Source organism: Sorghum bicolor, chromosome 5 (genome assembly GCF_000003195.3).
Source record: "Sorghum bicolor cultivar BTx623 chromosome 5, Sorghum_bicolor_NCBIv3, whole genome shotgun sequence".
NCBI classification, from domain to species: domain Eukaryota; kingdom Viridiplantae; phylum Streptophyta; class Magnoliopsida; order Poales; family Poaceae; genus Sorghum; species Sorghum bicolor.
Genome location: NC_012874.2, coordinates 8,020,824 through 8,165,002, shown reverse-complemented (window position 1 = coordinate 8,165,002; position 144,179 = coordinate 8,020,824). Strand labels below are relative to the sequence as shown.

At 43.6% G+C, this 144,179-nt stretch overlaps 5 protein-coding genes, 1 long non-coding RNA gene and 2 pseudogenes across 7 annotated transcripts; 4 read left to right on the top strand and 4 right to left on the bottom strand.

The window, feature by feature from the left end:
- Positions 40,843-45,313, bottom strand: LOC8074311 (annotated as a pseudogene).
- On the bottom strand, positions 47,661-53,022 carry LOC8074310 (annotated as a pseudogene).
- LOC8079775 (wall-associated receptor kinase 2) lies at positions 73,636-78,765 on the top strand. 2 transcript variants are annotated; one of them, XM_021460910.1, is made up of 3 exons: positions 73,636-74,730; positions 78,330-78,482; positions 78,580-78,765. In XM_021460910.1, the coding sequence occupies exons 1-3, from the start codon at positions 73,749-73,751 to the stop codon at positions 78,627-78,629; spliced, it is 1,185 nt and encodes a 394-aa protein (XP_021316585.1). In that variant the 5' UTR covers positions 73,636-73,748; the 3' UTR covers positions 78,630-78,765. The 2 variants fall into 2 exon arrangements, with proteins under 2 accessions (XP_021316585.1, XP_021316584.1); XM_021460909.1 differs by having other exon boundaries at positions 78,577-78,765.
- On the top strand, positions 78,742-81,301 carry LOC110435402 (wall-associated receptor kinase 2-like). The gene is made up of 3 exons (XM_021460911.1): positions 78,742-79,505; positions 79,628-79,837; positions 79,912-81,301. The coding sequence occupies exons 1-2, from the start codon at positions 78,890-78,892 to the stop codon at positions 79,795-79,797; spliced, it is 786 nt and encodes a 261-aa protein (XP_021316586.1). The 5' UTR covers positions 78,742-78,889; the 3' UTR covers positions 79,798-79,837; positions 79,912-81,301.
- On the bottom strand, positions 83,321-83,755 carry LOC110435440. The gene is made up of 3 exons (XR_002453119.1): positions 83,692-83,755; positions 83,514-83,616; positions 83,321-83,437 (listed from the first exon to the last, which is right to left on the bottom strand). It is a non-coding gene; the product is annotated as an uncharacterized LOC110435440 (long non-coding RNA).
- LOC8074308 (wall-associated receptor kinase 2) lies at positions 96,082-104,988 on the top strand. Its single transcript, XM_021461127.1, has 5 exons — positions 96,082-97,190; positions 102,144-102,293; positions 102,356-103,315; positions 103,436-103,531; positions 103,642-104,988. The coding sequence occupies exons 1-5, from the start codon at positions 96,188-96,190 to the stop codon at positions 104,862-104,864; spliced, it is 3,432 nt and encodes a 1,143-aa protein (XP_021316802.1). The 5' UTR covers positions 96,082-96,187; the 3' UTR covers positions 104,865-104,988.
- LOC110435856 lies at positions 114,089-119,105 on the bottom strand. Its single transcript, XM_021461937.1, has 5 exons — positions 119,052-119,105; positions 116,233-116,280; positions 115,837-116,051; positions 115,603-115,739; positions 114,089-114,479 (listed from the first exon to the last, which is right to left on the bottom strand). The coding sequence occupies exons 1-5, from the start codon at positions 119,103-119,105 to the stop codon at positions 114,286-114,288; spliced, it is 648 nt and encodes a 215-aa protein (XP_021317612.1). The 3' UTR covers positions 114,089-114,285.
- LOC8079771 (wall-associated receptor kinase-like 6) lies at positions 124,178-131,527 on the top strand. Its single transcript, XM_021461936.1, is given in 6 exon segments — positions 124,178-124,937; positions 127,096-127,174; positions 128,593-129,156; positions 129,159-129,795; positions 129,949-130,098; positions 130,222-131,527. Coding segments are annotated over 6 exon segments (3,246 nt in total). The 5' UTR covers positions 124,178-124,335; the 3' UTR covers positions 131,436-131,527.

Below are 144,179 nucleotides of genomic sequence, written 5' to 3'. Positions count from 1 at the left end.
ACATCTACTCAAGCAGTTTTTAGTTCACTAACCAAACTAGACTCCATGTCTAATCAGATTAAGGAAGGCTATTTAACCTAAGCACCATGCTTAATTTAAATGCCAATGGAAGTATGTCGAGTACTTCCAAACCAACACTTGCTAGTAAATAGATAAAGGTAGCATGACAGCATTTATAGAGATCTACTCAAGTGGAGATGAAGTAGTGTGATTAGTACTTAACAAATTGAGCATGTCTCAAAGGTAGGGACAACCAACATAGCAACATGGCAAAGGATGTTTTTATGTAAAGTACTCCCCCAAGCTTGAATTTTGGTAAATTCAAGATTGGATGAATTTAATTCAATGTTGCATGATCATTGGTTGGACATACCTTATGCTTGTCATTCATCCGATCTTCTTGCTCCAATCCTGGAAAGGTTAGTGGCAAGAATACCCGAAGGAATATTTCTACAATTATCTTTATATGCTCAATACACAAGGCAATGTTGCAAATAATTAGAAGTTCATGTTACGATCTGATAAGTGCTTGTTCTAGGACACTAAGCTTGTCCTTGGGAAACCATCAAATTATGCTAGTGAAGTGGTTTCCCCTCCAACATCAACCTAAGCGTGCCTATATCAAGATCGACTCAACGATATCTGCAATATTTATTATAGACATATGCATCGATAACCACCCCTTTAAAGGTTTTATAAATAGAAAGGAAGAGGGGGTTGGAGATCTCAAATGTGGTAATGTTGGAGAGACCAATTGATTGGGGAGATGTTTTATATGAGCAAGGACTTGGTGAGGTATTTATGAAATAACTTCCATGCTCAATGTTGTTTATCATGATTCTTCATGAATGCTTAAAATTCCTCTAGGATTGTCCCTCAAGTTTGTTTTATCTATCCATTCAATGGTGATAGCACATGGATTTTTAATGCCCTCTAGCCATTGATGTTGCTCTTCTCGATCCTCCTTCTTATGCATGGGATGTCCAGAGAGATTCATAGGATTATCGGGAGGTTCAAGAGCATAGTAGAAACTATTAAGCTCAAGGATGGGATGGATAGCCGAATCATGGGACTGAAATGTTTGGAAATTGGTTATTGAAACTTCCTTTCCTCGTCTGGGAGATGATTCCTTCTCTATATCTAGGAATTTTTTATGAAGACTAGTGCAAGAAGGATGTCCACGAATGAAGACATACCTTCCTTTACTAATAGATAAAGAAAGAAGGACTCTACCAAAGGTTATATGATTAAGACCAATGTGAAAATATCTAGGAAAAACATGGTCTTGTAGGGCTAGGTCTGAACCAGAATTTATAGAAAGATTAACAGATTCCCTAGGTGTAGCTAAAAGTGCAATATCTTCTTGATTAAAAGATAGGACCTCAGCTATAGAAAAGGGTTGGTTTTGACCTATTGCAATCAACTCCGGACACAGATCATAATTAGGGGCAGGACTTGTTGACTGCCATGGTCTATGGCTAGTCTCCGAAGGTGCAAAGAATTCAATAATAGGTATGGAATTTAAGTTATCCATAAAGATAAAAGTAAATAGATAAGAGAATAAAAGTATAATACAAGATAATAGCAAGACTTAAAGTTATCTCAGCAAACCGTCTTTCTCCCCGGCAATGGCGCCACAAATGCTTGTTGATATTTGGTAACGCAATAAGGAAATGATCCGCAAGCGCACGGATATCGGTGAGCATTTCACCCGGGAGGTTATCCAGAGTTATCGTATTTATATTTTTACCACTGGGAGAAAGGGTGCATCTGACTAACCAAATCTATTGCTATTATCCCTTTAGGCTACAAAGAATGTTTCTCGATGTGAGCGATGTATAGAGAAGACTACAATCGTAGTCTCGTTCTAACCTTGGTAAGGATGATCTACTGTTCTATTGGGGAGGCTCATGGAATCTAGACAACACAAAGGATGTTCGACCCGCACCTATAAACCTACCCGTCCTGCTAACAAGATATGGGATACAAAGGTAACTCGGAAATGTCACGTTCCTCGCTACTACCACGGTTCAGCTAGTCAGGGGATATCTATGAGTACCCTAGCCTAAACACCACATTTACGCTAACAATGATTACTCTAATACTCAACCGGAAAAGGATTAAAGTAAACTCATAAACCAAAGAACAATAAAACAAGAACTTACTAGAATTAGAAGTCAAATTACTGAAGAATCTTAGGAGCAAGCCTCGGGTTAGAAGACTTGATCCCGCAGGTACAACTCGAAGTAGACACCGACAGGCCGGCCTTCCTCCGATCTACACCTCCACTCTATCTCTCTCAATCTAGTAGAAACTAGAAGATCTATTTCTACTTTACATTAGATGCTAAGCCTAAAAAGAAATATTATTTAGAGAAGAGGTTTTCCTTCGAGGGCACCCCTCAATCTCTATGATAACTTCTTGTCTCCTCCAGGGGCCAGGGGGTCTCCTTATATAGTCCTCCTCCTCTATACGTTTTTGGGTCGGTAGGCGATGTGGTACTACATTATCCTTGATCCTTTAGGTCGGTGGAACATCGTGTGCGAAGAGAGTGCCGAACGGAGTCCAAAGGGGGGCGGGCGCCCAGGTCCTCAGGGCGGGCGCCCTGGGCCTGGCCCCTTTCGGCCTCTGCTTTCTTCCCGTGGCTTCTGGAGTCTTCTAGATGGTAGAAAATTGCGTGGTGCACTGATATCTCTATGTAATCCCGACATGTGGGCCTTTCTTCCTTATTTCCTGATAACCCCCTGCAGAAATAGACAAACACCAAAACTCGTGGAATTCTGTCAGATAAAACCCTAAGTCTAGATGTTGATTTCATTTGGATCCTTTTCTTTATTTATTTGATAATTAAATTTGATACTTAAGGACCGTCAACTGTGATCAACATGTTAGTTTAGATCATGTAGAGTGCAGTTAATACCTAAAGATTGGAGTTACTTCCGTTGTTTGGCTTCTAAGACTCACATATGGTGTATATCTGATTTTGTCCTTAAAATCCGGTATTACATCAATTGAACTTAAATAAAGATAAATTAATGCCCAAATTCATAATAATCAATGTTCCCTGTGTACATGCTAGGGGACAGATAGAATTCAAGTTGAAGGCCTACAGATCCTTCTGAATGCAGTTGTGGGCATGAATGAAAGGAATGGAATATCTTCCACTAGAGAATTGAGTTATATACATTTCAGACATAGATATTCCATGAACATTAGGAAACAGTAACCTATTCGCTTTATAAATATAAAAGTTTACAGCAGATTAAGAAATCCAATCAAAACCAATAATCAATTTACACATTTATTTTTATCATGCATGTTTACTCGTTTACCATAGTCTCTGAGCTCTACCTACCCATCCTCTGATCCAACAACCTGAGGTGGTACCCTAGTAGGCTCGTTAGCTAACCTAGGGAAACATCACGACGTCATGCCCTGATGCGATCCTTCCCGGGCAAGAGCTTCGTATGGTTCCCCTGCTACTTTGCCATAAACTAACCAACTTTCTCCATGAAAGCATGTTATATTTTGCTAGTTTGATCATAAATGTAGTTGTTCTTCAACACATAAACATGATTGTTGTCATTTTTGGCAAATTCTACGAAATCTAGCCTCGCCAATTCCTAAAACCGGCCAGACTGGCTTGCGAAGAATTATAGCCGAATCAATCTTCTAACGATGCATCCATTCTAGGAGTTTATTAGGTGTGGGGCTAGATTTGGGGGATCAATAAAAAGAATCTAATATAATTGAATTAGTCATTTGAAAAAATTATAGATGTTGGCAAGAATCGATCACAAACACACAATTTTAGTAGTGGCTAGCCTAACGAATGAGCTCACGTCGAAATCAGATGCAGGAACAGGATGAACACATGGCAACCGCCACCAGGACGACAGGGTGACAGCGCCCCTTTTCGCTGTCGTTCTCCACAAGTACAAAGACGGATACAAAGTATTTGAGGCTCTAATCGAGACCTCTTACATCGGGCAGCTTATACCAGCTGCTAACGCACACACGTTACACAAAGCAAAACTGCTAAAACACGATACAAGATGCTCCAAAACACACTATGTAGAAACCGCTGAGTCGTGGGCGTGGTCACCGCATGCTGCTGTTCTCGCTCGCCAAGGCTCCATTCAAACTTGAATTTCTCCCGCCTCTTCCACGTCATCAACACCCTGAGTGTGTGTTCCACGTCAACACTGATAGGTTTACACTAACATTCTCCCCCTTAAACTTGTCAAACAATAGTACCAAGATCTCTGACACCCTGCATCAGCTTTCTGCTGATCAGTGCTAACCCTTTTAACATTGATTTGCCCCCTCTCCACACATTCTCTAATGAAGTGATATTTGATATCAATATGTTTGCTCCTTCCATGGAACACAGGATTCTTCATTAGAGACCTTGTAGAGTTGTTATCAACAAAGAGTTACACTGTCTGTGGCTTTTCTTCAGTAATCTCATTGATCAAATTCCTCAGCCATAGAGCCTGCCTAGCTGCTGCTGTTGCAGTCATGAATTCTGACTCACATGATGAGAGAGCAACAGCTTTCTGCTTCTATGAGCACCAGCTAATCAAATTCTTCCCCAAGTAGAAAGCCATGCCACCAGTGCTCCTCCTCTCAACTTGATCAGCTCCATGATCACTGTCAGTGTATCCCACTAACAGTCCTGTTCCTCCACCTTGGACATACACCAGTCCAAACTCAAGTGTACCCTTGAGATACCTGAAAATCTGCTTGACAACTGCTATATGCATTACTGTAGGATTTTCCATGAATCTGCTAGCTAGTCCAACTGAGTATGACAAATCTGGCCTTGTGTGTAATAAATAACTGAGTATGACCTATCATCCTTCTGTATGCTGTTGCATCAGCTGGCTTGCCACCCTTGTCTGCACTCAGCTTGATTCTTGGCTCCATTGGATACTTTGATGGATTATATTCAACTATCCCAAACTGCTCAAGAACCTTTTTAGCATAGCTACTTTGCTTCACAGTAATGAAATCCTCCTGACACACCTCAATCCCAAGGTAGTAAGAAAGAAACCCAAGATCAGTCATCTCAAACTCTGCCATCATCTGTTTCTTGAACAACTCAACATTCTCAGGATTCCCTCCAGTAACATTCAAGTCATCCACATAAACCCCCAATATGACAGCATCTTTCCCATGACCTCTTGTATAGACAGCTTGTTCACTCAAGCACCTTTTGAAATTCAGTTTCTTCAAACTTCTATCAAGCTTGCAGTTCCATGCCCTGGGAGCTTGCTTGAGGCCATACAGAGCCTTACTCAACCTGAGTACACACAGCTCCTTGCCCTTTACCACATAACCTTAGCTTCTGGTTGTGTGACATAAACTTCCTCTTCCAACTCACCATGCAGAAATGCAGACTTAACATCTAGATGATGAACTTTCCAGCCATGATTAGCAGCATGTCCCAATAGTAATCTCATTGTATCTAGCCTGGCCACAGGCGCAAAAACTTCTTCATAATCAATACCAAACTTCTGCACATAAGCTTTTGCCACTAATCTAGCCTTTTACTTTACTATTTCACCATCTGAATTTCTTTTCAACTTGAAAACCCATTTCAGTCCAATGGGTTTCTTCCCACTAGGCAGCTTGACCAGCTCCCAAGTCTTATTCTTCTCAATGGATTGCATTTCTTTATCCATTGCATCCACCCAATCTTGATTGACAACAACATCCTTGTAACATATAGGCTCTTCTACCTCAACCAACAGAGCCTAAACATTTTCATCCATCAGTTCCACTTCATATGAGTCATCATACACATCACTGAGACTTCTATATCTAATAGGTCCACTGTTATCATCAATATTGTCATCAACATCCATGACTTCATGACTGGGTTCTGAAGCTTGTGGTGAAATCTGTGGTGTAACAGGCTCACTGTCTGTTGTCGGATTTTGGTCAGTAACTGACTGACTGTCATTTGTCTCTGTACCAATTTCCTCCACAACGTCTGACTGCATGCCTCCACCACTTGCTCCCCCTGTCTCTTGACTATCTTGAGCATTTTGAACATTACCATTAGCAACATCAGACATTATGAAAACACCAGAGAAGAATTGCCCATCTGCTTTCTCCCTGTTTTCTGAAAACTCAGCATCACTGACAGCATCCCAAGCCCACTTGACAGACTCCTCAAAAACAATATCTCTGCTAACAACAATCTTCTTGTTTTGAGGATTGTACATTCTGTGAGCTTTGCTGCCCTCCTCTATGCCAAAATAAACCATTGGCACACTTCTGTCATCAAGTTTCTTCAGATGAGTTCCCACAACTTTCCACATGACCTCTGCACCCAAACACTCTCAGATGTCCCAAATGAGGTTTTCTTCCATTCCAACCCTCATAAGCTGTCCTGAGACCCATGGACTTAGTTGGCAACCTGTTCAGAAGATAAACAGAATGCCTCACTGCCTCTGCCCAAAAGATCCCAGGTATCTCCATGCTTTTCAACAAAGATCTTGCCATCTCCATAACTGGTCTATTTTTCCTCACTACCACTCCATTCTGCTGTGGAGTGTAGGGAGCTGTGAACTGATACTTGATCCCTGCATTCTCACACACCTTCTGGAAGGAACTTGCTAGAAATTCTCCACCCCTATCTGACCTGAGAATTATAATGTGCTGGCCTGTGCTGTTTTCTGCCTCAGACCTGAACTTGATGAAAGCATCTACTGCTTGATCTTTTGTTTTCAACATGTACACTGTCGTCCACCTTGTACAGTCATCCACTAGAAGCATGAAATACTTATTACCTGCTGGTGTGGATGGTGTAATAGGCCCACAAAGATCCACATGTACTAGTGGAAGTGGTTCATTGGCTCTCCATAACACTGACTTAGGGAAAGATTTTCTGATCTGTTTGGCTGCCAGACAGGCCTGACAAACTTGATTAGTTTGCTGAATCAAAGGTACTCCACCTACCATTTCCTTGTCAACAATTTGTTTAAGTGCTTGAAAGTTTACATGTCCAAACCGACCATGCCACAACCAAGCATCATTAGCTATGCTACTCAATAGACAAGTTGGAGCTACTGTTACCAACTCTATTTTGTACAATCTGTTGCCAGTTCTTTGGACTTTCATAATCAATCTGAATGGATTTTTCTCTGACACATCTATGTAATCATCATCCATTAGAACTCTATGACAAATTTTAGTGAGTTGACCAAGACTAATCAAGTTACTCTTAAGCTTAGGAATAAAAAAAAACATCCCTAAGTAACCACTGATCCCCAGTCCTCCCCTAGAACAAAATTGTACCCTTTCCCTCAATCTCTACTACAGAGCCATCACCAAACCGTACCTTTCCGGTAGCAGTCGAATCGATATCTCTGAACTTTTGGCGATCCCCAGTCATATGATTACTAGCTCCATTATCCAGGTACCAGACATTATTCCTGCCTCACCCTCGCCGGCGAAGCACAATTCCAGCAGCACCTTCTCCTCCTCTAGCTTCACATTTGTGTGCCGGATCTCGCACAGTGCAGGATCGAGCGATCCTTGCTCCTCCATTTTCGCGAGCAGCACTGTCGGCTCCGTAGCTACTGTCTTCGCATGGTGCGCCTCCTCATCATTCTTCTTCTCACCGGGACAGCGGTTGGCATAGTGACCATAGGCATGGCACTTGAAGCACTTAATGTGACTCTTGTCATGTTTGTCAGTGCTCTCCTTTCCTCCATCTCCACGTCCACCTCGGCCTCCCCGGCCGCCACCATGACCGCGTCCCTGACCACGTCCTCCATTCCCTTGAGACTTACCGTCTCTGGAACCTTCCCCTCCCAACTTCTTCTGGCGTGCTTCCCACTCAGCCTGAGTGAGCAGCACCTGCCCGTCGGCAGATCGACTTCCACCACCTCCGCGTCTAGTGGTTCACTCCTCAAACGCCTTGAGCTGACCCACAGCTTCGTCGAACGCTAAGGTCTGAAGATCATAGAACTATTCGATCCTGGCTATGACATGGATGAACTTGTCTGGCACGGTGTCGAATAGCTTCTTCACCATCGCCTTGTCCTCCAATGTCCCACCTAAGTTGCCATACTTCACTGACATCGCCCTCAATTTCCCGGCAAACTCATCGACAGTCTCCTCCTCCTTCATCTTCAGCACATCAAACTCCGCCTTCAGGGTTTGCAGACGCGCATCCTTGACACGTTCCGCGCCCACACGCCTCGCCTTCAGAGAGTTCCAGACCTCCTTCCCCGTCTTCTTCTTCAGCACTTGCATTAACAGCTCATCGGACAGACACTGGAAAAGATGCACCCGCACCTTTCGATCTTTCCCGGTCTATGCCTCCGTCATGGCTCCCGTCGAACTTCCCTCCGGTGGCTCCACAACCTCCCACCACCCCTGCTCCTCCATGATCGCCTGGACCCGGATACTCCAGCTGGTGTAATTGGTCGCTGTCAGCGTCGGGAACACCTACCGGTGTCCACCGCCGCCACTTCCCCGACCCCCATCAGCAACCGTCAGCGACATGATGAACACTCGGTGGATCTCGTGTGTTTGACCAGCTCCGATACCAAATGTTGGCAAGAATCGATCACAAACACACAATTTTAGTAGTTGCTAGCCTAACAAATGAGCTCAGGTCGAAATCAGATGCAAGAACAGGATGAACACATGGCAACCGCCACCAGGACAACAGGGTGACAGCGCCCCTTTTCGCTCTCCACTACACCACAACATTTAAATAGCATCAGACGTCTGTTGCTAAAGATAAAAATTACCATTGAATGGTCTGTTGCTAAATATGTCCCTCAGATCCTCCGTTGCTAAAGTTTAACACTTCGATGGATGGTCCGTTGCTATAAGTATTTTACTTTTACATTAGATCATCCGTCGTTATTTTGCACTAACTAAGAGTGATCGTCCGTTGTTAAATAGTAGTGTCCATGGGCGATATGTTTTTAGCCCACGTACTCCAGCAAAAATTTTGGCCCAAAAGTCATGTAAACCCTAGGAACTCTCCGCCTTCAGCCCGCCGCCTCCACGCACACGCAAGTGCCCCTTCGGCTGCCTACCCCGCCGCGTGCCCCCACCGACCGCTCCCCCTGCTAGCCACCTTCGCCAGCTGCCAGCACCACCATCCTCTTCCTCCTTCCAATCTCTACTCCGTGCCCTCACCATGTCGCGCAGCCACGACGAGGCCGCCGGGCTCGTGTCCACTGGGGTCGCAGGCTCCATGCTGCAGGCGTCGAGCTCGCTGCCTCGATGGTGTGGTCACCGGACTCACGACCACCTGAGTGCGAGATGCAGTGGCGCTGGTACTTCCCAGATGCAGCGGCGTGGGATTCTCCTTTGGGCATGCGGGCGCACGGACAGCTGCATCGGCAAGAACACATGGATCCAACGAGGGGCGAGTCGATCTACTGGTTCTTCCGTGGACGCTACAATGGTGGATCTCAGATCCCTCCACGGTCCAGCAGAATTTGATCTTCCCCTGCTTCCTTTCTGCTACGATGTTGAATCTCACATCCCTCTTCCGTTTCCCTATGGCAGTCCCCCCATCGAGGAGGAGAGGACAAACCTTGCTAAGGAGATCAAGGACTTTGGTTTTTTTTCTGTGCTCAATGCAGGTCATGCAAGGAGATCTTTTTTGCTAGATGCAGGTAGGTTGTGCAAGCAGATTTTCTGCTTTGATGATGACTGATTTCCACGAGCCAGCAAGCGCAGCCTATGCGGAGAAGCTCCACGAGCGCCAGCATATGGGGCCCTCCTCACCTCCACTCCAACAGCGCCAGTGCTGTGAGGTCCGAGCTACTTCCCTCCGCTTCAACTGAACTAATTAACAGTTACTGGTTTGCTTCAAAATGAATTTGGGTTTCATGTATCCTTCTCTGCTAGTTCTGGTTGACTGGGTTGCTTCAGTTAGTTGCAGCTATAACTGCCGATTCAGCTATGTTCAGGATTAGAGAATGACAGTCGATTGATCCAGATTCAGATATGACTGCTGATTGATCCTATTTTTTATTAGCCTAGGAATTACTTGTTTTGCGTAGTATGCTACTGCTGCTTCTATATGTGTGGGTAATTAACATATCTATAGAAGAAAACTTGTCTGCTTACCCTTTGTGTTTTCCCCATTTTTTCTTTTGTGAATCATGAATTGGCATATATGAGTAGGAGGGATCGACGGGTAGATAGAGATTTATGTACAGTCTTTTGTTCCTTTATTTACCATGCTGATAGCAGTGCTTCTCTCAATGTTGCAATAAGTGCACAGGCTAGGATAGGGAGCTTTGTTTCCACTGCGGCATGCAACAAGCAAATAAGCTAGGCTAGGATAGGGAGCCCTCAATGTCTCACAGTTTCAGCATGTTAGATGTTTAAAGTTTTTAGGCTAGGATAGGGAGCTTTGATTACAGAAAGTTCACAGCAGGGGCTGTGACTGACTATGAGTGAGTGATGCCTCTTGAACCCAACACAGTGCTTCATTTCAGGTTTTAGTAGGAAATAAATATGTTGATCACTTGCCTCAAGGAATTTCAGATTTCACACAGAAACGTGTATCATGTTTAGTTTTACAAATTAAGAATAGCACTAGCAATACTTAATAAGTCCTTGCACAAGAAACCATCTATTTATGCAAAGTTAAGAACAAATACTTATTATTTCAACATGAGCTATGAATTTACCTATTTGTGCTCAGGTTGTTTTTGTCCAATATGTAGGGAGCTAGCAGAGGCAACAACGGAGCTCTCAGAGTACACGCCACTACAGGATAAGGAGTCTTCCTCATGTTCAAGCCATTGGAACTAGGACGTGGCTAGCCTCTGTGGTGAGTTGCATTGCTCTAAAGTTGTAATCAAGTTTTTGTCAATTACTAGCACATAAAGGATTGATTTGTGCAGTTCAATATTCAATTCAACAATCTTATGCAGATCTGTGATATATAAACTATTTTTTGATATATAGACTATGTGATACACAATGTTGCAATAATTCCTAGTTTATTTTCCTATACATGGGCTGCATTTGCATATTTTCAGTGAGAAAAAGCTTTCTGGAAACTTGAGATAGGAGCTGGTGGCACATGTACAGTTAGTAGGCAAAAAATGACCTGACCTTGAGATAGCTGTGATAATTTTTTTTCATTTTTGATTCATCTAAACTATCTCGTTGAACCCTAGTGCAAACAAGTCAAAACAAGAGATACAATGAGATCTAATTTGCATATCTGTACCACAACATTAGCTCGGGTAGCGCAAGCGTTAATTGACTAGGTTTCTATGGAGCATCTATTTACTACATGAATTGACTTGCTCAGCACATAAGTAAGCTTCAAAGATATGGAAAACACATTATTTAAGATCCAATTAATTTAACAAAAAATGAAGCATAGTAACTTTACCTAAACATGTTACTAATTGCATGTTTGGTTTTGGTTTCAGGGTTTGCTATGGTGCTAGTTAGCAAGTTGGTGGATGATTTGCCACTCGAAGCTGATTTAGGTGCTAGTCTTTCTCTTTTGGATAACCAGTTACATGAGCTTCTTATCTTAGTTCGGGTAGCAAGTAGGTTTACTCGGAGTATGTTGGTGGGACATGTAATATGAAATTGGTAATTAGCAAGTGACTACTTATATAATTAGCAAGTGACATGTATATAAGACCCTGGCAGATCACCTTTGCCTCTTGTTGCTGCACATTGATACTCATCATGTTTTGACTAGAGTTCCATATTAAGTGACATTACATATATAATGTACTAGGTCGATATAAGAATCAATATATGGATAATTTGATCACTTTTGAATGTCATCACTTTTGTGTACGTGAGTCAAGGTATGGCTAATGTTTGATCATCGGCAATACATTTAGAGCAGCTTTTATTTTCTTTACCTATTTAATTGAGGTCGATGGACTATCCGTTGCACTACAAGAAAACCCCTTATACATGACGGTTTACTTTTGTCATAGACAAGCGAAAACGCGTCATAGTTAACTTACAATGACGATTGGTAAAAACGTCATGTATTCCGCGTCATACATTTACTAGACTGATATAGGCCGTCACAGATTGGTATTTGTGTTTGTCATAGAATCCTAGAAGCCCATTCAGCCCACACTAGGCCCGATAGTTTGTGACAAAATAGCTCGTCATATCCATCCACCAGGTATGATGTTTCTCGTCACAAATTGAGTTTGCCATTTAATCGTCACATGTACATTAAATTGTCCATCATTGACCACTTATTATATAAAAGAAAATCACATAACACCGAACAATTTGGTTATTTTTCCAGTAAGTACATTAACACAAGATGTTCTGATCAACATAAAACTTGAAACGCAAAAATAGGTCCCTGTCGACCTTCACATATATTACAATAGCATTCTACAAAGCAAGTGCATAGTCTTGAATCTTTTTGCTATATAGTGGCACTCCTTAAAAAAAATCCATTGCATCATGGTCCTGGTCTTTGTATTTGTCTCCTGAAAATGACATATGTGCAATATTACTCATATGTAGGCAAAGTAATAAACCATAGACAAGTAACAAGGTGTCAAGTCATGTACAATATGGACAGATAAATAAAGCAAATTAGAGTTCACCTCAGGCAGATAATCAAGTCTCAAATAATTACTGCTAACTTACCTTGTCGAAGTGTTGCTGCTGTTTTCTAAAAAACAAAAACCAGGGATTGAAAACAATTCGGTGCTCCTGCTTTCTGACCAATTACTACATATCAAGTTCTGCTATCAAGTGCTGCTAACTGAAAACAATTACTCCTATCAACCTGCTGCTATCTGAAAATAACTACTACATATCTTGTTCTGCTATGAAGTGCTGCTAACTGAAAACAATTACTGCTATCTAAAAACAATTACTACCTATCAACAAATTTGTTGACTGAATACACATTATATGCTTATCTTAGTTCCCACAACAGCTGTGCAGATATTCTTTCAATTCACGAAGTGAATTGGCAGTTCACTGCACTTGGTTTAGTCTTCCAAACCTACAATAGGTGCAAAAACAGGTAGGCAAGTAAAAAGCTGGAAGGATTTGCATATATAAGTCAAGCAACTTAATTCAGTCATTTTATCAAACCTATAACGGGTAGCAAGCACATGTGCTGACCAAGGCTCTGAATCATATCTGAAAGAACTTACCTATATACTTGAAATTAAAAACATACCACCTAAAATAGCTGAGGTCCCCATCATTCACAATCCCAAACTGCAACCAACCTACACTGAAACATTGGAGAGCATGACCTCATTTCGTAATACAAAATACAGTATCACTCGGCTTCTAAGTTCTGAGTTGTGAACTGCCAAATGCAGAAACCCACATTAGAACTACCAAAATCAGAGCAAATCGGAGGATCCATATCACCATCGCATCTAAGGAAAAAAATCTAATATGGGCAATCGATCGAACCCTAGCTAGATCTCCTGCTAGCCCGAGGAGCACCCAATCCGACCAGATCTATGTGAGAGGGACGAAACGTGACCAGATCTATGTGAGGGGGACGAAATGTAGCCTAGCCAGCGAACACCGAAGGGGATAGCGGGGCCTTACTGGTAGGTGCGGACGATGGGAGTGAGGACTGGCAGAGATCCAGTTCTCGGTGATGTCCTTCCAGGAGCCGTAGGACCACCATCACCGCTAACAGGGGGAGAGAGGGTGAGAGGCGGCGGCGCACCTAGCCATCACAGGGAGTGTGAGGGGCAGCACGTCTGCCTATTTGGGGAGAGAGAGAGGGTGAGAGGGGCGGCTGATGGGTAGGGAGTGAGGGAGGCATGCAGGATAGGGTTTGGCCCATGGTGGGCTTATATTGGACTTTGGGCTGCATCGTGATGATTTCTAAAAACGTCATCTCTAATCCGTCATGTAAAGCCATATTTCTTGTAGTGTTGCTAAAAGTTCTTATTGCGATGGACTGTCCGTTACTAAAAGCTCTAACAGGCTTTCTGTTGCTAAGGTTAGACCGTCGAACTGTCCGTCGCTAAATATGATGTTCGTCGCTGTATACATACAACGACGACTTCAATAGCAACAGCAGCGGTCCGTCGTTATAGCCTTTAGCAACAGAGTGTCCATTGGTGTACACCCCTTTTAACAACGGATTGTCCATCGCTATTTAAAGGTTGTGGTGTAGTGCTCGTTCTCCATGAGTACAAAGACGGATACAAAGTGTTAATTTGAGGCTCTAACCGAGACCTCTTACATCGGGCAGCTTATACCAGCTGCTAACACACACGTTACACAAAGCAAAACTGCTAAAACACGATACAAGATGCTCCAAAACACACTCTGCAGAAACCGCTGAGTCGTGGGCCTGGTCACCGCAGGCTGCTGTTCCCGCTCGCCAAGGCTCCATTCAAACTTGAATTTCTTCTGCCTCTTCCACGTCATCAACACCCTCAGTGTGTTCCACGTCAACATTGACAGGTTTACACTAACAATAGACACTATATTTATAGCACCAACCCAAATAGATATACCTTAAAAATATATTAAATACAAAGTTTAACTGTACTGATTTTTTTTGCGAGACCCGGTTACAGATGTAAACACTTATATGCACGAGCACACACACTCACCTATATGAACGCACACATACACCAATATTTTTTTATAAATTAAGTCAAACATATAATAATTTCACTTTAAACTAAACAACCTTTAAGGTGTCTAAGTTGGAGAGACCTGGCAGGTTGGCACTAGGCCTGTGCCTTGCATGTCAATCGATCTCTAATCATCACGCCCTTCACATGCATGCATATGGCCTTTATGCCCTAACTTACATTATTCACTGTTTTCTTTTCTCGGAAGGAATCACAGCACGCGCTATGCCCACCAAATAATAAAACTGTCATCAGGTCTGTAGGTAAAGCTTGTTGATTTGTTTAAGCTGCCTAGTGCGATTCTCGCGACCAGCAGCAAACTAGTATATGTTAAGGACTGCTTTGGGAAAGCAGACCGGCCAGAAGGCAGCCGCGTGCGTTCACCCGCGAGGTAGGTGATCTGTCGTCGGAACGAGTTCGCCCATGACGGAACACATACAATTAAAATGTAGACTAATATTTACAAAACTAAAAACACAGCTGAAGAGTAATTTGACAGACAAATCTTTTAAACCTAATTGGTCCAAGATTATTAGATATTAACTGTCAAATAAGACGAAACTGCTATACTACCTATTAAATTTTAACATTCTCAACCAAACACCCCCTTTACTGAGTAGGCAGTCCATGTCCATTCCATATACCACGCATATATAAATACCCTCCCGTTGCTCGCATCTCATTCTGATCACTAGTAGTAGCACAATCCACAATGGCCGTAGTTCATCAGATGTTCATCAGACGTAGCTAGTAAGCCGTAGACACACACATTCTCTCTTTCAGCTACGTGTATGCTCGCAGATGCGGATGCACGCACAAAATTTTTGAATATCAGTAAATAGAATTGAAATTCCACCATGATTATGATTCAAATCTATGCATCTATAAGACAGCCGCACCCCGGTAAATTTGCTCTAGCTTCGCCAGTCTCTCTCTTGTTGCACATACTCCTCCGTAAAGATTTCCAAACGTGCCGGCACGACACTACACGGCCCAAGCCCGGCTGGGCACGACACGCCTCGGCACGGTCCAGCAGGCACAGTATAAGAAGCGTGACGTGCCGTGTTGTGCCTCCGTGCCGCAATGCTGGCCCAGGCACGGCCCTAAAGAGTGTAAGCCGTGCCTAACGTGCCGTGCCGGCACGCTAGCCAAACGTGCCCGTGCCGGCCCTGACACTGATTTCACAAAAAACACAGAATTCAAGGAAAATCAAGGGAAAATCAGCAAGCAAAGAATCAAGCAAGTTGTGAAACTAAAAGTAATTGAAAAAGGAGTTGTGCAATGGCTGCCTCATTAAAAACCTGTTTAGGTAAAACTCACCCTTGTGAGAAACCCTAAACAGGAAAAGAGTACAGCCAGCTCCAAATATTGTTCATAGGTTCATTACATCCATCATACAACATTTCCATGTCTTAACAACTATTACAAAACCATTACATAAATGGGAAACTTAATCAACATCAAGATAAAGTGCTTTAAAGGCCTCTTCCAGCTCTTTATCTTCCACCATGTGCTGCAGTCTTGATTCAGCATTCTCCCAGTCTTTGATGCATGTAAGTGCCTCCACAGTCTCAGGATTCAGCCCTCGGCGACACTCCTCAATGATCCTGCCAGTAGTGCTAAAGGTAGATTCTGAAGAGATGGTTGACACAGGCACAGTAAAGACATCTTTTGCAAGAATAGAAAGCACAGGATAAGTAAGCTTATGCTCATGCCACCATTGCATGAGGTCAAAGTCGTCATCTAACTGGCTCACCGTGTCCGAGTCCAGGTAAGTAGCAAGCTCACTAGAGTTAGGAGCAGAAGCTGCCTGTAGTAAAGAAGTGGTAGATACACCCTTTGATTCATCAAGATTAGGAGGAAGGGAAGCACAGCCAGCCCCAATGTCAAGCTCATCATCATCATCATAAATGTCAGTCCAAGCTGTTCTTTTCTGACCAGAAAGAGATGCAGGAACAACCCTTTTGAGCCTAACAGAGCCATGCATTACATCATACCTGTTATACATTTTGAAAAGAAGAGCTCTTGTGTCCAGCAACTTATTGGTGTAATCAACATTAAAAAGAGAATTCAACTTTCTAAGCACTTTGGTAAAGCCCTTCATCTTAGCTCTTGGATCTAGTATGAATGCAATAGAATAAAGATCAGGTATGTTCTTCCAGTATTTATTATATTTGTCAATCATAGACTGCACAATAGCTCTTAGGTGTTCATCATGTTGGTATTTATGTAGGTGAATAGCAATCTTTACAATATGATGAATCATAAGTGGAGAAGTAGGATAGTACACACCAGATAAATCAACAGTGGAGTTATAAAATAGTTCAAGAAGTTGTAACATCTTCTCAGCCCAGTGATCATCAGTCAATAGGAAAGGACCACCAAGTGCTCTAGGATAATTAGCCTCAATAAAAGTACTAAAAGTACTCCTATGAGGTAACAATGTTTTCAGCATAAGGTAGGTGGAGTTCCACCTCACATCCATGTCTAGTGAGAACTTCCTAGGTCTAACAGATGAAGCAATACAATAACTCTTGTATGCAACAATTCTTTGATTAGATGAGTTCAAAAAAGAGATTGCAGTTCTAAAGTTGTCAATGAGAGGAGTAACAACAACCAATGTTTTCTTAACAACCAGGTTAATAATATGACAAGCACATCTTTGATGCAAAAACATATCAGCACCTAAATACACATTCAGTATAGGTTTCAGTTTATCCATTGCATTTTTATTGGCAGATGCATTATCCAAAGTCACAGAGAAAACCTTGTTGAGTATACCATACTCAGCAAGGACAGTTTTAACATGCTCAGCAATATTATCAGCATTATGTGAGACATCAATCAACCTTAAACCAAGCACTCTTTTCTGTAATTGCCAATCAACATTAATGAAATGAGCCACAACAGACAGATAATCTTCTTTGGCCTTTCCAGACCAAATGTCAGAGGTAACAGCAACAGATGACACTGCATTATCTTGCAAACAAGCAATCAACTTTTCACGTTGGGCATTAAAGTACTTAAACAGATCTCTACCAGTTGTTTGCTTAGACACAGGATTAAAATCAGGATTATGAGCCTTTTTAATGAATTCTTTAAATGCTTCTGTTTCACCAATCATTAAGGGCAAATCTAGCCTAGCAAGCATACGAACAAGCTCAACACGAGCAAGATCAGGATTGTAACTCCAGCTTCTAACAGTTCCATCAGGATTAAAACCAATATGAGTTTGAGACATACGACACTTCTCACGACGCTGAACACATACCTTAATATATCGAGTAAGATGCCCAGTTCCATTAGCAGAATAAGCAGAGTATCGCCTCTTGCAGTGTTTGCAAATAGCAGCATACCTGATGGGGTTCTTTTTACCTGGCACCTTCTTGAAAAGCTTCTCAAAATCATCCCAAACAGCAGAGGTAGAAGGCCGATTGGAGCCTGCTACCTCGCTCTCGCCACCGTCGCCCTCGAGATCAGCTGCAGCTGCAGCCGCATCCACCGGGATGCCATCATCATCACAGGGATGGGGATCAGCAGTAGACCGCCCAAAGGCCGCAACAACGTCATCTTGGACATTGTGGTCCTCATCATCCCCGGTCATGCCTCACATCCGTAGCTCATCGTTCTGCGAGTGATCAAACTTGCATTCATCGTCGCCGAGGGCCATCCTTGCTGTCTCTGGTACCTCGACGGCTGCATCAATGAACAAGGGAACAGAACAAGTAGGTAGGATTTTTAGGGATTAGGGTTAGGGTTAGGGATTACCTCTGCAGTTGGAGCACCAGAAACGACGGGAAGGACCGTGAGCACAAAAAAGACGGTTTAGGGTTTAGGGTGCGCTAGCCGGCGATGAGAACGACAGACAAAAGACAGGGAGCAGTCGGGGAGGAATCGACTTTCAGGGAATAGATGTAGATTGAGGGCGGGAACCACCAAATCTGATAGAGAAGAGGGAGATTGAGGGCAGAGAGGAGGGGAGAGCGTCGAGGGAGAGAGCGAGAGGGCGACGAGCGAGCTGCGAGCGGGCTGCGCTGCTGCGGGCAAGGAGCGACCGGCAAGATGCGAATGGGTGCGAGGAGCGGCGTGAGGGAGAAGACTGAAAGGAGCTAGGGTTTGGGGAGGGAGCGGCCACAGCGCCCGGCTTATATATGGCCAGCCCCGTCGCCCTAAATCCAACGGCTGTCCTCTCGCTCCTCCCCATCCAACCACTAAACCGTGCCGCCCATTAGAGCGGGCCGTGCCCGGGTCAGCACTACGGGCCGACTTCGCGGCCCAGGCACGGGTACGGCATCGGGCCGGGTCAGGCACGGGCACGGCTGGGCCGGGCTAGGGCCGGGTTAGGGCCGGTCTTTTTCGCACCGGACTTGTGCCAGCCCGTTTTACGCGGCCCGTTTGGAAATCTTTACTCCTCCAGTCCTCCTTAATTAATTATGGCACCGGCATCTACACCTGTGCTACTATTAGCACCTGTGGTGGTGGCGCTGATGGCAATGGCGTTGCAGCTCTCGACAGCAGCAGCTGCCGTGCCGCCACCGGCACCGACACCGATGGGGCTGCCCGGCTGAGACACCACCTGCGGCAACGTGAGTGTGCCCTACCCATTCGGCTATGAGCACTTGCTCAAAATGAACAATAATCTCGGTCCAATCAGCGTCCGGGACAAAAACATCTTTAGTCCCGGTTGGTGAGACCAACCAAGACTAAAAGTCCCCTGCCCAACTGCTATGGTGTCAGAGATCGGCAGAAGGGGCCTTTAGTCCCGGTTGTTAACACAAACCGGGATTAAAATGTGTTATCCCGATCCGTTTCACAGGCCGGGACAAAATGTTGGACTGTAGTTCCGGTTGGTAATTGTAACCGGGATTAAATGTTCTTCCCCATATTTGAACTCTTCTTCTTCCCCTGGCTGAGCCCGATCTTCACTGTTTTGCTGCGTTCTTCATTTGTTCTTGCTTGTTCTTGCTCTCATGTCCGGCTATTGATTTATTTCATCATTTCTATTCCGTCATCGGCTTGTTAAGAGGTCACTAGCTTCATCTTCTCAACATTAGCAGCGGGGTATGTCATTTCCTAGTGTTATATTTGTTGTTTTTTATTTTATGCATTCTACGCGATTTTAGACTCCAATCACTTGATCGTTTGAATATTTGAATGATAGCAACTACAGTTAGTTTCCTAAAAATTAACTTTTCATTACTATTATGTCTACCATATTTAATGGTTTAGTTAGAGAAATAGAGAATTTTAGGTTATTTGTAACATGTTGTGACCATATCTAAAAATCAAAAACTTATAATACTTTAATTTGCAATTTGTGACCGAGTTTATTAGTTAATTATAACTAGTATGCATACCACATTTCATGATTAGTTAGAAAAATAGAGAACTTTTGTGCTTTTTTAATTTTGCTTATTTAGAAAAATTAGAAATAGAGAATTTTAGGTTATTTGTTACTTTAATTTTTGTATAATAAATTAGAAACTTATAATACTTTACGTTGCAATTTGTGACAATGTTAATTAGTTAATTATAACTAGTATGCATGCCACATTTCATGATTAGTTAGAAAAATAGAGAACTTTTATGTCTTTTTAATTTTGCTTGTTTAGAAAAATTAGAAATAGAGAATTTTAGGTTATTTGTAACTTTAATTTCTGTATAACAAATTAGAAACTTATAATAATTTACGTTTCAATTTGTGACAAGGTTAATTAGTTAATTATAACTAGTATGCATGCCACATTTCATGATTAGTTAGAAAAATAGAGAACTTTATGTCTTTTTAATTTTTCTTGTTTAGAAAAATTAGAAATAGAGAATTTTAGGTTATTTGTTACTTTAATTTCTGTATAAAAAATTAGAAACTTATAATACTTTACGTTGCAATGCAGACAATGACACGTCATTGGATGTACAATGCCGATCGCCGCTCCAAAGAATTCATTGATGGTGTGCATTATTTCTTAAGAGTGGCTGATGAAAACAAGCGGGATGGATTCATATGTTGCCCATGTACCTTGTGTCAGAATTTGAAGGAATATACTAGCTCTAGAAATATTCACTCACATTTGTTGAAGTCAGGTTTTATGCCAAACTAAATTTGTTGAACCAAGCATAGAGAAACCGGAATAATGATGGAAAAAGATGAACAAGAACAGTTGGAGCCTGACGACATTATTGCTCAATACGGTGACTTCGATGATACAGCAATGGGAGAAGCTATAGATGAGACAGGTGCAGAAGGCACACCTGCTAAAGATGATGCTCTTGGTGATGTTATTCGTGATGCACAGAAATTAAGATTGCGAAAGTAAAAAAGAAAAGGCAAAGTTTGACCACATGTTAGAAGATCACAAGAAATTACTATACACATCTGCCCAGGATGGGTAAAAAAAATGGCTACAACACTGAAGTTGTTAAAATGGAAGGCACAGAATGGTGTATCCGATAAGGCATTTGGACAATTACTGAAGATCCAAAAAGATGCTTCCGAAGCCTAATGAATTGTCCACTACTACGTACGAGCAAAACAGGTTGTCTGTCCTTTGGGATTAGAAATCAAGAAGATGCATACATGTCCTAACGACTGCATTCTATACCGTAGCAAGGACTACGAGAATTTAGATGAATACCCCGTATGTAAAGCATCACGGTATAAGATCAGGCGAGATGACCCTGGCGATCGATGTTGAGGGCGAAGAACGTCCTAGAAAGAAAATCCCTGCAAAGGTTATGTGGTATGCTCCTATAATGTCTTTTTAGAAATAAGGACCATGCAAAATTGTTACGGTGCCACAAAGAAGACCGTAAGGTAGACAACATGTTGAGACATCTTGCTGATGGGTCCCAGTGGAGAGCAATAGACAGGGAAACTTAAGGTTCACTTTAAGTACAGACGGTATGAATCCTTTTGGTGAGCAAAGCAGTAGTCATAGCACTTGGCCTATTACACTATGTATCTACAACCTTCCTCCATGGTTATGCATGAAGCGAAAGTTCATTATGATGCCGGTGCTCCTCCAAGGCCCGAAGCAACCAGGCAATGACATTGATGTCTATCTAAAGGCCATTAATTGAAGAAATCCTACTTTTATGGAGCGAAATAGGTGTTCATGTGTGGGATGAGTACAAACAGGAACACTTCGACCTGCAAACACTGTTGTTTGTGACAATCGATGATTGGTCTGCTCTAAGTAATCTTTCATGGTAGACAAACAAGGGATATAATGCATGCACACACTGTTTTGATGACCTTGATAGTATATATTTGAAAAAATACAGAAAGGTCGTGTACCTTGGGTATCGTCGATTTCTTTCTATGAATCACCCAGTTAGAAAGAAAGGCAAACATTTAAGGCAGACCACCGATGCAAGCCTCGTAACAGAACTAGAGAATATGTATTTGAGATGGTTAAGGATGTGAAAGTAGTTCTTTGTAAGGGACAAGGCAGCCAACCAGTTCCAAAAGATGTAGCAGGTCATGCACCCATGTGGAAGAAGTCAATATTTTGGGAGCTACCCTATTGGCAAGTCCTAGAGGTCCGGAATGCGATCGACGTCATGTACCTAACAAAGAATCTTTGTGTGAACCTTCTAGGATTCATGGGTGTGTATGAAAAGCCTAAGGATTCACTTGAAGCACGACAAGACTTGTAACGCATGGAAGAACGAGACAACCTGCATCTAAAGAAGATAGATGATGGACGCCAATATTTAAGACCTGCTAGCTACACTCTTAGCAATGAAGAGAAAGAAATCATACTTGAATGCTTAAGCCGCATCAAGGTCCCATCTAGATTTTCCTCTAATATAAAAGGTATAATTATTGTGCCCAAGAAGAAATTTCTGAGTTTAAAGTCGCATGACTGCCATGTGCTTATGACGCAATTGCTTCCAGTTGCATTAAAAGGAATTCTACATCTATATGTACGTCTGGCCACCGTAAAGCTATCTGCATTCCTCAATGCATTTTTTTCAGAAGGCAATCAATCCACTGGAACTAGCTACTCTGCAGAATGATTTGGTTCAATGTCTTGTCAGCTTTCAGTTAGTGTTCCCTCCATCCTTCTTTGATATCATGACACACCTCCAAGTTCATCTGGTCAAGGAGATCAATATTCTTGGTCCTATGTTCCTACATAATATGTTTCCCTTTGAGAGGTTTATGGGAGTCCTGAAGAAACACGTTCACCAGCGTACTCGGCTAGAAGGAAGCATCGCAGAGGGCTACGGGACAGAGGAGGTCATTGAGTTCTGTGTTGAATTCGTTCCTGAACATGACCCAATTGGTATTCCTGAATCGCGACACGAGGGAGGATTGAGTGGAAAGGGAACACTAGGAAAGAAAAACATACATCGGTACGGGGGACGATTATTTCAATAAAGCACATTACACAGTTCTTCAAAACTCATCCGTAGTGGAGCCGTATGTCACAAAACACAAGGACTTCCTACGATCCCAATTCCTAGAGAAGAATGAAGCTTGGCTTATGCGTCAACACATGGACACTTTCAGTGATTGGTTACGAAAAGAATGTTAGGGTAATGACCAGATTGATGAGCAACTGTATTTGTTGGCTAGGCAACCATCATGGCACATCCTCACGTACAAAGGGTACAAGATAAATAGAAATACATTTTACACCCTAGGCTAAGATAAAAAAAGCCGAACCAAAGCAGTGGGGTTCGCGTAGACGCCACATACCCGAATGGAAATAGACAAACATATTATGGCCGCATAGAGGAGATTTGAGAACTAGACTACGCACCTAATTTTAAAGTCCCTTTGTTCCGGTGCCAATGGGTGAAGATTACCGAAGACGAGGTAACAGTTGACAAAGACTATGGAATGACAACAGTGGACCTCAACAATGTTGGTTACAAAGATGAACCATTCGTCCTTGCTGCTGATGTGAATCTGGTGTTCTATATAAAAAAACATGTCTACAAAACAGAAGAGAGGGAAAAATGATAACAAATCAACGAATGAGCCAAAACGCCATATAGTTCTCTTAGGGAAAAGAAACATTGTGGGAATTGAGGACAAGTCAGATATTTCAGAAGATAAAAGGGATGACCAAATCACGCCTTAAGATCCGAGCATCCTGATAAATGCTGAGGACACTTCATGGTTACGTTAAGATCATGACCAAGGAACATACGTCAAAAAGAAGATCACTACTGTGCCTGCCTAATAAATAGATTGGATTAGAGTATGTGTAACTTAAGATGTTTATATTAGTTTTTCTTATTTTATATCATTTCAAATAATGAAATGACTTGTGGGAGACAAATTTTCTATCAAAAACACCTACCTTAAGATATTAAAATTAAGTAATACATTTTTGCATTAACAAAATACTAATTATTGTTTATATTTATGTTTCCTATTATAAGAGATGGAAAGATTTTAAGTTCCTAAATTTATTATGTAAGCAATTAGACAAAAATAAATGGAATTGTTATTTTTTAACAAATTAATACAAATTTTTTTATTTACTATGCAATTAACAAAAATAATCTAATTATTGTAAGCATAAATAAATAAGAAATAGAAAAAAATCTTTAAAAAAATCTGATTTAATGGTGAATATTACGTGTATCACGATTTTGGAGATAAATGAACAAAATTTACGTTCAAATAATGCACAAACAAATTTTCTGTCAAAAACACCTACTTTAAGATAATTAAATTAAGTAATACATTTTTGCATTAACAAAATACTAATTTTTTTTATATTTAAGTTTGCTATTATAAGAGATGGAAAGATTTTATGTTTCCAAATTTATTATGTAAGCAATTAGATGAAAAGAAATGGAACTACTATTTTTTAACAATTTAATACCAATTATTTTATTTACTATGCAATTAACAAAATTAGTCTAATTATTGTAAGCATAAATAAATAAGAAATAAAAAAGAAATCTTTAAAAAAATTGGGAAAGGAGCAGAGGCAAAGGAGCAGGTAACGCGCAATCTTGCCCAGACCTTCCGTGTATAGACACATCAGCGTGCTCAAGCCGTTGCCCACCTTTGACGTGGACCACCACCTGAAAGAAGGCCCGAACCACCCGCTCTGGCTTGGAAGGGAGAGGGCGGGCTTGCCATGATCTGGCCGGGTCCGTCTGCCTGTACCATTCCCATCTGAGCCGGAGAGCCACCCCGAGGCGGCGAAGGTCAATGATTCCTAATAAGCCTCCCAGCTCCTTGGGGCACATGACTGAGCGCCATGATAATCGGCACTTTCCACCGGCAACCGATTGCACCCCGGGCCAAAGGAAAGCCCTACGGCTTTTGTCGATGCAGTCAATGGCCCGAGCTGAAAGACAAACGGCATGCAATGGAGGTATACACCGGAATTGCCGAGAGCAGGGTTGTGCGCCGACCTAAGTTGAGAAGGTTACCCTTCCAGGTTGGGACGCATCTGGCGACGGCGTCGACAATGGGCTGTTCCTCTAAACGACGTACCCTGCTGATTGATAACGGTACACCAAGGTATGGGCAGGGGAAGGGCTCAACCACACAGCCAAAGACATCAGTAGTCACTTGAACTTACATATCAGAGCAATTTATCGCTGAGGGCCTTGTATTTGTTCATGTTGGTCTTCAATCCCGAAACCTGCTCGAAGGTCTCCATGATCGATGCAAGTGCTAGCAAGTCCTGCCCCGTTGGCTTGATGAAGATTACCATGTCGTCTGCATAGAAGGAGGCTGATGGGTGCACATTATCTTAAATTGCCATTTTTTATAATGAATTACCACCTCTTGTTTTGTTCTCCCAAACCTCTGTCACTTGTTCATATAAACCTTCCCGTAGTTACCAGTACAGCTCAAGTTAGAAAGCCTTTCTCGCTATTTCACAATAGATCTATTAAACTAGGAGAACACCCGCTAGCAGCATGAGTAGACCCACGATTTGTTTAGGGATGGAGAATTGATCAGAGAACGACTAAAAGGTGGAGTTAGAGATCCTGTGTATGTTATGTCCCGATTTGACAAACGCGATCCTGCTAATCCGAAAAATAATCTGACCTGGTTGGCCAGGCAGGGCTGCACGTACGCATGGAATTAAATCTTATACTTCTATAAAGTTAAACCCCACTACCTATTTTTCACAACATAGAAGCTATCTAACTAAGCAACTCACTATCACACATAATTAAAAATCTACTAGCCCATGCAACCATGTCACCTAGTCACTATATATGTTTCTCTCAACATAGAAGCTATCCAACTAAGTAATGCACTATCACACACAACTAAAATCCACTAGCCACACAATTGTAATGTCCACGTCAGCAAAACACATAAGTATTTTGTTTGTCCAAGTCACCATACCACGCAATCCACTGCATCTTACAGCAACGCGCAGGGTATTCTCCTAGTTTAGTTAACACACTTTAACTGACAGGACCGCTACATGGGCAGATCGAACTTTGAAGCCAAGCTGTGTCATTTATTGACCTTACTTTAGCCTAACCTTTACCTGCTCAGTCGTGCAGAGTAGTACCATTCCTAGCACCACATCTATTATCCAACCTTCATCCAAATTGAATCGTAAGGGGTCAAACATAATTTCATATAACAAACCACAAATTGATAACATCACATTAGTGAATACTGGTACTTATTAAGTGTTACAACACTTGCTTTACACATTATTAGTTCATCACATCTCACACAAACAACTATCAACTCTACAGCGCAAGTCGTAAAACAATATAATTTCTTTCATACATTATTCATAGCTCATGGCATGACCATGAAGCATAGCACACAAAAGGACCCCTAATACTCCCAATCCGTCGAGGGATCGGAAGCGTAGAAAAACCAGCATGCAGGGCATCCTCACATGTAAAACAATATTATTTGTGTGCAGTTATTCCAGTCTTGGCCGTCAGGGGTGAAGCACACTAGTTGGGGGAGCACATGCACCCCAAAAAATGCAAAATCAATGAGTTTGGTTAAAATTCCACCACATATATGCATCCCCATGAGCATATCTATGCACCCACAAGGCAAGTGCATCCCTAATTTGTCATATCTTCACCACTGTTGGCAATGTCCCAACAGAGCGCGTGACCACAAAGAGCAGAAGTGGAGCCTCCTGCAACCCGACCACCCAATGTTCCTTGGTGACCCACCCCTGCTCCACAATGAACACATGGTCACCCCAAATCTTATTGGGCACGTGTGCGCTGATAAGATTAGCGGTGCACATGGCGCCGATATTGGGGAAGAAGGGGCAGGGGTAGCGGGCGGACGGTGCGTGGAATGATTAGCGGCGAGGTCATCGGGGGCGGGGTGGTGGACGAGGAGGCGGCGGCAATGGTGCTTAGGGTGTCACTTTTGTGAACATCTATGGCCAACGACCTTAGAAGAAGGGTCCCGAGGGCGGCGGCCAGGCCAACACGGTTATGGCGGGTTGAGGGGCGGTGACCGGTGAGTGAGGCAGCGCCGCTGCCGGCCGCCGCTGCCGGCGAGTGGGCAGAGGGAGATAATCGGTTAGATGGTGCCCATGATGGGGGCAAGGAGTCGCGGGCAAGCTCCTCCATTGGGTTTAGGTTAGGATGGGTTCGTCCGGTGGAGTCAGTGGTGGGCGGGGAGGTCGTCAGTGGCCTGGATTGTGGTCGAGGTGGGTGAGGGCAGGGATGGCCGGAAAAAAAGAATCGTGGGAGCAAGAGAAGAAGAGAAACAGTGGAAACGAGGTTCGTGCCGCTAAATCTCTGAGTGGTGCGGTCACCGTCGCAGTTTTCTGCTCTGCTCTGCGTGGTTCCCACCATAGAGCCACTCGGGGCCTGCTGTACTCCACTGGGCATGTTGCTTTTTGTGAGATACTCCCTCCGTCCCCTTTTAACTGTCGTTGAAGCCACAGTATCATGTCCCTAATTATTAGTCGTTGGCTAGGACCACTCAGGCCATAGGTCAGTCTCGCAGCCGACTCGCAGCCTTATCCTCTCGGATTCTCACCCACACGGAGGATTGGAGCATTAAAAAAAGAAAAAAAATCCCACCTTATCCCCAACCGGCGGCCTCATCCCCAACATCGCCTGGGATCCCCCTCGGACACGACGCCACCGCGCGGGAGACCCTCCGCGGCCGCGAAGGAGCCCCCTCCGCTGCCGCGCAGGAGCCTCCTCCGACGCGCCGTCCTCCTTTCTCTGCCACGCCGTCCTCCGCCGCGACCCGGAGCGAGGGAGCCGCCCCACCCTACGCCGCGACCTCGGTGTGCATGAGCCGCCCCCCGTCCTCGGCCGCGCCGCCCTACGCCGCGACCCCAGCGCGTGGGAGCCGCCCCCCGCCCTTCGTCGTGCCGCCCTCCTCCGTCTGCCGCGACGCCGCCACGCGAGAGCCGCCCTCTTCCCTATCTCCATCCATGAAGGGACCTTCTCCATCCACAAAGGAAAAGGCCTCGCGCGTGAAGGCACGTTCGCGACGCCGCCCTTTCCACACCCATATCAGCCACGTGCACCAGGTTAGGCGCTCCCATGTTGGGGCGAAGCTGGCCAGCTACAGCAGCAGCGATGGGAGCCCCGAGCACCCAGTGGTGGTTTCCAGTGGCAATGCGGGCAGTGGCAGTGATGGGAGTCGCGTTTGTGTCCCTGTGTTTGGGGCCAGCGACCGAATCCCCAGATCCAGCGACAATATTGGAGAAAGCAGCCCGAGCTCGGCGTCTATCCCCAAGATGGGTGCAGGTGCTAGAAGGCCGAACGAACCAGGGAAGCTAGAGGACTGCGGCGGTGGAAGGTCGAAAGAAGCCGTGAAGCTGGGAGGTGACAGCAGTGATGGAAGCCCGGAGTGCGTCGTCAACATCGGTCGCAGCCGCATTCTCGTTGACAACCTTGGACAGCTTTACGTGCCTGACTCTGAAGATGAAGGCTCCGACATGGAGGTGGGTCTTTATGCTCCTGATTCAGAGGAGGAAGATGGAGGCAGGTGTGGTGGCCATCAACAGCTTTTTCGACGTGCCTGGCTGGATGCAGCTCATGCCCGGCTGGCTGCACCTCGTGTTACCGGCCACAAGCATGGACGTGCTGTGGACGCCCCTGTGGGGGATGCCGCCGCTCCGGGCGAAGTACACCCAGAGCTGAAGGTACAACTTGCCAGGATGGATCCCATCTTACACAACACCTTTCTCAGCTTCCTTAACATTTTGTTGCCTGCATGCTTCAAACCGTAGTGATATCTGCATATTTCTGATGATAAGGTGCTGCTTTTGGTTTGATCTTTTGGTCACGTGTGATGATGAAATGGTATGTAGGTAAGCTGATGTGTATGGTTTGGTTTGAACTGGCTGGAAGATTGTTGGCTTTTGGGTAGGAATTATGCTAGTCATTTTAGTATGTGCTGACCAACCTTGTCGAAGTACTTGTAATTATGATGGGGTTGTTTGTTGCGAACTATGCTACCATAACTACCGTAATCTTATCTTTACTGTGTGTTGAGCATCCTTCTTGAATTAATTGTATTTGTGATGAGTTGATTTCTTCTGAACATGTGTGATGCGATGACATTAAATACCTTAACTCGGGTGATGTGATACACGATAACAAGTTGTAATTAAACACATAGGAGGACTGCTATATATATACATGTTCGAGCACAAGTTCAACAATACACTTACAAAAGTAGGGCTCCCTGATATTATTTGTACAAAAGTAGGTCAGGAGCGCATATTTACAAGCTGCACAATGCAAAAGCATCATAAGCGATGTTTGAACTAGCTGACCTACTTTTGTACTAGCTGACTATCTTTTGTACTAGGACCATAACCATTAATTGTTCAACAACTCAAAAGCCCTTTGAACTAGCTAACTATCACAACTTAGAGCTTCAGGGAGCATGCCTAGTGCCTCTAGCCTTTCTTTATTCATGTGAGGGATCTTGTACCTATTGTCTCCACCATCTTTCATAACTTCGATCATGCATCCTTGTAGTGTGAGGAATACCCTATTCAAAACGATGGGGTTGTAGTTTTCATATTCTGTGATCACATTCTGGATAATTTCATCCATGTTTCTAGATGTTGTTCTATCCGTTAATGATTGAAGAGAAGCAAAAAAACCAAGGTCAAGGCAGTTCATATCAGGCGAATTAGCAGGCTGGTTAGTTAGGCGTATATCTAGGCCTCTTCGGGCTACTGCTAGCTTGAAATCTGCATCGTCTTCTCGTACATGAGAAGGAGCATTGTCTTGTTGTATCCATATTGTCTCATGCCTTGATTCTGCAGGCCAACAAGCTTCTATAGCTGGTATTAGTTTATTGATCATATAAGACATGATAGTTTGTCTGTCAACCTTCATGGTCTTTGTGATAGGTGTGCCCCTCGGTCTATTGCCACTTCTTCTTTCTACTGGTTCCTGTAATTATAAAGATTGTTCAGCCAAATATCTAAAAATGGATTGCAAGTACTATGTACAGAATGACTAGTACCTTACGCACAAAAGGCCATAAACATACAAGCCCATTAAAATAGCATCTCCCTTCGTCATCAAACCTAGGCCTTCCAACAGCAGAATAAAACATGACTTTGTGAATGGCATTCTTGTTTTGCACTGTCCTATGTGGGTCGTCTTCATCTGGATGCAAGTACATGGTCTTAATCTTTTGTGTACCATTGAACCACTTCTCATCTGAGTGAATAATATTTTTCATATCCTGAAACTTTGGATTGTTTGGCAGAGTGTTTGCATCTAGCTTAGAGAGAACCCACCGCAACCTTGCCTGTTTGTTTTCTTCCTTCAAATAAGGCCTCAATGCATTGGAGTGACGTCGTAGCAAGCCTTCTTTGAACAACCTATGTAGGGAGGTTTTATTGATTTGAAGAGTATGAGCTAATGACCTTATGGTTCCCCTTCTATTTAAGGGAATATCAACAACCGTACTGAGTTCCACTTGAATTTTTTTACGACCACAATTCTTAGGTCTCTTAGAACTGACATCTACTGGTATGCCTTGTGCCACACAATTTTTTGGTCTCTGCCATATTCGTTGTACTGTACGTACATGGACATTGTACTTTGCAGCAATTATTGTTGTGCTGTTTCGTTGCAATATGCCATTAGTGCTTATATGAAGCAAATCTTGATATATGTCTTGCCTTTGTCTCTATGTCAAACACTTGAACACATTTGTTGCTTCTTGTAGGGGTTGCTGATAGTCTTCGTCATCTGAGTCAGACAGCTCATCTTTGTCAAATTGGATGTTAACAGCGTCTACGTACACACCAAAGTCCTGTATGACATCGTCGAAGGTACCTTGTTCTTCTTGCAGGGCAATGTTGTCATGTCCTACATAAAACAATAGATGGTGTGCTGATTGTGAATAAATAGATTATGAGTTTTTTTGACATGGACATATATTATTGCAAACACGAATGGAAACTGAGGGACACAATCACCTGCATGCTGGTTATCTTGTTCCTCTTGTGGGCCACTTAAATCAAATGCATGGCTTGCATTGTCACCTGGTACATCCGCAAGCTTATCATTAGAAGAATGTACAGAAGTTCATACTAGTTTACAACAGAGAGAATAAACACTAAAATCACCTGCATGCACATTTTGCTCTTCTTCTTCCCGTGGAAGATTTAAATCAAATGGATGGCCAGAATTGTCACCTGGTGCAAGCTGATGATTAGAAAATTGATTCTGACCCACACATGTGAGTTATTGCCCCCTCTCATTCCAATTTAATTTTTAACCATAGTATTGATAATCTATAGAGAAGTAAGTGTATTCCTAAAGAAATTAGGAGCCTATCTAATGACCCATAGTATTTATAATTACATGAACTTTATAGTATTGAACTTTAGGGATCCCCAACTTGCAACAAAGGTTATTCTAATCAAAACAGGAAAAAAATTTTGCTGCTACAAAATCACAACTAGTTTAAGGAGAGAGGATAGAGAGAATTAGAACTAGTACACTCAGTTTGGATAGAAATAGATGAGCTTACCTTGATGATTTTGTTCTTGTTCATCATTCTCAGCAGGATGGACACCAAAGTGGTCAGCTCCCCCAACTTGAACTGCAGCTACTACATTTTCCCAGGGACCACGATCCTCTTCGTGTTCATGTTCATCAGGATTGTTCAGTGGCACCTCCTCTCCTCTCTCATCTGGTACCTTGTTTAAGTCTAGTATTGCCATGGGGAGATGGATGAGGGCTCACCAGCGATGAGGACATCAACACCAGCGATACATCCTCTCCGACACAACCTATAGCTGGTCCTCTTACTCGTGCTCGTGTTCGTCAACTTAATAATCAAGTGAGTTCCTTTTGATAAGCTCGTGTCCATCTTGTTTAGACAATGGAAACACGTGCACTCTTATTTTGATTAGGAACCAAGGAGAAGACCGAAAGGGAGGACTCACGCTCGCTGGATTCGGACAGCAGCAAAGCGCCAACTTGTGACCGTTACCACGGTTGCATACGGATTCGGATTCAGGCGCTTCAGGACTTGTTGGAAAGCTTATCAAGTCTACTTTCATATGAATCAAGTCCCACGTCAATACATGTTCGGCAGCAGCGGCAATGATCCAATTACCATCGATAGGTCTTGCTGTCCAGGGTGCTGCGTCACCTCATTTTGGGCTGATGGCCCATGTATCAAGTTGGGTCCATTAGGGACGCGTCCTAGGGTTGGAGGACGACCCCAACACCTCTTTAGTCGTCAATCCATCTACTTATATCCCTCTAGAGTCGCCATGGTCGTTGGGTTTTTGTTTAGATCAAGTTTAGCCTTCGCTACTTGCTTGTAGGCGCGTGTGCAGGATCAGCCGCCCGTCTCCTTGTCTTTGGAACCCCATTGTTGATTCAGATTCAGTTTGAAACCTTCAATTCATCTTGCAAATTCAGTGCTTGTTTCCTCGTTCTTGCTAGTTCTTCGATTGCTTGCAGGACGGGAGCCCTAGGGGTTGGTTGTCGCGCTCCACAAGATCGTGACGGCTATTGGACGTGGTGTATCGGTTGCTATGGCGCGGTCTTGAGGGCTGTAGTCGGGCCGTGAATGTCATCTCCATCCACCAATCGAGTTATCCCCGTCTCTCATCAAAAGATCGGGCAAAAACCCTAGCGGGTTCGCATCAGTTGGTAATCAGAGCAAGGTTCTTCGGTGAGAGACTTCTAATCCTTTGCTGTTTTTAATTAATTTCCTATAGTCTAGAAAAGCCAAAAAAAATATAGTAGATTAGTTTTTCCATAATCCTATTAAACCTTTGTGCCTTGGCTAGTACCGTTTTAGTTAGGGCTTGTTGAATTTGTGTTGCTTTGGTTTGTGTCGAGTTGCTAGTCTTAGTGTCTAGTCCTTTAGAGTTTCGAGTTCTTGTCACCATCTATACACAGCCGAGTATTACCATATCTTCTCGCTGTCGAATCTGTTGCGAAGTCCGAATTGAACTGTGGTTTTGGTCCGGATCGAGTAGAGTTCCAATCTGAGTTCCACCAACGTGATAAAAAAAAAGAAGGAAACCGAGTAGAACTCGGCAATAGGTGGAATCCGTTTTGTGGTTGGTTTTGAGTGGAAACCGAATAGAACTTGGAGTCCGCTTGTTAATATAGCCTGAACTCCGTCTATGTGAGTCCTTCTGTGATCCAAAAAGAAAGATAACTCCATACTTGTTCGGCCTTACTCGAGAGAGAGAGAGAGGGGCTGTTTTTCCGGAATACCCCTGTACTTTCGAAAAAAAGTGTGTGTAGCGAATTGCTCTTTTATATTCTTTTGTTCATATAATCAGTTTTTGAGGTTGCCCAAAAAAAGAAAAAGAAAAAAAAAGAAAAAAAAAGAAAAGAGAAGATTCAAAAAAAGGGGTTGTTTTTCATATTGATTTTAGGTTTGTTCCACCTTGTTTTCGGAGGTGTGCTATGGTTTTTCTTTGTGTCCAGGCTCGCGTCTCTAGCTCGGTCTAGCCTAGGACCAGCACAGTACCATCGTCGAACGCTTATTCAGCTCGCTTTTATAACTAACATGGTGCTAGTTCGTTCCTTGTTTCAGCCCACCTATAGCTCCACATACTCTACAGCTTGACAGGTCTTGTGCTGCAGCACCGATACACTTCGTCCATTGCTGTACACTTGTTGGCAGACGACCCCTCCTGTCAAGCAAGGTAAGAATTGGTAAGAACTTGTGTTACATGTTGAGTGTGAGCGACTTGCTGTAGCTACATCCTAGTAGTTTAGTAGTTGTAGGGCTTTTATTTCTTCACTTGCCTTTTTGTTGTCTTTGTCTTTGAACCATGCCAGGGACAGATGATGGTAACGAAACACCACATACACCTCGCACTAAGGGCATCATACAACATTTTGAAAGGAAAGTGAAGCTGCACACAGAGGGACTCGATAACGACTTGCAGGTGACAAATGAAAAGCTGAGGCAGTTGGAGGCTACGCAGATTGCCACAAACAAGAAGCTCACAAGTTTGGAGGAATCCGTTGCTAGTGTGGACAAAAGTCTTGCTGCTCTCCTAAGGCGATTTGATGATTTTCACACCGAAGATAAAGAGAAGCATAAAGAAGAAAAGGAGGGAGATCGAGAGCACGGTAGTCATGAAGATGACTACACTGGTGATACTGAACATGATGATCAAGACACTCGTGATCGACGTCGCCTTCGTCGCAACCGTAGAGGTATGGGTGACAACCGCCGACGCGAGGTACACAATAATGATGATGCTTTCAGTAAGATTAAATTTAAGATACCTCCTTTTGATGGTAAATATGACCCTGATGCTTACATCACTTGGGAGATTGTTGTTGATCAAAAGTTTGCATGTCATGAATTTCCTGAGACTACACGTGTTAGGGCTGCTACTAGTGAATTTACAGATTTTGCTTCTGTTTGGTGGATAGAATATGGAAAGAAAAATCCTAATAACTTACCTAGAACTTGGGATGCGCTGAAAAGGGCCATGAGAGCTAGATTTGTTCCATCTTACTATGCGCGTGATATGATAAATAAGTTGCAGCAATTAAGACAAGGTGCTAAAAGTGTAGAAGAATATTATCAGGAATTACAAACAGGTATGTTGCGTTGTAACCTAGAGGAAGATGAGGAACCGGCTATGGCTAGATTTTTGGGTGGGTTAAATCGGGAAATTCAGGACATCCTCGCTTACAAAGAATACAATAATGTAACCCGTTTGTTTCATCTTGCTTGTAAAGCTGAAAGGGAAGTGCAGGGACGACGTGCTAGCGCAAGGAGTAATATTTCTGCAGGGAAGGCTAATTCATGGCAGCAACGCATGGCTTCAACTCCATCTACATGTATTTCTACTCCATCATCTAGTGACAAGACTCGAGCTGCCCCCACCAATTCAGTTGCGAAGACGATGCAAAAGCCTGCTGCGAGTACTTCATCCATGGCATCGACGGGTAGAACAAGCAACATACAATGTCACCGGTGCAAGGGATATGGGCACATGATGCGTGATTGTCCAAACAAGCGAGTTATGATTGTCAGGGATGATGGTGAGTACTCATCTGCTAGTGATTTTGATGAGGATACGCTTGCACTGCTTGCGACTGACCATGCAGGTAATGAAGATCAAATAGAAGAACATATTAATGCAGGTGAAGCGGACCACTATGAGAGCTTGATCATGCAGCGAGTGCTTAGTGCACAAATGGAGATGGCGGAGCAAAATCAGCGACACATTTTATTCCAAACAAAGTGTCATCAAAGAGCGTTCTTGTCGCATGATCATTGATGGAGGTAGCTGCAACAACTTGGCAAGCAGCGATATGGTGCAGACGCTTGCCCTCAACACCAAACCACACCCGCATCCCTACTACATCCAATGGCTGAACAACTGTGGTAAGGCAAAGGTAACTAGACTTGTGAGAATTAATTTTTCCATCGGATCCTACAAAGATATTGTTGAATGTGATGTTGTGCCTATGCAAGCTTGTAACATTCTGCTAGGTAGACCTTGGCAATGTGATAGAGATTCTATGCATCATGGTAGATCAAATCAGTATTCTTTTCTATACCATGATCGCAAAATTGTGTTGCATCCTATGTCCCCTGAAACTATTATGCAAACTGATGTTTCTAGGGCTACTAAAGCAAAGAGCGAGAGCAATAAAAATGATAAATCTGTAATTGGTAACAAAGATGAGATAAAACTGAAAGGACGTTGTATGATAGCAACCAGATCAGATATTAATGAGTTCAATGCATCCACTTCTGTTGCTTATGCGATGCTTTGATGTCAATTGAGGATATGCAATGTTCTTTGCCCCCTACTGTTGCTAACATTTTTCAGGAGTATTCTGATGTGTTTCCAAGTGAGGTACCAGCGGGGCTGCCTCCACTACGCGGGATTGAGCACCAAATTGATCTTATTCCTGGAGCAATTTTGCCAAATCGTGCACCATACAGGACAAACCCGGAGGAAACAAAGGAAATTCAGCGACAAGTGCAAGAACTACCAGACAAAGGTTATGTCCGAGAATCTCTTAGTCCTTGTGTTGTTTCAGTAATTTTAGTGCCTAAGAAAGATGGAACATGGCGTATGTGTGTTGATTGTAGAGCTATTAATAATATCACCATTCGATATCGACACACTATTCCACGATTAGATGATATGCTAGATGAGCTGAGTGGTGCTGTTGTGTTTTCAAAAGTTGATTTACGTAGTGGGTACCACTAGATTCGTATGAAATTGGGAGATGAATGGAAAACTGCTTTCAAAACTAAGTTCAGTTTGTATGAGTGGTTAGTCATGCCTTTTGGGTTAACGAATGCACCTAGTACTTTCATGAGATTAATGAACGAGGTTTTGCGTGCTTTCATTGGGAAATTTGTTGTCGTATATTTTGATGACATATTGATTTACAGCAAATCATTGGATGAACATCTTGATCATTTACGTGCTGTTTTTAATGCACTACGCGAGGCACGTTTATTTGGTAACCTTGAGAAGTGCACCTTTTGCAACGATCGAGTGTCTTTTCTTGGTTATGTTGTGACTCCACAGGGAATTGAGGTTGATCAAGCCAAGGTGGAAGCTATACAGGGATGGTCTGTCCCAAATACTATCACCCAGGTGCGGAGTTTCCTAGGACTTGCTGGATTCTATCGCCGTTTTGTGAAGGATTTCAGCACCATTGCTGCACCATTGAATGAGCTTACAAAGAAGGGGGTGCCTTTTGATTGGGGCAAAGCACAAGAGAATTCATTCAACATGTTGATAGATAAGTTAACTCATGCAACTCTCCTACAACTTCCTGATTTTAATAAGACTTTTGAGCTTGAATATGATGCTAGTGGAATTGGTTTGGGAGGTGTTTTATTACAAGAGGGAAAACCTATTGCATATTTTAGTGAGAAATTGATTGGGCCTGTTCTCAATTATTCAACTTATGATAAAGAACTCTATGCTCTTGTTAGAACATTAGAGACATGGCAGCATTATTTGTGGCCCAAAGAGTTTATTATCCATTCTGATCATGAATCTTTGAAACATATTCGTAGTCAAGGAAAACTGAATCGTAGGCATGTAAAATGGGTTGAATTTATTGAATCTTTTCCTTATATTATTAAGCACAAGAAAGGGAAGAAAAATATTATTGCTGATGCTTTATCACGGAGATATACTTTGCTGAATCAACTTGATTACAAGATATTTGGGTTAGAAACAATTAAAGACCAATATTTTCATGATGCTGATTTTAGAGACGTGTTGCTGCATTGTAAAGATGGAAAAGGGTGGAATAAATTCATCGTTAGTGATGGGTTTGTGTTTAGAGCTAACAAGCTATGCATTCCAGCTAGCTCTGTTCGTTTGTTGTTGTTGCAGGAAGCGCATGGAGGTGGCTTGATGGGACATTTTGGAGCAAAGAAGACCGAGGACATACTTGCTGGTCATTTCTTTTGGCCAAGGATGAAGAGAGATGTGGAGAGGTTTGTTGCTCGTTGCACAACATGTCAAAAGGCAAAGTCACGGTTAAATCCCCAGGGTTTGTATTTACCTCTTCCTGTTCCTAATGCTCCTTGAGAGGATATATCTATGGATTTGGTGTTGGGACTACCAAGGACTAGGAGGGGACGTGATAGTGTGTTTGTGGTTGTTGATAGATTTTCTAAGATGGCACATTTCATACCATGTCATAAAACTGATGATGCTACAAATATTGCTGATTTGTTCTTTCGAGAAATTGTTCGCTTACATGGTGTGCCCAACACAATTGTTTCTGATCGTGATGCTAAATTTCTTAGTCATTTTTGGAAGACTTTGTGGTTCAAATTGGGGACTAAACTTTTATTTTCCACCACTTGTCATCCCCAAACTGATGGTCAAACTGAAGTTGTTAATAGAACTTTATCCACTATGTTAAAGGCTGTTTTAAAGAAGAATATTAAGATGTGGGAAGAATGTTTGCCTCATATTGAGTTCGCCTATAATCGTTCATTGCATTCTACTACAAAAATGTGTCCTTTTGAGATTGTCTATGGCTTCTTGCCACGTGCTCCTATTGATTTAATGCCTTTACCAAGTTCTGAAAAAATAAATTTTGATGCTCAGCAACGTGCTGAATTGATGTTAAAATTGCCTGAAGCCACTAAACAAAACATAGAGCGCATGAATGCTAAGTACAAATGCGCTGGAGATAAAGGTAGAAAGCAATTGATTCTGGAACCTGGGGATTTGGTTTGGTTGCATTTGCGTAAAGATAGATTTCCAAAACTGAGAAAATCTAAATTGATGCCTAGAGCTGATGGTCCTTTTAAAGTGCTGCAATGAATTAATGAGAATGCATATAAGCTTGATCTTCCTGCAGATTTTGGGGTTAGTCCCACATTTAACATTGCAGATTTGAAGCCTTATTTGGGTGAGGAAGATGAGCTTGAGTCGAGGACGACTCAAATGCAAGAAAGGGAGGATGATGAGGACATCAACACCAGCGATACATCCTCTCCGACACAACCTATAGCTAGTCCTCTTACTCGTGCTCGTGTTCGTCAACTTAATAATCAAGTGAGTTCCTTTTGATAAGCTCGTGTCTATCTTGTTTAGACAATGGAAACGCGTGCACTCTTGTTTTGATTAGGAACCAAGGAGAAGACCGAAAGGGAGAAGGACTCACGCTCGCTGGATTCGGACAGCAGCAAAGCGCCAACTTGTGACCGTTACCACGGTTGCATACGGATTCGGATTCAGGTGCTTCAGGACTTGTTGGAAAGCTTATCAAGACTAATTTCATATGAATCAAGTCTCACGTCAATACATGTTCGGCAGCAGCGGCAATGATCCAATTACCGTCGATAGGTCTTGCTGTCCAGGGTGCTGCGTCACCTCATTTTGGGTTGATGGCCCATGTATCAAGTTGGGTCCATTAGGGACGCGTCCTAGGGTTGGAGGACGACCCCAACACCTCTTTGGTCATCAATCCATCTACTTATATCCCTCTAGAGTCGCCATGGTCGTTGGGTTTTTGTTTAGATCAAGTTTAGCCTTCGCTACTTGCTTGTAGGCGCGCGTGCAGGATCAGCCGCCCGTCTCCTTGTCTTTGGAACCCCATTGTTGATTCAGATTCAGTTTGAAACCTTCAATTCATCTTACAAATTCAGTGCTTGTTTCCTCGTTCTTGCTAGTTCTTCGATTGCTTGCAGGACGGGAGCCCTAGGGGTTGGTTGTCGCGCTCCACAAGATCGTGACGGCTATTGGACGTGGTGTATCGGTTGCTATGGCGCGGTCTTGAGGGCTGTAGTCGGGCCGTGAACGTCATCTCCATCCACCAATCGAGTTATCCCCGTCTCTCATCAAAAGATCGGGCAAAAACCCTAGCGGGTTCGCATCAACCGGTTCAAATGAATGGAAAAGAAAGGGTGGCCAGGCTTTATCGCCACTGCTATATTAGAGAAATGGCGCCAGACTTTTAAATTTTATTTTGTTCTGTCTGTATTAAAATTAGCGGCAAGTTGTGTTTGCCACTGAGTGGATGCTGAGTTTGGTGTAAAAAATGAGTTTGGCGCCCAGCGAAGAAATCTGAGTGGGGGTGAAAAAGGTAACATTAATGGCAACACAGTACATTCCAAAACTGTAGCACATCTTGTCACTAGGGGTGCTCAGACTATTGTCTTCGTCGTCTTAATTCTTGTGCCATCTTCCCCACGACAGTTAAAAGGGGACGGAGGGAGAATATGTCTAATACTTCTATAATCCTACTTGTTAGGAACATATTCTGTATTTCTTTTTTTTTAAGATCTGGTTTTGTATTCTGTATTTGTCGTGCGCAAGCATGCCTCTAGATTTGTTTAGCAAAAGTGTACCGTGGACGCACCTGCCTAACAAACAAAATGGAGCACTCTATACGGTCCTACCTACTCGGCATCCACTAGCTCTATGTACCAACTTCATGGTGCATATACATGTGAAAGGCATGACCAGAAGAAGACATCGAAAGGCACTTTCGAGAGAAGTAAAGTTCGGTGCTGACATGCTCCAAATTTTAAACCCTTCTTGTCCAGCACTCCAGCTCCTCCATGGATGGTCGACCCTCTACTAGCACAACAATCATTTTAAGATATACTAAAACTCTCTATTAATAGAGACTGCCTAAAAGTAAGGTGGTCTTCGAGAATACCCAATGTTTTTCAGTGGCGTCCATCTCATTTATGGAGACATCTCTGAAAATTAGAGCCATTTTTAGAGAAAGACATATTAAGATACATGCCTCCGTTAACCAAGCCTAGTCCATTTCATTATTAGCCACACTTCTAGTCCATTTTCTAACTATACAGTCCATTCATATATAGCAGATCCAATTTGGATGGGTTTGCTCTAGAGGAGAAGGGAGGACTACTTGGGCCCATGCATGCCGCTGCTGAGGGTCCTGCTGCTTCTTGCTGATGGCTCACTAGTTTTTTTTAATTTCTAAAACATTTCCAGAGGCTGTCAAATCAACTAGCCTATGGAAAGGGTAGATTAAAGAAGTCTCTTTGGCACGAATGGACTGCATCCCGGTCTCTATTAATGTTTTCTTTCCGCGTTTGCACCAGGTATCAGACAATTCAAATTGTTGCGATGGAGCGGCCACTACACACCGAATCGAGCTTACGGCCACACGTGGCCATGCCCTACATGCGCTACAATAATTGAGGTTGCATGTCAATACCATAGCATACTTTTTGTATTCTTTTCTAGAGAAAAATGTCATTGTTGTATGACAAATTAAGATAATAAATCAACCAACTTTGACCTGATCTGGAAGATGGTAATCTTCATAACTGATGATACATCATAATCATGTGAACAAAATAAAGATAACAGTAGAGAGATACAGTTGTATCATCATGCATAAAAATACTAGTAGGAGAAGTTAACTTATCCCTTGTGCTAATGCACACAACACAGAGCTATGCTATCTAGGATACCTTGCTGACATCACCATCTCTTGCTCCATACTATATCTTCTACTTGATTCCTCCAATTTGTGCCCTTCTTTAGTCCATGATGAATAGTTTGCTCCAATGCCAGCATTCTCATATTCCTTAGAGACCATATCATCTTTCTTGTATATTTTGTTGGAACGCTGTTGAAGTCCTTCCAATGTAACCTCAACTTGTCGCATTGTTGGCCTTTCTTCACCTCTTAATTTTATACAGGATGCTGCAAGCATAGCAACTTCTTGCACTTCTGTGCTTCCTTCCTCTAGAACTTGTGGATCTATTATGTGGGCAAGGTTTCTAGAGGCAAGTAGATTGAGAAAATGTGGAACAAGGCCACCATATTCATTTGACAAATGTTGACAAGTTGGTTTCTTCCGGGTGAGCAACTCCACGAGAATTACACCAAAGCTATAAACGTCACTTTTCTCAGTAAGCCGACCAGTATGAAAACACTCTAGATCCAAGTATCCGAACGTTCCCTGTATTATTGTTGTCAATTCCGTTTTGTTTATTGGAATGTATCTTGAAGCTCCAAAGTCTGATATCTTTGATGTCATTGTATCATCAAGAAGTATGTTACTAGATTTGATGTCTCTATGGATTATTGGGATTGAAACTGAGGAGTGAAGATAGGCAAGAGAAGTAGCTATTTCAGTTGCGATCCTCAACCTGCTGCTCCATGATAGTGACCTTTTTGGTTCTTGAATATGAAGATGCTGATCAAGGGTCCCATTGGGAATAAACTCATACACCAACAATGGCACCTCAGTCTCTAGGCAACATCCCAAGAGTTTTACCACATTCTTATGGTTGATCTGTGAGAGAATTGCCACCTCATTTATAAACTCATATATTTCTTTCTGGAGGGTAATCATTGACTTTTTGATGGCCACAACATGTAGATCTGATAGGATTCCTTTGTAAACAGTACCATGCCCTCCACCACCAATCACACGAGATTTGTCGAAGTTGTTTGTGGCCTTTGCAAGCTCATCCAATGGTATTATCATCGTTTCTGCAATGTCTGCCTTTTGGGACAATAGCTGTTGCAACAGTTGCCCACGGTTTTGCTTAAAGTACTTCTGTTTAAGTAATTTTATCCTGTGTTGTTTAAGCTTGCTGAGTAGGAACCATATACCAAGAGCCAATAGGAGTGCTGGGCCACTAGCAGCTGACAAACCAATAATTAAACCTGAAAATGGACATGCCCATACACTATTATGATCATTTTTGCAAGCTACGTTTGTATGTATGCGCATACCATGTCAGCAGATTAATCATATAGGAGGGACATGAGAATCTCACGTGTTGCGGACTTCTTGACGACGATGCAGCCACCGGGCTGATAAACGTTGCCATGCATTCCGGGCGGGCACTGGCACTCGTAGCCTCCAGGGTAATTGAAGCAGGAGCCACCCAAGTCCACGCATGTTTTGCGTAGCGCTAGGTTGTTGCACTCGTCAATATCTGTAGCCAATGAGGATGAACATAAACAACAATGGAAGCCTCTCAAATTAAAGGACTATAAACTAATGTCTAGAGATATATGCATGAGGAGGACTATAAAATCAGTTCTGACCTTGGCATCCATGGGCGACGTAAGGGTTGCCGTCGAAGCCATTGGAGCAGTGGCACGTAAAGCCTCCATTCTCTTGCCGGCAGTCACTGTTCTCACTCTGGCAAAGGCTGCTGGTCACGCCCGCTGGGCACTTGCCTGAGCTGTCGGCAACAGACACTGACAAGCCTTTCTTAACGGCCCATTGTAGAACAATAGGAGATGAGATGAAATTGTTTTGGTCATTCATGTTGAAGATCTGGTGCCACTCATCAGTCAACCCCATCTCTGAGATGAACGCGTATGTGATGTTCAATGACGAATTATCACGACTGCTTAGCATTTCGAATTCCACTCTCTTGGGCGTGCTGCCTGCAGAGATGGGTGCATGGCAGCAGCCTTGGTAGCCGGAGCAGTACCCACGATCTCCGACAGGGCTGCCAGAGCTGCAGACAGCTCTGCTGATGATGCTGTCGGTGTTGCTGCGGCCGTTTCTGTACTCCCCATAGAGGGTGGCACCACGCAAGTGCCATTTGGAGATAACGATGAACTCATTCCTGGTCGACAGCACATAGGGATCGCCGATGTCTGGGAGGCCAACGTTAGTCATCCCCATCGGGCTGAAGGGGCCGCCATCATCGTTAGCCACCGTGTAATTTTTGAAGTCATCGCTGCTGTGATGATGGATGACGTGCACTGTGGAGTTGTGCAAGGAGATTTGGACGACCTGGAGGGCGCTGTTGCTGTCGAGAAGCAGCCGCGGGGGACTGTGGCGTGTGTCGCAGGTGAGGTTGAGCCCCGGCCAGTAGCATTGGGAGGGCCCAAAGCCGAATGGGTACGGCACGCTCACGGCGCCGCAGCTAGTGCTGCAGTTGGACGATGACACCGCATCTGCTACAAAATGAACATAATTAAGATACCGACGTGTGCGTGCAAGGCGTGCAACTCCAGGGTGTGATTAGTACTGACCTGTGTCGTCGAAGTTACAGTAGACACAACCACCTTCGACTCCGGGATCACCATAAGTTCCCTGCGGGTATTAAAGTAAGTTATAGTAGACACTAAAGTTAGTTCTAAACTTTAGTGCACCTCAAAGCTTTAGATCATAAAACTAAACTGAAAGTGTTCTCATGTTTTTAAGGGGATCCAAACAAACGGTATAGTATTTGCATAATTCAAGGTTTAGGTAATCTAAATATAGATTTAGCAGTTAGTTAGAGTATTTCCGATAATTATTGATGCGGATATTTAATAAAAAAGTACAGGGCGAATATGAGCATATTATTCTAGGTGATAATTGGATCCTACTAATTTTGATCGCCGGGATGTGTTTTTAATTTCTGTGTATATATATTAAGAATCTATGCTTTTGTTTTGGTTAGTGCAGGACACACTCGGTAACTGGCGTTCATTGATCTAGTTTGTATATTTCTCCTTTACTAAACATGCTCACAGTCATTTAATATATAAATAAGGGACTGTTGCCAATTGCTGCGTGCCAAGAAAGCCTATTCACCAAGATTAGAAGATTGGATAAGTGCTATTCCTTAATGTTTTAGATCATTGGTGGTGTACAGCTGGTTCAGAATTTGCGGCTTGCTGGCTCTGAACTTCCTCTGTTCTTTCTTCTGACCTTATCTTTTTTTATCTGTAATTGTAATTGCTTTCTGCTTTTGCTTAATAAATTTCAGTAGGGGCCAATGCCCTTCTGTTTCCTAAAAAAAAAAAAACAGGGCTCGACTTTGCAATAAACAGGCCCCTACTGAAATTAAAGCTATGAAGAATAGTAATTGCACTAAAGCTATGAACAGCATGCAGTGGTAACTAACCTTGGCACCCGCCGGCGAGGTAAGAGTTGCCGTCGTAACCATAGTCGCAGTCGCACGTGTAGCCTATGTCCCGAGCATTGCAAAAGCTGTGTTCACTCTTGCAGACCATGCGTTGTACATCTTGGCTGCAGCTTCTGTTGCCTTCCCTGTAGGGCGGCAGGCCCTGCGTGACGGCAAAATCGAGGAGAAGGGGAGCCTCCTGGAACTGGAATCCGCCTGTTCGTTCCAATTCCTTTTCCGTCCACCCCTGCTCCGCGACGAACACGGTTATTGGCAGAGCTGTCTGCTCCACGGTATGGTCGTTGCCACTGTAGAGCCACCTGGCCTGTACTCCATTAGGCTTGGGCACACCGCCAGCAGTGAGGGGCGCCAGGCAGCATCCCGACATGCAGGTGCAAGACCTGTCTGTGGCCTCCCCAAAGTAGACGTCGCCACCGCTGTTGGTCTTGGTGCACAACGAGGCACAGCCGCTGACGATCTTGGGGTTTTTCTCCCCAACAACGTCCCCTGAAATCGTCGCAATCACGTTAATCACGTTGCATCCGGCGACGACGAACTCGTTAAGGCGTCGTTCGTTTCGGCCGGAATGGCCCGTTTCGCTGCTCAATCCGTGTGGATTGCCACCAGCCCGTTTTGAAGCCAGGTCTGCCTCAAAATGCCGTTCGGTTTGGGCTGGCCAGAAAAGAAATCTGGCCTGGTTTGGCCATTCCACCCCTCTCCACGCCCGGAACAAAGCCCGACCTCCTACCCTCCGGAACGGAGTCGGGGCTGAGACGGCGCAGTCGAGCACCACGAGCAGTCGAGACCCCGCAGCCGCAGGCCGCAGTGGAGGCGACGGCGGCAACGGCGGGGCGGTGCGAGACGACGGCGACGCGACCGACTCCAACCCTACGTCCTTCCCCTTCTTCATCCTTCTCGCCGGTGATCCCTCGCTCTCCCCTTCGTCCTCGTCTTCTCTCCCTCCTCTAGGGTTCTTGGATCCTCGGGGTTGCGATTGATCGCTGGGCGACGACGCGTGCGTCGGCGACTGTTGGTGGGCGGCGGAGAGAGGGAGATCCCGCGGCGCCGAGGCCCATTCGGCGCTGCAGTTCCGGCGAGGATTCTGGAGGGGAGAGCGGGCTGTGGGAGGGGAGGGGAGGGGAGGGGAGGGGGAGTGATCAGATGCGATGATGATAGCAGGGGAGGGGAGGGGCGGCGGTCAAGCGCTCGTGCGGAATAGCCGCAGCAGTGGCAAGCAGTCTACTACCAGTGTCACATCAGGGCAGTTCGTTGTTGTCCTGCTGCAGCAGCATCGCTGAATGCTGAACGCCCACTCTTTTTCCGCCATTCTTCTCCACGCAAGTGGTCGTGGTTCGATGCAAAAGATTACTCGAATCCAAGGTAGCAGGAGCGAGTGGTGCACGTCGTTCTGTTGAATTGACCGTGGAAGCCTACCCCGGCACGGTGATTCGGTGTCCGTTGTTACACAAAAAATTATTGGTGGCATTATAATAATTATTACTTACTATAGGTAACCTGCACGTGCATTGCTAGTTTGTTACAGAACAACTAAAGAAATCTGTCAGCTGATAAACACTAGCAGTAGCACCACTAATCACCATTTCTTCACAAATACTAGTATTACTAGCTAGCTGCAGTACTAATAATTAAGAGAGGAGCGGAGGTGGCCTTGCTGTGTCAAATTCTTGAGAACGAGAGCATTAGTTGGGGCATCACCATTCAGGCATTCACCAATCACACCGCTAGTGGTAGTTTAACTCTCAAAACTGTTACCAGTCGTAGCAGTGTTTCAACTTGACAGCATCTTCCTAATCCCTGTGGTTACTGAAAAGTGAGATGCCTTTTCCCAATTTTCCTGGCCAATGAGCTTCTCAGCCTGCTTGCGTACAGCATATAACAGTGTGTGGTTGCCTCTGACTGCACTACTACGTAGCAGCATGTTTGTTTACCATTGCATTGGTGTGTTTTGTTAGGAGTATACAGTACCTACTTGCAGTTTGCATGCATCAGCACAACATGTTACAACAACTTGGCTTAAGAATGTTTTACTGTTCTATACTCCTATGTGATTGTAATATTGTCAGCTATTTCAGCGTTGGTTTCTTGTAGAGAAGCATGGCGCAGCTCCCTGCAGCGTCGCTTCAATTATCAGCTATTTTAGCGTTGGTTTCTTGTTATTTGGCTCATAATAAACTCTTATTTGACTCAGAAATTGTTTCTTGTCATTTGTAGATCTCTCCTCCACCATTTAGAGTTGTAGAATAATCTACAGCGTTGGTTTCTTTTTAAAAGTGCGATGGTCTGACAGGTCAGTCTACTTAATTGCTAAAAACTTGATGGTTTCCTTCTTGTTGATACTAGGATCACTATGGAGGAGAAATTGGGTTTCTTCTATACATGTTGTCACAAATTAAGGACAGTACTACTTTCTAGCCCTGTTCAACCCTTAGAGATGAGAATATTTTGATAGTTGAGTTGCTAGTAAGAGGATTTGGACTGTAGAGATGCATTTCTAGTCAGGGATATGTTTGTTGTTAGCCAATTATACTGTCCTTCCATAATAAGATTGAAAGCTGAGATATGCTCCTGTCATAAATAAAGACTTCACTTGTGCTAAGACTGATACTTGTTCTTATATTTAGGTAAAAATAGTCGGTCAGCAGCACAAGAAAAATGGATGAGTTTTACTAAATTACTACTCTATTTGCAAAACATCTGTCCTATAAAGACATTTAGTCAATTAAGTTAATACATTTGGTTTCTGCCGGTACATGACTTTGACAGTTCTTGAAAGATATTGCTGGGAGCTTGTTGTTTTGCTTCACATGATTAAATGGAGTATTGGAAGGCTCGATTGCGTTCTTTCTTGATTTTTGCATTTAATGGAGTTTTGATTTGGTTGATGTTGCCTTTGGGTATTTTTGTAATTTATATTTTGGATCTAGGAAGCATTTCAAGTTTAAACATGATATTAGCACTTTGAGTCTGAGTGACCGTGCACATTTTTTGGAAAAAAATGAGTGGCCATGAACATGTGTGCGCCTTTGAGCCGGTGATCACGCCGTGCAAGTAGTCATGAAAAAATTTGCTTTTACCATCCTCACAGTTTGCAAATGTAAGGCTAAAGTCAGCTGAGATTTTGACAAGGTTTTTATCAATTGTCCTTGGATGGAAGTCAATTCTAAAAAAAATTATCAATTATTGTTTCCTATGATCATAACTTTGTTGGTGCAGAAATTGTTATTAAGAGTCAGATGTTAGTTTTGAATATCAAAGTCATATTGTGCTTATCTATTGAACATGTTATGAACCTCGGCTGGCTGTTTCACTGTATCCCTATTTTCATTCCTGACCAGCTGAACCGAACACTGCATTTGAGACAACCGGTTTAATTCCTGGAGAGATAACGGAGGAAGCATCGGGTTCTATTGACTGACCAGGATCCACTCGATCCTAGCCTGGATCATATACTGGTCTGACACCAATACGGTGGTGCCGAACGAGGCCTAATTTGCGACGACAGCTGGTAGCCGTGCTCCCTGAGGAAAACATCAACAAATGCACCGCCATAGTGATCCTAGTATCAACAAGAAGGAAAACATCAAGTTTTTAGGAATTAAGTAGACTGACCTGTCAGACCATTGCACTTTTAAGCCAAACCAAAGTTGCTTCTTGATCTAGTTCACACCCACTTAGGAAGGCCTCTCTATTCTCTTTGCTTTTGATGAAAACAGCAAATGCCTTTGCTTTTTCTTCCTTTGTCACTTCCATCGTGCTCAGCATGGATATACACCTTTTGATAGAGAAGTCATTATCTTGAGCAACTTCTTTTTCTTTGGCTAGCTCTGCAGACTCATCCTATACTTGCTTAGTCCTCATGTCTAGGTATCTCCCCATCATTTCTTCAATCCTTTCACCCTTGTTCTTAGGCCTCTTTATTTGCTTCTCATGTTTTTTGCTTGATGTAGTAGTAGTAGTTCTTCGCTGCCCGCTTCTTTCAACATCTATGATCTCATTTTCCCCCCATTTCTTTCATCAGCAACCTCACTTGTTTGCATCTCAGTGACTAAATCATCGTCATCTAGTAGCTCATGGACCTCATTGTTGTCCAAGTCATCTACATCATGAATTTGTACAAGTGGTGCTTCCTCTTGTGGTGGCTCAAGGGAAGTGATATTGTACGTACCTTCAGCCAAATGACCTACACGATAACTTTTAGGTTAGTTCATCAATCTATATTTTTTTAATTCAGGCAATCTTGTCATCTAGATGTCTCAAATTAGCAAGATACTCTAGTAACTTAATTCTACATCATGACAACACAAATAAGAACATGGATGTAGAGTTGTTGTTTTAGACAAGTCAAGTGAATCACATGATAACATAGAGTAGCAAGATATAAAACAAATATAGAAAGTGAACCTACCATCGTAAAGCTCTCCCAAAGCATCAAATAATGGAAATCTTGCCTTATTGTTGCGGAATTTCTTGATTTTAGGGTATGTCTGCACATTCAAAGAGAACCATTGATCAAATATGAGGTTATCACTATGAGGATATCCATAGAATTACTTCAAGAAATCAACTTACCACTTTGAGGTTAGCCCACAGAGCTGGTGTTCCTTCAACCACATGCCTAGCTATCTTCATTCCAGGTGGCCCCACTCTGCTGCCTTGCCTCTTTTAGCATCCTATAGTCTCTCTTTAGTTGCACTTCTTTGTCTTGAATCTGACTCTTTGTGTAGTTGACATACTTGTTCCTCAGATGGAACTCCTTCACCATCTTATTCCACCCTTCTGAGTCCAACCATTGTCACCTCTGTAGCCACTATCTTTATACTCATGGAGAATGTCTACCAGGGACTTCTCAAGGGCCGGATTCCACTCTGCTCTTTGCTTTACTACTACATAAACAATGGTCAGACATCAGGTTACCAACAATCAGCAAATAGAAATAACAGTTTACAGCAAAGAAACAACAAATATCAGTTTAAAGGTTACATGTTTACTAAAACTGCTATAATAGCAGATGGTGGCATAAACTATGCAGCAGAGAAATACTTCAAGAAACTTCTTTTAGTAGCAAATAACAGTAGAGAAATAATAGAGAATTAAACACCATACCTCTTGGAGAACCTCCAGCCTTCTTTGCCTTACTGCATTTAGGAGAAGCCTTTTTCTTAATGCCACTTGGGTTTGCTAGGAACTTGTGCAACTTTGGTGATGCCCTTGCAATCATATTGAGCTTCAGGGAGCCCTTTGCAACCATCGCTGTCAAATATGACACAAGCCTATTCACTTATTACAAGCTTATTCACTTATTACAGGCCAAGCTTATTCATGACAAAAGCTTATTACAATCTATTTAAAGACTAATTTAAATACTAAAAAGAAGTCTCTGCTTAATTACAATACAAGCTTATTACAATCTTGTTAACTTATTAGAACATATTCAAAGACTAATGTAAATGTTGCTGGTACTGAACCCACATTTCTTGGGCTATGGTGTCTCTTAAAGTGTTGCCTTGTATTGAACCCACATTTAGGTCATCCAATTCATCACCACTTGGTAAAACAACATAGGTACTTGGAGGGATATTATCCGGTTGATGATCTAACCATTCCTCATCTCCATGAAGTAATCGGATCAGATTATGGATGACGGCAGCAGCTATAGGTATCTTAACTTGATTTTCCAACATATGGAATGTGGCAACTTTCAAAATGGGGAAGCGCTTCTTAAGCACCCCCAAAGCCCTTTCCACATGGTTCCTCAGCAGTGCGTGGCGGTGGTTGAAGAGCTCCATTGGGTTCTGCGGCCTCCGACGTCCAGACCCAAATTCTTTCAAATGGTATCGAACTCCTCTATATGGAGCAAGGAAAGATGGAGTATTCGCATACCCTCCATCAACTAGATAGAATTTTCCTAGAGGTACTTGGAAGCCCTTGCTCATAGCTGATCGTAGCACTCTAGAATCTGTAGTTGATCCCTCCCATCCACTAGAAATGAAAGTGATGTTGAGATCGAAATCACATGCCACCATCACATTAATGCTTAGTGTGCCCTTCCTATTTCTAATCGGAGAAGCTTTCTCAAAGGCTATGGAAACAGGAACATGAGTTCCATCAATGGCACCTAGACAATTCTTGAAAAATGCATAGAATCTAGGATTCTCTTGGATTTTTTGATGCACTTGATTAGGATTGGGAGCTTGAAGGAAACGACGAGAGAGTGCAGGAATGACCACCTTGAAGAAGTGGTTGATGTGATGATGAAAGGTGTCATTGTTGTGCCCAAAGAACACTTGGAGATCCTCATATGAGGTATTGTGACTTAACATGTATAAGAAGAAACCCAACTTCTCCTCCACTGTGATCCTAGTATCAACAACAAGCCTTTTCCTTCTAAGATAAGTTGCCAATTCTGTAAAGATGTGTGGTTCCATCCTAAATGCAACTTGACAGTTCTTGACATGTCCCTCGAGGAGTCTACGAACTTTAACCTCGCCTGTTTCTTCTGAAGTATGGCGTTTTCTCCTTTCTCCCCATCTAATAGAACTCATAAGATATAAGGCAGGGAAAATAAATGGCATCATGTCATCATCTTCCTCCTCCCTCCTCTTTCTAATGTGATCTCGCAGTGATAGACTCATTGTAGAACTGAAGCATATAATTTTATAGTCATAAAGAAGCTAAATATTATTAACATGTCATAAAGAAGCTAAATATTCTAGTGTACCTTTTGGAGTTGATACCGGATCCCACAAAGGCGGAGGTTCACCTTCCCCAACTCTAAATGGTGGTGGAGAGATCTACAAGTAATAAGAAAAGGTATATGTTAAGCAAAAAACCACGTCAAAAAACAAATGGTGCTGACATGTTGACAACTCAATATCTCAATGCAAACATGGGTGTCACAATTAAGCCTGCAGTGCCAAATTCGGCCCAAAAAGATTGCATCCACATACTACTACCTTCAAGCCTTCAACCCAAAAAAACCTAGAAAATTTGTAGTATAGTCATCTTAAAAGTTTTTTTGACCGTGGGTGAGCAGTGAGCTACCGCAAGCAACTTCAGCCAAATGCTTTCACTGAAATTATCGTTAGGTGATTGTGGGATACAAGTGCACTCACTTATGTCTGAATGTTGTATATGGCTGTGTGCACATATAATCGATGAAATATCAGCAAGTGCTTCTGGGCTTTTTCATGAGCAAATGCCTGCACCATTTGCCAAATTGACAAAGGCTCGCTTTGTGCCTAACTATTAGTTAGCAATAACTCCTGAAGTTTTAGGATCTCTAGTAGTCAAGTATATGTGTCTTTTCTAGTGCTGCTCTGCATAGAAGCATTCTCTGTATTTTACTACTACTTACTCATCAGCTGGACTATTATTTAAATACTTTGTTGCTGCAATTTGAACAATGATGACACTCACTAGCCACTGCGAGGATTTAGTGGAATTGTACACTAAAAAAATCAGAGACCAATCTATTGCAAAAGGCAAGCAAGCTGAAGAAAGGAATTATCAGAAACATCATCCTGCAAGTCAGTGCTTGCAGTTTGCAAAAGCAGGATAGGAGAGGAGCATCTTTTTTTGGCAACAGATTGTAAAAAATGCCTTTCAGATAAGACATACAATTTTTTTGGCACATCTGAACATAAACCATAAATGATTAAGCTCCTCATTGGCCTCACACCTTGTGGCCTCGTTTATGCATCTACTGCTGACAAACAGATAGTTCAGCGTAGCATCGAGTTGAAGTGCTAGTGTTCCAATCAAGGCCTTTTGAGTCATTACTCTAGTACTATACTATAAGTCATACCATCATAAAAAAATCTAGGAAATTCGGTTTGTTGAGCTGCTACTGAGGGCAACCAAACACTCGCTGCTTGTTTATCTACTACTATAGTCACTGTCTTTTAGTTACAGACACACTTTTTTTGAGAGAAAAGTTACAGACACTTCACTGGCAGGGTCAACTCTACCGGTAACTGCATAATCTGCTACTTTGGGTGGCAATGGCAACTGTCAAAGGAATAATAACACGATAATATTGTTACTGAAGGAATCATATGATTGGAGGTAGGTGCAAGGCACACTGAACCTCACTGCAAGAGCAGATAAAAACAGGAAAGGACAGGGTGGATCATGAATCTCTCAGCTCAAGCTTACAAAGACCAGCATCGCATTTGCCAACCAATCACTAGATAGCAGATAGATCTCAGCAGACCTATGTCAAATCAATTATGTAGGCAACCGTAGACCCATCCCCAGCCTGCAGTCCCCAATTGCTTCACTCGCCTGTGCCAAGACCTAGGAGCATCAAGAGTGGCAGGTCAAGAAGGAAAGGAAGAGCCAGCCAACCGAGGGATCAACACATCACGCGAGACCTAGCGACTATCTAGCGATGGATCCAGCGCAGGCAAGCAAGAACCTAGCACCAGGGAGAGGACGGGGCAAGGAAGATGAGGGCAGTGCTTACTGGCCAGAAGGCAGCGGAGAGCGCAGCGCCGTGGCCTCGTGCCACGCCATCGCGTCCTCTCACGATGCCCTGCGTCATCGCGTCCCCTTGTGGTGCCCTGCGCCGTCGCGTCCCCTCGTGGTGCCCTACGCCATCGTCTCGTACTGCAGCGTCGCAAGTCGCGTGCCGTGCCGTCACCAGGATAAGTTCCGGACGTAGGAGGGCCCGTCTCTGTTTCGGGCCAAAGAGTATAGGAAAAGGCCCGGATCGATCAGTTTCGAACCGAGCCTATTCGATCCGGACGGATCAGGCCGCGATCCGGGCCGTTCCGGGCCAAAACGAACGAGGCCTGAAGCCGCTGCCCAATTCGAGCGAGGCATTCCAGCCGTCGGAGGTGAAGTCGCCGGTTGTGTTTATGATGGAGCCGGTGCGCATGACGCGCACGAATTCACCCGCCAGAGAGATCTCGGCGACCCGGAGGCTGCCGTCGCTGAGCAGCAGCAGCCGAGGGGGGTCGTGGCTCCTGTCACAGGTGAGGTTGAGCCCCGGCCAGTAGCAGTGGGAGGGCCCATAGCCGAATGGGTATGGCACACTCACGTTGCCGCAGGTGGTGTCGCAGCCGGGCAGCCTGATGGGTGCCGGTGGCGGTGGCGGCGCGGCAGCTGCTGCTGTCGAGAGCTGCAACGACATCGCCATCAGCACCACCGCCACAGCTGCTAATAGTAGCACAAGTGGAGATGCCGGCGCCATAATTAAGGAGGACCGCAGGAGTATGTGCAACAAGAGAGAGAATGTGTGTGTGTCTACGACTTACTAGCTACGTCTGATGAACATCTGATGAACTGCCATTGTGGATTGTAGGGATGAAAACGGTAAGGATATTTTACGATCGTATTCGAGACCGAATTCGTTTAGAGGGGTTCACATCTGTCCGTATCCGAGTCCGAATATTCAACATCCGATACCGTATCCGTATCCGAATATTTAAATCGTATATTTATGATGTCGACATCTAATTGTATTTTATCCGACATGATTGATATTATCAGTATTTGAATCCGAATCCGACCAGAAATATGAAAACAAATATGATATAAGTGATATCCATCCGTATCCGATCCGTTTTCATCCTTAGTGGATTGTGCTACTACTTTACTGTAGTGATCAGAATGAGATGCGAGCAACGGGAGGGTATTTATATATGTGTGGTATATGGAATGGACATGGACTGCGTACTTAGCTAAGTTGCGCGTGTTCCAGGCCATGGCGAACTCGTTCCGACGACAGATCACCTACCACGCGCGTGAACGCACGCGGCTGCATTCTGGCCGGCCTGCTTTCCCAAAGCAGTCATTAACATATACTAGTTTGTTGCTGGTCGCGAGAATCGCACTAGGCAACTTAAACAAATCGACAAGCTTTAGCTACAGACCTGATGACAGTTTTATTTGGTGGGCATGGCGCGTGCTGTGATTCCTTCCGAGAAAGAAAACAGTGAATAATGTAAGGTAGGGCATAAGGCCATATGCATGCATGTGAAGGGCGTGATGATCAGAGGTAGACATGCAAGGCACTGGCCTAGTGTGAACCTGCCACGTCTGTCCGACCTAGTCACCTTAAAGATTGTTTAGTTAAAGTGAAATTATTGTAAGTTTTACTCAATTTATAAAAAAATATTGGTGTGTGTGCGTTCATATAGGAGTGAGTGTATGCTCGTGCATATGAGTGTTTGCGTTTGTAAGGGCACTCCTAGATATTAATTATGCTGTCACCTAAGCATTTTGCTGATGCGGTAAGTTTTAAAGAGAGAGAGTAAAAACTATAGAAACTGGGTCTAAGTTAGAACCATGTCTACAAGAGATCCAAGACATGAAGTCATATGATTGGTTAAGAATGGAGAGAGAATGAATGTGATTGGAGAAAAAATTATTGTATAGAAATTATTCATTGGAATCATAATTTCTATATATAGTGTCTATAGAAATTAATAGATATAGAAACTACATGTAGTTTCTAGCATTGAGAGTACCCTAACTGAGCCTCGCAAAAAAATTAGTACCATTAAAGTTTGTATTTAATAAATTTTCAAGGTATTTAATATATGTAACCTCGTAAATTAGCATGTAACTTATACTTATGCTCATATCTTTAGAGACAGCTACATCCATAGCCACCCCTAAAAATCAATTTCTAGAGATGATTGCATCTGCAACCATATCTAAAAATATGTGTAGCACTACAATAAAATCATAACATTATCAAACGAAGTCAGACAAAAATGAAGTTTATATTAAAGCTGTAGCTCTCCAAAGAATCTACAACAACCTTGCACGCAGTTCAAACTTTGTCAGTTAAAATCATGTAGGGCTCGCAAAATCTGTTTTTTGTTTATTTCTTCAAAATGACCTCTAATGGAGAAATGACCAATACCAAAGTTATAGATATCAAGGGATCTAAAACTTTGTAGTTAACTTTTTTATTTGAAATCATTTGCAGTCCAAAATTTGGTTTCATCAAATGTCTCACATTGTGAAATTCAAAATTTTAAAATGGCCTTGGATGGATAAAACTAAAATCAAAGTTGTAGCTTTCAAGGAGATCAACAACTTTGTGGTTCAAACTTTATTGATATTTGAATTAATTTAGGCTACCAAAGTTCTATTTGAAGCTCTCACATTTTCAAATTCAGAATATATATTTGAATGACCTCGTATGGAGAAACGATCAACATCAAATTTGTATCTCTCGATGGGATTGACAACTTTGTAATTCAAACTTTTTATTTAAATTTCATTAGAGTCCAAAATATTTAGTTCAAGATTCAGAAAAAAGAATAAACAAAAGGAATATATATCCACCGCTTTGTCACGACTGAATTTGGGGTGGAGTGTGGCTAGAGATGCTTGCTCACGCTAGGAAGAGGTTGCAGGTTTGAGCCCTGGCTGCTTACAGTGAGGTGCGTCTAATACTTTTACAATCCTACTTACACTATTACAGAATAGGTTTTTGGTCACTTGTCTAAAATGAACAATAATCTCGGCCCAATCAACGCCCGGAACAAAAACATCTTTACTCCCGGTTGGTGAGACTACTTCTGTTTCCTAGCTAACTTAGGGCAGCAAGCAACACGGTGCACTGGCCTGCACGCACACCTGATGAGCTGCTGTGCAATTAATCGAGCTACTGCTGCCGATCGACTAGTGTGCACTGCATTGGGAGGATCTGACCGTGGACGTGGACCCACTGATCGATCACTAGAGCTGCGCGTTCCCGGCCGTGGACCGACCGAGTTGGGATGAAAGATACCTTAATTTTCTCACCAGCTAAAGAAACAAAATTGTTCCGTTGGCTGGCCGGCGCAGTCCTACTGGGCACTCCTAAAGATATCTTTACATTCTTTTATTCTTGGCCGGGTGCGGTGATTCCTCCTTCTTGGATTGATAAATTATAAAAAGAAAATAGTGATGAACATATACCGTGGTCAGGTGCATGAATATATGTGAAAGGCTTGACCAGATTAACACACAGAAAGGCACTTTGGAGGAGAATTAGAATTAAAGTTCGGTGCTGATCTGCTCTAAATTTAAAACCCGTCTCTTGTGCAGCGCCTCCCTGGATGGTCGACGCACTACTAGCATAATAATAATGATTTTAAGAAGCAAAACTCTTTTTAATAGAAAGTTGTTTATTCTCTCGTGACTCGTCTTTGCGTGGCTCAGAGGCCCCCCGTCTCCACCAGCGCTATAGTCCTCCTCCTCCTCTCTCTCCTCCGGCATATCATCGGAGGCCGGAGAAAGTAGGGATCTATCGTTTTTTATAAGTTTTTTATTAGGTCGAGTCCTTAGGATTTGGGTCATTTCATGCTAAGTTTTTTGATATTGGGGATTTATCTCCTCCATCCTCCTCTCTGACGGCGGTAAGGGGGCAGGGTGTGGAATGATTTTTGTCCATATCAACTCTATTGAAGATGAGGGCGAACTACGGTATCAACATATTCACCGGTATGATGATATGGAGACTTTTATTTCTAGACGGTCACTACTGCACGATCGGGCATTAGCACCGGTCGGAAAGGGTCTGTTACCCCGGTTCTCAAGCCGGTGTTGCCCTTCCCGGACTAAAGGCCATCCCTTTAATCTCGGTTCGGGGAACCGGGGCTGAAGCCCTCCCTTTAACACTGGTTGGTTATACCAACCGGTGTTAAAAGGGTCTTTTTTTTCTTTTTTTTATTCATTTCTTCGGTTCTGTTTATTGTTTATATATAATAATAATAATAGGTCTGTCAATACATATTTTATGCTGATATAATATATATATATATATATATATATATATATATATATATATATATATATATATATATATATATATATATATATATATATATATTACACGCATATTAAGCATATATAAATATTATTATAGGCTTAGCTTTATAATTATGCTTTGTCTATAATAAAACGAATAGGCCACATCAATAATTAAATAGATGGCTATGTAAAAAGCTTTATATATAGTTTTATAAGTACAAAATTTGTAACACATATGTACATAGAGTTTTTTTCTCCGAATCTCTAAAGCCAATACAAATGATCATCGTTGTTTGGAATAAGAGTTTCGTTGCCGTTGAAGTGAAACTCGCCGTTTGGATTAATCACTTGCTCGCGGAGAAATCCTGCTATCATCTCTTGAATAGCTTTGATGCGGTCTTTTTGCATGACCTTTTCCCTCAACCATTCCGTCTTAATTTGAAATAAAATAAAAAAAGTATTAGTTATCTAAGTTATTCAATATAATTCAGGAGATAATAAAAAGAGACATGTAACGTACTCTGAGCGTCTCTATGGGTGTTTGATTGACGTGTGCCATCAAGAATTTGCACACGTAATAATAAAAAGAGACATGTAACGTTCTCTCCTTCTTGCTTAAACACAACTATACGATATATATAAAAAAGATTCAGGACCACGACAATAAGAAAGCTAAAAGTTAGCGAAAATTTGCTAGCTAGTACAACTTACTTGTGAATGAATTATATTAAGCGGCACTTTACAACCAATGAGATGTTCACGGTCAATAAATCTTTCCCAAACCCTATACACAGCCATTGTGGATCGTCAACTAATAATTACAGAGTCCATGATATTCTTCTAGCTGAGATCGACGTTACGTAACTTTGAATAATGTTTACCATTTGTTGGTAATTTTCTTGTGGTTTTCTCATTGAGTCATAGATTATCAACCGGTTCTTGGGAATTTCAATGACCATGTCCACTGAAAGCTGTTTACAGACATATATATAGTCAGGCCTATAACTATATAAAACCCGAATCGAGAAATAATTAGTAAAATAAAATGTGTATGCACTTAATAACTATATAAATCACTCGAAATTGTAGGGGAAGAGTATTTTTTGTTTTTCTTTTTGGTTCACGAAGAACCTCATAAGATTGGTGCAGACTTCTGTCTCATGAGATGTTGTCCACACTGCCTACGGAGCCTTGAAAACAATATAAGGGTCAACGAGTAGTTTAATAAAAAAGAAAGAAATACTTACAGACAAAAACAGCTGACGAGAGATTTGTCGAGAGCGTCGAGGTGACATAATTGGTGCAATTCTTCTAACTAGACGTATCTGAGGTCATCTCTACGGAAGTAGTGATGTTGTCGAATATGAACAGAAATCCAATTATCTCCCCTTTTAGACGCCCCCATGCACCACTTGTTTATTGCAAACATTTTGTGCCGAGCTCATGTAAATGCTTAGGGTTCATTAGACTTCTACCCGGTTCATATCTTGCCCTCCATTGATCAACTACCTCAGCCTTTTCAAATGTGTGACGTCCAGCAATGGCGGCAATGTCTTCAATATTAAGACCGCTCTATCCAAAGTAATGCTCAAGCGAATGCTCAGACAAGATTAAAGATTGCTTTGGCATCAAGTCCTCATTTGAGCCATATTGATTTGGCACAATCAACGGGGGCACCGGTTTTGATACTTTCCCGAGCTGTGGGACCCCCTTTTTTACTCTCTTTCTAGGCTGTGCAGACTTGACCAGAGAGCGCTCATAGTCCAAAAGTGCTGGCTTTTTCTGAGCTTCCCGCTGCTTCTTTAGGTGGTCCGCCACCTTCTTCCTTAGTTCCTCTGGCTTTACATAAAAGTACGGCTTTTCTGGGTTTCGCCGCTCTTTCACTTTGTAGTGCAATTTATCGAACCATTGTTTCAACTCAGCTTTGGATGTAATAGTTACCTCCTCTTCACTCTTTTCATAAGGTAATTTCTCTGGTGTCTTAGCTTTTTTTGCTCAGGCAGCCTTGTTTGGAGGTGGGACCGATGACTTCGGTCATTCTGGAGCGGACCGCTTCTGACTACCTCGCTTTGGAGGTGATGGGACCGACCGTATACTCTTTAGAGAGGGCGGTGCAGGTGGTGGAGGCGGTGGGGCTGATCTTTTTGGTGTTGGAGAACGCGGTGGAGGAGTTGGAGACCTAGGTGGAGGAGGTGGAGACCGCGGTGGAGGCGGTGGCGGAGTCGGTGTGGCCGCCGCAGGTGTTGGAGGAGATCCAGCATCGTCACCGCCCGCAACACTATGATGCGCTGGGGAAAGAACTGGACTTAGGTTGGAGGAGTCCCTACCGAGAAAACGAGTTCTGTGAGCAAATTTTATTTAAATGCAATACATAAATAATATAAGAAGTAAAATCACGCACAAACCTATGGTGAGGAAGAGGCGACAGTGACATTCTTGGAATAATTATGAAACGCTTGCGCCAACAAATAAATGTCTTCTCAGCTTCACCTAAGGTCTTCTCTCCGTCTCCCCCTTCTATTTCTAGAGGCACACTGCCACAACCTCTCTCAACCCTATCAACCGAGATGCTAGCATATCCAACTGGTATTGGTCAATTATGGATTCTTGGAGTTCTGGTTCGGTCGATAGGGTTGACAACACCGATAGCCACCTTTTTTGTTGCATTCCCATCTGGTACATGCAGCTCACAAGTAGTTAAAGCCTTTGTGACATCATCCACGGGGAAGTGTAGCTTCGTGTCCTCCTGAATGGTTGGTACTTCCATGGATGTGCAACTACTATTCAACTGGCCTGGGGGGCTAATGTTGACCTTAGGCTGTGATGTACCTTGCTCTTTCGTCATTTGAGTAAGTGCTTCTTGTACCTGCCTTTTAATCTCCGCCTGCATCCATTCTTCACAAGATTTCTTGCGCTCTTGTGACTGCATAACAAAAGCTTCCATCCAGCGGATCCACTCTGCCTCCTTGTCCTTCTTTCTTTGGCGGCTTTTGTAGGTTTCTCGATCAGCTTCGAATGAATGCAGCCACGGGACTGCCCCATAGCCTCTCATACACCCATCGTGCTTAGGATTTTTAAGCGCATACGTGAGTTCATCCTTCTCCCTGTTAGGCCTGAACTCACCAGACTGATCCGCCTCTCGTGCACGACCTAGTCTCTCTGCTGCTCTAGAGATTTCTTGGCCCCAAACTAGCGCCCCGGTGTCTGGGTCCACGCTTCCCCCATGACCATAGAACCAATGCTTGGAGCGCTCGCTCCAATTCTTTGCTATTGTCTCGGGTGTGACCCCCCTAGCAAGCATCTTCTGTTCCATTCGGTCCCACTTGGGAACGGCACTCTTATAACCACTTGATCCCATATGATGGTGGTATGTCTTTTTACTTGCATTCTCTTGGTTCCTAATGGCTCGTTCCTCGCCCTCTTCTGATGTTTTGTACTGCACGAAGTCATCCTAGAAGGCCCTTAGCTTTAAATATTGCTTGAGTTTGAAATTTGGGGTCTCGTTTTTCTTGACAAATTTATGGTACAAAGACTTTTTTCAATTCTGAAATAGTACCGCCATCTTCTTTATAGTCCAATCATAAATTCATGCCTTCAACTCATCAACGTTGGTATCAAAGGAGAAAACCACTGTGACGGCTTTCCAAACTAACTCCTTGTCACGATGAGAGACAAAACTGATTTTAGGGGCACCTCTCTTCTCTCTCCATTCACGAGCACTGATTGGTATTTAGTCTCTCACAAGGTAACCACAGTGACCAACATATTTAGTTGCATGTTCACCAAGTGGTCTGCCTGTAGCTGTCTCAAACTCGAAGATTACGTAGCGGCCCTCCAACGGCTTCTTTGGCCATCGTGGAGGTACGCTTCTCCCCGTAGAGGTCAATCCAGAGGGCTACACGTAGATATAGAATTAAAAATACTAAATTAATAACCAAGTAAGTCTAAACCTAATGTAAGAGATGCATTATATATGTTTACATTTACATACCTCGACGGTATTTCCTTCTTGTTGCACGACAAGTTGTTGCTCAAGCGCATTGCCCTCTTGTTGCTCACGGGCATTGCCCTCTTATTGCTCAGTCAAATTGTCTTGCATTATCTTGTTGTAATTAGGAAAGTACTAACTACCGTCGTCGATCATATTTTTAATGGCATCTTCCATATAATCAGGATCATCGTGAGGACGGTCGACCATTTCTATGTCTACAACCATACATATATATATATATAGGAAAACTCCTTTCTACTGGCTAAGACATTCAAACATGCTTTCATTCTCTTCTTTACTCAGGCCTTGTTTAGTTCCAAAAAATTTTACAAAATAGGAATAGTACCACTTTCGTTTGTATTTGACAAATATTATCCAAACATATACTAACTAGACTCAAAAGATTCGTCTCGTCAATTTCGACCAAACTGTTCAATTAGTTTTTATTTTCGTCTATATTTAATACTTCATGTATGCGTCTAAAGATTTGATGTGACGGGGAATCTGAAAAATTTTACAAAATTTTCTGGGAACTAAACAAGGCCTCAGAGTGTAGCTAGCAGGGCTTATGTAATGACGTTCGTCATCTGTCTTTTCTGGATGTAGGTTGTCTCGTTCTTTTATGCGCTGCAAGTCTTGTCGTGCTTCAAGTGAATTCTTAGACTTCCCGTAGACACCTATGAATCCAAGCTAGTTCACACAAAGATTCTTTGTCAGATGCATCACGTCGATCGCGTTGCGGACCTCTAGGACATTCCAGTAAGGTAGCTCCCAAAATATGGATTTCTTCTTCCACATGGGTACGTGTCCCTTAACGTCCTTTTGAATAGGTTCGCTGCCTCGTCGCTTTCCAAATACCAATTTTATATCCTTGACCATTTCAAGTACATCATCCCCGGTTCGATTGAGAGGCTTGGTCTGGTGGTCTGCCTTGCCTTTGAAATGCTTGCCTTTCTTTCGTACTGGGTGGTTCACAGGAAGAAACTGACGGTGGCCAAGGTGAATGACCTTTCGACATTTTTTCAAAAATACACAGTCAAGGTCTTCATAACAGTGTGTGCATGCATTATATCCCTTGTTTGACTAGCCTGAAAGATTACTCAGAGCTGGTCAATCATTGATTGTTACAAACAGCAATGCTCGTAGGTCAAAGTGCTCTTGTTTGTACTCGTCCCACACGCGATCCCCTGGTTTGCTCCATAAAAGTTGAAGTTCCTCAACTAATGGCCTCAGGTAGACATTGATGTCGTTGCCAGGTTGCTTCGGTCCTTGGATAAGCAATGGCATCATAATAAACTTCTGCTTCATGCATAGCCATGGAGGAAGGGTGTAGATACATAGAGTAACTGGCCAAGTGCTGTGACTACTGCTCTGCTCCCCGAAAGGATTCATACCATCTGTACTTAAGGTAAACCGCAAGTTTCTAGCATCATCTGCAAAATCTAGGAATTCTCTGTCTATCGCTCTCCACTAGGATCCATCGGTAGGGTGTCTCAGCATATTATCTATCTTAGAGTCTTCTTTATGCCACCGCAACAACTTTGCATTGTCCTTGTTTCTGAACAGACGTTTTAATCATGATATCATAGGAGCATACCACATAACTTTGGCAGGAATTTTCTTCCTATGACGTTCTTCACCCTCAACATCGCCAGGATCATCTCGCCTGATCTTATATTATGATGCCTTACATACCGGACATGCATCTAAATTCTCGTATTTCTCCCCACGGTAGAGGATGTAGTCATTAGGACATGCGTGTATCTTCTGGATTTCTAATCCTAAAGGGCAGACAACCTATTTTGCTTCATACGTAGTGGTGGGCAATTCATTGCCTTTCGAAAGCATATTTTTTATGATCTTCAATAATTGCCCAAATGCCTTGTCTGATGTACCATTCTTTGTCTTCCATTGCAGCAATTCCAGTGTGGTACCCAGCTTTTTTTGCCCCTCTTCAGCGTTGGGATATAGCGATTTCCTGTGGTCCTCTAGCATGCGCTCGAACTTGGCCTTCTCTTTCTCACTTTCATATTCTCTTTGTGCATCACGGATGGCATCACCAAAAGCATCATCGCCCCGATCATCTTCTGCCGCTACCTTTTCTTCATTATCTCTCCCCATTGCAACATCATCGAAGCCACCCTACTGAGCAATAATGTCGGCGTGGTCCAATTCTTCTTCTTCACCTTCATCTATTATAATCCCGCTTTCTCCATGCTTGGTCCAACAAATATAGTTTGGTACAAAACCAGACTTTAATAAGTGTGAATAAAGAGTCCTTGAGTTAGAATATTCCATCAAATTTTTGCACACAGCACATGGAGAGCACATGAAACCGTCTCTCTTGTTTGTCTCGGTCACACTTAAGAAATAGTGCACGCCATTAATGAACTCTTCGGAGCGTCGATCGGCATTAACATATATATTATAAAAACCATGCACATATAGTTTCTCATGTTATTGCATAACATGTCTAACACACATAGTTGATTAATTTAAGCAAGCTTGGCTACGACAAATACAATCACAACTAGCACTAAAAAACTAAAACTAAAATGCACTTAAGCAACATAATTAGTTCGCGTCCGATCCCAACTATAATAGATAGATCATTTGGTTGATCAACATCGTTGGACTCCTTTTGCCGGCTCACTGCCTCATCACCTTCAGCCTCAACCGTCTGTGCAAAAGATTTCTTGATGTGTTGAATGTATTTCCTCCTAGTACTAACTAGCCAAACCTAGCGGAATTGTGCCTTATTGATAGGGTAACTAGGCAATTATGGCTGCCCTTTTCTTGCTGAGACCCTGGATTTCTTCGTGTAGTGCTACAATCTCTACCTCGAGCTTATCTTTATCACTCCTAAGGCTGCGGATCAGCTTGAAACTGATCCCTAGCTACTTGTCCATGCCTTCAATTAGCTTGTCCCTGAGGTTTTTGGATTTCTCCATCCCTCTAACAATTTCAGAGAGGCCTTCCAGCTTTTCATTAAGGGTGTGCAAGGTAGGAGCTGGGTGTTTGGGGGCTTTCTCCAATGCTAGTGCTGATGTAGTCCTCTTCCTCTTGGGCTTCGGTGGCTGTGCGAGATTCGATGTAGCACACCTCGTTAGGGTTAGCCCTACCGCCTTGGGTAACTGGAGGAGCGGTGGTGTACTTAGCACAGATGAGCTTCCCATTCTTGTCAGTCTGGACCGACACGAGCCGCTCGTTCTCCCTAGGTTGAAGAAGTGGAGTACCCTTGGTGATGGCGACTTGCTTCCTATTGGCAATTCCTTGCAGCAAACGCCTTGTGGGAGAAGGATTAGATGGTTCTTGTACGTAGTATGCTTGATCGTAGCGCTGAGGTGTTATGGCTACGTGCTCCAGCACAACGGCGAGAGGCTTGGGCTGGGCGACGATGAGGGCTTTTGAGTTGTCGACTGCTTGGTCCGCCATTGCCAATGGATCTGAACTAGAGAGCTTCTTAGGGGAAAGAGGTGGCTGGTTATGAAATACTATTGAGAGGGGTCTAGGTATGTATTTATATGAATTTTCAGAAGACGTGATGAGGACAGATTCTAGGCTCCACGGGATCCGTACAGAAGAATATCCGATTATGACTGGATTATGCGTGAATATCCAAAGGAAGATTGTAGAAGAACAGGGAACAAGAATCGGGATGGGAGCGACAGGGGGCGCCGATCGGCCCCACTAGGGTGCCGGCCGGTCCCACCAGGGGCCCACTTTGGGTGCCCTTCTGCGTGGTGCCTTTAGACTCTTCCTATTTTCTATTTGACGTATTTTCGAATAAAATTTCATACTAGGATAAAAGAACTTAATATGGTGGTAATTGAATAAATTCTATCGCATCAACTACTTTTGAATCAAATGGTTCTAAATAAAGTTTAAGTCGGTGTCCATTTACCTTGAATAACGTACCTTCGCTTGATTGTAGAGTTACCGCTCTGTGTGGTGATGAATTCACGACGGTGAAGGGTCCTTCCCACTTGCTCCTCAATTTTCCAAGCCCGAATAATTTGAACATGGAATTAAAAAGTAATACCTTATCTCCTGGTGCAAATTCCTTCTTCTTGATCCTCTTGTCATGCCATCTCTTTGTTTGCTCTTTGTAGATCTTTGAATTGTGGTATGCCTTCTCTCTCTATTTTTCTAGTTGTGATAGTTGCATTTTTCTTTTCTCTCCAGTGGCTTCAAAATACATATTCCATCTTTTGATAGCCCAATGAGCTTTATGTTCTAACTCGACTGGCAAGTGACAAGTCTTGCCATATACCAATTCATATGGGGACATACCCAAAGGTGTTTTATAAGCTGTCCGGTATGCCCATAATGCATTTGGTAACTGATCCCTCCATAAAGTTTCCATCTCATTTACTGTTTTCTAGAGAATATTTTTGATTTGTTTATTTGATGTTTCTGCCTGGCCACTTGTCTGAGGATGATATGGCATAGCAACATTATGTCGTATTCCTTGATTTTGTAGGTATAAGTGAAACTTTTTATCAGTGAAGTGTGTTCCTCCATCACTTATAACCATCCTCGGTGTTCCAAACCTTGGAAATATAATCTCTTCAAACATCCTCTTTGAGTGTCTTGAGTCAGCTTTCTTGTATGGCATGGCTTCTACCCACTTGGATACATAGTTAACTGCCACCAAAATGTACTCATAATTCCATGATTTCACAAATGGTCCCATGTAATCAATTCCCCAGACATCAAAGAGCTCTATCTGAAGATTGTTAGTGAGTGGCATAGCATCTCTAGTAGTGATATTTCCGTGCCTCTGACATGGCCCACGTCTTCGGATAAAATCTTTGGTGTCTTCATACATGGTTGGCCAGAAGAAACCACTTTGCCAAATTTTTGCATGAGTACGGAAAACCCCATAATGGCCTCCATATGGTGATGAATGATATTTTTGTATGATCTGCATGCCCTCCTCCACTGGTACATATCTCCTCAGCAACCCATCTGAGCATACCCGAAAGAGATAGGGTGGATCCCATATGTGGAGACGACTTTCATAAATAAGCCTCTTTTTATTTTCTCCTAGTGGTACGTATCCTGCAACCATAAAGTTGACAATATTCGTGTACAAAGGATCTGTCTTGGTCACTTTAAACAGCATGTCATCTCTTAATGAGTCATTAATAGGTAACTCCTGAGGTTCTTTAAAATACATCCTAGACAAATGATCAGCAACAAGATTTTCTACACATTTTCTATCTTTAATTTCCAAATCAAATTCTTGAAGTAATAAGATCCATCTTATTAAATATGGTTTAGCATCCTTCTTAGTGAGCAAATATTTAAGAGCAGCATGGTCAGAATAAACAATTATTTTAGCTCCAACTAAGTAAGACCTAAATTTATCAATAGCGAAAACAATAGCTAAAAGTTCTTTTACAGTGGTTGCATAATTTAATTGTGCTTCTGTCATTGTTTTGCTAGCATAGGCAATTGCATGATGCATTTTATCTTTTGTTTGTCCTAAGACTGTGCCCACAGCATAATCACTAGCATCACACATTATTTCAAAAGGTAAAGACCAATCAGGGGGTTGAATGATAGGCGCTGATGTAAGTGCTTTCTTAAGAATATTAAATGATTGTAAGCAGTCATCATCAAATTCAAAAGGTACATCCTTAGCTAACAATCTAGTTATTGGCCTAGCAATTTGTGAGAAATTTCTTATAAATCTACAATAAAAACTACAATGACCAAGAAAGTTTCAGATTCCTTTTATATTAACAGGTGGAGATATCTATTTAAATTAATTCAATTTTAGCTTTATCTACCTCTATACCTCTTTCTAACACTAAGTGTCCTAACACTATTCCCTCTCTAACCATAAAATGACATTTCTCTCAATTGAGGACTAAGTGTTTTTCTTCACAACTTTGCAAAACCTTATCTAGATTTTCCAAACAATCATCCAAAGTTTTTCCATAAACTGAAAAATCATCCATAAAAACTTCTATGGTCTTCTCTATCATATCAGAAAATATAGACATCATGCATCTTTGGAAAGAAGCGGGTGCATTACATAATCCAAAAGACATTCTACGATAAGCATAAGTTCTATAGGGACATGTAAACGTAGTTTTTCTTTGATCATCAGGGTGGATAAGGATTTGGTGATATCCTAAATAACCATCAAGAAAACAAAAGAAAGAATGATTGGCTAAACGCTCTAGCATCTCATGAATGAAAGGTAGAGGAAAATGATCTTTCTTTGTTGCCTTGTTGAGTTTCCTATAATTTATGCACATTCGTCATTCAGTGATAGTTCTTTGAGGTATTAATTCATTTTTATCATTTCGAACAGCTGTCATTCCTCTCTTTTTAGGTACAACTTGTACAGGACTTACCCACTCACTATGCGGTACAGGATATATAATCCCTGCATGCAAAAGCTTTAAAACCTCTTTCTTTACTACATCTCTCATCACATTCTGGAGTCTACACTGAGGCTCTCTTGTAGTGTTATTTCTAGATTGGTTGGTATGCGATGAATGCAAAGAACAGGGCTGATCCCTTTTAGGTCTTGGAGTGAATGACCAAAAGCAGCATGGTATTTTTCTAAAATAGTTATTAGTTTATAAGTCTCCTCACCAGAGAGTTTATCACTTATAATCACCGGATATTTATGATCATTATTTAGAAAAGCATATTTAAGTCTAGAAGGTAATGGTTTAAGCTCAATAGGAGGGTTAAGTGGCTCTAGTAATTCATCAAGAGGTTCAGTATCACTAAAATCCTCTTCCTCTTCCTCGCTGAAGAACTGGGTATCATCTTCTAAATCAGGTTGACTAAAATTATCGAGTTCGGATGACTTAACCTCTTCTATTGGATCTAATTCAGAAAGGGGTTCTGCATTGACTTTTACTGTATTAGTTATAGGCATTGAAAAACTAAATCCTTTCCCAAATTTAATGTTTAATTTACCATTACGACCTTCTTAAAGAAGTTTTATTATAGGTACTCCGATCATTACATTAAAATCCCACACATCAAATATATAAAAATTCAGCAAAACACGGAAATGATTGATAACAATAGGAAGTGCACTGAAAACTCCTAAGCTAGGAATAATGTATCCTGAACAACTTCTTAATAATTTATTTGTAGGAACTAATGGTATGTCTTTCAAGAATTCTTTAGCAAAGGTATATCACATGATGTTGACTCCTGCAACCGGATTATATAAAGCTTAAAAGGATGTGAATCTACTTGCAACTTTATAATAACCGAGGGTGAATTAAAGTGAATTACTTCTGTGGATTTCTCGGATTCTATTAACCAATCATCACCCAAAATAAAGATTAATTCTCTTATAACTTCCCTAAGAAATTTTAAATCATCAGGATGTGAGAAATTAAGTTTAAAATCCCTAGATTGTTGGGGTTGAATAATCTTATGATAAAGTGTCGTATTACCAAAATCATCAAAGAAATCATCCTCAAATTCAAACATCCATTCAGAATTTGGAGCTATCTCCGTCTCATTAGCTAATTCAACTATAGGTTAGGATGGATCTGGTAAAGGTTTATTTTCAACTAATTGAGATTCTTCTTCTAACAACTCTTCTTTTTCTTCAGGGAGATGATTTAAAATATTAGTAAGAATAGTTTTAGCATGATCAACAGTAATATACATAAATGCTTCTCCCGAGGCTAGATTAAAATATTCTTGATTTTTACTGTTAAGGCCTAAAAAGAAATGTTGTAAAAGCATGGGTTCTTGTAAAGCAAGATTAGGTCGAGAGTTTACAAAACTTTCAAAACGATCCCAAGCCTTGCCTAGCGATTCCTTGTCCAATTATTTGAATCCTATAATTTGAAACCAAAGTTTAGTGACCTTTTCCACTGGGAAAAATTAATGCAAAACTCCATAATATACCCCAGTCTCCTTGACAATTCCCAACATGGCGATTATACCATTTCTTAGCTCGACTCGTTAATGAAAATGGAAAAAGTTTACATCTTAGAGTTTCATCAGCCATGCCCTTAATTTTTAGGCATGAACATGTTTGCTCAAAATCAGCTAAGTGGGAATAGGGGTTTTCGCTAGAATTACTAGCAAAAATGTGTTCTTGAACTATTTTGATTAGTCCCGGGCATAGCTCATAGCCAGATGATGTGATAGGTTTAGAAGATTTTTTTGGCTGGAGGTATGATCCCGATTGTGCTCTATATTGATATAAAAGTTGAGATTCAATTTTCATTATGTATTATATATATTATTCATATTATATATTTTTTATGAAATGATAACTATAGACTAAGATAGATTATGCCAAAAATCAGTAAACCGTTCCCGGCAACGGCGCCAGAAATACTTGTTGGTATAAATTAAGTGCACCCTAATAATAATTATGATCAGATTATCCGCAAGCGCACAGATATATACTGATCAGCACTTCACCAAGATTAACCCAATTTTAATATCGAACCGAAAGGAACAGTAGGTGATTTATGACTTAGCCTATAATTTCTTAATCTAAGGGAGCACAAACAATCTAGAAACTATTGAGGATGAGGAAATACTAATGTACTCTTGTTCCAATAACGGATAAACTTTGTATAGTATTGTCTTATCGGGCAAGTAACCCAAATAGGGAGAGAATCAGAGTAACCCCCTACCAGCCACCTATAAGCCCATCAATCCTACCAACAGGAAGTGGACTATAGAGAAATCAACGTAGTTATAAAGTCATCTACGCGAACTACCACTGTCCGACTGATTAGGGAACATTCACAAGCAACCATAGCCCAGACACCACGTCTACGCTACGAATCACTACTGCGACCTAGCAGCTACCCAAATCATAGTACTAAATATAATATGAGTTGCAAACCAAAGAATGAATACAAACAAGTTGCTTACTTGAATCCAAAGGGTAAATAAAAATGGTACCTCAGAACGCGGTTCCGGGCGAGGGAGCCGAATCCCGAAGAATACACCCACGAAGAAGCACCGACAGGCCGGAACTCCTCCAGAATCTCTACTCCTCTACTCTATCTCTCTCTAATCTCTATCTTGATTGCTAGCCTAGATCTAGTGGATCTCTATCTAATGCTCTGGCTCTTCATCTCTTAATCTGGCCTCCTCCAGGGGGGTCTTGCCTTTTATTTATAGCCTGGTGGGGTGAACGCGTGCCGTTAGATCAAATCAACTTAACAAGCGGTCAAGATGGCTCCTCAGAGGCGGTGGAGAAAGCTTCCAGAAGGGGGCGCAAACCCTAACCATAGGGGGTCGGGCGGCACCAGGGTGGGGCCGGCCGGCCCCACCTGGTGGTCTCTGCTGTTCCCCTTGCTCCGAGAGTCTTCTAGAGTCTTTCTGATCCCTCTGGTGTCCTCCTTCTGTCATGGATAAGTTTCGTGGTTAATTGACACTTAAATCCCTCTTTTCAGCATTTTCTGAAATAATCCCTGGAAAACACAGAATATACACAACTCGTGGAAATTGTCAGCGATAACCCTATTCTAATGGATATTCATTTCTAGTGGAGAAATAAATGCTAATAAATTTTATAAGTTAACAAGTGTCAACACAGGACCTAGAGGGTTGTGTCAGAAGGGGATACGTGCCATGTGACTGGCGTCCTAGGGGCCCTAGTCAAGCACTACTTCCCTAGCATTGTAACGCATGCCGGGAAGGACGAGCCCTCCTACACATGGGCCCACTATGAGTCCACCCACCACACCACCGCAGGCAACGTGGCAGCGCTCATCCTTAGGAATTATGGGTAAGACTTCCTCGCATTACATGCCTCAATGCAACGCGTTCATTGGATCCTACTTGAAATAACTAATGCATACATCGTGTCTTCATATGCAGACATACTTTAAGCTCGACGAGAGCTACGAGGGCAATGCAGACGCCGTGGCTAGGAAAGCTTGCAGGAAGCGCATCACGGACATGTACCACGAGACGAGAGTCCAGGCCATCAGAGATTACTATGGGAAGTAGTTTGGAGAGAGCGTCAACAAGCAACGAATTCGAGAGCAGAGGCTCTCCCTCACCAAAGAGCAGTTCATGCAGGTAACTGAACAACTTTAAATTAAGTTCCTTTCAACATTAGGTGCTATGAACTTGACTGCCTAACATGTCGATTACTTCATGACGTGTAGGTCATTTCTTGGTGGTGCGAAAAGTCCCCCGAGGCGTCGGGGCAAATCGTGGACCGTTGGCTGAGCGAGGAGTGGCGGCAGCAGCACACGGCTGCCCGGGCTCACCGTTTGGCCATGCCATGTGTGCCTCACCATCAAGGCAACTGCAACATCGGCGGCTTCGGCCGAGCTTGGGTACGTCATCATGTTTGTAACTGTTGTCATGCTTTAATTTAACTAGGCAAAGACTACTAACACACTTCTTTTCATTCTCGCAGTCGGTGGCGCATGGTGGCCAGCCATGCTCCTACTTCGCGGCATATACCATGTCACACAAGGGCAAGGCGACGTCCGACGTCTCCTTCAACCCGGAGGACCCGCTCGAGGTGTACACAAGTGAGAGCGCCTACAAGAAAGTCACCGAGTACCATGAGGTGGCAAGGGCGATGTATGGGCCGAATTATGATCCAACGACTGACAACATTGATGCGCGCCTCGTCATGTGTCTTGGAAAGAGAAAGCAGCATGGGTGCTACTGGATGGCAAACAGCGTGATCGACAGCGCCACTACTCCCACTCTCTCCCAGATCAGAGCACAGACCACGAGCGGCTCCGGACTCCTGCTGATACGCGAGCGGTCGGCCTATGGACAAGCCCGGGTCGAGGCACTACAGGTTAGTTTTGGTTTACTCGTCGTGCATTACACGGGGATTTCTTTCTCGTTCACTAACATTACCTTTGCAACAATGTATAGGCCTAGGTGGAAACTTTGAACAAGACGACCGACGAGCTAGAGGCGGTTGTGGCTTCAGAGCGAGCGACGCGGCTGGCAAGTGACCAGAGGATGTCAGACGTGCTGGCGTTTCTATAGAGTTCTCTGGGTGTTACTCTGCCACCCAACTTGATGGGCCCACCTCAGCCTCCTCCCGTCGTTCCTCCCTTCGTTGCTCTCCAAACTACTCCGGTGAGTAATATATATCACACATGCATGTTATTTAGCTCTTTAACTTCATCTCATGCAATCGCTACTCCTGTGTGTAGCCTCAGTCGGTGGGTTCAAACCACGTGGCGAAGGAGCATGGGGGACCGTCGCCGTCGTCACATGGGTGGCCCTGGTACACACCTCCACCGCCGCCTCAGTGAGTAACGTCGAAGAAGTTATCACGTATTCCTTCTCTTGATGATGAACCTCCACTTGTGTTGAACTTCATGTCATGGACATGGACTTGTTGTGTTGAACTTGTTGTGTTGAACTTCATGAACATCAAGTTGTTCTAATGGACTTTATGGCTGAATAAGTGATGCTATTATGAGATATATGTGCTATTGTGATATATATGGCGACGGTACGGTGGTGATAAAAGTGATGGAATTGTGAAATAAATGGTGCTACTTGTGTTCATGGTGATATCCATGTGATGTATATATATATGATTTGTTGTGTTTGTAGCGATAGAAAGCAAAAAACACACAAAAAATGGATTTCAGCTTTGCTTAGTGCAGCGCTAGGTAAAGAGCCTTTGCCGAGCGCCGTCAAAGCTGTCATATCCGGCGCTGCACCACGACAGCTTACCCAGCTTTGCCGAGCGCCAAACGCTTGGCCCTCAGCAAAAGCAATCCTTTGCAGAGCGCCAGGCTGGAGGCGCTAGGCAAAGAATTTTTTTAGAAAACAATTTTTTCCCTTTGCCGAGTGCCTTATTTGAGGCGCTCGGCAAAAAAAAAATTCAAAAAAATGGTTTGCTCTTTGCCGAGCGCTAGCTTAGAGGCACTCGGCAAAGAAATTTTCAAAAAAAAAATATTTTGCTCTTTGCCGAGCGCAAGACTGGAGGCGCTCGGCAAAGAATTTTTTTTAAAAAAAAATTTGTTTTGCTCTTTGCTGAGTGCTAGACTGAAGACGCTTGACAAAGAAGGCGTCACGGTAGATAACGGTTGTGGCTGCCGCTTTTCTTTGCCGAACGCCGTCCCGATACAAGACGCTCGGCAAAGGAGCCTTTGCTTAGCGTTTCTTTGCCGGGAGCCCTTTGCCGAGCGTCTCAAGCGCTCGGCAAATCCGCAGTCTGCAGTAGTGCAAATAAAACTGTCAGGTCTGTAGGTAAAGCTTGTTGATTTGTTTAATCTGCCTAGTGCGATACTCGCGACCAGCAACAAACTATATATATAGTATATGTTAATAAGGGCCGCTTTGGGAAAGCAGGCCAGAAGACAGCCGCGTGCGTTCACGCGCGTGGTAGGTGAGAGATCGATGATATGTTGTCGGAACACGTTCGCCCGTGGCCTGGAACACGCAGCATATACCACACATATATATAAATACCCTCCCTGTGCTCCCATCTCATCACTACAGCAGTAGTAGCACACAATCCACAATGGCAGCTCATCATCAGATGCGCAGCTTGCTGCCGTAGGAGAGACATACGTACATAGATAACAAGTTGCACATACTCCTCCAGTACGTAGTCGTCCTTATGGCGCTGGCCTCTGCACCTGTGCAATTACCAGCTGCGGCGGCGGTGGCGCTGATGGCGATGGCGTTGCTGCTGCTCTCGGCAACAGCAGCTGCCGCGCCGCCACCGGCACGGGCACCGATCGGGCTGCCCGGCTGCAACACCACCTGCGGCAACGTGAGCGTGCCGTACCCGTTCGGCTTCGGGCCATCCCGCTGCTACTGGCCAGGGCTCAACCTCACCTGCAACACCAGCGACAGCCACCACCCCCCGCGGCTGCTCCTCGGCGACGGCAGCCTCAGGGTGACCGAGATCTCTCTGTCGAATCAAACCGTGCGTGTCATGCGCACAGGCTCCATCATCAACACAACCGGCGCCGACTTCGCCGCACGTAGCTGGAGCGTCACGTTCGGCCGCGCTTTCACGGAGCACGGCTACCTGCTGTCGTCTGGGAACGAGCTCGTCGTCTCCGGATGCAACGTCACGGCGATGCTTTCCGCGGACATCGCCGACGATGGGGAGGAAGAAACCACCGAGATCGTCAGCGCCTGTGCCTCCTTCTGCGCCAGCAACAGCGGCGGCGCCCACGAGATGGCCGGCTCCATGACAGACAAGTACTGCACCGGCACATCGGGCTGCTGCCTGGCGCCGCTCCCTTCTAGCGGCGTGCCCAAAGGAGTAGAGGCCAGGTGGCTCTACAGTGCCACTGCCAACAACAAATCTGCTCCTGTGCCGGCGGTGACTGTGTTCGTCGCGGAGCAAGGGTGGGTCGACATGGAAAAGCGGGCGGACGGGGTCGGGGAGGTTCCCCTTCTGCTCGACTTCGGGGTCAAGCAGAATTTGCCAAAAGTGCAACCAAACAGCAACGATGGGTGCACACAATATGTACAACGCATGGTCTGCAAGAGTGAACACAGTACTTGCAATGCTGGGGACCAAGGCTACACGTGCGACTGCGAGTCTGGTTACAACGGGAACCCTTACATCGAAGGCGGATGCCAAGGTTAGTTACCATTACCCTCCCTGTGCTCCAATAATGAATGCATTTACTATTCTTCCTTATTACAAATTTGACTTTTTTTAACACCAATTTTGTCTACATACTGGTCGTATTCGAAAATTTACGCAAAATATCATTTCTTTTTGTCATGGCTTAGTTAATTTATTAATAAAAGTAATCGTTATTAGAAACCATGTTCCAGAAATAGAAGTAATCGTTATGAGAAATTCCCTTCCTACATTTTTATAAAAGAATTATAGATCGCTTAAAATTAATATTGTACCACCACGCTCAGGATGTCTTGAATATTCTCTAACAAAGAATTATATTTCTGGCATAATTGTTTTACAAGAAATGGAGTGCTTAGCATTAAACAACCAATATTAATATATAGTATATCTTAGTCAAAATGTATAAATTAATCCAAACTAACAACGTACATAGTATGTTTTCATTGAGTCTAGTATTTAAAAATGAATTGTTAGTGTTATTGTTTTTGGGCTTGTTAAGGTGAACATTGTTGTATAAAACTATTAAATATATACTAATGCATGGTTCATTCTTAGTTATGAGAATATGATTTTCAAGGATGGTTATGTTAAGCAAACTATCACTAGAAATATATTTATTTCTTAAGGATGATGGGGTTAAGAGTGCAGCTTCTGAAAATATATGATTTTTATGGATGGTTGTTGTAATGCCATAAAGTCCAAACGGCTCAGATCCACTCTGCACGTTGAGCAAACCACACGTCTACCACCATCTCACTTACGCTTTCATCCTCGCTTCGCGTAAAAGGATTAACTCATGGATGGTGGGAAGTACTCTAGAAGTCTTATATGTTGGTCTAACCCACCCTTAACATCCAAGGTGGGAGTAAACCCTCCACAATTATCTCATTATGGGCCACCATGGGCCAAATTCCAAATTACACCGGGTATGACAGTTGCTTGTGTCAACCGCTTCTGAAAACAAGCGATTTCTAAGGACGGTTGACTTAAGTACTATATATTGTGTACCACCACATTCAGGATGTCTTGAATATTCTCTATCAAAGAATCACATTTCGGGCGTAATTGTTTTACAAGAAATGGAGTGCTTAGCATTATATTCAACAACCAATATTAGTATATAGTAATATCTTAGTCAAAATGTATAATTTAATCTAAACTAACATCATACATAGTATGTTTTCCTTGAGTTTAGTAATATCTTATGTTGTTTGCTTTGAATTTCATAGCACTTCTATACAATAGTACTATATATTGTGCATATAAATTTTTGATACTACAACATCTGGGCACCTTGCTAGCTAAAACGATGAATTATTTTATTATGGTAGTTAATAGAGTCCGTAGGACCTAAAAAGTTTTATAATAAAACAAAAATAAAAAATGAATAAATACATTAAGCACTTGAGTCACAACGTATTACGTGGACAAAACACAATTCCAACAAGTAGTAGTGGTAGGATTAAATAAAATGTTTTTTGCGCATATGGTAGTAGGATTAAAAGTTGAAAGCTCAAATATAGATCTATGAGTCTGGATAAAGCAATTTTAACAACTACTAGGATTAGAAGTTTACAGGTAAAATATATTTTTTTGATGTCATGTCATTGAAAGAGATGCAACATAAGTTTACATATATCTTAAACTTAGCTTTAAGCTAAGTGCTTACCAAGCTAGAAAAAATCTTAAATATTCTAACTCGAGCTCTAGAATTGAGCCTTTATATTAATCATCACAGGTAGAAAATATAATCCAATAAATCCTCATAAAAACTATAATGATATGTATATCAATAGGTAGATTCTATAATAATAATAATAATAATAATAATAATAATAATAATAATAATAATAATAATAATAATAATAATAATAATAATAATAATAATAATAATAATAATAATAATAATAATAATAATAATAATAATAATAATAATAATATCTATTCTATTTTATAAATAATTAGTTCCATCGATAAGCAATCATGAAAAAATATCATAAGTTAACCAGGAATGAATAAATCAACCTATGCTATTATGATACACTAAAATTACCCCATTTGCACATATAAGTGCCCACCTGCCACTATGTGCGGTAATCTACTTAACGTCTTAAATTTGTTCTTAATTATGAGAATAGTATTTTCAAGGATGGTTATGTTAAGTAAACTATCACTAGAAATATATTTATTTTTAAGGATGATAGGGTTAAGAGTGCTACTTCTGAAAATATGATTTTTATGGTATGGTTGCTTGTGTCAACCGTTTCTAAAAATAAGCGATTTCTAAGGACAGTTGACTTAAGTGAACCATATTCAGAAATTAGTTTTTCAAGGCAGTTGAATGAGTCAACCATCATTGAAAATAGTTGCAACAAGTCGGATAAAATATCAAAGTTATAGAACTCGAGAAGATCTATTTTAAATTTTTTAATTTTTAAACGACCTTAGATGAAGACAAGTCAAATATCAAATTTGTTGTTCTCGACGAGATAGTTGAAGTTTTACCATTTATCATTGTTTACGACTATTACGAGTCAAAATATTAACTACAAGATCCAAACTTATTAGTACAAATATATAGCATTATATATACCACTGTATACAAGTGACTGTTTGGTGTGGTGGTTGGGGCCGTGAAAATAAAATACTGCAAGTGTCGAGTTGCCTTTAGCTGCACTAAAAATTATTTTTAGAAACCGTTAACTTAAGTCAAGAGTCCTTGAAAATAGCTTTTTAAGAGCAATTGTCTTAAGAAAACTGTCCCAAAAAAATCAATTTCTTTGGATGCATCACTATTGGACGCGACTTCCTCGGCAAAGGCCCAAAAACCTTTGATAAAAGCTGAAGAGCTCTCGAAAAATTTTAGTCGGCAAAGAGGGTCTTTGCCGAGAACCCTTTATCGACGACTTGGCAAAGTCTTTGCCAAGGGCCATGACGGCCCTCAACAAAGAAAAATAATCGTAATGGCGCCGTTCCCTTGGACGGTGTCTTTGTCGAGGGCCGTCTCCGATCCCTCAGCAAAGAAATAGTCTTTGCCGAGGGCCTCCACCCACAGCCCTCCGCAAATAATTTTTTAACTATTGGCGGTTCCTTTGCCGAGGGCCGGCCTCGGCAAAGAAAATGCTTATTTTTTAATCAATTTTTTCAAAAAAATTGGTTTTTTAAATAACTTTTGCCGAGGGTCTCATCCACAACCCTCGGCAAAGAATTTTTTTTAAAAACCTTTGCTTTGGGCCAGCCCTCGACAAAAGAAATAAAAAAAATCTTTGCCGAGGGTCTGGCCTGTGGCCCTCGGCAAAGACTATTTATAAAAAAACTTTTTTGGGTCAAAACATTGGATAAAAAAAAACTTTGCCGAGGGCCTAACGGCTGGCCCCCGGCAAAGCCTGACGGGCCTCGGCCGCCGTGACCCATTGGGCTAAATTTGCCGAGGGCCGCGGCGAGGGCCTGTCTTTGCCTAGGGCTCTTGGGGCCGGCCCTCGGCAAAGAGTGTCTTTGCCGAGTGCCGGAGATTTAGCCCTCGGCAAAGCACGCGTTTCCATATTTTTTCACAATGGGTGAATTAATTGATGGGTTCATTGTTGGCTCTAGATATCGACGAGTGCAAATTCCCCAGTACAGAGAAAGTGTGCTTTGGGGTATGCATCAACACGATCGGGTCATATGATTGCCAATGCCCGCAGGGAACTTACGGCAACCCCGAAGTCGAAGGTGGTTGTGTCTATTATGACTTCGACGACACAGGTCAGTATCAGTACAAACACAGCACCTGGAGTTTGTTGTCCATGCATGTTGCACACACATGCATGTCGGTATCTTATGTGTTCAAAATTTTCAGCAGATGCGGTGTCCTCGTCGCGTCCAACTGCATCACTAGGTGCGGCGACGTGAGCGTGCCGTACCCCTTCGGTTTTGGGCACCCCGACTGCTACTGGCCTGGGCTCAACCTCACCTGTGACAGAAGCCACAGTCCCCCTCGGCTGCTTCTCGACGGCAACGGCACCCTCCAGGTCGTCCACTTCTCCTTGCTCGACTCCACTGTGCGCGTCGTCCACCATCACGGCAGCACCCCCGACATCGATAACGCCACCGTGATTTACAATGGTCACAACCTCATCATCTTGAAGGATGGCAGCCATCACGTCGGCCTGATGGCCGACGTTCGCCTCCCAGACATCGGCGACCCCTATGTGCTGTCCACCAGGAACGAGCTCATCGTCCTCTCCGGGTGGGACGTGCGTGCTACCCTCCACGGGGATTACAAAAATGGCAGCAGCAGCAGTAACAACACCGACATTATCATCAGCCGAGCTGCCTGCAAATCCGGCGGAACACAACAAACTCAACGTGGATTCTGCTCTGGCCACGATGGCTGCTGCCATGCTCCAATCTCTGCAGGCAGCACGCCCAAGAAAATTGAATTCCAAGTGCTCAATAAGAACATCAGTCGTCGTCAGTTTGGTGGTTATGATTGGCCGTTAAACTACGCATTGGTGTTCATCTCAAATGTGGGGATAGATGAGTGGCACAAGATCTTCAACATGACTGGATCCACCAGTCACGTGTCATCTCCCATTCTTCTTCAATGGGCCGTTAAGCAAGGCTTGCCAGAGCCTGCTGCCGACAACTCAGGCAAGTGCCAATCGGACGTGGTCCGCCGCCTTTGCAAGAGCGAGCACAGCGACTGCCGGCAAGAGAATGGAGGCTATACGTGCCACTGCTCCAAGGGATACGATGGCAACCCTTACGTCGCCGATGGATGCAAAGGTCACTACACTGATTTTACCCAAGTATTTATTCGTCCTCATACATGCATATCTCTATTCACTAGTTTGTAGTCCTTTGGAAAGGCTTCCATTGTTGTTTATGTTCATCCTCATTGGCTACAGATATTGACGAGTGTAACAACCTAGCGCTACGCAATACATGCTTGGACTTGGGCGGCTCCTGCTTCAATTACCCTGGAGGCTACGAGTGCCAGTGCCCGATCGACCGGAATGCACGGCAACGTTTATCAGCCCGGCGGCTGCATCGTCGTCAAGAAGTCGGCAACACGTGAGAATCTCATGTCCCTCCTACATGATCCTTCTGTTGACATGGTATGCGCACATACATCATACGTACGTAGCTTGCAAAAATGATCATAATAGTGTATGGGCATGTCCATTTTCAGGTTTAATTATTGGTTTGTCAGCTGCTAGTGGCCCAGCACTCCTATTGGTTCTGGGTATATGGTTCCTACTCCGCAAGCTTAAACAACGCAGGATAAAATTACTTAAACAGAAGTACTTCAAGCAAAACCGTGGGCAACTGTTGCAACAGCTATTGTCCCAAAAGGCAGACATTGCGGAAAGGATGATAATACCATTGGATGAGCTAGCAAAGGCCACAAACAACTTCGACAAAGCTCGTGTCATTGGTGGTGGAGGGCATGGTACTGTTTACAAAGGAATCCTATCAGATCTACATGTGGTGGCCATCAAAAAGTCAAAGATTACCCTCCAGAAAGAAATAGATGAGTTTATAAACGAGGTGGCAATTCTCTCACAGATCAATCATAAGAATGTGGTAAAACTCTTGGGATGCTGCCTAGAGACTGAGGTGCCATTGTTGGTGTATGAGTTTATTCCCAATGGGACCCTTGATCAGCATCTTCATATTGAAGAACCAAAAAGGTCACTATCATAGAGCAACAGGTTGAGGATCGCAACTGAAATAGCTACTTCTCTTGCCTATCTTCACTCCTCAGTTTCAATCCCAATAATCCATAGAGACATCAAATCTGGTAACATACTTCTTGATGATACAATGACATCAAAGATATCTGACTTTGGAGCTTCGAGATACATTCCAATAAACAAAACAGAATTGACAACAAGAATACAGGGAACGTTTGGATACTTGGATCTAGAGTGCTTTCAAACTGGTCGGCTTACCGAGAAAAGTGATGTTTATAGCTTTGGTGTAATTCTCGTGGAGCTGCTCACCCGGAAGAAACCAACTTGTCCACATTTGTCAAATGAATATGGTGGCCTTGTTCCACATTTTCTCAATCTACTTGCCTCTAGAAACCTTGCCCACATCATAGATCCACAAGTTCTAGAGGAAGGAGGCACAGAGGTGCAAGAAGTTGCTATGCTTGCAGCATCCTGTATAAACTTAAGAGGTGAAGAAAGGCCAACAATGCGGCAGGTTGAGGTTACATTGGAAGGACTTCAACAACGTTCCAACAAAATGTACAAGAAAGATGATATGGTCACTAAGGAATTTGAGAATGCTAGCATTGGAGCAAACTATTCATCATGGACTAAAGAAGGGCACAAATTTGAGGAATCAAGTAGAAGATATAGTATGGAGCAAGAGATGGTGATGTCAGCGAGGTATCCTAGATAACATAGCTCTGTGTTGTGTTTATTATCACAATGGATAAGTTAACTTCTCCTTACTAGTATTTTTTATGCATGATGATTCAACTGTATTGTTCACATGATTATGATGTATCATCAGTTATAAATATAACTATATACCAGATCAGGTCAAAGTTGGTTGATTTCTTATCTTAATTTATCATTGAAAATGACATTTTTCTCTAGAAAAGAATACAAAAAGTATGCAATGGGTATTGACATGCAACATTAATTGTTGTAGCGGAAAGCTTTATGTAGAGGCATGCACTAAGTACACACAACCACTACACAGGCGGTTCCCAACCCCTTTCCACAGGCGGTGCTGGGTGCCTATGGAAATAAATTTTTCCATAGGCAGGTTCAGTTATGCCACCCGGCTGTAGAAATCTTTTTATAGAAAATACGAAATCGGATTTTAAAAATAAGAAAAAAAGATTTTAATCGAGGGAAGGCCCATTGGCTAATCGTTCGCTCGTCTCCGACGAAGTCGCAAGTCATGTATGTTTTCGCGTAAAATCACGCGCTACGCGGCCGGTGGGACTCCACCTATCACTTAGTTGTGTCAATATTAAAGTTTATTTCACCACATATTATCCTAAACCGAGCATATATTGATTATTTGAGGTCCTAAACAGATTCCAATAAAAAAGTTGTCAACTACAAAGTTTCACAACTTTTTAAGATCTACAACTTTTGTATTGGTAGTTTCTCTATCCGAGGTCATTTATAAAATTTGAATTGCAAATTTGAGATATTCAAACGTAGTTTTCGACGACAAGACGATTTCCAATGAAAAACTTTGTGGATTGTGCTACAGTATTGATGAGATGCGAGCACCGGGAGGGCATATATGTGTGCCGTTCATAGATGAACGTGTTCCCATGACAGATCATCGATGGATCTTTCACCTACCACGCCACGCGCGAGCTGCGTGCACGCACGCGGCTGTCTCTGCCCACCGGCCTGCTTTCTCCCAAGCGGCCCTTAAACTTAGCTTAATTAGTTTGCTGATCGCGACAAGCACACTTTAGCCTAAACAAATCGATCATTGCAGTGTCGCCCTCAGGCTACTCGGAAGCTGGCACTGGACAAGCTTTTTACCTACGGTCTGCAGACCTGACATTTTATTTGCTGGGCATGCATGCAGTGATTCTTTCCGAGAAATACCGCTCAATACTATAGTATTAGGGCATAAGGACAGACATGCATGTGAAGGGTGTGACCAAAAAGGCACTAGCCTAGCTTCCGCCCAAGCTACCTGCAACAACACCATATATAGCTGGCCCAGGCTTTGTTCGGTTCATCTCTAATCCGAGAAGATTGGGGAGAACTGGTGGGTACCGGAGCTAACCCAACAAGCCCTACAAGTTTATTCCAAGAGAATTTGTCAAATTGATGTAAGTTTGGTCAATAAACATAACATATCAATATTTCACTACTGCAGAAAGAATAACCGTGACGCCCGTTTTTCCTTTTCCGTAGCGGGCAAACGCGTCCGCCACGGCCATAAGGCCACGGTAAATCGTGGCCACTTCCGTGGCGGGCGCCGCTGACCGCTGCGGTTAATTGATTAACCGTAGCGGGCAACGTAAAGCGCCCGCTACGATTAATTCCAATTTACCGCAACGGGCTCTTTACGTCGCCCGCTACGGTTAATCGATTAACCGCAGCGGGCGTTTTATGTTGCCCGCTACGGATACTTCCATTAACCGTAGCGGTCAGTTTATGTTGCCCGCCACGGTTAAGTGTTTTTAAATAAAAAAAACACATTGCAGAACCATTGCTGCATATGAATTTAAACAATTTACAAATTCTAGAAAGTAGATTTCATTTCAAAAACAGAAGATATATATATATAGACACACATATGCCTGAAAGTTCAATACATAAGACACAACATAATATATAAATCCACTTAGTTGTTCTCATCATCCACATATACACATATGAAACCCGCGGATCCGCTACACATCACAATTCTACTGCGTGGGTGTAATCCGTCGGCCGTAGCATGGTGTCCCATCTCCTAAGCTTCTCGAACTCAGGTCGAACTGCCAATTCACCTTCATTGTCGAAGAATGGTTCGCCTTCGAGCACGCATTTCTCTAGGATGAACTTACAGATGTCCGCCTTGATTTGCTTAAAAGCTTGGCATTCATTCTTCATCGTCTCTCCACGATTCTTCACTGCTTCTTTGAGCTTCTTCCAGCTGTTGGTGTACTCCTTGCTTTCCCTTAGGTTCTCGCAGGTGTACAAGCCACATGCCTTTGATCCCAAGGGTTGTTTGGCGCACTGCACGATCGATACAAAAGCATTAGAGCACATAAATACCAAAAGCATAATTGAACTACCTTTGAAATATACTTACGGGGAAATCGCGTCGGATTTTGAGGTGGTGCTTATGCCTCTTTTTGAATTTCTCCGTTCTCCGATCCCAGCATTGCGGATCCTTGAGATATGCACTATAAGCGCTGCACGAAGTGTATTAGTGTTAGCGTCAATTTGAATATGATAACCGTAAAGGATCAAGAAGCTCGGTGGCCTACTTTTTCAAGCAGTCTTCGAAGGCCTTGTACCCCTTTTTGTTCGGTACCTGTAACGAGTCAAATATACAGCCCGGCCATCTTGAGGATATACGAGGAAGGCAACCCAGTGGCCGCCGGCTAGGTCATTTCTACACCATTAAAACAAGTATAGGTTATGTCAACGAGAAGGCATGACCCTAGCCACTTTTGCTCTACATGGATGTTTCGACTTACCCAAAGTGGTAGGCAGCCATAATACAATGCGGCCCATCCGGGTTGAGCTTCTTCATTACCTCAAAGATGTACCTTGACAATTTCTTCTTCTCCTCTTTCATGTTTTCTTCGTACTTCTTTTCCCTCTGCCGCACGGTCAACTCTGGGTCCGTTATCTGGAAACCCTTGATCACTCTCTCAGCAATATGCATTGGAGAGAGGTATAGGATAGGATGGTGCCTTTTGTTGCTAATAGTGACCGTCAACCTGTACGGACAAGTCATCGTGTCCTAAAAATCATATAGTTCTCCAATACAAATGTAGAGATTGGTCTATGAAGGTCGCAATCATCACTTACAGAGAGAATAAGGTGATTTGGACGATGTCAAGGTCTTCTTCCCGCAATAGATTGTACATGTCCTGGAAGTCCACAGGCAGCTGAATATCTGCACTGGGCAAGTGGAACAACTCCAAGGGAATCTTGACGGTGAAACCTATCATCCCGGCATTTGCCGCTTCCATATACCACAGGTGGAACTTCCTTGTATCCCACTTTTCATCGTCGATGAGCTGGGCCTTAGGTAGCATGAACTTTCCAAGCTCATAGTGGCCAGGACAGTCTTCCGCCTCGGGAAATAGATTGATCTAGAGAGTATTTGTAGGCCTGGCAAAACATACTTACAAATGTTATTACCATTTTATGTGTTAGAAAGGTTACGAGAATATTATGTTTGTTTGTCTCATACCTTTCAGACGTAGTAGTGTACGGGAGCACTGTGGCGGTCCTGCCTGCATTCTTGCTCGGTGGAGGAGGAGCTTCAAGCATAGGAGTAGATGTTGGCGGTGGTGTCTTAGTCCTTGTTGCCTCCTCCGTGCCTCCTTCTTGTTGTCTTCTTGGGCTCCGAGGCGGACTATTTGGAGGAGGGGCACCGGTTGCACCCATGTCTTTGTCACCCTCATCAACTTGTGCCTTCTCCTTATCTCCGCCATCGTCCTTGTCTTGTGCCTTCTCCTTGTCCTGGCCATGGCCATGGCCATCGCCTTGTCCTTTGCCCTTGTCCTCGCCATTGCCTTCAGCATCATCGTCACTGCCATCAGGATCATCTGGGGGACAAGATCCAGCCACTGATCGTTGTGATCCGACAGTTGATGGCTGCGATCCTGGTGTCGGTGTCGGAGTTGGTGTCGGTGGAATGATCTCAATGTCTTCCTTGTTCCATAGAACTTCATGACCAATGGCCTGCCCAAGAAATCTGACGTGCTGGATGTTTGGAAGGTCCAATTCATACTCTTCTTGCTCTGGCACATTCCAGAGTGGGGTCACAACCACATAGCCTTCTGGGATTTCCTCGGGGCTGAAATCTATGCTTTTGGGATGTAGCATTCCCTCAGCTATATACATCTTCTTGGATCTTCCGAACGGGATCAGGAGCTGGACGTGTGTGTCTTTCTGGACGTCCTCGGTCCAGTGCCTTGGTTGACCCTCGATCATCGGCAGCCCTTGCAGTTTTTGAAGTGGAGCCGTGGCCATGCCAGCCTCGCGAAACATCTGTGACCTCATCGCCACCATTTCAGGCTCATTGCTCGTGAAGGCTTCTTTTATTGAGTGTTTGATCACCTCAGCCATGCCTTCTTCGAAGCCTTTCTGATACAACGTGTCCTTGTACTTCTGCCTCGACTTGTATGCGGATGCGTCGGCCTGCCACGACTCGACCAACTTCCAGCTCATCTTGCGTCGGCCTGGACTCCACGAACACGGCCGCGATGCTCAGGGGTTCCGAGGACATCGGTTAGCAAGTCATGGCCCCTACGGACCTCGATGTTGTCCTTAAATTTGGCGGCCTCGACGAGAGCCTTCTCCAACTCCTCATATTGCGGCTCGTTGTACTTGGTCGCGCCTGGCTTTAGCTTATTTGGAACACGGGCATACATGAACTCCTTAGCTCTAACATCGACGTCTTCGTACGGATGAGGAATCCCAGCAGCCTGTCTAGCCTGTTCTTCTGCCCGCCATCGAGCCCTATGTCCGACATAGCCAATCATGCCCAAGTGGTGGGGATTCTTGTTCTGTTTCGCCAGAGCACTGAACTTGGCGCTCTTTGCCTCTGCTTCAGCAGTCGTCCTCATTCGGCTGAATTACAAAACTTACATATCTTAAAAAGAGATATTATACAATAATTATCCACTACTACTTCATTACATATAGCTGTGTGTGCTATGTATAATTGTCCACTATCTTAAATAATTGCCCATTATCTTAAATAGTTCTCTCATTTTGGTGCAGGCGCTTTCACAGACCGCACCTCACCATCGTGTCGGGCCCATGGCTTCATTCCACTCTTGTTGCAACGGTTCTCGATGGCCTTCACCTTCTTTGGTAGATCGGTAAATAGCTCGAGCTCTTCATAGTTGTTGTATTGTTCTGGGCTCTGTACCCCATCAGCTCCAACGATCCGTTGCTTTCCTGAAACAACCACATGCCTCTTTGTGTCCTCCGGATAGATATAGTAGGCCACTTGCGTGACATTGGTTGCAAGTACCCACTGATCATCTTTGTAGCCGGTACTTCTGAGGTTCACGGTGGTTAGCCCATAATTGTCCACCACAACCGCTTTTGGGTTAACCCAGTGGCATCGGAAGACGGTTACGCAAACGTCTTTGCCATAGTCAAGTTCCCATATTTCTTCGACCTGCCCATAGTATTGCGTCCTCGAGTTTGTGGCCTCGTCGACACCCTCATATTGAACACCGTTGTTCTGTGCGGCGCTCTTCTTGTCCTTTTCTTTTGTGTGGAACCGGTACCCTTTGACGTCATACCCTTACCACGTGGCGACTTGGGTGGACGGACCTAGCACAAGCTTCTTAACGGTGTCTGTATCTTCATCAGGGCAGCCTTCTAGGGGTACGTGTTGCTCTTTAAGCCACGATAGGAAAGTGCTCTTATGCTCTTTCTGGACCCATTCCTCTGTGTGTTGTCCGTCATGCGCGGCGCGGATCTCTTCTACATGTCTGTCAACATACTTCTCCATGCTCACTAACTGATGAAGGATACTGTAATGAGCTTGTTCCACATCTTTATATGGTATATCGGTGCGTACTTTGCGTCCAGTACACCCCAACCCCGCAGTTCTGCCCTCGTGCTGATGGACAGGCATCCCAATCGCTCTCATCTCTTATGTACCTCATGCACCAGTTCACGGACTCCTCAGTTGTGTATGCCTCGATCATGGAGCCTTCTGGGTAAGCACGGTTATGGACGTATCTGCTGAGGGTGGACATGAACCGCTCGTACGTCCACATCTGGTGTAGGTACACGGGGCCAAGTTGCTCGATCTGATCAACCATGTGCATCATCAGGTGTGGCATAATATCAAAGTAAGACGGGGGAAAGCACATCTCGAGCTGGCAGAGGGTCTCTACAATGAACTCCTTTAGGGCAGGCAGGTCAGCCTTATCGATGACCTTCTGGGTGATACGGTTAAAGAAGTATGACATCCGAGTGACCACCATCTTCACGTATTCTGGACCGATAGCCCTAATCACGATTGGAAGAAACACCGTCAGCATGACGTGACAGTCATGTGAGTTGTAGCCGGCTAGTGTGAGGTCTTTCATGGACACCAGACTCTTGATGTTGGAAGAGAAACCGGTCGGCACCTTGATACCCCTCAACAACTTGAGCATAGCAATCTTCTCATCATGCCTTAGGTTGTAAGACGCACCTGGTAGATCGACTTTGCCGTTATGAGTCGGACCCGGGTGAAGGTCCTTCCTGATGCCCTGGTTCACAAGATCCAACCGTGACTTGAGGCCATCCTTCGTCTTGCTCTTGATGTCCAATAGGACACCGATGGTGCTATCAAAGACGTTCTTCTCAAGGTGCATGCAGTCAATGGCATGGGGTGTTTTCAGGGTTTTCCAGTATGACAGGTACTTGAAGAAAATCGATTTCTTCTTGAAAGGGATAGGCGGTGCGGCGTCCTCCTTCGTGTCTCGCTTTCGCTTCCTTGTCTGTTTTGTCCCCTCTTCTTCTGGTACCTTCTTCTTCTTCTTGCCAAACTCTATGTGATCCATATCCTTCACCATCTCATACACCTTTGGCCCCCAACTAGTCTGCGCCGGTGCTTCACCCTGCGGCTCTTCATCATCAGCGAAGAACTGATTCATAACACTTCTTCTGTACCTGTGCTTCTTGATGAGGAACCGTCTATGCCTCATGTACACCATCTTGTGAGATCCCTGGAGATAAGTGTAGCAGGTCCTGTCGATGCACACTACGCAGCCGGTCTTCCCTTTGATCTGCCCTGATAGTGAGAAGAGACCGGGGTAATCGGTGATGGTGACAATGATGATGGCTTTTAGGGTGAACTTCTCTTTGCGGGATGCATCAATCATCTCTACCCCAACATCAAATAACTCCTGCATTTCCTCCATCAACGGCTCTAGGAAGACATCGATATCGTTACCAGGCTGCTTCGGTCCTGAGATAAGCATGGTCAGCATAATTCGCCTTTGACACAGATGGGAAGGTAGGTTGTAGACGGTGAGTACAACCGGCCAGGTGCTGTGTGAGCTGCTAAGCTCACCAAAAGGGTTCATCCCGTCAGTACTCAGCGTGAGCCGAACGTTCCTAGGATCCTTACCAAATTCCGGGTATGCCTTGTCAAAATCTTTCCACTGTTGGCCATCGGATGGGTGCCGCAGCATGCCATCATCCTTCTTGCGGTCAGCTGATGCATGCCAGGACATGAGCTTGGCATCCTCTGGGTTTCCGAGTAGTGCACGCAAGCGGTCGGTCACAGGCAGGTACCACAACGATAGTGCTGGACTTTTCCTCCGCGTGTAACCCTCTTCTTCCTCATCCTGCTGAGATGAGATGCGATTGGCTGCGGCACTGCTATTCTTGGCCCCCTTCTTCCTCTTCGGACCACCCCGTAAGGCCACATCGTCGTCTTCGTCCACACGACATCCAGCATTCCTCTTGTAGCGACTGGCGCCGCAGTGTGGACAACTCGTCATATTCTCATACTCCTTGCCTCGATATAGGATGCAGTGGTTGGGGCAGGCATCAAACTTTCTAAGTTTCATCGCAACTAGATGAATCAACTTCTTCGCACGGTAGGTATTTGTGGGGACCTTGTTACCCGTCGGGTATGTGGTAGCAAGGTAACTTAACAGCTCATTGAGGCTAGTATTAGACCAGCCATGCCGGGCCTTCATCATCAATATGTGGAGGTTGAACCGGAGCACCGTACACTCCTTTGGACAATTACCGCCGTCCTTATACAGTGGACCAAGTGCAGCCTGCTTCATCTCCCTGAAATTTTCCAACCACTTCGGGGAGCCATACACAACGTTGTCGACGAAAGCTAGTCGGCAGTCTACCTTGGGGTATACCCACGGTAGTAGTTTATCGGTAGACGGTGCGCAAACTACGAACTCGATGGTGACGCAAGACACGGACAAGCTTTTTATCCAGGTTCGGCCGCCGAGTTGGCGTAATACCTACGTCCTGCGTCTGGTTGTATTGGATTGTGTTGAGAGAATATGATCTGTATTACTTGTCCTCTAGGGACCCCTACCCCTCCTTATATATCCTGAAGGGACAGAGTTACAAGCAAAGTATCCTATTTGGTACAAAATCTTGTAGCCTTGCGGTGCACGCCGACCAGTCGTGCGCCGCACGTCTTCATCTTGTGGGCCGAGCCACCTCTGACGGTGCGGCCCATATAGGCCCACGAGGGTATAGGGGTTTATACCCCCACAGCTAGTCCCCGAGCACCATGTATTGTGATGTAACACGCCGTCTTGAGCTTCTTCGATTAGTGAGGCTTGACGTCTTCAATAAGCAGGAAAGTCGTCCAAACAGTTGCAACGGTATTTTGACCAACTCAAAAGACAGTTGATCAACATCGAAGAAGCAGGTTGTTCGAAGAATGCATGGTGCTCTAAATTAAAAAAGATTTCTTTCCTGGTGAAGTGTGCCCACTTTACTTTTCTGAAAAGTATGGACCTCAAAATAGCAAGCATATTCACCGCAAGGTGAAGTGTGCCCACTTAGTCCCCGAGCCTGGTAGTAGGTGACGTAGGCACGTGGTGCCAGGGTCAAAAGAAAATTCCCCAAAGTAGTTTTGAGACTGAGATGCATCGCTAGATGCATCGTACCGATGTAGTCCCCGAGCTTGCTGGAAGGCGAAGTATGAGCCTTGTAGCAAGGTCTAAAAAATTGAATTTACCAGTCCCCGAGCATGTCATGCTCGTCTGCAATTGAATAAACTAATCGACCAGTCTCCGAGCATATAACGCTCGGTGGTCGGTACAGTCCCCGGATTCTCAAATTGGTGGGCTGGTCGACCAGTCCCCGAGCGTATAGTGCTCGGTGGTCGGTGCAGTCCCCAAGTTCTTAAATTGGTGAGCTGGTCGACCAGTCCCCGAGCGTATAGTGCTCGGTGGTCGGCACAGTCCTCGAGCACGGCGTAGGGACCGGTGGACAAGTCCCCGAGCGTGGTTGGGAACGTAAACGTGCTCGGTGGTCGGCACAGTCTTCGAGCACAGCATAGAGAGTAGTCGACAAGTCCCCGAGCGTGGTTGGGAACGTAAACGTGCTCGGTGGTCGGAGCAGTCCCCGGGCACAGCGTAGGGAATAGTCGACGAGTCCCCGAGCGTAGCTTGTCGACTGGGCCAAACCCCTGAAAAATAAATATAAAGAATAGGTAGTACATGATGTATAAATAAACTTTAGATAAAAATCAATACTGAGATAAGTTTTAGATTTTTTGTTATAAAATTAGCACAAGTAGTTAATTCATCCTAGAGCTTGTACCAGCTCTGGTCTAGCCAACAATCAGCATGAGGTGCGGAACCTAGACACGCGTGGGATTGCCAGCCTCGCCAGAGAGCTACTGCCGACCACCCGGAACGCAGAGGGCGGATCTCGTGCACGTGTAGGGAGGAGTCGGAGACAGTACCGGCTCTAGAAAGCTCGTGTAGGAGAAAAAACTAGTGTGGCTAAACAAAAAGTTTTTTTTGAATGATAATAAAAAATATTATGCCAAAAATAAATAAGATATTAGAAGTGTACTTATCTTTGGATGAAAGTCTAGTCGGTGACGACAAAATTGTCCGGCCCTCGAGCTTTTCGACTTGTCATGACGGTGGTCGCTGTTGTCGTAGCGTCGTTCTTCGCGACGATTATTATTGCGACTGGTGGTCAGAGCAAGTAGGCTAAACAATTTGGTCGATGGCCCGAGCAGGTCGGTGTTGTCGATCTGCCTCTCTTTGTAGCAGGGAAGCGGGTGACGCATTGTCGGCGTGGTCGGAGACGTTGCTGGAGTAGTCGGAGTCGTAGCCAGCGTGGTTGAAGCCGCCGCCGACGTCGATGAAGAAGTGGTTGGTGCAGATCGGATCTACACCTCCTCCGTGGTCATGGCGGTGAAGTTGTTGAAGCTGACGGTGAACGTGAAGTCGCCCGCCATGGCCACGAAGTCGGGGATGATGGCCATCTTGTTCGTCGGGAGAGCTGTACGCACACCCCCTACCTGGCGCGCCACCGTCGACGAAAGCTAGTCGGCAGTCTACCTTGGGGTATACCCACGGTAGTAGTTTATCGGTAGACGGTGCGCAAACTACGAACTCGATGGTGACGCAAGACACGCACAAGCTTTTTATCCAGGTTCGGCCGCCGAGTTGGCGTAATACCTACGTCCTGCGTCTGGTTGTATTGGATTGTGTTGAGAGAATATGATCTGTATTACTTGTCCTCTAGGGACCCCTGCCCCTCCTTATATATCCTGAAGGGACAGAGTTACAAGCAAAGTATCCTATTTGGTACAAAATCTTGTAGCCTTGCGGTGCACGCCGACCAGTCGTGCGCCGCACGTCTTCATCTTGTGGGCCGAGCCACCTCTGACGGTGCGGCCCATATAGGCCCACGAGGGTATAGGGGTTTATACCCCCACAAACGTCGTCTTCATCGATGTGGCTGACTAAACCCTCGATCACCTCGATATCCTCCGGTTCCTGCACGGTAGCCGCCTCGCCATCTGCAACACCATCTGCCATCTCCCCGAGTATATCCTCCACTCTGTCTGAATCAACGTTGTCATTGTTGCCACAGGTTGGCCCTGCAGTCGTTGGAGATGAGATGGGCGCTCTAGGTTCTTGGTTCATGGTCGTCGACGTCGAGCTCAAACCGGATGCATCACCACTAGGGTCCACTCTTTCAGCGTGATGAGTCCAGACTGTGTAACCCTCCATGAAACCAAACCGAATCAAGTGAGACTGCACCGTACTGTCTTTCATGAAGGCTGTGAGGTTCTTGCAGTGAGAACATGGACATATGGTTGTCGTCCGCTTCGTTCTCTCACGGTGAGCTTTCGCCATGGCAATAAACTTCCTCACTTCGACAAGGTACCGCGGGTCAAGCACCCAATTCATCCCATACATCCATTCCGACCTATCCATCTCGTGCCTGCGAACCGTTACACATCGAACAAAGAAGGTTTCATATGCATCCATTAAGAATCTAGACAAAAAAAACATAGCTTTCTCTCTCCTCCATGAAACTAGATCTAGATCTAGATCTACCTATATATAGAAAGAGGAGGGAAAGAGGAGAGGGAGTTACTATGTACCTCTTATGATGTCCTACTCCACCAAATCAAAGTTCTAAACCACAATTCAATTGTTTGGTCAAATTTTAGGGCAAAACCACTCCCCCCACGATTTGGAAGAGAGCAGCCGTGAGGAAGAAGGGGTCGGCTGGCTGCTATTTATACAGCCAACGAACTACTGAAGCGGGCTTCATAAGTCGCCCGCTACGGTAAATTTCAAATAACCGAAGCGGGCGACGTAACTTGCCCGCTACGGTAAAAGCATTAACCGTAGTGGGCAAGTTGCGTCGCCCGCTTCGGTTAATACGATTAACCGTAGCGGGCTCTTTATGATGGCCGCTGCGGTTAAATATTTACCGCAGCGGGCTTTCCTGTGGCCGGGCCTATACGCGTGCGGTTGAATAACCGTGGCGGGCAAAAGCTGTGCCCGCCACGGAGGTGGAAATGGTCTCGTTGCGGTTAATCAATCCTGTAGTAGTGTTTGCTGCCCATGGCGTGTGCAGAGATTCCTTCTGAGAGAACAGCGTGCGAATAATGTATATACCACAGTATATACATATATATTAGGGCATAAGGGCATGCATGTGAAGGGTGTGGCCAGAGATAAATAATCCAAGCCAGTGGCCTAGGGTCGGACACTCACAAACTATTCACGTTAAGGGCACGAACGGTTCATCTCTAATCCGAGCGGATTGGAGAGAATTCATGGGAATTTTCACTTATAGGAGATAAAATCCCCTCCCAATCCCCTTTGATTGGAGCTAACCAAAAAAAAAAATAAAAGATCTATATGTCTAGATGAACGTGAATAGCTTATAAAAAATCTCTACAAAACACAAACGGTAAGACAAAGTAGTTAAAATGAATTGAGAATCTAATAGCCACTCACACTAGTACAATGAAGCTAGCTTTGTACAAGCAAGCGGTTCCAAACCTATTTTCTACTAGTGTTTCTCAGACCCGCCTGCGCTAGGGCTAGTGGAAATGAAACTTCCCACTGGCGGTCAACTGACAACCGCCTGCGAAACACGATTTCCACAAGCGGTTTAGTTAAGACAACCGCCTGTGGAAATCAATTTTGTGATTTTTTGACTTATTTTGAATTTTATATAATTAAAAATCACCTCTACCACGCATGGATGGTCATGTTCCGTGGACAAGGACTTAAAAATTTTGGGTGAGTTTCTGGACACGGTCTCGAAATAGACTCTCCAACATGAATATCATTTTTCGAATGGCTAAGTTTCATTATTTTATGCACATGCAGATCAAAGTTGGATTATGCGGCCAAAAATACAATTAAAATAAATTAATTAATGGAATATAGCAAAAAGGGTCACAAAATCACAAAACTTTTTAAGGTTCACTGTTATTGCATGTGGAGGCTATGAAAAAACTTTGACCAAGTTTAGAGCAAGTGACGACGTCGAATGTCCAAAACCTAAATTCAAATTTAAAAAATAAAAAAAAGGAGTCTTTGCCGACTGCCTGACAGCAATGCAGGTGGCAAAGAGGATGGCGATGGTCGCCGTCTAGCCCTCGCCACCTTTGCCACCTGCTTTTCTTTGCCACCTGCTAGGCAAAGACACTTGGCAAAGAGCGTCTTTATCGAGTGCCCGGAGAGGGCACTCGGCAAAGAAGTTATTAAAAAAACAATTTTGACGAGTGCCAGAGTAGGGGCACTAGGCAAAGAATTGATTAAAAAATAAAAATTTTGCCGAGTGCCAGGAGGGGGCACTTGGCAAAGAATATATTAGAAAATAAAAATTCTTTTTACTAAGTGCCGAAGTGAGGGCGCTTGGCAAAGAAGTTATTAAAAAAATAAAAAATTTCTTTGTTGAGTGCCGGAGTCAAGGCACTCGGCAAAACTTTACTAAAATAAAAAAAATCTTTGCTGAATGACACGTAGGAGCACTCGGCAAAGATGCTATTAAAAAAATAAAAGTTTCTTTCCTAAGTGCTAGACGGCGGACACTTGGCAAAGACAGACAGCCATCACCTACAACCACCTTTATCGAGTGCAACACTCAGCAAAGAGAAGCTTTGCCGAGTGCTCGATATTTGGCATTTGGCAAAGCCACTGGGACTAAGCAGCAAAGACCCAAAGACCCAGTTTCCAGAGAAGGAATAAGTATTAGTGTTATATATTTACATCATGTATTCCTCCTTGGTCAGGCGAACCTGTCTGCATGCTTCAACTTTGGTGAGCTTCCGGTGCTTGTCGTACTCGGCAAAGTACTGTATGACAGCCTGCTGGACGTGTGACTCGTTATGCATGCCGTGGCAGCCACTAGCTACATTTGCCCGTTCCTCATATCCCGGCTGCACTCTATACGAATCCTGCATGTACAAGTGAAGTAGCCGCTCAATTTATTTTAACTAGTTGTCTTACCGTTTGTGTTTTGTAGAGATTCTTTTATAAGCTATTCACGACATATAGATCTTTTCTTTTTTTTTTTTGGTTAGCTCCAATCGAAGGAGATTTTTTTTTTGAGGGGATTTTATCTCCTATAAGGCCCTTGTTTGGATCTAGTCGAATTCACATCAATCCACATGTGTTGAGGTGGATTTAGAGTAGAACTTGAACTAAATTCCACCCCAATCCACACCAACACACATGGATTGAAGTGAATCCGACAATATTCAAACAAGCCCTATGTGAAAACTCCCATGAATATATTCTCTCGAATCCGCTCGGATTAGGGATGAACAGCTCGTGCCCTTAACGTGAATAGTTTGTGAGTGGCCGACCCTTGCCACTGGCTTGGATTTTTATCTCTGGTGCCCTTCACACATGCATGCCCTTATGCCCTAATATATATGTATATACTGTAGTATATACATTAATTATTCGCACTTTGTTTTCTCAGAAGGAATCTCTGCACACGCCATGCGCAGCAAATATTGTTATGTTATGTTTACCAAACTTACATCAATTTGACAAATTATCTTGGAATAAAATTGTAGGGCTTGTTGGGTTAGCTCCAATCCCCACCAGTTCTCTCCAATCTTCTCGGATTAGAGAGATGAACCGATCAAGCCTGGCCCGCTATGGTGATTATTAGTCTGTCGGAGGCAGCCTGGCTGATAAGGCGATGACTAAGCTGGAGTTGTGGCAGGCAGCTTGGGCGGAAGCTAGGCTAGCTAGTGCCTGCCTTTGGTCACACCCTTCACATGCATGTCCTTATGCCTTAATACTATAGTATTGAGCGGTATTTCTCGGAAGGAATCACTGCATGCATGCGCCATGCCTAGCAAATAAAATGTGATCAAGGTCTGCAGACCGTAGGTAAAGCTTGTCCAGTGCCAGCTACCGAGTAGCCTGAGGGCGACACTGCAATCCTCGATTTGTTTAGGCTAAAAGTGTGCTTGTCGCGATCAGCAAACTAATTAAGCTAAGTTTAAGGGCCGCAGCTTGGGAAAGCAGGCCGGTGGGCAGAGACAGCCGCGTGCGCGCACGCACCACGCGCGTGGCGTGGTAGGTGAGAGATCCATGGATGATCGATCTGTTATGGGAACACGTTCGTCCATGGCCATGGCGGCCTTGGCCTGGAACGCGCGTCCATCCATGAACGGCCGGCACACATATATAATACTGTAGCACAATCCACAATGGCAGTTCACCAGATGCTGCCGTAGGTAGGAGACATACATTCCTAAGTCGTAGACACACACACATATACTCCTCCATAATGGCGCCAATATCTGTAGCTGTGCTATTACAAGCTGCGGCGGTGGCGGCGCTGATGGCGATGGCGGCGTTGCAGCTCTCAGCAGCAGCTGCTGCGGCTGCGGCTGCGGCTCCGCCACCACCAGCACCGGCGGCACCGATGATTGGGCAGCCCGGCTGCAGCACCATCTGCGGCAACGTTAGCGTGCCGTACCCCTTCGGCTTTGGGCCCTCCCACTGCTACTGGCCGGGGCTGAACCTCACCTGCGACACCGGCGACAGCCACCACCCGCCGCGGCTGCTGCTCGGCGACGGCAGCCTCCGGGTGGCCGAGATCTCTCTGAAGAATCGAACCGTGCGTGTCATGCGCGCCGGCTTGATCATAAACATAACCGGCGACGACCTATCTTTGCCGGGCTGGAATGCCTCGCTCGAGTTCGGCCGTGGATTCAGGGAGCACGGCTACCTGCTGTCGGCCCGGAACGAGCTCGCCGTCGGCGGGTGCAACGTGATGGCGACGATTTCCGCGGACATCGTCGGAGAAGAAACCACCAAGATCATCAGCGGCTGTTCCTCCTTCTGCACCTACAGCGACCGCGGCGGCTTCATATATCGCCACGACGAGGTATCAAACAAGGTCTGCACCGGCACGTCGGGCTGCTGCCTGGCGCCGCTCAGTTCCGGCAGCGTGCCCGTGCCCGATGGAGTACAGACAAGGTGGCTCTACGGTGGTAATAACGACACCACAGTTGGGGAGTCGGTGATGGTGTTCGTCGCGGAGCAGGGGTGGGTCGACAAGTTAAAGCAGGGGCCGGACACATTTCAGGAGGTTCCGCTTCTCCTCGATTTCGGGGTGAGGCAGGGCCTGCCGCCCCACAGCCAAGACAACAGTATCTGCAGCCAAGATGTACAACGCATGGTCTGCAAGAGCGAGCACAGCCAATGTTTTGCCCTGGACCCGGGCTATGTGTGCCGATGCAAGCAAGGTTACGACGGCAACCCTTACATCGCCGGCGGGTGCCAAGGTTAGTTATCATTATTGCATACTGTTAGTAGCTCCAGTTACTTCCGTCCTATACAGTCCCGTCCATTTGGAAGTAAAAAATAACTATGTTATTACTCCTGTCCTATATGAGTGTGTGTTTATACTTTATAGGAAATTAAAGTTTATGGGGTGTTTGATTGAGAGTGTTAAAGTTTAACAAGTACTGTGTATTGTAGCATTTTCGTCTTATTTGAAAAATAGTGTTCAATCATGAACTAATTAGGCTTAAAAGATTTGTCTCGCAAATTACTCTTTAGCTGTGTTTTTAGTTTCGTAAATAGTCTATGTTTAGTACTTCATGCATGTGTGTACAAACATTCGATGTGATGGACGATAAACTTTACCGACACCAACCAAACGGGGCCTTAGCCCCCTGTTAATTTTAGACAATAATCACTTATTAAATTGGAAGTATGCATGTTTATAGTATAGAAGACATATACTCCTAAACTTACCATTGGAAGTCATTTACTGAGTGGCTGCACTATATATAATCTTTCATATGCTTACCTGTCCCCATGTGCCTATCTTATACTATGACTAAAGGCAACTCCAGTGCTTGGTTCGAACCTGACAAAAGTCTAGTGAGCCAATGTATAGTTCAAGTGCTCGAGTGCTTCGCTCGAACATTGTATGAGAAAACGATAAAAAAATAAGAACTGATCGACTACTGAAGGTCCATGTCATGTTTGCCACTAGTGACTAGTCCTTTCCACTAATATTTTAAAGCGTATGCTCAGCATCGTTCGAACCACCTCTCACAAAAAAGACAAAAAGTATATAGGTCCTTCTGATATAAAAATAAATAAAACTATATGCTAAATCTATATGTTAGAATATAAGTGAATTGTCCACCTCTTGTCATCAGCTTAAGCTTCTAGGTCTGGTTGGTGCATGTAACTTAATATGGTATCAAAGCCATAGGTCTGGTTAGTGCAATTAAATAAAATAGTTTGTTGCTCTAGGCTTCACTGATATAAAAATAAAGAAAAGCATCTGCTAAATCTATTTATTAGAATATAAGTCAATTGTCAACATTTCTTCATCATCTTAAGCTTTTAGGTCTGGTCGGTTCATATCAAAGCCAGAGGTCTTGAACTAGAATCCTGGTTAATGCAATTAAATAATATAATTGTTGCCCGCTCCTATTTCACGTCTAAGGTCTGAGGGAGCCTCTCCATGTGTGCGGGAGTGTTGGAATATAAATGAATTGTTCAACTCTCCTCATCAAATTAAGCTTTTGGGTTGAATTGGTCGATGTATGCAACTTAACACTTTATACAAATACTAATATAAGTTATTATAAAGAATAATTTAATAGCCTACAGACTTCTACCGCTGCTGTGTTAAAAGTCCAAATGTATACAATTAACAAAATATATATCAACATCTATCAATGGCACTACACTATACTACTGCAAATATTTTTAGAGGAGGCCATCCAGCCGCCTCTAGTGCAACTGAGCTAACTATTCCTTGAAAATTGATTTCTAGAGGTGGCTTAGATAGGAGCCGCCACTCAAAATATCCCCAATTTTACAATGGACAGAAATAGAAGCCGCCTTAAAAATGACCCTATTGGTGAAAATTGTTTCTACAGTGATGTAATTCGCTTTAAATTAAATTAGTATTCTATTATAATAGTTTTTTTACACATATATATATATATAAGCTAAACAATCATTCCATGTCAATACTCATAGTTTGATTTTAACCACTCTATGTTTTATAAACAATTCTAACATAAAATTATTTGGTGTACCAAGTTTAACATATTGAGTGCAAATGTGCAAGCTAAAGCAAACAATATATTTTTTTTGTAACTAAGAGTCACTAATACAGATGACTCATCACCATCAGTTTCATCCCTCAGTGGTGAATGTGGATTGTGATAACTATGGTCATCACTGCCAATTCCACTGTCTAGCCCATCTTCGCTCACGTCTATTTTAAAGTGGCTATCATGTCTTGCTGGCCGTGCCGCCTATAGGCACCATGCTGAGGTTTTGTGCAAGCCAAAAGCCACACACGTCAGGGGTTATTGTGTGTCATTGGGACCACACATGGTGGGACCACCACACCTTGTACTATCGCAACCGAGAGAAAAGAAGCACATGAGAAACCATTGGTCCGTTGATGGAAGCCAGTAGGTGTCAAATGTGAGGTGAGTCCTGACACATGAGCAAGTAAACCCCACCTATCAGTCACACACATGGGAGATTGTGTCACAAAATTTCACCATTAACTTTTATACCGAAACAGTCCGTAGTACGGAGAGAGAAGAAAATCATCACCAATGGTTTTATCAAACTGATGGTTAAAATGTTTATGGAAAAATTTTTTGTATTAGTGAGTTTTTTAACAAGTAAAAATAATAATAAAAGTTACAACAAACACTAGTGTTTCAACATTACTTGAACAAAATGATTGCACTAACTATTAGGATAACAAGTTGAAAAGTAAAATATAGGTATGTGATCTTAAAGATAGGGTTCGGACAAGAGCTCATTACACTATAAAAGAGTCATATATATTCTAATTAGAGGTCTACAATGAAGTCTCCACATTAATCCTCATAGATGTGCTAGAGCAAAATAAATGGACATCAATCGGTAGGGTCTAAACACCATCAAAAATAAGATCCACTGAATCTATTCTATTTAAAAAACAATTGACCACGTCAGCAATTGTGAAGAAAATAGAATAGAGTAACCGTGTCTTTAAATTAGCCACCTATATCATTACAAACACAATTTAAAGTAACCCTAAATTTGCATCTCATTGGATTCATAGCGTTGTTTCCAAGGTTGCCATATCATGTGAAATGAAATAAAACTTGGATGAAACACCCACTTTCAATGGAGAGTTTCATTCCATGGTTTCATAGCCATTTAATTTCAAGACTCATAGAGAGTTGGTAATCGTGCCAAGAGAGTTTCATCTAGATGAAACTCATTTCTTCTCTCTCTTCTTAAATACAGTGTCATCTCATCCAAAATGCTTATGTGACAGCCTATTTAATGTGAATGAAACTCAGATGAAACTCCCACTGAGACTGGCCTAATAGATAATCTACTTAACCTCTTAAATGTGCATCTTTGTTAGGATAGAGTGATCGTGTCTTGAAATTACCCACTTATATCATTACAAACACAGTTTAATGTAACCACAAATTTGCCTCCACTATTGCTGACCTGCCATTATGATATACTTAACCTCTTAAATTTGCATCTTAGTTACAACTTCGACCACTATTTTAAAAACCTAATATCCTTTACCAACATCTGCTATCAAAAACTAAAAAATGTTTAAATAACCATAAATTATGAATATATATGTTTTTACGTTAACCATTTACGTTAGTATTAATAAAATACTAATTAAATTAGATATACATATTGTACCAAAGTGTGCATAAAATAAGTACACATGCAGGAGCCATAAAGATACATGTTTTGTTTTAGCAACCATGAAACATTTTTTATTAACAATTCGTACCATAATGGTCTAACAAATCATTTAAATATATATATATATATAATGATTACACATACTTTATACAAATATTTAGGTAAATTTATACATTAACAAAAATGTTTACATATATACTGATAACATGATCGTAAGGACCTTTTTATAATTAAAGAATACTTTTAAGGATACAATTCACAGATAAGAAAATTCAAATATGTAGAGATGGTGGACGTTAATGCACAACAAATGTTGCTATAACTAACTGGTTTTAATATTTATTCCGAGCAAATAATATTATCCTCCAAAGGTTAGCACTGTTACCATATCTTAGATCTCACTTCGAGTTTAACCACATATTTTACGCGATGTAGCATTGGTTTTAAAAAATTTTATGTCATTTTAGTACATAGGAGTGCAGTATATGACCTAAAAAATTTATTTTCATACAAAACGAGAGTTAATAAAGTCTATAATGAGCACAAGAGTTTTAGGTCAACCTTTTAGATTAAAAAATATGAAGGAACTAATAACAATAATTATCGTCTGCTCCAATAGTTTTGGAATCAAGTTCTATAACATGGATTGAAGCGTCTTGTAAGGGTATTATACTGTTACTCCACATGTTTGTTCTAACTAGTACAATCTCGGGTTGTGAGGCCTTGTTTACTTCCAAATTTTTTTTGCAAAATATAAATAGTGACACTTTCGTTTGTATTTGACAAATATTGTCCAATCATAAACTAACTAGGATCAAAAGATTCGTCTCGTCAATTTCGACTAAACTGTGCAATTAGTTTTTATTTTTGTCTATATTTAATACTCCATGCATGCGTCTAAAGATTCGATGTGACGGGGAATCTGAAAAATTTTGCAAAACTTTTTGGGAAGTAAACAAGGCCTGAGTCCAGCGGGTCACATGTGGGAGAAAAAGGGGGGGGTGAGGGCATTGTGGTAGTAAAAGGGACAGACAAAAGAATACCTTCTCTGTTAATGAACATAATATGTCTTGGAATCGGACTCCATAACATTGTTGGAGAAGTGTTTTTTTCAACTTATATGAAAAAGGTTAGGACATATACGGGGTAGGCAGCTGTGCGGGAGCACTTTGGAAAGTATGCGTGCGAACACTAGACTAGTTGGGGCTATAGCTGTGCACTTTGCACTCTGCCGGTCAGAGTTTGAACCCCCTCGGTGGCAGATTTGTTGGCCCGAGGAAATGCAGTTTATCTGGGTATTAAAAAAATCTCATCTGCTCCACGCCAAAGCATATAGGCCTAAGGTCAGCTTAGTCTCACAGGAGCTACGGTGCTGCTTTGTACAGTGGAGTAGAAGTTCACGGTATTTTCTCGACCTGCATGAAAAGGTCTTTTTACCCTACGAGTCGAGTATTTTTAGGTATATAAGTATAGATTCAGCTTTATTTCTATCATGTCTGATTTGGTGTGTTGATTGGCTCCAGATATCGACGAGTGCAAGTTGACTAGTGAAGAGAAAGTGTGCTTCGCTGTATGCACAAACACGATGGGGTCGTATGAGTGCATATGCCCGCAAGGAACTTACGGTGATCCCGGCGTCGAAGCTGGCTGCTTCTATTATAACTTCGACACAGGTCAGTATCAGTACAAACACAGAGACACAACGGTAGATATCATGCTGATTTATTTGATGCAGATGTGCGGTTGCCTACGGTGTCTCCGGTGCCGAGAGGGATGCCCAAGACCAACTGCAGCACTAGCTGCGGCGACGTGAGCGTGCCGTACCCCTTCGGCTTTGGCCACTCCGGCTGCTACTGGCCGGGGCTCAACCTCACCTGCGACACCAGCCACAGTCCCCCGCGTCTGCTTCTCGCCGCCGACGGCACCCTCCAGGTCGTCCACATCTCCTTGCGCAAATCCACAGTTCACGTCATCCATCACAGGATCCGGAGGGCCAGTGATGTGACCACCGACGTCGATCACACCGTGGCTTACGACGATATAAAGAGCGTCTCCGGCGAGCTTCTGGCTGACTTTGTCCTCCCAGACATCGGCGAGCCCTATGCGCTGTCGACGAGGAACGAGTTCATCGTCATCTCCGGGTGGGACTTGCGTGCCACCCTCCACGGGGAGCACAGGAACGGCAGCAACAACACCGACACTATCATCAGCCAAGCTGTCTGCAGCAGCTCCGGCGGCGGTGCTGGTGGGCCGCCGCCGGTCCCAACAGAGAGCCAAAGCGGGTACTGCTCCAGCGACGGTGGCTGCTGCCATGCGCCCATCATCTCTGCAGGCAGCACGCCCAAGAGAGTGGAATTCAAAGCGCTGAATAAGACCGTGTTTCGCCATCGTGGGAATTGGTCGTGGAACTACGCGTTGGCATTCGTCTCGGAGGTGGGGTTGGCTGATCAGTGGCACGTCGTCTTCAACAGGGATAGTTTCGTCTTTTACATGTCATCTCCCATTGTTCTACAATGGGCCGTTAAGAAAGGCTTGTCAGAGACACCTGCCGACAAGTCAGGGAAGTGCCCAAGGGACGTGGTCAGCCATCTCTGCAAGAGTGAGAACAGCTACTGCCGGCAAGAGAATGGAGGCTTTACGTGCCACTGCTCCAAGGGCTACTATGGAAACCCTTACGTCGCCAATGGATGCCAAGGTCGTCACTACTGATTTTACTCTCCTCTCATCCATATCTATATATTCAGTAGATATGTTTCTCAATGTTTGTTCCTTGGGGTTTCCATTGTCGTTTATTATTCGTTCTCATTGGTTTCAGATGTTGACGAGTGTAATCCGGAGCTACGCAATCCGTGCTTGAGCGGCTACGACTGCAAAAATTTGCCTGGACACTACAAGTGCCGGAGCCCACGAGGTGATAGCTACTGGATTCTCTATGTCTCATTGATGCTTTGGCAGACATTATACATATATATTCCATAGCTTGCAAAATCGTAACAGTGTTTGTGTATGTGCATTTTTCAGGGTTAATCATTGTTTTGTCAGCTGTTAGCGGCCCGGCGCTCCTTCTTTTGGTTCTAGGTACATTGTTCCTACTACGCAAGTTTAAACAGCACAGGACAAAAGTACTGAAACAAAAGTACTTCAAGCAAAACCGTGGACAACTGTTGCAACAGCTGGTGTCCCAAAAGGCAGACATTGCAGAAAGGATGATAATATCATTGGATGAGATTGTAAAGGCCACAAACAACTTTGACACAGCTCGTGAGATTGGTGGTGGAGGGCATGGTACTGTTTATAAAGGAATCCTATCAGATCTACATGTCGTGGCCATCAAAAAGTCAAAGATTGCCATACGGAAAGAAATAGATGAGTTCATAAATGAGGTAGCAATCCTCTCACAGATCAACCATAAGAATGTGGTCAAACTCTTTGGATGTTGCCTAGAGACCGAGGTGCCATTGTTGGTGTATGAGTTTATTCCCAATGGGACCCTTTATCACCACCTTCATACTCAAGGACAAGAAAGGTCGCTGTCATGGAGCAATAGGTTGAGGATCGCAACTGAAATAGCTACTTCTCTTGCCTACCTTCACTCGTCAGTTTCCATCCCAATAATCCATAGAGACATCAAATCTAGTAACATACTTCTTGATGATACAATGACCTCAAAGGTATCCGACTTTGGAGCTTCGAGGTACATTCCAATAGACAACACAGAGTTGACAACAAGGATACAGGGAACATTTGGATACTTGGATCCAGAGTGCTTTTACACTGGTCGCCTTACCGATAAAAGTGATGTTTATAGCTTCGGTGTAATTCTCGTGGAGCTACTCACTAGGAAGAAACCAACTTGTTCACATTTGTCCAATGAAGGTGGTGGTCTTGTTCCTCATTTTGTTAATCTGCTTGCCTCTGGAAATCTTGACCAGATTATGGATCCACAAGTTCTAGAAGAAGGAGGCAAAGAAGTACAAGAAGTTGCTATGCTTGCAGCATCCTGTATAAACTTAAGAGGTGAAGAAAGGCCAACGATGCGACAGGTTGAACTTACACTAGAAGGACTTCAACAAGGTTCCAACAAAAAGTACAAGAAAGATGATAGAGTAACTGAGGAATTTGAGATTGGTAGCATTAGGGACAACTATTCATCGGGGACTAGTGAAGGGCAGAGATTTGAGGAATCTAGTAGAAGATATAGTTTGGAGCAAGAGATGATGATATCAGCAAGGTATCCTAGATAACATATCTCTGTGTCGTGTTTATTAGCACAAGGGATTAGTTAACTTTGCCTACTAGTATTTTTATGCTTGATGATTCAACTAGATCGTCTGTTTGTATCAGTACCTTTGCTTTGTGTTCACATGATTCGGCTATATCATTAGTAATGATAATCATATTTCAGATTTGATTAGACTTGCTAGCTAGATTTCTTTTCTTAATTTATCATACATCATTTTGACATTTTTTATTAAAAAAGAATTTAGAAATTATGCAATGAGTGTAAAGGTTATTAATAGATTGACATGCGACAACAATTGTTATAGCAGCAAATATTTATGTTGGGGCATGTCAAGTGCATCGGTGAGCTCCATTCGGCGTGTAGTGCCCGCTTCCCCACAGTAACTGAAGTGTCTGGTACCAGGAACACATAAATAATGCAGGATAAAAAATAGAGTTATTTAGGATCAAATTAAGTTGACGTGGTACTAATATTGTAACAGTACTATATATCTGTCTCGCCCTCTCGTTCCATCCTTTCATATGAACAGTACCTTGTCATAGTTGGCCGCTGATCGATGACCAATCCGCCTAACCCCTCGACCAGTCCGTGAGTTGCCATTGGCTGTTCAGTTCAGGGCATCTTGCCTTGTTAAGTTCATGAAAAAAAAGTTTTTAGGTATCGTAGCACATTGATCACTATAGCAATTAGTGTCTAATCATAGACTAATTAGATTGTAAAGATTTGTCTCGCAAAAATACATGCAAAGTGTATAATTAGTAATCTTTTAATCTATATTTAATACTATATGTATGTGTCCAAACATTTAATGTGATAGGACGATAAGTTCATGATGTAAATATCTACGCACTTGTGCCTTCCTCGTAGGGAGCCGAGAACCGTATAACACGTGCATTGCTCCCACCACCTTCCATGGCGCACTAGCACGCCATAACCTCTAGTCATGACCACCGTTGTCGCCTGGGTCAACCTAGTCGTCTAATCCAACCGTGACCACCCAGATTTGATGAGGGAATTTCAGTCAACGCTGTCAACCGACCACATTAGAATGTCACGTAGGCGAAGTCAGCTAGAGACTGAGTCAACATAGGCATGTCAGCAAAGACACGGTCAACTAACACATTTTGCAGAAAAACCCGTGTAATTTTTCGTAATCAACCTATTGTCATGCTCTTTTAGAAAGCAATTAGTTTTCTTGGTTGTGTGCTTACCTTTCCTAATCTAGCATTGTAGGTTATAGTTGATAGCATTGGATACCAAAGTTCTTTAATGTCAGAGATAGAAACACTTAGCAAAATTATAGTGCACATCTAGATAGTATCTTGTATAGGTTTTGAAAAGTTAGAAGCCATTAGTTTTATAGTTGTTTAATTAATTCAACACCCTCTTAGACATCAGGGTTACTTCAAAACAAATGCGTGCATAGAATTTGTTGACCATTCTTGTGCATGTTGCATGAATAGAACCACACTTTTGTAAATTGAAGTTATTGCATCAGTGTTATTTGTGTTCTACAATGATGCAAGAATAGCTTCCTAATTTAGCCACAATAGCACTTGAATGACAGCTAGACAAGATTGACTATGAGTCTACCATTGAAATTTTCATTTTGAACAACACCAAAAAAATGAGGGCCTCTTAGTTTTCAGAAACTATGAACAAATAATTTTGTAAGCCAAAGAGCGAAAACCATGGTTTAGAAAAAAAGAGGCCAATTGGAAGTTTTAAAACTCCAAAAGACTACAGTTTTAAAAAGACCATGGTTTTAGAAACTATGAAGTTTATTATATCCAAACACCCAGCATCTTTTGAAAACCAAAGTTTTAAAAAAACCATAGTTTTTTTCAATACTCTAAAAATACTTTATATTCAAAATGTAAACACTATGCGAGAAGGTTGTATATGTACGATTCTTAGTATTATTATGTTGCAATGTAATACATGGTCGTCTATATATTATTTTATTGTTCCATTTTACTAGCATATGAGACCGTTTTAAATTGCAAAGGGCGTTTGGTTTAGGCCCTGATCATATAGGCCGGTGAACGGTGAAGGCGTCGATAATAACAATATGATTGTGTATACATACTTTATTAATTAGCACCAACGGATGCAAGATTAGCTGGTCAAGCACTTCGAGTGGCACCTTCATGGTCTAGGTTCGATCCCCTACGGGGAGAAGTGAGTGCAGGAGGTAAAAAAAATCTCTAGTGTGCCCCATATTAGCCAAAACATAGTCTTGTGGCAGTGGCACCGATCCACTCAGGTTAACGGGCTCCTGTGTGTGGATGGGGTACGAGGTTCAGTGGTTTTTCTCGTACTGGGTGAGGAGTTCTCTACCTTAGGCCTCGTTCGTTTGACCGGTTTTGAGGCCGGAAACTATTCCAGCTGATCCATATTAGTACAAATAAGCCTATCATTCCAGCTGGAATAATTCCAGAGAAATCATTTCATGTTAAACGAACGAGCCCTTAATGTGAATGCTCCGTGGGACATGCTATCCCATGCAGTCCGAGTTTTACTTTATTAATTGGCTTAACAAAGTGAAGCACTCGGTGATCAGCGTGTCTACTACACTCCCTGTCCCAGAACCTAACCAAAAGCATAAGGCTAATCCTTAAACATCAACTGTTCTCGGCTTGTGTAGAGCTATGGCAGCTCGAATGTCAGGTTTCAGGCCTTGCAGAAACTTGCTAACAAAGAAGACATCATCAAATGATTTGTTATGCACCAACACTTTATGCATGGCAGTCTGGAACCTATCATAATACTCTTGCACATCACTTGTTTGTTTAATGAGTAACAGATCGTGCATGGCATTGTGGTATAAATCTTTCCCAAACTTGGATTCTATAGCTATGCATAACTCAGCCCAACTTATATCATTATCAGAGTGTTATGCTTCAATTCATATGTCTGAAGCCAAAGTTCAGCACTACCCTTAAAATGGATTGTAGCAAATTGTGCCCATAAATGCATGGGAATGTGATACATGTTAAAGTACTTTTCACAATTTTCACGCCAAACATTAGGGTTAGATCCATCAAATTTAGGAAACACAGCTTTGGGTAGTCTATCTTTCTGATGATGCTGATGATAAGGCATGTGCGGAAAGTAATATTGAGAACAATCACCCATGGACATGGAATGGGGTGGGGCTCCAGAGTACTGACCATTGGCCAGGGGAGGTGGGAGGACGAGAGCCCCCGGAACCAGCCCCTGTGTAGTCGAGTCATCACCGTGGCCCTTGGCCCGCCCCTCTTCCTCGCGCGACGGGGCCGAAGGCTTAGCGATAGTTGATGTCGCTTCCAAAGCCTCGATGCGCGATGTGAGATGCTTGACGTCCTTAGAGAGCTCGGTGGAGCAATGATCAACTTCGGGACGCCAGCGATTGAAGGCTTCCATGAGGATCAACATAGACTTCATCTCTTCGGCGAGCGCGTCCAATTTCTCCTCCGCCTTCGACATTCTGGTAGTTAGGGTGGGGGGTTTAGGTCTGGGCGCCAGCGGTTGGTGTGATTGGGATGGTGGGGGCGGCGGCGGAGGTGGATGTGGCGGTGAGGGCGGCGGAGGTGGGTCTGGCGGTGATGGCGGCGGAGGTGGGTCTGGCGGTGATAGCGACTTGGATCGGTGGGAAGGTAACTTGGCTTTGATACCAGATGTGGCGATCTCGGCCGGAAAGGAGGGAGAGGTGTTGCCGGCGTACGCGCACGGCCAGGAGCACGGCAGAGCCGCCTCAAGCAGGGAGAGCTCGTGAGGAAGAAGAGAAGTGGAATTTGGTTTGTTATTGTTGCTGTCCGCCCAACCACCCACACAGCAATGTCATATAGTTCACTGGTCTTGGGCTTTAAGCCCGATACAACCAAGCGGCCCACATGCCGACTTACTGGGCCTAATAAGGAAAAGAGAAAGTAAAGTCTGAAGGAGTATGTCTGTGACAGCTTGCTAATCAGACTGCTGGTAAGACATAAAACACACGGTATCTTTTCCACAAAGATGTGGAGCTGCAACTGCGCGCAGCATGCGATGAAGACTGCACCATAAGTGTTTGAATAATACATGGAGATGTCTCATCTCTAACGGGCCTCTCGAGCTTGCCTAACGCGCTAGTTTTTTCTCTATTATATCCCGGAAAGGAATCACGGCACGTGGCATGCTTAGCCAATCTATAAACCTGTGTGGAGTTGGTACGTACAGCAGGTGTGCTGTACAGACTGCCAAGTAGTTGGACACTCGATCTGTTTAGCCAAAGCCAGCTTCTTTCACTACGGAAACACTAGATTTGCCTAGAGCTTTGAAGTTTGCCGAGAGCATTCTATCGGGCTCTCGGTAAACACGAAATTTGCCAACCGTCACTCTCGGCAAATAGGCCTTTGCCGAGAGCTTAACTCTCGGCATAGGCAGACGCTCGGTATAGGCAGACGCTCGGCATAGTGGACGCTTTGCCGAGAGCCTAGTTAGAGCTCTCGGCAAAGAGCTTGACGGGGTTAACACCGTTCCCTTTGCCGAGAGCAACGTTAAGCTCTCGGTAAACTTGTGTCTTTGCCGAGAGCCAGGGCTCAGCTCTCGGCAAACTTCCTTTTTTTTTGTTTTTATCTACCAAACTTTTTCTCTGACCTTCTTACACTTACTGTGACAACATGTCAAAGTATGGATTAGTTTGTAGACATTTTGCTATATTTCTTGCTTTTTTTTGTTTAAGTGAGTTTGTTGAAAAATATTGGTAAGAACTTGAAGTGCATGAAATCACGTGTTTCTATGCACGAAATGTCGATATTCATGGTACTTACGCTAACTCAAGGCCGTGTGCACGAAAACACCCTAGCTCTCGCATGTTTCATTCGCGAACCCTGACTTTTGAGACAGTGTAGAATATGTTTTAAATTATAGAAAATCCAAACGAGTTCAAAAAATCGCAAAACTTTATGAGGTGTCATCACATCTCATGTGTAGCTTGTGGTAAAATTTTGAGAAAGTTTCGTGCACGGCGTCACGTCGGACCCTCAGAAACCTAAACATCTCCACGGCATTTACACCCGAGAGGGAGGAGACAGAAGAGGAAGAGGAAGGGAGGAGCAGGCAGAGGAAGGAGGGAGGAGGAGGAAGAGAGAGGAGGGGACTCCACCGGCGGAGCTGTTCGTCATCGGCGGCCATCCGTGTCGTCGCCGGAGCACCGCGTTGGCCAACTCCACCGCCACCAAGGTAATGGTCAGTAGTGTTAGTACTAGTGTGTGTAGTGTTAGTAGTAGTGTTATAGTAGTTAGTAGTTATAGTAGTTATTAGTTTCATTAGTTAATAGTAGTTAGTAGTTAGTAGTTATAGTAGTTATTAGTCTTATTAGTTAATAGTAGTTAGTAGTTAGTAGTGACTTGATATACATGTGGTGCTAGTGTGTTCATGATGGTGGATGGTGTCGGCCTTCGTGCCTTTTCGGTTGATATGAATTGTGGTTACCGGCCATCGTGCCGTTGCTTTTGCAGGATTTGGGTTCCTCTCCACGCAGGGGAGGTGCTGCTGAAAATTTGACCTTAAACGTGGTGTTTCATTTTGCAGAGAGGTTTGTGCATAGGAGCGGACTCGGAGTGTCTCTGCTACACCTTCGCACTAGGTATACCCTCTCGTCCTGCATCTTCTACTTTTCCTGCATTCTTTTTTAGGGTTTAGGGTTTCTTCTCATAGATCACGTGACGTAGTTAGGCGTCTCCCGTCCGAAATAGGTACGGTTGGAGGTATGCAGATTATTGCATATCTCTCTGGCCGTATCAGTTTCGGATTGTCCACGTTCTTTGGACAGCCCGCGTATGCGTAGTAGGGTTAGTTTCCATGGTTTGCTCATATCCGAGATAGAGTTTCGGCATCACCTCGACGTTGTTCTTCGGATACACACTCTCCATGCCAGGACGTGTATCTGGAGAACAACGGGGAGGTGCTGCCGAAATTCTGTCTCGGATCGGAGGAGACTATGGAAACTAACCCTACTACGCATACGCGGGTGGGATTAGGACCTATCCTATCCTATTAGATGTTAGGTACACCTTTTATCTGCAAGTCACATTACTCCTCGCTATATATGTTAGAGGATGGATGATCGTCAGTGGATGTACACGGGCCGTAGAAGTCAGACTGATTTCACCAATGAATGGTTCACGAAGACTGAGGCTTTTTTGGATAGTGCATTTGGACCGGCTACGAAAGGAAGCAATAGAGTGTTGTGTCCCTGCATGAAATGTGCAAATAGGAGATGGCAAGACAAGATAAGAATGGGTCAACACCTTCTGAAGAATGGATTTATGCCGAACTATACTCGGTGGGTCTACCATGGTGAAGCCCATCGGACAAGAGAGGAGGTCGTGAGACCACGCATCGAGCATGTTGATGATGATGCCGGGGTCGCAGACATGTTAGATGACTATCAGCAGGCACAGTTCTTTGATGGACGTGTAGATGAGGAGACCGAGGAATGTGCAAAGGCGTTCTACAACATGTTGTCTTCAGTACAGAAACCTCTTCACGGTCAAACTGACATTTGTCAGCTCGATGCCATCGGACGCTTGATGGCGTTTAAGTCCGATGCTAACATGAGTCGAGAATTCTTCAATGTAATGCTGACTGTGGTTGGTAGCCTGCTGCCAACTGACCACGTTCTTCCAAAGAACTTGTACGAGTGCCAGAAACTCCTTGCTGGACTTAAGATGCCCTACGAGCAGATACATGTCTGTCCCAAAAATTGTGTTCTATTTAGGAAAGATTACAAGGATGCAAATTACTGTCCAAAGTGCAACTCCTCCAGATATCTAGAGGCTGACTCTGGGGATGGCTAGAAGAAACAACTTGCGATCCCCGTCAAAGTCCTACACCACCTCCCGTTCGTTCCGAGGATCCAACGGCTATACATAAGTGAGACATATGCGAAACAGATGACGTGGCATAAAGAGGGCAAATGATACAATCCTGATAAGCTGGTGCATCCGGCTGATGGTGAAGCATGGGTCCACTTTGATAAAATTCACCATGACAAAGCAGAAGAGGCTCGTAATGTGCGTGTTGCGCTGGCAACAGATGGGTTCAATCCCTATGGATTGATGGCTGCCCCATACTCATGTTGGCCTGTGTTCGTTATCCCACTCAATCTCCCCCCGGTGTCGCCTTCCGACGTGAGCACATATTCTTGTCGTTGATAATTCTTGGGCACCCAGGGAAACATATGGGTGTGTTCATAGAGCCTGTGATTGATGAATTAATTAGTGCTTGGAACGAAGGGGTATGGACATATGATCGGGCTACACAGAAGCCCTTCAAAATGCATGTTTAGTACCAGTACTCCATACATGACTTCCTAGCGTACAGTATATTCTGTGGCTGGTGTGTTCACAGTAAATTCCCATGTCCATTATGCAAGGATCGTGTGAAGTTCATCTGGCTCAACAAGGGTGGCAAGTATTCGTCTTTTGACCAACACCGTCAATTCCTCCCTATTGACCATCCATTTCAGCATGACATTAAGAACTTTAGGAAAGGTGTCATAGTGACAGATCCTCAACCGCAGATGTTCACTGGTGCTGAGGTTTATGATCAGATAGAGGCTCTCGTGCCTGAGGAAAGAGTTGATCGTTTCGAAGGGCTTATCATTGCAATAATGTCGTGTCTATATGCAGCGCCACTTCAAACTCGAGGATGGAATTGACCAGGACTATGCCGACACCGTGGTTGCCGCGTCTGCAAGGACGCGCGTCAGTGAGATGCACTACAACGTGCGCGTCCAGACCGTCGTCAACTACTATGCGACGAGGCTTGGACAGAGGAAGACCAAGGCGGAGGCAAGGGAAATAGATTTGACCCGTGAGCAGTACATGGATGAAGAGGTAGATTCTCATATTGATTCCTTAGCCTTTTATCAGTGCATTGTTTCATATTCTTATATGTAACATAATTGATGTGAAGATGAGGGCCTGGTGGTGCGCTAACTGTCCTGACGCCTGGGAGGCGATGGTGGACAAGTGGCTGGACCCCGTGTTTCGTGAGGCGCACAGGGCGGCCTAGGAAAGGCGTCGACGGATGCCTGGTGTAGCACACCATCAGGGGAACCGCAGCCTCTCTGGATACGCACAAGCATGGGTACGTGGTAATGTTTCCATTCATTCAATTATGCCTCATTTGTAACCCTGTTGCTATCTTTCTCGCAGTCGGTGGCACACGGGGGACAGCCTTGCTCTTTGTTCGCCGCGTATGGCATGTCCCACAAGGGCCCGACGTCGTCTGACGTCTCCTTCAGCGTGGACGACCCGCCCGAGGCGTACACCAACGCGGGCGTCTACGACAAGGTCACCGCCTACGCGCAGGCGGCAAGGCAGGTCCATGGCCCGGACTACGATCCATCCACCGATGACATTGATGGAGACCTTGTCATGAGGATAGGAGGCGGCAAGAAGCATGGGCGCTACTGGATTGGCAACAGCGTCATCGACAGGTCGACTACTCCCACCCTCTCCAAGATCCGAGCATCGACCACGAGCGTGAGAAGCCGCCCGCCCATACGCCCACGGCCGGAGCCTGCACAGCACCGGGTCGACGCACTCCAGGTTGTTCATCATTTTTCAATAGTTCTACTTCGCGTTGCTTTTGTTACCTTTGCATTACTCTAACATTTGATTTCCAATGTTGTAGGCTGAGCTCGAAGCATCAAGGGCCGAGCAGCAAAGAATGGCTGAGCGGTTGGAGGCTCAAGAGCGCCAGCGAGAGGCCGACCAGCTTGCCCATCAGCAACAGATGGCAGAAATGATAGCGTTCCTACAGTCGGTTGGGGCCCAAACGGGTGTAGCCCTGCCAGCTACGCTACTGGCTCCACGGCAACCCTCTCATGTATTTACTACTCCTATTAATACTCCTAGAAATTAGTCGATGGATGAATTAAAACTAATTCATTACTGCGTAAAAACCTTTCTGCGAGTTAGACGTTCCACATGTTCCACCTAACTACAGCTGACACATGCTGACACGCGCTGATACATGTATGCATGCATCTTCCATTATATTCTCTTCTATTTTTCCATAAAAATTCCTTGATGGAGCTTCCAATTTTAAAATAATTTTGACCATTGAACTCCTGACATTTTTATACACGATTCAAGATCCACTTTGAATATTTCTGAAAAAAATTATAAATTTAAAATTTGAATCATGGCACGTGATGACGTTTAGATGCATAGAATCAATAATCAAAATACATAGAAAAGTTTTTGGTGCCAACGTTGCATAGAAATTAGTGGTTTGGTGAATAAGAATATTGTCACATAAAAACAACATAGACCTACTTCAACAATGTATAGAAACTTATGCTCACAAGCATTAAGAATACAAAAATACATAGAAGTGCTCCATTGTGTATATAGAAACTTATGCACACAAGCATAAGAACACCAACTTCAACAAATAAAAATACAAAAATCCTTGGCTGCGTCGCGCTGCTCCTTTGCTATCTTCCATCCAACCGACCACCACCGCTGATTCGCACTAGCACCGCCGCTGTGAACTACACGCCACCAACCGCCACCGCTGCCCCATACCAGCACGGCGACCGTGGACTGCATCATGCAGTGGACTTGCCACCTGAATGGTTCTAAATGTGTAAAATCTTAATTCATCAAACATAGAACCCACGAAGCATAAAGATCCAAAGTCAATTGCACAAAAACTTATTCATTACACATAATGTCAAAGAAATGCATAAAAATCAAAATCAAAGCATAGAAATCCTGCTTACTTGCGTTGATAGCTTTTTCATTTCATGCAAACCACCTATTCATCCAAGGCTACAACCAAAAATTAGATAAACCCCATACAACTAAGCATAGAAGAATTGTGCGCATATAATTATTCTAACAGTGCATAGAAAAGTGCTCCACAATGCATCTGAACCAAAAATCCAAGGCTGCGTAGGTACATAGAGATAATTATTCAAACAATATATGTCGAATTGTTCTAATAATGCATAAAAGAGTGCTCCACAATGTATACAGATTTCTTCAAAATTTAGAATTTGAAATCAATTAGGGTGGAAACAAATACAACTAAGCATAATCACAGTTTCACCATGCATCTAAATCTATACATGCAAATATAAAAACTATTACTTTCCTTTGGATCAGCATGCAAAAAAATCTTAGCACCCAACCAACAATGTATAAAATATGCTCCAAACAATGTATAAAAATAGTAGTAACAAATCAGAGAAAGTTTTGAGTATACGCATAGAAAAGACTGAGGATAATCATACAACATGCATAGAAGAAATGTGAAAATAAATCACAGAAGTGGAAATGTTGAGCATAGAAACATGTGTTTTCATAACATATAGAAACATGTTTTAGCATGTATAGAAACCTTATAGTGGCATGAAAGGCATGTAGAATAGCGTAGAAACATGTTTTTAGCGTGCGCAAAAACATATTTCCAACATGAGCTAAAGCCACCTATTTAGTATATGATTGGATAATAATTGTTAAATACAAATGAAAGTGTTATATTAGTTAAAGCCAAAAAAAAAAATTTGTGAACTAAACAAGGCATAGGCTGGTCACCGTGCCGTTAATGGCTCGAAGCAGGATCCACAGTCCGGATCCACCATCACACCGTCCGGATCCACAGTCCATTAAAAACGAAGATTCTAAGTTTATAACCATGGGCAACACCGTTGTTGAAAACAAAAACAACAATCACCAGGAAAAAAAAAAGGAGCGCACCATGAGCATCACCCTTGGAAGCAACGGTGTCATCGGCGCCGGGGGAGAGCGCGAACGGCCTGGCAGACAGCAGCGAGGACCCGAGGTAGTACGAGATCCAGTCCTGAAGTTCATCAGCATCATTCTCCAGTCTCCACCTGCATAGAGGCGGGAGGATCGGTCGGGTAGAATGAACGAATCAGAGAACAAATCTGCCCCAAGTTAAAAGAGAGAGGAAAGGTACAAACAGCTTACGAATTTTCCCCCTGGGACCTGACCCCCGAATCTCCCGTATAATAAAACCAACAACGGAGATCGCAGCTGGTCGGAGCCCGACGACGAGGATGCGGCGGCTGGCAGGGGTGGCGGCCAGGGTGGATGGGTGGGATTAGGGTTTTGGAGAATATATAGGCCTGGGAAAGTGGGTCTGGTGGGTCGGTGGATGGGCTAGCAGGCCAGTGGACTGAAACCTGGTTTGGTGAAACATAGGTTTGGGCTGGGGCTTCCGAGTCCTAAGCTCTTTTATATATATATATATATATATATATATATATATATATATATATATATATATATATATATATATATAATGTGTAGAATATTATTCTACAGTGCAAGTCAAAACTGAGTAGAAAAAATACTGAGCAGTACTGGAGAGTGTTCAGTATCAACTTGTCCAACACTCAGGACCACAAAATACTGAAACACAAATACTGAACGATACTGAATTTTGCTCAGTATAAGAGTTTGGTGTAGAATAATATTCTACACCTAGCACACATATATATATACACCCTAAGTGTATATATACAAGTGCTATTATACACCCTAAGTGTAGAATAATATTCTACACCTAGGGTGTAGAATAGCGTTGTTGTATAGTTATATATATATATATACTAGGTTAATGCCCGTATGTTGTTACGGCTTCTCTATGTTTCTTCATTGTTATTTTATTTTTCTGTCTATATTCTTTCTTTTTCATTTTTTTCTGTTTTTGTTTTCGATTTTATTTTATTTTCTATCCTCTCCTTATTCTTTTCTTGTTTTAAATTTTACTTTTATTTTATTTTTCTTTTATTTTATTTTTCTTTTATTTTATTTTTTCTTTTATTTTATTTTTTCTTTTGGTTTTTTTTTGTTCTTCCTTGCTTCTATTTGTTTTTCTTTTTTCTTTTCAGATTTTCTATGTTTCTTTATTCTTATTTTATATTTTATTTTTTTTAATCTTATTTTTATTCTTATTTAAATTATTCATAAATTTTATTTGCTCTATGCACTTTTTATCATTTGTTAATTATATTTTTTATATTTTTTCTTAGTAATTTTATTTTTTATTTTTATTTTCTATATATATGTGATATTTATGTAGTATATATTTAGTGTTCTATGTTGTGTTATGTCATGTTTACGTAGTATATATGTGATTTTCTATGATGTTTTTTACGGTGTTCACTTAGTATACATGTAATCTATAATAGATGTGATGTTCTATGATGTATTTAGTGATGTTAATGTTCTATAAATATATTTACGATATTTGAAAAGTAACCCTTTGACATTATCTGAAATTTTTCTCCATTTTGTGTTTTTTTTTCTTATGCTTTTTACTCTAGTTTTTTTATTTTTATCTATGTCATGTATTTATGTATTTTTATGTATATTGTAATATCAATTTCATAAACCAAAAACCAAAATACTATTCTTCTAAATCGATAACATTTTTTACAAAGACAGAACATTGTCTGTTAAACCTAGAATATTGTTTCTACTTAATAAAAGAAAATATTTTATCTTTATAAGATAAATATTTATTAATAAAATTTTATCTAAATATATCCATGTGTGATCTTGTTTTGAAGGATTTGTTATGAGAAATTTAATGGTGCAATTGAAATTTAATTTATATCTTCGGTTTAAAAGTTATGACTTTTTTAAATTCGCTAAAATAATTTTGCATGCATGGGTGAGTGGAGCCTAGGTTGATGGGATAGCCTATCATGGCTAAAAGGGATGGAAGTTGTGGCTTTACCATGAGTGTGGTAGATGGGTTCTTTCCATAATTTTTAGTAGTAGATAGAGATATATATTCATTAATAAAATTTTATCTAAATATATCCATGTGTGATCTTGTTTTGAAGGATTTGTTACGAGAAATTTAATGGTGCAATTGAAATTTAATTTATATCTTCGGTTTAAAAGTTATGACTTTTTTAAATTCGCTAAAATAATTTTGCATGCATGGGTGAGTGGGGACTAGGTTGATGGGATAGCCTATCATGGTTAAAAGGGATGGAACTTGTGGCTTCACCATGAGTGTGGTAGATGAGTCCTTTCCATAATTTTTAGTTGTAGAGATATATATTCATTAATAAAATTTTATCTAAATATATCCATGTGTGATCTTGTTTTGAAGGATTTGTTATGAGAAATTCAATTTTGCAATCGGAATTTAATTTATATCTTCGGTTTAAAAGTTATGACTTTTTTAAATTCGTTAAAACAATTTTGCATGTATGGGTGAGTGGGGTCTAGGTTGATGAGATAGCCTATCATAGCTAAAAGGGACAATTTTTAGTTGTAGAGATAAATATTCATTAATAAAATTTTATCTAAATATATCCATGTGTCATCTTGTTTTGAAGGATTTGTTATGAGAAATTCAATTTTGCAATCGGAATTTAATTTATATCTTCAGTTTAAAAGTTATGACTTTTTTAAATTCGCTAAAACAATTTTGCATGTATGGGTGAGTGGGGCCTAGGTTGATGAGATAGCCTATCATAGCTAAAAGGGGTGGAGTTGTGGCTTCACCATGGTTGTGGTAGATGAGTCCTTTCCATAATTTTTAGTTGTACTAGGACCATGCTCGTGCGTTGCAACGGGAACAAACTAATGCTATAATAATTTTAAATTTAAACTTGTATTAACCTGTGAGCGCTATTTTTTGTGTAATTGCGGCACTTCACCTGATTTCATTGGTTAGTGGGTTCCCTGACACTAAGCATACACTTCAATTCCAGACTCTTGCAACACTCCGCCAGGTACAAAAGTCATAAACATGATGGAAAAAAAAGTACAAAGATCATCCATTGTCATCGAGGAACAACATATTGCTACAAAACCTAGTGCAGTAAAATTTGAATAAGAAAAAGTGGAACAATAATGCCAGAGATGGAGCAAAAATGAACAGCTTGTTCAGAACCCCATGTCAAATTTTCAGTGGATACGGTTTCAGGATAAACCAAAAAAAAAGGCAAAGAGGCATGTCAAAATTTCTGAAGTCCATGTAAATCACGTTTTGCCTTCAGTTTTTATATCATATAAGCAAATATTATAGGGTACAATAATGCTAGAGATGGAGCAAAAATGAATAGGTTGTTCAGAACCCCTCCCATGTAACGACATCAATTTTATAGTGACAGTAACTCTAAAAAAAATCTACAATGATAGTATGATAAACTCCCTACATCAAATCCTTCCCGATCAACCAACTGCCACAGCTGGTATCCATCATCACGCATTGTGGTTTTGGAGTTCAGACTGCTGCTCTGCAGTCGGTCTATGAACTTTGACCTTGATTGCAATCTTTGCCCAGTTCTTTGTCTTGCTCTGTCATACAAGATCCCTCTAGAGATATGTTTGTTGTCATCACCCACAACCAAAATCACCTAGAAATCAATAAAATAGTTTAGAGTTGTGCAAATATGTTCACAGAATTTGATGAGTCGTATAGGTTAGGAGCAGACACCCCTTTTCTGGGGTGAAGCTAGCCGAAAGAATCAATGGACTCTTTAAAATTACAGCAAAATGGCCTAGCGTAAATTCCATTGGAGTCAGCTGACCCCAACAAGGTGGCCTAGCTCTAGCCCTGCTTTTTCCTCCTCGGGGGATGTGTTTTCCAAGAGACATTATATCCAGCATCCCAGTATTGGCAAAGGGTATTACAAATGGAGTGCTGCCAGCATCTGGTAAAACAAGAGGCAATAAAACTGACTAAAACTCAGAATTGATACACAAGTCTATAACGCATATGTATAAGCAGAGTGTAGGTTTTGCTATACAAACAGAAACAAACGGATGGCGATCTATTGTCTAGTATTTCTTTAGAAAAATGACAGTATAAGAGGAAAATAATTTCCTAACCTTGCAACACCTCTGGCAGGAGCAATGATTTTCCCTTCTTTCGTTCAACAGCTTCCTTCACAAAATATATACGAACCCATCCACCACTATTAAGCTTTGAAAGTGCCATATCCATTCCCTAAACAAAGAAAAAAATAGCTACAAGTGAAGAGTGAATCTGGTGATGCATCCAACTCAAGTCCAAATGTAATCAATCATACCCATTATTTTAGATCAGAAAAAGATGAAATATTCAAAGCATGAAGGCATTAACATTGTACAAATGGGACAAGGGCAAAAGGAAGTATGTAAACCCATGCAGCTAGGAATTTATTTAGAATAACTCACAGTTGCACATGTGCTAATCTCTTTGTTTAAAAAATAGCACAACTCCACTTGTTGCAATAATTCTCTAAGCCTGGTGTTGAATTTTCATTATGTATTGCCACTATTGTTCCCCAGAAGTATAGCATGGGATCTCTACGCTTTATAATTTTCAAGATGACACTACTCACTAAATTAAACACTGATGCTTATGAATCTCATGGAAAATTTGGTTCACTACAAATCTGATTGAACTGTAAGTCTTGTGCAATGGAGAACATACAGTACCTGAGTTCTTGGACCAAAGCTGCTTGCTGAAGCATCTTCCACTTTCCAGTGGTGCCTAAACAATTTGGAAACAGACAAGTATATGTTGAACCTAAAATGATTGGAATAATTGAAAATCTTTGAACATCTGTGCCAAACCATAGGGCCACATAAACTTAATATTGTAGGTTTCGAAAACTTTATATTTTAGTTATAGCTGCACAATTAAGCAATATATGACATTGAAGATGCCAAATCAAAGATAGGGGCAGGAAGGGGAGGTCATGTACCTTAAGCAAGGAGAGCAACAACACCTGTAAGTAAGCAACTAAAGAGATTTGAAGAATGGGTTAGAGAACACACTTGCCAGCAAGAAAACACATATTGCAAGCACGGACCAAACCTAACACATGTCCATCACTCCATCTCCAGAGGGAGAGATGGGAGCTGCTCTGCTCTTGCCAGCGGCTGCTGCAGCGGATCGGACTTCACGATGTACACCCCATCCACGGCATCTACACCCCCATCCATGGTCAAGCGAGACAGGGAGGTGAGGGGGCCAGGGGCGTTTGCCAGGCGGCACGACACGACGGAGCAGGGGGCGACCGGGCAAGACTGAAGACGCGGAGGGGAGGGAAGCAGGCAGTGAGCGCGAGGCGTCACTACGGGAAACCGAAGCTTTGCCGAGGGTCCAGCTTTGCCGAGAGTCAGACCCTCGGCAAAGCATCCTTTGCCGAGAGCCAGGACGGACTCTAGGCAAAGACCCTTTGCCGACGGCTAAGCTCTCGGCAAAGCCGAGCACTCGGCAAAGGCCAGCTTTGCCGAAAGTACGACTCTCGGCAAAGGAAGGCTCTCGGCAAAGGTGCCGCGCCGTGAACGGCTCCCGTAGTCGTCGCCTTTGCCGAGAGCCACCCTGTTAGGCTCTCGGAAAAGAGGAGGGTGGCAAATCTCACATGCTTAAAGCTGGACCCAGACTAGCAACCTTTGCCGAGCGCATGCCACTCTGGCTCTCGGCAAAGAGCTCCTTTGCCGAGAGCCATAACTGACCCTCGGCAAAGAGCTTCTTTGCCGAGAGCCAAAATTGGCCCTCGGCAAAGAGGGAATTTTTTTTTTGAATTTTGGACCCAAACTTTTTCTGTAGCCCTTGCATATTGTATACAAGCATATGTTCAAAGTTTAGAGATTTTTATGATATTTTGCTATATTTCATCAATTAATTTATTTTCCTTGCATTTTTCTTGAAAAAGTCAATTTGAACTAGAGGTGTATTAAATAATAAAATATAGCCATTCAAAAAATGATATTCATGTTCGAGAGTGTATTTTGAGGCTGTATCCATAAAGTCACCCAAAAGTTTGAATGTCTTGTATACGAAACATGACCATCCATGTGTTGTAGATGTGATTTTTAATTATAAAAAATCCAAATGAACTCCAAAAATCACAAAACTTGGCGACATGCCGTATTATTGTATGTCGACGCTGTGGTAAAAAAATCATAAGGTTTCAAGTAAGTTGCAACTCCGGATGTCTAAAACCCAAACTTCTCCATATTTGATCACAATTGATCACATGTGGAGAAGTATGGGTTTTAGACATCCGGTGTCCCAACTTGCTCGGAACCTTATGAATTTTTTACCACACCCTCAACATGCGATAACACAACTCGTTGCCAAGTTTCGTGATTTCTGGACTTCATTTTGAATTTATATAATTAAAAATCACTTTCCCTCACATTCCTCGACATGTTACATTAGCGAGAGGGTTGAGATTTTATGTATGGTTGTGGATACGGCCTCAACATACACCAAATATCCAGACTATCATTTTTCGAATCACCGAGTTCCAATATTGCATGTACCTGCAGTTCAAATTTGAATTATGTGAAAAATATAAAGAAACAAGATTAATTATTTAAATATAGTAAAAAAAAGTCAAATTGATACCAAATTTTGAAATGTATTTAGAAATTGTGTCACAAATACACACAAAAAAACTCAGCTCTAAAATAAAAAAAATAAAAAAAGTCAACAGCTCTTTGCCGAGAGCCTGTACATCTGGCTCTCGGCAAAGGATCTTTGCCGAGAGCCTTACTGGCTGGCTCTCGGCAAAGGGTATTTGTAGAAAATAACTAGTCTTTTTCTTTGCCGAGAGTTTTTCTCTGCGGCTCTCGGCAAAGGATATTCTCAGAAAAAATAAAATCCCCTTATCTCCACTAGTGGCCCAACCAGACGCCAACCCTAACACCCGTGGCCCAACCAGACGCCCCACACCGCTGCTCCCGCCGCCGACGCCCGCACGCCGCCGAAGCCCCCGCGCCGCCACCGCAGTACTGCTGCTCCCCGTGCGCCGCCGCCGCCGCCGCCGCCGTCCAGATCCCCCGGCCCCGCCCCTGTCCCGCCCCTCCCCGGCCCCGTGCGCCACCGCCACCGCCGCCCCTCCCCGACCCCGTGCGCCGCCGCCGCTCCTTCCCTGGGCCCTCGCACAGCCAAAGGGCGTCGGCGAGAGGACAAGACCATGGATGCTCCGCTCTCTGGGTCAGGTTCTCGCCGAGGTAACCTCCTCCTCGCAGACATCATGAGTAAAAACTGAAATGAGATTTAGTACAGTAGCAGAGTGGTGCTCTCACCTCAAAACTAAAAAGAGCTATTTTGGAAGTTTCAGAATACTTCAAACACTTGTTAAAACTTCAGCAGACATCATTTCAATTTAAGGGCAGAGCTGATGCTCTTAGCTAGGTGTTTGTATGTCCAATTAATGGTGCAACCATTATGTTTCGTCATTTTGCATATCTTTGTAAGTACTTCTTGTTTAATTGTACTAATTGGTTTAAGCTTTGTCATTGTAGACACAGGACAAGTCTTTTTTTTAAAAAAAAATAAAATGTCTTTGCCGAGAGCCTTCCTGGACGGCTCTCGGCAAAGCCCTCCTTTGCCGAGAGCCAGCTTGACGGGTTCTCGGCAAAGACTTTTTTTTTATTTTTTAAAAAAGTCTTTGCCGAGAGCCAGCTAGCACGGCTCTCGGGAAAGCTCTCCTTTGCCGAGAGCCAGCCTGGCAGGCTCTCGGCAAAGACTTTTTTTTTAAAAAAATAAAAAGTCTTTGCCGAGAGCCTGCCAGCACGGCTCTCGGCAAAGACGACGTCAACATTGACGTTCCTCGACGGCGCCGTGGGCTTTGCCGAGGGCGTTTCTGGCTCTCGGCAAAGTCTTTGCCGAGAGCCTGCCATGTGGCTCTCGGCAAAGAATTCTTTGCCGAGAGCTTCTTTGTCGAGAGCTCTTTGCCGAGAGCCACGTGGCAGGCTCTCGGCAAAGACTTTGCCGAGGGTTTTTAGGCCTTTACCGAGGGCTCTCGGCTCTCGGCAAAGAAGCCGGATCCAGTAGTGCGTGGCCAGGTGGTGGCGACGAGGGCAGCGCGACTGCACGGGGTGAGGTGGGGCGACGTGCACCTGGGCGGCTGGCCCGCAAATAGGAGTCACGGAGCTGAACTGCGTAGCAGCTTCACCATGGCTGGGTAGACGGGTCCTCTTTGTATTTTTTAGTTGTATATATATATATATATATATACACACACACATCAGCGTCGCCGTTCGTGAACATGCTTGGTCGATGCGCCTGATGCCAATCGAGTAGATCAGGACACTCGATTTTTGTTTGGACACCAACTGAATTAGTTAATCGCAGATGGCGATGCAGGACAGAGGCAGCCTCGTGCTTGCACGCGAGTGGTTGGTGACACATCTGTCGTCGAACGATGGGAACACGTTCGCCCGTTTCCAGGAACCCGCAGGCCGCAGGTATCGATCGAGTCGAGCCCATGTGTATATAGCTAGCTAGGTCTGCCGGTCCTGTGCTCGCAATGCAAAGATCTCTATCGTAGCACAATGGCAGCATAGCAGCAGTAGTTACACATTGCATCAATCGCTAGGCAGCACAAGCAGCGTACAAGTTGATCGACCATATTTCCATAATATAATGTGGCGCCGACGACGACCTCTGCAGCTGTGCTAGTACCAGCTGCGGCGGTGGTGCTGCTGGCGATAATGGCGTTGCAACTCTCTGCGTCAGCAGCCACGGTGCCGCCGCCACGGCCAACGCCACCGCCACCGCCGGCGCCGATTGGGCAGCCCGGCTGCAACACCACCTGTGGCCACGTGAGCGTGCCGTACCCGTTCGGCTATGGGCCCTCCCGCTGCTACTGGCCGGGGCTCAACCTCACCTGCGACACCAGCCACGGCCACCCGCCGCGGCTGCTGCTCGGCGACGGCACCCTCCGGGTCGCCGAGATTTCTCTGTCCAGTGAAACCGTGCGCGTCGTGCCTACCGGCTTGATAATAGACACCACCGGCGACCTAACCTCACCGGGCTGGAACGCCTCTGTCGAATTCGGCCGCGGCTTCCGGGAGCATGGCTACCTGCTGTCGGCCCGAAACGAGCTCATCGTCACCGGATGCAACGTGGTGGCGACGCTTTCTGCGGACATCGTCGGGGAAGAAACCACCAAGATCGTCAGCGGCTGTGCCTCCTTCTGCACCAAGAGCGACCACGAGGACGTCGGCTACATATATGACCACCACGAGGCTTCATATACGGCGTACGTACTGCACTGGCTCATCGGGCTGCTGCAGGGCGTTCCTCGCTTCTAGCGGCGTGCCCAATAGAGCACAGGCCAGGTGGCTCTACAGTGGCAACCACACCTTGGAACAGACAGATATGCCGGTATCGGTGGTTGTCATGGAGCAGGGTTGGATTGACAACCCAAGGAAGACAGCGGAGGAAACCGACGAATTCGACGAAGACGCGCCTCCCCTTCTCCTTGATTTCGCGGTCGCGCAAGGCCTTCCGCCACACAGCAAGGGCAACAGTAACTGCAGCCAAGATGTACACCGCATGGTCTGCAAGAGCGAGCACAGCGATTGTGTTGCCCCCGTCGCGGGCTACACGTGCCACTGCAAGGATGGTTTCGAAGGCAACCCTTACCTTGCCGGCGCCGGCGGGTGCCAAGGTGAGTTACCGCTGCATAGTACTGTCCATTTGGAAGTTCAGTATAAATATATTAAGTATATGTGCGTTCCTGTTTAAAGGAAACTAGTGAAAGTCTAGCCATCTTTATTTTAGTTTATTAGCCAATCATTTGCATATTAAATTGTGGGTATATATGTTTAGTACATATAGAAGAAATATACAAAGGTCTTATTTAGTTCCTGAAAACTTTTGTGTTTGGCTACTGTCGTATTTTCGGTTGTATTTGGTATTTTTTGTCCAATTATGGACTAACTAGGCTCAATTAAAAGATCCGTATCGCAAATTATAGGCAAAACTGGGCAATTAGTTATTTTTATAATTTATATTTAATGCGTTATGCATGTGTCACAAAATTTGATATGACGGAAAATTTTGAAAAGTTTTTGGATTTAGGATGAACCCAAACTAGATCAATGCAACCAATTTACCGAGTGTGTGCTCCAACTGCAATAATCTTCCACATGCTTATCAACTTTCTATCCCCATGTGCCCATCTTACTACAATCCTTTTAATCCTCTCAAGAAGAGAAAAATAACAATAAACCCTAGAAATTATCAGATAGAGAAAAAAAAGAAACATCCGGCCATCAAAATCAGTCGACTCTAATCATCACCAACAATAATAGTGATTCATTCATTCCGTTTTATAAAATATCCACATCTGCATTTGTAAAAAAAAAATCCACATCTGCAATTATCGAAAATACTCTAAATTTAACTGAGTGCTAAATCTATATCTAAATTGCCAAACATGTCATTATAGAAATACTCTAAAGTAACCACTAAATCTATAACTAAATTAATACCACCAGATCTGTCATTATAAAAATACTCTAAAGTAACCATTACATTTATCTCTAAAATTGCCTATAACTCTGTTATGAAAAAATAACTTAAACATACACCTTAGCCAGCATCCAAACTAGCAAACATGCCCCTGCATTGCATGGAACTCAATGCATCTTAGATTATACTATGTATCACATGAGTTGTTCTAACCCATATGAGAATGTGCAATGAATATAAATCATATAAGGGATATAGAAGGTAGTTTTGGAAAGTAAAAAAAACAGGGATGGAAGAAACCCTTCCCTCTTATGGACTTCGTACCATCTCTAGACTCGAGTTATTATTCTAACTTATATAAACACGAGAGTAGTTTGGGAAGTTAAAAAAGCATGATGGAAGAAGCACCTAGCTATATGTGCCATAATCCTCTGCATTACAGCTTTGCAAGTTTTTAATATGTATTTAGTTCAAACACCATAGATTAAGAATATCAGCTCCTGTTACAACCTATTTATGAAATCCAAGCTAAATCTATATTTTGGCTTTCAAATTTATATCTTATTAGTTGTTGTAACATTTTTCACATGTTAAGTTCAAACTCAAGTGCTTACTATTATGTTTTATTCAATTTTTTTATATTTTTAGTAAAAAGAAGATTCTAGGTTTTAGACTACATTCTTAGTTAATACACAGTAGCATAAACAATCATCATACTGTACAGGTGGGCGTTTTAGATTTTACGAGGTGGGCAAAGCATCAGCCTCTGCCAAAAGGCCCGCATTAATGTGGCTTTATGGAGGTGGACGCAATGCCCGTCTATGAAAATCAACAATTTCGCAGGTGGACACGATGCCTACTGGCAGAAATGAATCAGAAAATACAAAAAAAAGTTAAAAATCCATGGACCAACCCAGAGAGCAAATCCATAGTCCACCGAGCCCATCCACACTTGGTTCCTGCAGACGTGGCCTTCCTCGCCGTGCCTGCAGCTGCTGGAGCTATGGCACTGACCTCACATCGCTGCCCATGTGCCCGCTGCCACTTGATCTGGGGGCGGAGGTGGTGCAGGTTGGCATATCTAGATCCAAAGGTGGTGGACGATGGTGGTCATGGGATCTAGAGTGGAGGTGCCAGATCTGGAGATCGAAGTGATGGAGGAAGTCGGATCTGGAGGTGGACGTTGGTGGGAGTGTCACCGCTTGAGGGAAGGACATCGCTGCCTGTGTGCGCCACTGCCCGTGCACCATAGCCATGGATGCCCGTGGGTGCTACCATGGGTGGCAGTGCATGACGCCGTGCCCGTGGCCACCATGTGCGTCATAAGTCCGTGCGTGCCGCCACTTGGTGGGAGTGGGAGCTGGCCGCCCTGAATGTTTGCTGAAGGATAGGAAGAGAGAGAGGGAGAGGTAGAGAGATGGAGCTGTGACGGGTTTGGGTGTGATAGGCTGAGGGAGAGAGAGAGCAAAAGGAAGAGAGATGGAGCATGCGGCTGAGGGGGGGGGGAAGAGGAAGAGAGCTAAGGTTTCTCAAACATATATCTACTACAAACCAATTACCCTGTAAATAAAATGTTCACCTCCATAAATACATTTTGTGAGATGGTTAATTGCGACTATCTCTGTAAATGAAAACGTCTGCCTCCAAAAATCCTTAGACACTTTATGAGATAGTTGGATTTTGTGACAGCCTACATTAATGTTTAGGCAGTGTGTCACAATATAAGGAATGTAATCGCAAGTGTTTGTGATGCAAACCAATGAGGGAAAGTGACACTAAGATTTTTTTTCTCGATGTTCCATTGCTTGGCGATAATCTTACATCCCTATTGAGACATTTTGTGAGATGGTTAATTGTGACTATCTCTATAATGAAAATGTCTGCCTCCGTAAATACTTAGACATTTTATGAGATGATCGGATTTTGTGACCGTCTTCGTTAATATTTTGCAGTGTGTCGCAATATAAGCAATGTAATTGCAAGTGTTGGTGATGCAAACCAACGAGGGCAAGTGACACTAAGATTTTTTTCTTGATGTTCCGTAGCTTGGCGTCAACCTTCATCCCTGTTGAGACATTTTGCGAGATGGTTAATTGTGGCCGTCTCTACAAATAAAAATGTCTGCCTCCAAAAATCCTTAGACATTTTATGAGACAATTGGATTTTGTGACCGTCTTCATTAATATTTGGGCAGTGTGTCGCAATATAAGGAATGTAATTGCAAGTGATGGTGATACAAACCAATGAGGGCAAGTGACACTAAGCCTTTTTTCTCGATGTTCCGTTGCTTGCCGACAATCTACATCCCTATTGAGATCCTTAGAGGACCACTTCACTTAGCCTTGCGAGCACCCAAGCTTGCCCACTGTGACAATGGGCAACACAAAGCCCGTTGATCACTAATTAAGGACCTCTCCAAACTTTGATTGTTCCAACTATTATGAGCACGGGATGTGAACCCAGCATGGTAATATTAGATATAGATTTAGACCTGTTTCTTCTTTTGTGTGAATTGGTTCGTTAATTGGCTCCAGATATCGACGAGTGCAAGTTTCCAAGTGAAAAGAGGGTGTGCTTCGGTTTATGCATCAATACGATCGGGTCATACGATTGCCAGTGCCCACAAGGAACTTATGGCCAACCTAATGTCGAAGGTGGCTGTGTCGATTATAATTTCAGCGAAGGTCAGTATATATTCAGTACAAAAACACCCCGGAGTCGCACTGGTTGCACTTGCACACACAGACACAGCGGTATCTTACATTGGTTTATTTGCAGCACATGCGATGTCCCCTACCGTTGCTCGGGTGCCGACAGGGCTGCCCAAATGCAACACTACCTGCGGCGATGTGAGTGTGCCGTACCCGTTCGGCTTTGGGCCCTCCGGCTGCTACTGGCCGGGGCTCAACCTCACCTGCGACACCAGCCACTACCCCCCACGGTTGCTTCTCGACGGCAACGGCACACTCCAGGTCGTCGACATCTCCTTGCGCGACTCCACAGTGCGCGTCATCGCCCATTATATAGCAGCACCGACTGGACCACGGAAGTCGATCACTCGGTGGGTTACGATATCAGCGTACCCTACGAACGCAACTTCACCAAACGCCGTCTGGTGGCTGATGTTCGGCTCCCAGACATCGGCCAGCACTACGTGCTGTCAACCAGGAACGAGTTCATCGTCATCTCCGGGTGGGACGTGCGCGCTACCCTCTACGGGGAGTACTACAGAAACGGCAGCAGCAGCAACACCAGCGACAGTATCATCAGCCGAGCTGTCTGCAGCTCCGGTAACAATGGCTCCTGCCACGCGCCCATCTCTTCTGGCAGCGCGCCCAAGAGGGTGGAATTCAAAGAGCTCAGCATCAACGTCAGCCAACATCATGGTAATTGGTCGCCTTACCTCGCATTGGCGTTCATCTCAGAGGTGGGGTTGTTTCATCAGTGGCAGCACAGGATCTTAAACACGAATAATCTCATTCGTTACATGGCATCTCCCATTGTCATACAATGGGCCGTTAAGCAAGGCTTGTCAGCGCCTGCTGCCGACAACTCAGGCAAGTGCCCAAGGGACGTGCTCAGCCGCCTTTGCAAGAGCGAGCACAACGACTGCAGGCAAGAGAATGGAGGCTTTACTTGCCACTGCTCCCAGGGCTACGACGGCAACCCTTACATTGCCAATTGATGTCAAGGTCACTACTGATTTTACCCGAGTAAAAATTCATCCACATCCATCATGCAAAACTATTCACTAGTACTATATGCATGTTTCTCAATGTTCGTTGTTCTCTGGAGGCTTCCATGCATTATATTGTTGCTTTGTTCATTCTCATTATTGGCAACAGATATCGACGAATGCAACGTCCCAGGGCTACGCTATTCATGCTTGGGTGGCTACTGCAACAATTTACCAGGAAATTTCGAGTGCCAGTGCCCGCCAGGAACCCATGGCAATGCATCTGAGACCGGTGGCTGTGTCACCAGATCCCCAACAGGTGAGACAGAGTCACAGGAGTCTCATGTCTCGAAGATGCTTTGTCTAACATTGTACGTATGTACTGCGTGTAGTAGCTTGTGAAAGTGATCATAATATAGTGTATGTGTCTGTACATTTTCAGGTTTAATCATTGGTTTGTCAGTTGCAAGTGGTCCGGCGCTCCTTCTGTTGGTTCTGGGTATATTGTTCCTACTTCGCAAGTTAAAACAGCGCAGAACAAAACTACTAAAACAAAAGTACTTCAAGCAAAATCGTGGACAATTGTTGCAACAGTTGTTGTTTCAAAAGGCTGACATTGCAGAAAGGATGATAATATCATTGGATGAGCTTGCAAAGGCCACAAACAACTTCGACAAAGCTCGTGAGATTGGTGGTGGAGGACATGGTACTGTTTACAAAGGAATCTTATCGGACCTTCATGTCGTAGCCATCAAGAAGTCAAAGATTACAGTCCAGAAAGAAATAGACGAGTTCATAAATGAGGTAGCAATCCTCTCACAGATCAACCATAAGAATGTGGTAAAACTCTTTGGATGTTGCCTAGAGACCGAGGTGCCATTGTTGGTTTATGAGTTTATCTCCAATGGAACACTTTATCACCATCTCCATGTTGAAGAACCGAGGTCACTATCATGGGCCAGTAGGTTGAGGATTGCAACGGAGATAGCTGCTTCTCTTGCCTATCTTCACTCATCAGTATCAATCCCAATAATCCATAGAGACATTAAGTCCAGTAACATACTTCTTGATGATACAATGACATCAAAGATATCAGACTTTGGAGCTTCAAGATACATCCCAGGTGACAAAACTGGGTTGACAACAAGGGTTCAGGGAACAATAGGATACTTGGATCCTATGTACTTTTACACAAACCGCCTCACCGAGAGAAGTGATGTCTATAGTTTTGGCGTAATTCTTGTGGAGCTGCTCACTAGGAAGAAACCATTTTTGTATTTGTCCTCTGAAGGTGATGGCCTTGTTTCCCATTTTGTTAACCTTATTTCTGAGGGAAATCTTAGTCAGATAATAGATCCACAAGTTACGGAGGAGAGAGGCACACAAGTCCAAGAAGTTGCTACACTTGCAGCATCCTGTATAAATTCAAGAGTTGAGGAAAGACCAACAATGCGACAGGTAGAACATACACTACATGAGCTTCAGGGTCCCAACAGTTATAACAGAGACGGTATTGTAGCTGTGGAACCCACAAACGATAGCATTACGACGGACAATCCATCACTGAGTGGACAAGGGCAAAGATATGAGAACCCATGTAGCAGAAGATACAGTTTGGAGCAAGAGATGATGGTGTCTGCAAGCTACCCTAGGTAGCACTGCTCTGCTTGGGAGTAACTACAAATGTGCATGATGGTTGAACTCAATGCACTGTTTCTCACCATCCCTTTCGTTTCGGTAGCACGATTCCGGTGTATTCGCTCTCCACCTTTAATAAAGTTGTAATCCAGATGAGATACAGTTACTTAATTGCTTTTAATTAAATTTTGTCTTGTCTGACTCGTCCCATTTAATTTACCAGTTGATTCGTACGGCTTCTCCTCGAATAACACAACACGAAGTCATTTGTTTTGTGACGACGCTGCGTGCACTGTGCCAACTGGATGTCCCTGAAGCAGACCGCCTCGTCAAAACTCAAAACAGAGCATCTGGCTCGGGAGTATGTAGGAGTACACACGTTCTGCGCATGCTATTCTGACGAGAACACGTATTTGCGATTCCTAGACACATACTATCAATTTGGGAAAGGCGCCAACTTCAAATAATAACTTGTATAGGACATTTCTTTTTAAAAATGTGAGCGTGCCGTACCCGTTCAGCTTCGGGACCTCCTGTTCCTACTGGCCGGCCGGGGTTCAACGTCATCTGTGACACGCGCCACCAGCCCCCGTGGCCGTTGCTCGGCGACCTAAACCTCACTCAGTTGTAACATTTCTTGCTCGACTACCTGCTATCAGGGGCCCCCACCCTCCCTAGTGCCCCGCTATATAATATAACCCCTTAATTAGCTAATAAAAATTACTAATTAGTCTTGTATATTTATTTATATATAAACTATCTGAACTCTTCTTTGTGTTAGTCTTTATTAATATCTGTATGATTTATGTTATATTCTCTCCCTATTTTGTCCATATTATTATTGTTGTAGCTAGTGTTGAACCAATTACCTAGTTATGACATCAATTACTGTTTCATCTTTCCCCTCTCTTTTATTCCGGTTATTGTAATGATTTATTTTGTGAATTAGATTAGTTGGATAGAGATTAGGGAGACTTAGGCTATTTAGTTTTTTTCTTTCGCTATAATTTTTTTTGTGTCATTTTAGAATTTTTTAATAACTTCCTTTTGCATCCCAAAATAAATATTGATTTGGTATTTATACTCTCTCACTACTAGATTTAGGCAATTTGCCGAGGGCCTAATGCACTCGGCAAAGGCTACATTGCCCTTGGCAAAGCCTTTGCCGAGGGCAACACTCGGCAAAAAATCCGTCGTCAAAGAATTTTTTGCCGAGAGCTTTTTATCGGGCACTCGGCAAAGTCTTTGCCAAGAGCAATCACGACTCTTGACAAAGAAAAGTGGCCGTCACGGCGCCGGTTCCATTAACGCATGCTTTGCGAGTGCCATGTCAGAGGCGCTCGGCAAAGATTTTTTAATTTTTTAAAAACAATATTTGCCAAGCGCCCTATCGGGGAGGCACTCAGCAAAGATATTTTTATTTTTTTCGTATTTTCTTTGTCGAGTGCCCTGCTAGGTCGGCACTTGGCAAAGATTTTTTATTCTTTTAAAAAAATCTTTGCCTAGTGCCCTGGCTCTAGCAATTTTTGAATTCCCAGCTTTGTCGAGTGCCAGGGCTAGGGCACTCGGCAAAGAGGATAATATTTTTTATTTTTGATTCTATATTCACAAACACATCATATAACATATATATATATATAGCACATATATATCACGTCCATCTCATCACAAAGACACTACCACATATATGACATGTCAATCACACAATATCTCACACACATGACATCACAAGCATAATAGGTCCAATATCCATCGAAACAAGTCTAATAGTCGATCATAGTGCATTACATGTCCATCACGCGGTGAAAAAGAGATACAAACTACAGGTGGGGAGAAAACTGAGTGCCTGGTGAAGGAAAAGTGTCGTCGCCTGCTTGCGCATGCGATGGGTTATTCGAACTCACCGCCGGAGGCTGCATAAAGGACAAGAGATTGCATTTTGTTAGAGTGGTCATCTAATGAAAGCACTAGTCGAAGCAATTTGGTTTCATACTCATAAGACTAGCTATAACCGACGACAGTGGAACGAACTGTGGCACAGCTACGTCGTTCATTTACCCAAAGTTCTGCAGGAATGTCGTAATCTCCACCAACTGCTTGGCCTGCCTTTCCCGCTCGGCAATCTCGGTCCTTGCTGCCAGGTCCTGTATCTCCTAAGCCATCCTCTTGTTCTCGGCCTGCAACATTTCAATCGAATGTTTCAGTAATGCAAAGGTAACTAAGTTATTTAAAGATTAACGTACAAAGAGTTAAACAGGACTAACCTGGAGTGCCTCGACCCGCTGCTGTGAAGAGGACGACTGTTGGCGTATGGCCTGGCCTTCGCTCGGGGTCTGTGCTCAAATATGGGAGAAGGAGGGAACCTCGCTGGGCTCGAGGACATCATATGTTGCGCAGTGTCCTCGGTCATGAATAGCCTTTGAAGCCTCGGCACAAAGGGAAGGTGTCATAAGACTCAGGCGGGTATCTTAAGTTTCCTTTTCTAGCCACCACCATCACCAGACTCTACCTCTAGGAACCTAGAGGCTTTATACTTCAGACAGTACTTTGCCTCCTTGTGTTCTTCCTGAAATAGGACACACTCGTTTGGACAAGCATGTATCTGCTCATACGGCATCTTTAATGCTTTAAGGAGCCTATGTGCCTCGTACATGGTCTTCGGCAACATGTGGTCCTTTGGTAGCAGGGTGCCAACCATAGCCAACGCCTTATCGAAGCCTTCTCGACTCATGTTCAAATCAGACTTCAACCCCATCAAACGACTAATGGCATCTAGCTGAGAAGCTTCAGAATGAGCATGAAGGGGTTTCTGTGCAGAGTCCATCATGTACTTGAACGCATGTACGGTTGCCTGCATCTCTGCCTCCTCACGTCCTTCAGGAAAGTGTGCTTGGTGAACGTCACCTACCATGTCTGCTACCCCAGCATCGAGCCTCGACACATTTTCACCACCTTCTCTCTCATACAATCGGCTTCACCATGGTGGACCCACCGAGTGTAGTTCGGCGTAAACCCATTCTTGTGCAAATGAACTCCCATGACTTCCTGGTTTTGCTTCTCTTGTTACCACACTTGTTGCAGGATCACAAAGCCATTTTCAGGTATTTAGCGGCCTTGCCAAATGCACGCTTCAAGAAATGATCGGTCTTGTTCATCTATTCAATGTTGGCATCACCCTAACTTGTGCGGCCCGTGTACATCCACTGACGGTCCTCCATCCTCTAGCATATATAATATCTCCACAGGTGACCATAAATTGCATATATGCAGTGTCCCTACTCTCTAATAGGTGAGGATAGGTCCTACTCCCACCCGCGGATGTGTAGATAAGGTTAGTTTCCATGCTCCGCTCCTATCCGAGATAGAATTTCGGCAGCACCTCCCCACTGTTCTCCCGATACACATCCTGCAAGGAGTGTGTGTACCTAAGAACAGTAGGGGGTAATGTTGAAACATCATCTTAGACGGTAGCAGACCATGGAAACTAACCCATCTACGGATCCGTGGGCTGTCCGAACAACATAGACAATCCAAAAAAAGATATGGTCGGAGATGTGCAAAGATATGCATACCTCCAATCATATCTCTTTTGGACGGGAGACGCCTAACTAGGCTACTGTGATCTACAATGACAAACATGCAAAAAAGAGGAGATTTATACCTAGGGTGTTGATGAAGTTAGGATAGCAAGGTAGTGGCAAGTCGACATAGTGGCGAGGCGACGCAATGAAGGCAGACCCGCAATGCTGACGAAGACGATCGAGGTCCTCTGGGTCCCCTTCGTCAGGTCTTGCTCTGCAAAAGAAGAAACAAGAGACTATAAGTTCAAAATTTCGGCAGCACCTCCCCTACACAGGGAGGTTTCCAAAACATGCAAACAAAACGGCATGATGGCTGACACTGACAATGACACAGCCGAGTATCACAACCACTCGAAGGCCGAGTATGACAATGACTTGAAGGGTAACATTCATAAGGGGATAGTTTGTATACCTTGGGTGGTGACTATAAACGAAATATGGTCGGTAGTCTACTTAGGGGTATGCCTAAGATAGTAGATTATCGGTAGACAGGTGCGCAAGCTACGAACTGGATGATGACACAAGACATAGACAAGGATTCTATCAAGGTTCGGCCGCCATGAGGGTGTAATACCTACATCATGTGTCTGATTGTATTGATGATATGAGATGTAATGAGATGAGTTGAGTTGACCTCTAGGGGACCCATGCCTCTCCTTAGATACTATGAAGGGACAAAGTTATAAGTAAAATATCCTATTCGGTACAATATCTTCTTATAGCCTTACAGAGCACAGTGACCGGCATTGTGCGCTGCATGCCTTCATCTTATGGGTCGGGCCACCTCTGATGGTGCGGCCTATGTCGAGCCATGAGGGTATAGGCGTTTATACCCCCATAGTGACGACAAGGGCGTTGGCGGGACGTCCACGTGGAGAAGAGGACGTTGAGAATGGGACGGGTCATGGCGATAGAGGCACCTCCTCCTTCTCCTCCCCTCCCTCCTCCTTCCTCCTTCTTCCCCCTTCTTCCTCCTTCCTCCTCCATTCTTCCACGTACCTCCTCCTTCTCTTCTCCTGGCCGACGGTCGGGGGCGCTAGCGGCCACAACATGGGTCGAGGGAGCTGATTGTGGGGCCTTGGGTGGCACCAGGGAATAGCTGACATAGTCAGGGATGGGGGCACCGGAGACGGGAGCGTCGGTGCTGGGGCGCGCCGAGGATGAGGGCGCCTGGCCGTCGCGGCGTAGGGGAGATGTCGTTGGTCCACCGGGGTGGGGGCGTTAGGGCTAGGCAGGAGCGGCGGAGGGGTCGGGGCTGCACACTAGAACCGGCGCTGCCAATCAGGGTGGGGCACCGGGGCAGGGGCGCTGCTGGGTCGAGGGCGGGCACCGAGGCAGGGGTGCAACTCCGCCGGGCCTACGTGCTGGGCCGAGCGCCGTCGGGACGTGGACAGGGCGCTGGGCAACGCGCCACCGGAATAGGGATGGGGCTCCGAGGCTGCGCACCGCCAGGATGAGGGCGGGGGGTGCCAGAACAGTGGCATCGGTGCGAGGTGAGCTCACCGAAGGGGGCTTGGGCGGGGGGCAGCAGCGGCGTGGCGCAGGCGAGTTGGGCGCGGATGGCTGGGGGATGAGGCGTAGGGTTTGGGGAGTTGGACCGACTGGGCCTTTTTCACCCTGGGTGTAACACCCAAATTTACAAATTTTGAAATAGGTGGAAATGATTTAATTGTGAAATTTTGTGCTCATGAAATATAGGAAAATAATATTTTTCATTAAAATAAAATTTATCATAAAGCTTAGCAACTTGTTTGTGCATTCATGCAGAGAATTAATTTTATTGTGCTGAGTGAGTTGACCAAAGTGCACAAATATTTTCAAACAGATTTTAAAACGGATTTGAAATAGGTTTTGAATTAAAAAAAAAGAAACTTCCTCCTCGTCCCAGTTTCTGGCCCAGCTCGGTGCCCCTCGGCCCAGCCCCGTTTCCTCCCCCCCCCCCCCCCCGCGACCAAGTTTTCCCCCACCCGCGGCCCATCTCTCCTTCTCGGCCTCGGCCAAAGCCAGACCTGCGCTCTCCCCTTGCTTCGGCCCAGTGCGCGGCCCAGGAGTAAGCAGCAGGCGCGCCTCCCTCCCTTGGCTGACCAACCGGGCCCGCGCCACTGAGTCGCTGCCAGCTCGGACCCACAGGTCAGAGGCACAACCCCTTCTTCCCTGCCGTGATGGAGTTGGGCTATGCCCGATGATCTCGCCGCGTCCCGATTTGTGCGGGATTTGGTCACCATATGCGCTATAAAGTCCCCGGGAGCCTCCACCGCCTCCGATTTCTTTCTCTCCATTCTCTCTAAAGCCCTAAGTTTGTGTTTTGCTCCGTTTCGGATCTCGCCGACGAGCTTCAAGACCCGCCGCCGTGGAAATCTCCCTCTGTTGCCGTGTTTACGAATTCAAGAGCTTGCCGAGCTTCGTTCAAGGTCTGCGAAGCCACCGAACCCTTTCCTTCGTTTTCACTTGTTTTCTCTCACGCTCAATTGCTCACCGAACTTGCAGGAACACCGCCACCCGCCTTAGCCCGAGGCCAACCGTTCTTAGGCCTTCCCCGACCCGGTTTGAGCCCTGGGTAAGTTCGGCTTGAGTTTCTCTACCTATCCATGCCCTCAGATTCAAGTTTGGTGTAGTGTGGAGCGTTGTTCATCAACTCCGGCGAGCCCCGGCCATGGCGCCGCCGTGGTCACCCTCTGCTCCGGCCAGTGCCCTCCCTCCCTTCTCAGCTTTTAATCCTGGCCGTCGGTTTTCGATCTGAAAGCCAGGAAAGAAAGATACCTCTTCGGGTTGGCATAATTGCTAAAGAGCCCCTCCCCTTTTTTATTTTATAGCCCGCCGTCCCTAGTGTCTCTCCAGAATGCGTGATCCCGTTTTGGAAACGTAATTCCTGTCGGCGTCATTCAAAATACGCTTTCTTATATTTACAAAATTACCACTGAGATTCTTTTGGCCATAAAATGCTTATTTTAAGTCCGATTTGACCCATTCAAATTGCGTTGGATTCAAAATAATGAACTCTACATGTTAATAGTATTGTTTACTCAGTTTGAAACTTTTTAATTTCGTGACTTTAATTAATTAGTTTCTTTCCTATACAAAATCTTAGAAAATTCGTAACTTCTACGTTTTAATTCCGATTTTCGTGATCTTTACGTCTATGAAATCGTAGCGTTGCGTAGAATCTTTTTATAAACTTTTCATACTGTTTTTATATGATTGGTGTACTGTTCTAATTGTAGCTTTGTTTGCTTCGTGTATGTTTTCTCCGATTGTTTGTGTGATCGATGATCAAGATTAGACAATGAGCAATCCTTGGTGAACCAGATTGCTTCAGTGACTAAGATCAGAGCCTTGGACAGTTAGTAAGACCAGCAAGATCAGCAAGAGCATTTGGATTAAGGCAAGTATAGCATTTGGATTTTATTTCTGTGGCCATGATCTTGTGACTTGATTACTGTTTAAGCCACTTGATGATTTATCTGTAAGTGATAACGGGACAACAGTGCAACCATGAGGGCTATAATGGCTCTGGCTTTAGTTAAGTATGAGTAACTTTTCTAGCTCGTTAGCGGTTACCCGTTGTGGCGCAATTGGGGAATAGCAGACCGTGGATTCCTGCGGGTGAATCACACGGACTGACTAATGAAACCAAGCGGCCCTAACTTGTTAGACGAACCTTTGAAAGACTTCATAGTGATCCCTGCCGGCCTCCCTAGGAAGGGGGTTAAGAGATTAGCTACCTCGGGCGAAAGGGTAAATCATGACTCATGGGTAAAGATGTGCAACCTCTGCAGAGGGTTAAAAACTAGTATACTAGCCGAGCTCACGGTCAGGAGCGGCCTTGGGGATTCTTGCTGCGACGATGATGATTCCTGTGTGTTAAATATGCTCATTATTTATTATTTAATGCTTTACATAATTTATGTCACATTGATCATGAGATTGTGGGGGCTATACATTCTAGTTGCTATACTTGTGGAGTTCGACATGGACTCACTCTTGCTATTTCCCCCACACTTCAGGAGATGTGTTAGGCTTGTGATCAACCAGTCAGTTGGATCCTGTAGAGAGAAGTTAATACCCGAAGTTTTGGAGCTGTCTATCCGCTGTTTGTTATCAAATGTTATATCTTTTATACTAAGTACGTTATATATTTATACATTGTCTTTTGATATTACCCCTTATTTGTAGCTGTATGTGAGATTTGACTTCTAAAACTCATATATAGTGTATATCTGGTTTTGTCCTTAAAATCGGGTATTACAAAGTGGTATCAGAGCAATGCTGACTGTAGGACGCAAGCCTAGTTAGAAATTGGTCGTCTTAAGGTTTCGGAATTGTCATAAAATCCTTGCTCTATAAACCTTGGTATTTTCATCCATACTATATCTCTATCCTTGCTATTTGTCTCTACCTTGTTGCTTATTTTAAAAGTACTTGTTCTCATCCCCACTCCTTGCTTGATATGCTTTTAGAACTTTTTCTTACCACCTTCTGGCATCGTTGGAATAGGTGTTTTAAGATATCTACCCTTGCTATGAAGAGAACGATAGTATCGCAAATTGAGTGAAGTGTGCTTAATTGGTTTGTTATTATGTTTATGCTTGATTTGGATCTTTGTAATGAGTGCAATGATCTTGTGGGTTTTCTCCATAATATCATTTAGTTTATAGGCCTAAGGCACAAGGAGTAATGACATAAGTAGTTGGGTTTGGTTATATCTCTTGTTTCTATCCCTTGCTGATTTCCAGAGCAGTCTGCCATAATGCTGGTGTATCTCAAGTTCTGGTTACGCAAAGTGTATCAAAATTTTCTGGGAACAAATATACTTCAAGATCTTTCCCTGATCGCAAGAATCACCCTCATAGCTATTATGGTTTAGAAGTTACAAAAATCACAAGATGATACAACTGTGCTGCCAAGAATCTGGATCAGTTTTGGTTGCTTAATATTTGAGACAAACATAGCTATAGAATTTGGAAAAGTTTTCTATAGAAAAGCTGTAGACAATTTGCTAAGCTTTCCAATGGTATAAACTAGAACTTATTTGAATAAGTAGAACCCGAGATATGATATTTACAGTTGGATGTTTCTGTTCTGTTTCAAGATCTGGACAGATCTGGCATTTACTATTTTCAGCCAAGTTAAAGACAGAATCTTGGAAAGCGTTGTATACGAAAGATGTAGAGGATTTCATAAGCTTTCCAAAAATATAAGGATCATCTCCAGATGAGTTAAGTAGCTCGAGATATAATTTCTGGAAGTTACTGCACCTTTGCTGAGACATTATCAGGAAGGATATTATGTTTGGTTGTTTTACCTAAGCTTAAAGACAGAATCTAAGGAGGTCTTCTACATGAAAGTGGTAGAGAATTTCATAAGTTTTCTAACGGTATAAGCTATAGCTCTGTTGGATTAACAGAATAAGATTTATATGTGTTTTACTACGTGGGTGTTTTCATATCATGAGAAAAATTCAGGATACTTGTTTGTCCTCCCCTTACATCTAAGTTCTTTGGGACGTCAGGGGTTCTCAATGTTAGTTAACCTGCCTGGAAAACATGCAAGCTATCTTTCCTGTGCCCCCTAGATGACCTTTATTAAGGGGGGTAGCCTAAATAAAGGGGTTACATGGAGAAGAATTGGATAATGTTGGAACAAGAGACTCGGTACCACGAATGTAAAAGACTATGATGTGTGGCGTCCAAAAAGGATAGGAGAACTAGTCCCTAATGTCCCCCAATCAATCTAATTTTAAGGGGGGTAGTACCTTGATATCACGAGTGATGCATTTTAAGACTAGCTTGGAGTGATAATTGTCTTCTAAGATATTCTATGGTTATGATCAGCTATCCTTGCCGTGTTACTGACGTTGGTCACTTGATGACAGGGAGTGTAGTGTCCCATGACTCCGGAGCACAATATGATACCTCTCATGGATAGGTGGGAAGAATATGATCATCTTGCCTTTGAAGAAAGATGCTATGAGTATGACAAAGCTGAGTGTTATCAAAATAATAATATGGAAGAGCAAGTTGACAATGAATCAAATCAAAATCCACAACGACGGAAGCGTAAAAGGAAAGCTCGTAAGAAGCCTGCTCTCGGAAATAAAGTACAGCGAAATTATATCAATAGAAGACTGAACAATGTGGATAGGCATAACATTCAAGGAGCCACCAAAGTGGTGGGAGGCTATATTCAAGTGGACTCAGTGCTAGTTTTTGCTCTGTTTGACCGAAGTGCTTCGCATTCTTTTATTTCCGCTGACTTGGTAAAGACAATCGAACGGGTGAAGTGTCCGACGAGAAAGCCTTTGTTAGTTCAAACCCCAATGGGAGAAATAAGGGCAGATCAGGTTTGCTCAAATATCAATCTTGTCATAAAGAAGGAAAACTTCACTGTAAACCTCATTGTGCTAGAGTCACTCAATGTTCCTTTGGTTCTTGGCAATGGATGGTTATGTGCACACAAGGCAGTGATCTATGCTACCCAGTGGAAAATTTTCTTAACCGCACCATCAGGGAAAAGAATTGAGTATCAAGGTGGTCCACTCCTACCTGAGGAGGCATACCCATGCTAAGTTAACATGTCTTTGAGTTGTATAAGTTGAAAAGTTGGTAGTCAAGATGGACAGTGAGCAATTACGAATAATAGACATCTTATGGAAGTTTTGTTCACAAGTTGTAATCCCGAAACATAAATGCTTGCATTTGGAATACAAGTTGTCAAGTTGAAATAATGATCAATATCTTATTCTTGTTTCTCTTTTTGAATCCGTGCCTCTTCCGAATCTCGAGGACGAGATTCATTTTAAGGGGGTAGATTTGTAACACCCAAAAATTTACAAATTTTGAAATAGGTGGAAATGATTTAATTGTGAAATTTTGCGCTCATGAAATATAGGAAAATAATATTTTTCATTAAAATAAAATTTATCATAAAGCTTAGCAACTTGTTTGTGCATTCATGCAGAGAATTAATTTTATTGTGCTGAGTGAGTTGACCAAAGTGCACAAATATTTTCAAACAGATTTTAAAATGGATTTGAAATAGGTTTTGAATTAAAAAAAAAAGAAACTTCCTCCTCGTCCCAGTTTCTGGCCCAGCTCGGTGCCCCTCGGCCCAGCCCCGTTTCCTCCCCCCCCCCCACGCGACCAAGTTTTCCCCCACCCGCGGCCCATCTCTCCTTCTCGGCCTCGGCCAAAGCCAGACCCGCGCTCTCCCCTTGCTTCGGCCCAGCGCGCGGCCCAGGAGTAAGCAGCAGGCGCGCCTCCCTCCCTTGGCTGACCAACCGGGCCCGCGCCACTGAGTCGCTGCCAGCTCGGACCCACAGGTCAGAGGCACAACCCCTTCTTCCCTGCCGTGATGGAGTTGGGCTATGCCCGATGATCTCGCCGCGTCCCGATTTGTGCGGGATTTGGTCACCATATGCGCTATAAAGTCCCCGGGAGCCTCCACCGCCTCCGATTTCTTTCTCTCCATTCTCTCTAAAGCCCTAACTTTGTGTTTTGCTCCGTTTCGGATCTCGCCGACGAGCTTCAAGACCCGCCGCCGTGGAAATCTCCCTCTGTTGCCGTGTTTACGAATTCAAGAGCTTGCCGAGCTTCGTTCAAGGTCTGCGAAGCCACCGAACCCTTTCCTTCATTTTCACTTGTTTTCTCTCACGCTCAATTGCTCGCCGAACTTGCAGGAACACCGCCGCCCGCCTTAGCCCGAGGCCAGCCGTTCTTAGGCCTTCCCCGACCCGGTTTGAGCCCTGGGTAAGTTCGGCTTGAGTTTCTCTACCTATCCATGCCCTCAGATTCAAGTTTGGTGTAGTGTGGAGCGTTGTTCATCAACTCCGGCGAGCCCCGGCCATGGCGCCGCCGTGGTCACCCTCTGCTCCGGCCAGTGCCCTCCCTCCCTTCTCAGCTTTTAATCCTGGCCGTCGGTTTTCGATCTGAAAGCCAGGAAAGAAAGATACATCTTCGGGTTGGCATAATTGCTAAAGAGCCCCTCCCCTTTTTTATTTTATAGCCCGCCGTCCCTAGTGTCTCTCCAGAATGCGTGATCCCGTTTTGAAAACGTAATTCCTGTCGGCGTCATTCAAAATACGCTTTCTTATATTTACAAAATTACCACTGAGATTCTTTTGGCCATAAAATGCTTATTTTAAGTCCGATTTGACCCATTCAAATTGCGTTGGATTCAAAATAATGAACTCTACATGTTAATAGTATTGTTTACTCAGTTTGAAACTTTTTAATTTCGTGACTTTAATTAATTAGTTTCTTTCCTATACAAAATCTTAGAAAATTCGTAACTTCTACGTTTTAATTCCGATTTTCGTGATCTTTACGTCTATGAAATCGTAGCGTTGCGTAGAATCTTTTTATAAACTTTTCATACTGTTTTTATATGATTGGTGTACTGTTCTAATTGTAGCTTTGTTTGCTTCGTGTATGTTTTCTCCGATTGTTTGTGTGATCGATGATCAAGATTAGACAATGAGCAATCCTTGGTGAACCAGATTGCTTCAGTGACTAAGATCAGAGCCTTGGACAGTTAGTAAGACCAGCAAGATCAGCAAGAGCATTTGGATTAAGGCAAGTATAGCATTTGGATTTTATTTCTGTGGCCATGATCTTGTGACTTGATTACTGTTTAAGCCACTTGATGATTTATCTGTAAGTGATAACCGGGACAACAGTGCAACCATGAGGGCTATAATGGCTCTGGCTTTAGTTAAGTATGAGTAACTTTTCTAGCTCGTTAGCGGTTACCCGTTGTGGCGCAATTGGGGAATAGCAGACTGTGGATTCCTGCGGGTGAATCACACGGACTGACTAATGAAACCAAGCGGCCCTAACTTGTTAGACGAACCTTTGAAAGACTTCATAGTGATCCCTGCCGGCCTCCCTAGGAAGGGGGTTAAGAGATTAGCTACCTCGGGCGAAAGGGTAAATCATGACTCATGGGTAAAGATGTGCAACCTCTGCAGAGGGTTAAAAACTAGTATACTAGCCGAGCTCACGGTCAGGAGCGGCCTTGGGGATTCTTGCTGCGACGATGATGATTCCTGTGTGTTAAATATGCTCATTATTTATTATTTAATGCTTTACATAATTTATGTCACATTGATCATGAGATTGTGGGGGCTATACATTCTAGTTGCTATACTTGTGGAGTTCGACATGGACTCACTCTTGCTATTTCC

Excerpts from the sequence above, each read along its gene's own strand:
- LOC8079775 (XM_021460909.1), top strand. The coding sequence starts at position 73,749 with ATGGCGCTGGCCTCTGCACCTGTGCAATTACCAGCTGCGGCGGCGGTG. Across the intron at positions 74,731-78,329 it reads CATCGAAGGCGGATGCCAAG|ATATCGACGAGTGCAAATTC; the intron begins GTTAGTTACCAT and ends TGTTGGCTCTAG. Across the intron at positions 78,483-78,576 it reads TTATGACTTCGACGACACAG|CAGATGCGGTGTCCTCGTCG; the intron begins GTCAGTATCAGT and ends CAAAATTTTCAG.
- LOC110435402 (XM_021460911.1), top strand. The coding sequence starts at position 78,890 with ATGGCCGACGTTCGCCTCCCAGACATCGGCGACCCCTATGTGCTGTCC. Across the intron at positions 79,506-79,627 it reads CGTCGCCGATGGATGCAAAG|ATATTGACGAGTGTAACAAC; the intron begins GTCACTACACTG and ends CATTGGCTACAG.
- LOC8074308 (XM_021461127.1), top strand. The coding sequence starts at position 96,188 with ATGGCGCCAATATCTGTAGCTGTGCTATTACAAGCTGCGGCGGTGGCG. Across the intron at positions 103,316-103,435 it reads CGTCGCCAATGGATGCCAAG|ATGTTGACGAGTGTAATCCG; the intron begins GTCGTCACTACT and ends CATTGGTTTCAG. Across the intron at positions 103,532-103,641 it reads CAAGTGCCGGAGCCCACGAG|GGTTAATCATTGTTTTGTCA; the intron begins GTGATAGCTACT and ends TGCATTTTTCAG.
- LOC110435856 (XM_021461937.1), bottom strand. The coding sequence starts at position 119,105 with ATGCGTGATGATGGATACCAGCTGTGGCAGTTGGTTGATCGGGAAGGA. Across the intron at positions 116,052-116,232 it reads TTGATACTGAACACTCTCCA|GTTTCAGTCCACTGGCCTGC; the intron begins GTACTGCTCAGT and ends TCACCAAACCAG. Across the intron at positions 114,480-115,602 it reads TTCCAAGGGTGATGCTCATG|AACCATTCAGGTGGCAAGTC; the intron begins GTGCGCTCCTTT and ends TTACACATTTAG.